Genomic DNA, 140,037 nt, shown 5'->3' with positions numbered 1-140,037 from the left:
GCAGTCAGCAAGTCCTATCTTAGATACCAGTGGAGAATATTTGAAAACTGGATGCAGGATATCATGTATCAGAAGAACTTTCTAGCAACATATATGATAATCATACTACTGTTTATCTCCAAAGTGAAGAAATAGCATTCCCCTGGTATTCAGAGCACTTAGTTTCACCAGCTTCCTCCCCTTGACCCTCCCCTCTAAAAGCCTGTTTTTACACAGTCATCTTAAAAACCAGAACTATCTTTCCAGCCTAGTCAATTTGCATACCATCAGAGGGGGGCTGGCAAGAGAGAAGAGAGACAGTACTTAGGACCAGATTTTCTCTGGCGTAAATCAGCATAGGTCCAGTGAGCCCAAGTCAGCAGAGCCAGCTTACTCTATGAAAGAGATGCCTTAGGAACTTTGGCAACATTTTATACAACAAAAACCTTCAAAAGGAAAACTTAATATATTTCTTCTTCACAACCCACATCACACACAGCAGCTGGAGGGCATCTTCCTACTTCCCCCGTACAACTATATTCCCGTCCAATCCTGCCCTGATTCCTCCTTCCTCCCAATACTCCATGCTGGCCCCAAATCTGCCACAACTAGTCCTGCCAACAGGAGCAGTAGCTGAGTCATGGGAGATGACCACTTCAGCCAAATGCACTGAAACCAGACAAGAGAAGGAGAATATTCTCCTTCTCCCCACAATCCCAGACTGCAGCACACAAGGCTTAGAGTCTCTCCCCTCTACCATGTGCCCACTGTCACCTTGGATCAGCATGTGAAGTGCCTCATCCTGGAGGTAAAATGACAGGAGTCACTGGCTTAATGCATGTGCTTGGATAACACACTCATCCCATGCAGCACTCACTGTACAATCTATTTAAGCCACCAGGGCAAAAAGAGAGGACAGCTTCTATCCTGCCACTGAGGGGCACAGCTTCCATTATGGATCCTAGTAGTCCCATATCTCCATCAGGTTTACTCAGGAGTTTGAGTACCCTTCAGGGACAGCAAAAATTATTTTTTCATCCTTTTCTGCGAAGAGAAAATTCAAACTGAGATGCATTTAACTTGCTTTCAAGTCCAAATCTCTCCTAAGACCCTGCTACAGCAAGAAAACTGCAGGGTCCCACTCTTGCTGCAAGTTTCAGTGCAGGATTGACTTGAGCAACAGCTGAGGCAGGAATAAACAGCCAGTTTTCACACCCTTACTAAGACTCACTCCCTACCCCTCCTGCCTCAGCCCAGAAAGCCTCTCGTGCCCAGCCATATTTCTGTGGTGGTGCTCTGAACCCAGCTCATCCTGACATTGCTGATGACAGCCACTCCTGTCATCTGTCACAAGTCACAGGCAAATGCTTTGCCAAAACAGAAGCAACAGTCCTCCAACACCAGCAAGTGAGGAACAATGGATAGGAAGAATGTTATCCCAGGCAGAGCCACCATTAGTGTTGCAATCAGGTCAGAGACGTGAACAGGTAAAAGAACAAGTGCAAAACCTCTTTGACAAAATGATGGTCACTTTTCAAGACAAAGCCTTGAAACAAATCCATTTTGCAGTGGGAATTCAGTGAGCAGACAAATGAATAAAACGGGTTCTCAATGAACTTGAGGCCTGTATCAAAACAAATCTTCACTCTATGGACATAGAAACATTTCTGGATCTTCCCCCTGACCCCTTCTCCCACAGAACCCTTGTGGTCTTTCCCAAACCCGCTTACCAAGACCACCCTTCATCTAGGTTGACTGCACTAAGCCCACCATACCTAGTAGCTGTTGGCTCCCACACAGATACTTGCAAATTATGACCAGACCACCTCTTCATATTCTCTTTTCAACAGTAATTAGATGAGGTTTCTGGAATACTGCACAACCCAATATAGTTCCCACATTTCCTCCCTCAGCCTTCACTGGGAAATTAACTTTGGTCCGAGGGACAGAGGTGGTCAACCAAGGCAAAAGAAGCTTGATGCTGGGAAGCTACAAGGCATGGAGTTTTTGAGGGAAGTCAGGAGTTGGGGCAGTTACTGAGAATCATGAAGAAATCTATATATTTAAGAAGGAAAAGCAGAGGCAGGAAAAGGCCACAGCTGGGGGAAGGAGGGGTGTTTGTGACTCACTAGGATGCACAAACAGCAAAGAGATGGATCTAGACAGGCAGCAGGCAAGCCAGCAGATTTTTGGGAGTGACGTAGGTGCACCAAGTGCAGCGGAGCATCTTCTCACCTTCAGTCTCCTGGTGTGATTCCCCAGAGGGAAGGCAGCTCCATCATGCTCTGAAGGTTAAGCTGTGCCTTCTGCCTGGCACAAGAGCACACTGCAGCCAGTGGGTAAAACTGCCTACCTACTTAAAAGCAAACCCCAACACTGCCAGGAGGGACAGGCTTTATTTTTAGCTGGGACACCAGCAGGGTCACTGCTGGTGCTGCATTTCCCCATGGAAGCCAGGGTTTCATGAAGTGTGCTGTGTGCGCAGGGTCACTGCGGGGGAAACATCTGTCAGGTCAGCTTTGGGGAGATGGATTATTTAAGTTAAGAGAAGAGGAAACATTTACTAGAAGAAGTGAACCTGAAACTACTCTGGAAGGTTAAAATGAAATGAAAAAAATGAGGCTTAAAAAGTCAGCGTGGGTGATAATTTGTGTGAGGCCATTGTCTAGCCCACCCATCTCCAAAATTCTCATATGGGAGAATATCCAATCATGGCTAACTCCAGCAGCATTCCCCCTGCTTGCCTCCTATGACACAAGCTTTGAAAGGATCATTCTTGTCTAGGAGCTGCCAGAGCAAAAGCAGCAGCATTAAGCATGGTAAGTCATTATCCCTCATCAGAATCCTTCACAAAGGAAAAGTACACAGACACCCACCTTCCCTCACACCTTGAAGACAGCAACACTGAGAGCTCCACCTCACACGGGGCCCTGTTAGCACCGAGGCCAGCAGCCTCCCCAGGCTCTCTCACTGGCCAAGAGTCCACACTCAGCACCCCCAGTGTGCGCACAGCAGCAGCACAAACTGAGCCCGCTGCGGTCCCGTGAGGACAAAGAGTCAGGTCCTCCCTTGCTAGTGGGTTTCGTGGGTGCAAACCTAATAAAACAGTTGGCACTGCTCCCACTTGCATTGCCAGGGATTGCAGTCTGGAGGCTTCAGCATGGAGAGATGGCTGTTGATGAAGTGCTGAGTGCTAGTGTGAAGCTTTCAAGGGACTCGGAAGAATCAAGAGCAGAGGGGAAGTTCCCATTTTATTCTCTTCTTGAAAAACCTGAGTCCATTTGGCATGTTGCATCTGAGAAATAGCTTGGCCTAGACTCTGATTTTTTTTTAATCAGGATTAACCCCTGTGCACGTTCTTGGGATGATTTTATGTTAAAAATTATTTTGGTTTTTTTTCCTGCTTTTTGTGCCTCTTAATACCTTGAAAAGGACTTCGCAGACCCCATCACTCTTAGATTCTTTGCAACTAATTTGCATTCAGTACTATCTGTTTCATCAAGCACAGACTTCAAGGCTGAACCAACTCCAAGCCTTAACTGCTGCAGGCAATTCAGGCAGAAGCTTCACAGGTGGAAGCAGGGATTCTTAAGCCAACCTGAACATGTTCCACCTCTGGTCATTTGCTACCACTCTGCTGTAGCTCTCCCCTTTATATTGGCATAACTATTTGCACGGCTAGGGCGTGAATAAGGATCAGGAATCTGTCTGGCAGGAAAGCAAGCAGAACCCATCACCTGGGCACACGTGCCACTGTGCCAGCATCCTGCAGGGGTGGGACAGGAGAAGAAACAAGCAGCCAGGGTGGGAAAGCTGTAGAAAACAAGGCCCAGATGAGAAGCATGGCAAGTGCATCAGCTGTATGGGCAGAGGCAGGTTTGCCTCTTGCAGCAGTGAATCCTGTAACACCTCCCAGACCTTTGAACAGCCTTGTCCTGGAACGCAAGGGCAGAGACATATCTCTGTCTCCATTTTTCCCAACCAACATGTGTGTTCAAGTCACTGCCTAATCCCAACCAAAACCAGAGAAGAGGATAAAGGTGCTTATTAAGCTGAACTTGAAGCTCAACATCAAGATATTGCTCCCCAACAATGAAGGCCTCCCTCAGTTGGTATACCAAGACATCCACAACTTAATCACCCAAGACAAATTTTCCTGACAGTAAACAGTATGGAGAGCAAAAGGACAGGTTCTTCAGACCTGAAGCAGTATTCCAAGTACCCTCACCTGTGCATGGCAGAGGCAGTGCTGCCTTCGCTAATTTGTGTTCGGGGAGCTGTGGCTCTGGGGCAGTGGTGGATTTCACAGCCTGCCTGGACTCTGACAGACTCTCTCCTAGCACTACTCCCATCGAGGTGAGCTAGGACACACCCAGAGTGAGGTGCAGACATGCTCTAACCCTCCCTGCTTCTGCCCCTACTCTGGGGATGAAAACCAGCTTTCACCATCATGAAGCATATGAATGCACTGGCAGGGCACCTTCTGTTGACAGCACTGTAGTCCCACGTTCACTCCTGGACATGTCACCTTCAACACAACCTCAGCAGTCAGATCTAAGTGCCCTCTCACAGGTACATCCCTGCATCAGTACACTTCTTTTGATTAAAACTCTATTCTGCGATGCTGCTGTTTGCTTTGAGACAGCCTCCAAGTACCAGCCTAGGAGAGGGGAGATGAAAGCAATGGCAATGCAGTCTCATCTGTCTGTAGTTCCTAAAATTCTTTGGCACCTCGCTGGTTGCAAAACATGCCCAGCAGCATAGGATATTTAGTATTTCTGATTGCTCTTGACCTGGCTGTCTCTGCTGCTGTCCTGAGTTAGAAGGCTTAGGTAAAAAGACAGCAGAGTACAGGAAGGCAGCAACTAGAGCAAGCTCCGTTTTTTAGCCTTGAAATAATCTGCTAGTGAATAGAAACAGAAGCTTCTCCCTAAATCTGAGTGCTCTGGAAGAGCTCCCTGTTTTATTATGATGGAAAATCCTCATTGGAGTGTTTCATTAGAAAACAAGCTGTCATAAAAGAAATGTTAAGAGCCCTAAGCTCCCTTCTCTCCCATGATGTCAACTGTCAGAGACATCAATGACAGCTCGGCTGTGTGATCAAAGGCTCCAGCAAGCAGATTTAAAGACAGAATTACCAGAAAATTGAGAGTTGAAGGAGCATGGGGGCATGATAATCACCTATTTATAAAAGTGTCTTATGGGGCAAGCTAATTACTTTATGATGCTGTACTGCAGGAACAATGGCACCTGGGTTTCACTGTGACACTACCAAGATGGGGTGGTGGTGCTACCTTCAGAATAGCATGACACATCCCTGCAAAGCCCTGTGACAGAAGGGTCTCATGGGGAGGTTGGGAGGCCATCATAGTGAACTTCATGCACTCACATCCATGATGGCCCTCAACCACAGCTTGTAGCTTAAAGCATTAAGGCAGAGGAGAGGCAGAGAAGCCAGCTACACTGTATACTGTGTTAGTCCTCAAGCAGCCCAGAAGCCCACTGAAGCTGCAGGAGACTTGAGGGTTCCTGGATCTCATCCTGCCAGCAAGCAGGGACATGACCAGGAGCCTCCTCTTCAGCCCCAAACCCCACATCACTGAAATCAGCAGATTCAGGACCACAAGCTCAGCAATACAGGTGTTTTAAAGGTTCCCCGAGAACAGCTTATCATCTCGTGTATTTCTCAATATATGAAACTCTTCAGGACAAAGACTGTAATTTACTAAACATCTGTATGGCACTTGGAAACATGGGCCCCCAACCAGGCTAATGCCTTTAGGAGTTACCATTATCTAAACAGTAAATCAACAATAGCATTAATCTATGCCACAATACCTCAACACAGTGGGTGATGGTAGATGGAGCATCGCAACTATCAATTTCCTGGCTTCAGAGACTTTTTTCCCTATTAAGAAGATGTTTTTGTCATTGTAATTTAATTTCCTTCACTTTTTTTTTTTAATATAGAATTAGAAATTACTGCCTGGTTTATAAAAAAAAATTGGCCAGCAATCAAAGCTATCTTTTTAACTGTGAAGCACATGAAAGGCATCTGAAACATGACAGCAACAAAGAACAAGGAACTATTTGTCAACGCCACTTGGCCATTGGGGAAGCTTAGGGGAGGAGACTGATGCTGTTTGTTTAAAACAAGCAAACAAAACCCTGACAGACAGACCATTTATCTGTATAGTGCTTCACTTGAAAATATTGGCGAAGGGAATACATCTTCACTTGGTCTCTAATAAAAGTGCTGACACACGCTGTTGTGGCCTTGCCCTGCCTTGGGGATAGAGGAAGCCTCCCACAGGAAAGACCCTTTAAAAATAAGGGATCTGCCACAACACAGCAGCAGGTCAGCCTAAGCCCTTAGCAATCTCTCTACCTGTCCAACCTGCAACATCATAGCATCTGCCAAACTTGGACCAGCCTCCTCTGACTTCAAACCCACTAGTTTCAGAGGAAAGCAGAGAAAGCAGGAAGGGTGGATTCATCCGTGGGTACCTCTTTCCTTCCTCCAAGCCAGCCAAGCTGAGGAGCAGTGCCTTCAGCATCCTAGGATTGCCATGAAGAACAATTGCCCATGACTCCCAACAACACAGTGTGCTCCAGTCTGACCGGATCAGACAGGGCAGCCCCTGCTCTACACTGGCCCAGCAAGAACCTGTGGAGCACAGAACGATGCATGATCCAGGCTGTGCTTGGTACTGCTCCACATGTGATCTCCTGTTCTGGGTGCTGAAGACTGCTTCCCACACTGCCCAGGGCAACAGAAAGGACTATTCCCACCTGATGATGACATCTGCCATCCCAGGTGCCACGCTGTCAGGTGGCAGCTTTGCAAAGAACAGGATCTCTGCAAAAACAAGTGCAGCGCAGAGGGGTGTTAGGATGGCTACGTATCTGCCTTCCCTCTCACACCTTGTCACCCACTAGTTATTGTAACCAAATCCCCACCCAGGAACAAAAATACCATTAATTATACAAATGAAACCCAGGACCTGAGATGTGCCTAGCAGCACACTGGAGGCATGCAAAAAACATAGCAAGCTTACTTGCATTTCCTCTGCTCTCACTTTAGGACCTCAGCAGTGGGATTACTACAGTCTGTCCTACCTTGGGCATTTGAGCAATGCTTAAACTACCTCCTTATTAGAGCAGGACTAATATTTGGCTTTAAGGAAAAGAGACCAGAGTGCTGTACTGCACCTTTTGTGTAAGGCTCTCTATACCCATCAGTCATCTCCTTCCCCACGCTGGCTGATACTACATCCTTCTATTTACAACGCAGGGTAGCCAATTCGCCTCATGTTGCACACTCATGGCAGAACTGAGGGCTCCTGGGCTGCTCCCACTCCTCCCCAGCCAGCCCTCGGCAGCAGCTGGACATGCTCTTTTCCAACATCACTACTTCTATTCAGGAAGCAAGTCTCGTTCCAGTTGAACACAGAAGCACAAACATGAGCACCAAATGTGACTTTCTCAGCTAAATCATGATCAGGGTAAACAAAAGCTTCCAACAGCAGTGGATGGAGCAGGATTAGGGACTCCCTAGAAATGCTGGTGCCGCAGGGGTGCGATGCCTCTCCCTGCTGCACCAAACCTACAGAGCACCTTCAAGGCCTCTGTGTCCCCCCCGTGTCTTGTGTACCCTAAAGCCAGCTCTGCTGTCCTGGGCCTTCCATCAGTCTCCCAGGGGCCATGAGATGTGTGCTCCAAAATGGAAAGGTGCTACTGACTGTTACCTAAGTCTTCCAACCCTCTCATCTCCATAACCAAAAAATAAAAAATAAAAAAAAAACCAGCTCCAAAAAAATCACTCTTTTGCTTTAAAAAGAGATGTGTGAAATTAAAGGAACATACATATAAGCATGAAGAGGGGGAGAGATGTGTGTAAGGCACCTCTTCTCACTCTGACTGTCCCTCCAGCATTTCCCCCAAAATCTGAACTAGATTTTTAGGGTAAAATCCCCAGAACAAGCCAAGGAACAGCACCAAAAAGTCAGGAACCCAACCATTAAACTACAGCCCCGTCGGAGGGGGCAGAGGGGGAAATGACTATGCTTGTGAATGGCCACGCTTTAGAATAATAGTTAAGAAAACCCCAAAACCAACTGCAATGGTTTCATCTCTCACCCAGGATGATCAATACTTAGACACAGGTGAAAAAACAAAACTCTGAAGCAAGGCTGAGAGACAGGTAGAGTGTAAAACCAGCCCACATTTAGGTCAGCTCTCATGCGTGTGCATGTGTGTGTGCAGAGTTCCTGTCCCCCTGCCATGGGGGCTGCGGGCCTGCCGGCGGCCCGTGCCCTATTTAGGGCAGCGCCTGGCGCAGCAGCTATATTTGACACCCGGGGTAAACAAGCCGGCCCCGGCGGACGGAGCGCGACAGCTGCCCAGGACGGCGGCCCCGCCGCCCCCGCCCCACGGCCGGGGATGGCCCGGCCCGGCCTCTCCCGGCGGAAGAAAAAATAAATTAAAAATAAAAAGGAAATTTAAAAGGGGAGAGTGGTGGGGGGGAATTATAGAAAAGGAAATTTATAGCACTGCATGAGAGCCGCTTCCCCCGCCTGGCAGCCCCGGGCAGAACCACCCCCCCGGGCTCCCCGGCATCCCTGCGGGCCGCGCCGCGCCGCCGAACCGGGGCACCCCCGCCCGGCGGCGGGAGGGATCCCGGGGCGGCCGCGCGCGGTGCCGCGGGACCGGGCAGCTCCTGCCGCGCACGCCCCGCCGGAGCCCGCCCGCTCCGCCAGGCCCCGGCCCCGCAGCGCCCGGCCCGGCCCGGCGCCCCCTCCCCGGCGCGCATCCGCCCCGCAGCGCCCGCTCCGCGCCGAAGGCAAAGCCCTCCCTCCCTCCGCAGCGCACACACACGCATCCCCCATCACACACACATACACACACACACAAACGGGCACGGAGCCGCCACGGCGCCGGGAAGATAGCGGGAATGAAGCGAGCTCCCAGCGCCTGGGCAACGCTAATTCCGCCCGCTATCCCGGGAGATGAGCCTGCAAAGAGCTCTCGTCCCCCCACCCCTCAACACCCCCCGCTCACGGCCATTCGCGTGCAAGGCATGGAGCCCCGACCGGCAGCAGGACACCTGCCCGCCAGCCTCGCGTCTCCCGCGGAGCGGGGGTGGCACCCCCTTACTTACCCTTTCTGGCGGCTTTCCTGACTTCTTTTTGGAGGGTCGGGCTGGGGGATGGGGAGGGGGGGCTCCGCTGACTCCCCAACACAAATCCTTCCGGTTCCTAAAGGGAGCTCATCGCATCTCCCGGTGATTCACCGACGGTGTGTGCGGGTACGGGGGGGTTCGCCTTTGCATGTCAGTCCAAGTTGCCTCGCTCGCTACAAAACCTGTGCTCCCTTTTGCAGCTGTCAGGGAGAGCGGGGAGGTGCATCTGGAAAAGGGGGTGGGGGTGGAGGTAAAATGTTGATAAATCCACCAGCCTTGATCTTCAGCTCCGTGCGGTGGAGTTTGGGGAGGGAAGGGAGATTTGGCGAAGAGGGAGGAGGGCGAGGAGGACGGAGATGAATGGGAGGGGGAAAGAGAAAATGGATTGTACCCCAGATTGCCACTGAATCTGCTGGGTTTTCCCCGCTCCCGCGCTCACACCATCGGGGCTTGGTGCAGGTTTCCCAGCATTACGGTGCACGGCAAAGCGCTGAGCCTGATTTCTGGGAGCCAGCGAGGTTTGCACAACTGCAGCAAGAAGCCAAATCAAAAAGCCAATCTGCGAGCCTCCAAACTCCACGTCACCTATCAGCTGGGAGCGAGCGCTGCAACAGAATTACAAGCCATGCATATTTATTCCTCAGAATCCGGGGGGGATTTTCGGATCGTTTAAAGCAAGGCACGGTGAAACCAAGGCAAACCCTTTCCAAAATAAATAAAGGCAGAGCACGTCTTGCATGTAACACGCGCACACACACCTCTACGAGGTCTCCATCGGTATATATAGATAGAGATATACACTCACTGAGCAGGGATCACTCCTGTACCATCCAAGTATATTGACTTGACTTCGTGTATTTCAAGCAAGGTGGGGGAAGAACATGGTAGTTGAGCCTCAGAGAAGAAGATATTGATTGCATATCTGAAATTTAAAGCATCTGCCAAACACTTCTGAGAGATTAAATATAGGCAATATAATTACACAGCCAGATTGGTCCTGGTATCCATTTGAAGCTGCATGCTTTAGTTTGTGCTTGCAGAAACCACCCAGTTATTTTTTAACCAAAGTAAAATAACAAGTTGTGAGACAGCAAATAATTTTAAGGTAAAAAAATACACATTGCCTCCAAAGTTGCTATTTGACTTTGGCAGAAGACTGCTGGGGGCTGGTTTCCAGGACCATGGAGCAAAGCAGCACAGTTATGCCTCACACAAGACACATCACAGTGTTTGTACACGTTTGTCTCCCCTTAGGATCCCTCTATTTTTGCACCAGCAGCTATGGGCAGACGTGTTTCCAGGAGATTTACCTACTAGCATGGCTTCTCACTTCTTTAAAGACCAGGTATTACAAGGCAACAATCCCTAACACCAGGCTATCCTGCCAAAGAATGCTTCTCTCTGGAGGATGAAACAGACCATTCTTTCTGGCAGGAACAGCCAGGAAATGCTTCTTTCTGGCAGGATAGCCAATGACTCCCCATACCCCCTGAGGTGATGAAGGCCCTGAAGCTTTCTGGTGAGACCTGAGCACATGTACAAGTGCAAACCATCCCTGTCAAAAGCAGCTGAATAAACTGCCATGAGAAACCTGAGCCCAAGTCCTATGCTGGGCAAGAACTTTTACCTCAGCCAGGCACAGGCAGCGGACGTACAAAGACGGAAGAGGAAAGGGCAGAACAGTTACCGAGAGGGTGACCTGTCTGAGAGTTGCACAGGCTTCATGCTGCCAAAAGTGGATAAGAAAAGCTACAAATGGGCTGTGGTCCCCTGCAGGACAGAACACACCAATAAGGCCCTGGAAGTCAGCTGATACATTGCAGTTAATGCTCCATAATAGTTATGGCTCCATAATAAGAGCAGCCCCTGGCCCCACAACTCAGCACAGAAGAGATCCAGAGACCTGGAAGAGCAATTATCCATTCTGCTCTGGCTACTCACTGTTGTTCAGAACAGGGCATGAAAGTCCAGGACAAACACACAGCAGGAAGAGGCACAAGGGGACAGATTTGCTTCAAGTAAATACAAGATGGTGGTACAAAAGATGGTGGCAGAACACCTTGTGGGTCCCAGACTCGGCCTTTTATCTCCCCAAATACCACCTGCTATTCCTGGTGTCCTCAAATAACCCAGCAAGGCAGCTTAGCAGGTAGGAACATGGTAAGGGATGCACATGGGCCAGAGACATGGTAAGATCCAACATATACAGAAGTGTCTGACCTCAGGGTGCTGGCCAGCCCTGCACAGGGCTGCAACCCTGAATGATGCTCCTGTGTGATGTCAGGGAGGGGAAGGGCTTCCCAGTGCCTGGGGGAACACAGGCACATGTGCATGTGTGGCCCGTGGCATTTAAGTGCCCAGCAGTCTCACCTGAGCTGCAGAAGAACCCTTACTGACATCAACACATAAAATCAACAGCACAACATCAGTGGCTGAAACCTAAGACTGTGTGGATGCAGGGACTCTGGAACTGGCCAGTGTCACCTGATCTCCAGGTGGCCACCTCCAAGCCTCACACCCCTACCAGGGAGGACAGTCCCAAGGGTGGCAGCTCTCCAGTCACCTCCAACACCAAGCAAAGGAAACTGCCCCAGCTGGCACAGGGAAACTCTCCCAACCCATCTCATGCTCACCAACCCATGCCCAGCTCATCATCAGGCAGTTCCAAACAACTGCTTGTGTTTAAGGCTCAGCAAGAGTGGGTCTGGAGCTGAGGAACTGCAGTACAAAATGCTCATCAGCAGGAGAAAGCCCTGGGGGAAATACACAAATTTACAGTTGACAATAACTTAAGATAGAGCTCTTTATGGTACACAGATGTTTGATTTCACCTCATCCATTTAGTACATAAAATCATGCCTAATACATTTAAGAAATGCTCCCAGGCATTTCCCTCTTTCCTTCCCTTCCATATGGACCTAATCTTATGTTGCTCAGCTCAAGAAAAAAATTTTCATCACAAGAGGGAGTATATGAAATTTTTTATCTCCTTAGTCTTAAAGGCGTGCTTGCAAAGTACTAACCTAAGACGAAAGCAACCGAAGTGCTTATATAAAAATACTGTTTAAAATTTTTTTAAAACGCCAAAACGCCACAACAAACCAACCACCTCTTGTTTATATTAGCTCTAACAATTAAAATACAGGATGATCAAATTCTGGGCTGTTTAGCACAATCTCACTAAACAAGCACGGATATTAGTTTTTAATGACTACCAAGATCATTTGATGTTTCAAGTGTTACCTAAGGACCAGAGCTAATGGTTTTAAACTGACAGAGGGCTGATTTAGATTAGATATAAGAAAGAAGTTTTTTTACAAAGACGGCAGTGAAATACTGGCCTAGGTTGCCCAGAGAGATGGTAGGCATCCCATCCCTGAAAACATTAAAGGTCAGGTGGGGTGGAGCTCTGAGCAACATGATCTAATTGAAGATGTCCTTGCTCATTGCAGAGGGCTGGAACTGGGTGACCTTTAAAAGATGCCTTCCAATTTAAACTATTGTATTATTCTAACCCAAAACCACTGGAATTCTACCAAACAGTGGAATATCAAAAGAACACAGAATGAGTAGGGTTAGAATGGACCATTCTAACCAGAGGTCATCTGGTCCAACCTCCCCGCTCACACAGGTCCCCTAGAGCACTTTACACAGGATTGAGCTTTTGGATATCTCCATAAACTCTCTGGGCAACTGTTCCAGTGATCAGTCACCCACAGAGTAAAGAAGTTCTTCATAAAAGAGAGGGGAGTTATCCCATGAACAATCAGGACCTTAAATACTTCTCTCAAACCTGTCTCCAAGCTCTTGAGATTTGAAGCAGAAGAAGAAATGGAGGCTTGGCCCTTCCTTTCCTTTTCCTCCTAAAACTAGAGAAGACTTTTTTAACACAACCCATAGTTTCAACATCCCATGACTTCAGCCTTCTGCTGGCAACCATGCTGATAATAAAGATGCTGGCAGCAGAATGTACTTGACAGCAGTGCTGTTGTTAAAGATAATGTGCATAACAGGCATTGACTTGCTCTGCCAGGGCAACAGCATCTATTGACATAAAAACTTGCCAGTGTCCTACAAGTTCCAGAGGAAACTCTGTGAGTGTTTTAGCTGAGTCTGAAAGGACTTGTTCTTTCCCCTTCATTCACCAGCTATACACTTCACACATACAGATAAGAATTTCATAGTTACCATCCAAAATTTCAGATGGATAGGGCCATATTATTGTTTTATTATGGCAGACATGACAAGCTGTAGGTTTGGCTCTTCCTTGAAAAATTTCTAGCTGAGCAAGGCTTTAGGAAGTGCTCCTACTATTGCTCCTGAAATCTTTTGGCCCTTGGCCTAATGATCCAAGAATTTGATTTAGACTAGATATAAGAAAGAAACAAACACCATATCAGCCCTTTTTTTTCTTGAATACAAGCAGACTAACTGCTGCAGACTTCAATTTTGTACAAAAGGGCTTGGCACAGCCCCCTTCTCTCATTCAAGATCTGATCTTGGTGAACCTGTGTTGTTTTGGGCTATTTTTCCATAGCTTTGCTTTTCCTCCCTCACCAGCTTTCATCAGGTGCCTGCTCACATTTGTGTCAGAAGGGATGAGATAATGTGACATTTTATTAATGTGATGCATTTGCAAAGCCTTGAAATTAAGTTTTAAATCTGAGAAAAAATTATTTTCTGGGCAAAAGAGGAAAGGAGCCACAATGTAGAAGCCAGCTTCAAGCCTATCCATGATTACAGAGCAAATGAAGCCAGTTCAAATGCAAAGTTCTTTATTTTTTCCTCCTATGAAAGCCTGTTTTGCAAATATGGTTAGAGCCCTGAAAGCCAAGCTGAGCTTTACACACACAACAGTATGCAAATTCTTATCAAACAAGTCTGGGGACACCTGGGACAGTCCATGCACTCTTCATGGCATTTCCCCATAACCAGGGGACAATTCCTCCACAGATCCTAGCAGACAGAGGGCTGCCCCAGATGGGTAAAGATTCTTTGTGTATCCCTTGTACAATGCTCAGAAAGAGAAAATTATGGGTTTAAATTTTCTGACCCACCTATGTGTCTGTGCCAGCTACAGGTTGCAATAAGATCCTCTAGTCTCATTGTAGAGCTTCCCAAGAGGTTAAGCCTGGGGTCAAAGGCCACCTTCCTCAGGTCTGGCTTACAATGAAGGGCAATTCTTTGTGTAGTCATCTTCACAAATGATTGCAGGGTAATGAAGAGACAGCCCACACGCAGGTGACTGATACTACAAACATGTCCTGGCCTGAGCTTGCCAAAGGTTTTCTGTGCAAGGGAACACAGACCTAAAGAAATTTTAGACAGCATTCAGACACCATGCAGAAACCGTCAAAAAGTAAAAAAACCTAACTGAGGACAGCAACTAGCCACTGGAAGTTCAGGCAAGTCAAACCCTGGAAAACTTTTGACGAGAAGTGACATCTTCCAAAGACTCTATCTGACAATAGAAAATGAGGGTACATCTGACAAGCAGATTTTGATAATGGTGGAATCTAGGACTTACCTTGTGTTAATTAACACATGTTAATTCCAAAGTTTTCCATTTTAGCACTGGCTTCAAAAACTATGTTGATCCATGGTCCATGGATGGACCACTGCAGTTTGCAGAGAAGTGGACATCTGAGGTGGAGCATATCCTCTGTTCAGGACAAACACCCTGAGGCTTGGCCTGGCAAGGCAGTGTGTCCTGGGGCAGGAAACAAGACTCATTCAAAGGGGATTTTTTTCTGCATTTTAACTGCCAACCATGGGAGGTGGTCAGGGGAACCTTGTCAGGTTGAGGAACTCTGAGATTTCCCATATTTTTGGTGTCTTAGAGCAATGGCTTAATAGCAACTCTATTACAAATTAGGTGGTATGTTATGTTTTTGAGGGCTTTTTTCCAGGAAGGACCAATGGGACTCTGGGGCTTACAGCATCAGGCTACGTGCCAGGACAAGGGGCACATTCAAAAAGGCCATTTCAACTGCAGTGACTACTAATGAGCAACCAGCACCAACACTGCAGGAGATACATCCCTTTTCTCAGCTGCAGAACAAGAACACGAGGCTCAGATTACAGCAGTGGATTGGATCTGCTCCTACCCCACTCTCACTGAGGACCAAGGAACCTGGCCTCGGAGGAAGAGGTTTGGTATGACAGAAGACACCAACAAATAGTAAGATGGCAAGAGGCCTGTAGGCACTTCAGCACATTCTGATGGATTCTCACACGTGTCTTACAAAGCGTAGAAGAAGATTTAGCTCACAAAGATGTCAATTCATTTAACAGCTTCCCAAAATAATTTTGAATTCAAAAAAATCAATGGGAAAAGTTCATATTTCATTGATTTTGAAACCCAACAAAGACAAAAATCAATTGCACTACCACCACTCTGGTTTCCCTGTTAAACGCTGGCACCAAGGTGTTTTTTTCTGCTTCCTGCACCACATGCTGGCTAATAGCATGAAAAGAAAAAAAAAAAAAAAATCCGTGTTTCTTAAACTAAGCTAGTGCTTCATGGAGAGGATGATTCACAGTGATTCTAGAGCAGTAGCTGGTGCTTCAGCCATGCACTGCACACAGGCTGGTTTTCTTACACCTCTTTCAAACCCTTCCTTCTGCATCCTGTGCTTTCACATTCTGGGTAAATTACTCCCTGGCCAGCATGTTTGCTAACAGGTTAAAACTGTGCTGTAATGAAATACATTTGGGGTTATGTTGTATGTGGATAGCACATCAGTAGCAGGAGCCTGTAATCCCTGTATTGGCTTTCAGTTCCTAAGGGTCTTCCACAGCAATTCAGACTCTCCTACAGCTGTCCTGTAGCTGCCCACCTTCACATGCAGCGGGGTTGTGGGTGCTCAGCTCGTGGGCAGCAAGTGCTGGTGTGGCTGAGGGTGCCCCTCCCTTAACCTCACAAACAGCTTCCGGCAGGCTGGCAAACAAGGCTTCACGCTATCATTTGACTCCACTTTTGAGAATGTAACATGCCAAAGCTGAAGGTCCCCAACTTCAGCAGATGTTATCAGATAGCACAGCTACAGACCTTAATAGCACTGTCCAGTGGGAATAACAATAAATGCTGGGTAAAGATTGAATGAAATTTTACAATTCCCCTAGGGTCAGTGTAATAATTTTCTTAGCAAAACAGCTGAGACCTACTAAAAAAAAAAAAATCTTCTATGGAATGGTGTCTCTTCCTTTACAAATCTGGGACAAAGTGAAGAATCCCAGATTGTCTTTTCCCCTGAGCAGTTAGAAGAAAGCCGTGCTTCCCTCCAGGAGAATCTGATCCAGGTTTATAAAAATCAGAGAGTGAGGAGGGAGTCTGTATGTGAAAAAGAACTATAAAGTAAATTAAGGTCAGCTGTTAATGAAAGTTTGGAGTGTAATTAAAGGAGTAAGCAGCTTGTGCACGTCGAGACCCATCCATCTCTAGGATACATGTGGCTTCTCTCCAGATCTGGCAGGATCCAGGAGACACATATGGGATGAGTGCTTCTGGTGCGAAGTCTGACCCCAGACTGCTCTGATGATGGTAAGACAGACACAGTTTCCCTGGGAAGAAGACTGTCATCATGACACCACACAAGGCCTGAGACCTCCCTCAGCACTGAAGACTTGATTTTAAATATCTAGTTGCGTTGCAAATCATCCTTCTGATGACTTGCAAAAACCCATCCTTCATGTTTTGGGATTAAGTGGATGATAAAATGTTTGCTATCCCTTTAAATATTAATTTATTCAGGTTCTCCTGAAAGTTAAATTTACAAAATTATTTTCTCTTGTTTTAAAAAAGTGCACAGCCAGAAAAGGACTTTGACACATGCAATATTTCTACCCCAGAATGGGTTAGATTGGAAGGGACCACACTGGGTCATCTGGTCTGACCTCCCTGCTCAAGCAGGGTAATTCTAGAGCACCTATATACCTATACATGCTTATATCCTGCTGAACACAGTCCACGTGCCCTAGACATGCCATCACAACCTGAAGCAGTCCCACAGGATTGCTCCAACAACAGGATCCCACCCTCAGAGCAGTCAAAAGAATTCAGATAGAAGTTAACTTGTGGAGAACAACACACTTGTGTGCAAAAAAATAGGGTGGTCTTTCATATCCTGGGGTTTCTTCTACACACAATGTGTATTTTGTCCAGTACTTTGTACAGAGTCCTGCATTCAGCCTCTGCCCTCTCCTCTGCCCCATTCTGTGCACTGTCTCCCACCAACACGTATTTCTTGCCCTTGCTCCTTTCATCACACACCCTCTTTAAGACCCTCTTCATGTTGTTCCCGTGGGGACATGGGTTTAGCTGTTGCTCTTCTCAACACTTCACATAAACTCCAAACTTGAATTAACTCTCCCTGATAACTGATTTGTATCCCAGAATGTGCAGAACAAGTTTTGCTCTGGAGATAACGGGGGAATAATTTGGAATGGCTGAAGCACTTCAGCCTGGAGAGTCTTGGGCTGCCTACCTCTGGCTCTCTCCTGGCAGAGGGAAGCTATGGCCATTTTGCACAGGCTCTGGTCTGTGTGGTTCCTGACATTCATTTTTGCACTGCTGACCACCTTGCAGCTACAGAGCAGTAGCTTCCAGAAATCCTAGTCACACAAGTTGCTCACAGCATTGTTTACCAAATACACCAACCTCACCCCTAAGGCCAGGAGCAGAAACAATGCAGAAAAACCCACCTCGCCTCCACATGCCACTAAGAGATTTGTCAGGGCTCACCACTGTACCAGCCACCTGAGCCACACACAACAGGAGTGACCCAGCATCACTCAGCAAAGCTGACAGCAGACAAGACCCAGCTGGCAGCACTGACTGTCTTACAGCAGAGCCCTAACATTCCACGTACTTCCCACAGACTGGGAATTCCAAGCCTCTCCTTCCACCTGCCTAATTGCTCACAAGTGGGAAATTAGGATTTTGGAAACTGCTACCTGGCTACCAAATTTCCCTGCTGTAGGTTGTTGTCATTATATTACAAAGGTCCCATATTGTTGTCTCCTCAGTGCAAGTGTTTCATATCTCCTTGATGTTTCTCATAGGCATCTCCTCTAAGCACTGACTTTTCCTTCTCACAGAAACCAACCGACTCCAGTTCCCCCTCAACCAGCCAACCCACTCTTTTATAACTCTTCTGATTGGCTACAGCTGTGGCCAGTTAAAGCCAGGCCTGCTCCTAATCTTTAATAATTAACCCAGCTGCAACTCCTTAGGGGTAAGATTACTTTCTATATTACCTTTATTTTCTTATATTCTATTCCCCTGCAGTAGGTTAGCAAGTCCCAGAGCTATGGGAGGGACAGACCTGCTGGTCCCAGCCCTGCCCTGTGCTGGCTTACTCCAGGAGCTTCAGCAGCACCAGGCAACTCCAAAAGTGCAAGGGGGGCATTACTGTTCTCCCAAAGCCACTACAAGGGCTAATTGCTTGACTCTTGTTGTGATGCTGGCCAGAAGATGAAGGTGTGGTTCAGCACACTCATTATGCAGCTTATTCCAGAAGCAGTAATTACTGGGCAAGGGAAATGGCATCCCAGGAGTGGCAGCATTACCAGGGAGCCTCCTCCCCAAGCATCATGTGGTTTTGCTCACACTGAAAGAGCAGTAAACCCTGCAGTGATTCCCTTTCAATTGTTTCTGCTATGAACCACTGCACTCCCCTTTCAGCTGGTGACCCTACTGCCATCATCTCACTGGTTTCAGCTGCATCTAGAAATGGACTGAGCCCTCACTTACTCTATATGGTTTCATTCGTATGGTATTCTATTTAACAGCTTTCTAGGGCCCCCCCTCAAGTACTTTCTTGAGAAGAAGAGTGTAGGGATAGCTCCATGTCCTACAGGGCACAGACAGCACTGTGACTGCTGCTGGGGATCTAGGGGAAGAAAAGCCATCAGCTGCCACAGCAATCCCTGGGAAAAGACCACTGCTCCCCTCTTCTCCACTGGCTGGGAGAGCATCTCCCCCTTGGCATCTCCCCTGTGCCCAACACTAGCCCATGGGCATCCAGGCTGCCACCTACTACCCCCAGAAGCCTGGCAGGAGCTCCCTGGCTCAGGTCAGTGACAGACCCACTGTGCTCCCAAGGGAGGTGACAGGCATAGCCTCCACTTCACACGCTGTAAGGATTTTAATCCCCTCGCTGTAACAGCAAGCAGTGACAAAAGCATGCAACAGAGGCATGAGATGAGGCATGATGAAATAAGCCTCCAGAAAGGCAAAAACCAGGAAACACCTTTTTTCTAGCCCCTGCATAGACAACTTCCTCCTTATCTCTTTATTAGTGGTTTTACAGTTTTTTATACTGCCTTGATGAGACAGAGCTGTTGCCATGTGGTATGGACAGGCTGCAAGAGCAGCTCCCTTGTTGGATTTTTTGGTAGGTATATTGCAATTGGGTCAGTTTCCATGAACAATGAATGTGTGTTCAGAAAAGGGAAAAAAATAAAATATAAGAGAAGATATTATTAGAAGGAGCAAAGCCTCAATGAGTCTCATCACTTCCCCAGCTGCTGCTGTGTCTAATCATTTTCATAGTACATCAGGAAGTGTGAAATCACCGATTAATTTCATGACAGAGGTTTTCATCACAGAAGGTGGGGATGTGAAACCACCTTCTGAATGCAATTGCAGCTGTGGGTTCATTCTCAGCTACCGAGTCTTCCCCCTGACCCCGGGTACCATTGGGGAAGGATGAGACACAGCTGTCCAAACCAGGTCACCATTTTTCTTTGATGAAAACAGGCAGACAAGTGCCAGTCTTTGCCATAGAAATGTCTCAAGGTGCTTGAGATACTGAAATGGGGATGTTTCCTTCACAGATTTCTCAACAGCACAGAGTAAATAAGACACATTCACATTTCCTCTGGCTCTTGCACCTCTCAGCAGCAGGGAGGGCAGAGCTCTGAGCCCAGGTGCTCCAGCTGTGGAGCATTAAGCACCCTGACTCAGCCACCAGGCATTGTCTGAATTGTCTGAGCATTCACTGCTCTTGACTAGGTAAAGGGTCCCCACGTCTTGTAAGACCAATTCAGGAAATGCAAACTCATGAACTTTGGACAGCCAGAGGACCTGCAGATAATCCTTCCTCACCCACATCCACAGCTGCCAATGTGAGATCTCTGTCACCCTCTGCATTCACAAGGGACAAGTGCAACAAGGTCCCAACCAGCTTGGTGCTACTGCAGTGCATGGAGGGTGGTGCAGGGAGCTTCCAGTCCCTGGAGTGGAGTACATGGGATCAAGGCAAATCCTGAACCTATGGAAATCAGCTGGAACTTTTCACTGTGAGAAGTATAGTCCACACCAGTCTATGAAAGCTGCTGAAGAGTCAGGAGAAACAGTGCAGAATGGTGAAGGGCAGAAAGGAAAGTATGCTGCATCCAACTCCTTCCAAGGGGAATTTGCAGAAGCAGAATGAAATCTGTACTCTGATCAGAATGTCATAGCCACCAGTTCCCTCATGGAGCACAACACACCTTTATAATAATAACTGCTTAGTTGATACCTGCTTGTAAAAGGCAAGATGACAGACAAAGTGGTCATTGGTTTGCTCCTGGCCTTGAACTGGACCGGAAGTTATTACAGTCCCACTAGTACGGCCTGACCATCTCCTTAAGGAGCGGCCCACACGCACGGAGACTCACTGACACAGCCTACATCTCCCTGTATGCTGCAGGTCCTTCTCCTTCACACACCAGCCTGGCACAAGGTCACCATCCTCCCTGGCATTACCCTCTGACAGTTTGTTGTTTAATAAACCTGGAGGGGAAGGGGCACAACCCTGGGGCAGCACCAATGAGCCTGCGTCCCTGGCATGCAATGCTGTTAGCCAGCATGAGTCAAGTGACAGTCCCCCAGGGCACTTGCCTTGGGCCAGGTTAGCACACACTGGTGCAGGTACTGCTTGGTTTTCACCAGCATCCAAACCAGACTGATCAGAACACGGGGACAGAGAGAAACCCTTGAGCCAGGATACAAAACTAAATCAAAGTTTTATGGGCTAGGATGAAAGGGGAAGTATTTCAAAGTCTGCAAGACATTAATTTTCCTTTCTGCTGTGGTTTTTCCTTCCCCCTTGTTTTAATATGATGGATCACTTGATAATGACAGGAGGTCGCTCTGACTGACACGTTCACCCAGGATAAAGGGGAGCAGGAAATTGGATCTGAGGATCTGTGCTGTATTTCTGTGAGTTCCAGAGCCACCAGAAGGAGACCCTTGGTCGGGTTGCTAATGCCATCACATTCCCCAGAGCTGCAGACATGCAGTCCTGGGTTCAATTTCCTGCAATCACTCCTTGTGTCTAGTGCACAGCCAAAGAACAGGACTATAAAGTCTATCTGATTTTAAGATGTACACTCATCAGGCACAAGCTCTGGCTACAGTAGGAAATTGAACTCTTGATGAAAATGGCTTTCACCAGGGAGCCTCCTTGTCTCACACGGCCTTCCCCATTCTGTATTGTCTGGGGCTTAAGGTCACAACTATTGCCTCTTTCACCAAGAGAACTGCTCTAGCATTTGCTTTTCTAGCCTCACTTTTTCTGTCCTCTATGAGGAAAGCTCTTTCAGTGCACTGGGCCCTTTTCCCTCCTGTCCCAGCTGCTCTGGGCCACTGTGGAGGTAATACTGAGCACACTACCTTAGTCACTTTTCCTCTGCTGTCTCCTGCATCCTTCAGGAAAAGCTGGTTTACCTGCTGAAGGGAGTGGACCACAACAGTGGAGGGGAAGATCTTCTAATACAAGAAAAAAAAAAAAATCTCCTTTGGATTCAGATTTGGCCTCACAGGAGATATCAGAACACTGGGAATCTGTTCCTGCTATGGGCTTTGCTGGATCCTCAAAGTTCAATCCCCTCTTTAGCTTCCTCAGCTGTTGTGCAGTCAGGAGGACACTTTTCTACAAGGACCACGAGACCTGCAGGTGCAAAGACAGCCATAACATGGCACTGGGCACTAAGTTCTGGATCCTACCCTACTGATACTTTTAAGGAGACAAAGCCTGTGAATCCCAGACTGAGGGAAGGCATTGCTACTGATGCCTGTTTCTGAACTGGATCCAAACAGCTTCATATTCTAGAGGCTTTAAAGTGCAAAGCTGCGTTCACAGCCTTCACTCATCCCTTGCTATGGACAGCTTTTTGTACTTCTAGACTGCAACCTGAACAAAGACAGCTGTAGTAAAATACTCAGGCAAGGTTTTTACTCAAGTACAGCCAGGCAGTCCTAAGCAAAACAACCCAAATATTTCATTAAAACATTGCATTTTTATTTTATGTCTATGGGCTGGGCAAGCATCTGAACACGCATGAGTTTAAATTGCTTCCCAGCTTTGGGTGATCAGCCCTACGTCTCCCAGGAAAGCTACTTTAATTGCCGCACCACCTGGAAAACTACCCAGCAACAATATTCTTTGCCTTGCTGCCCCACCAGGCTGGTCTGCACAGACAAGACATTGATGCGGCAACCTGATGTAATCAAAAGCTATAAAAGGCAAAGCAGTAAATCATTTTGGATGCAACAGTCTGTCTGTGCACTTAGCCGTTTTTTATGTTTTCCAAAACATCCAATAAACAAAATTGCATTTAACCATTAACAGCCACACAGCAATATTCCTTGCAAAGCTTGTGCTCTCACAGCGGGTGGTGGTGGGGAAGGAATATGGCTTGGAAGTAGGTCAAGAAGTGTCCAGAATTAGGAATTACTTGACTTTAATTTTTTTCTTTCCAGCAGGTGAGTCATCTGAAACTTCTCACTGTTGAGCACAGCTTTTGGAAAAAGGTGGCCTAAAATGAGAGATACAGCTCTGAGAGAAGCTTGTGCAAAGCTAACTTTGCAGAAGGAAAGGGAATGAAGGGTTAGGTCTGTCTCCTACACCACAGAACCATCAACCCTAAAGGGCAAGAGCTGCCTGGCCAGATGCAGAAATGCTGCTGCAGCTTTCCACCTTTTCTCCTAGCAGAAGCTGCCATTCCCCAGAGATGCAGGTTCAGGGAAGCTGAGGAAAAGCACACAAGGGCAGCAGCAAAAGAGCCTCTCTCTAGAGGACCAGGAGGCCAGAATCCTCTCCACAGCACAGAAGTGGGTCACAGTCCCCTTCTTGGGACTCAGTATTTCAACAAAACCATAGAAATACAAAGCCACCTGACAGATTTCAGATACTCTAAAGTGCATTTTTGTTCCAGTCCATGAGATGAGCTTTGCTTTTTCTTTGTATCTCAATACTCCAGTTTCCAAATAATGAATCAGTCAAGCTATAAAGAGAGTAAATGAGATCAATAATTCCTATCAACTTTTAAACTGACTAAGATACAGCTGAGAACCTGGAAAGAACAATACATTAGGCAGGTCCTGAGAAGGAGGGGAAGACAAAGCCTCTTTCTTTACCTACCTGGCCTCAAAAATAAGACAAACTCTGTTGCCTCAGGAGAGGGACAATCATAGCAGCATCTCAGACTTTCCTTTTAAAATTGTGGCCCACCCGACCAGCGTCCTCCCAGCAGATTCATAGCAGAGGAGTGCTATTGAACCAGCCACACCTGCAGGTGGGTGGTTGGTGGCCAAGTGTCCCTCACAGCTGCAGAGCTAGTTTAACTTACCCCAGCTGAAATTTTCCCCATTGGCTGACATTTAACTGCCCTGTTTTTCCCAGGATTTATCAAGAAGTCAGGCACTCAAGGTGACTCATCGCCAGCTAAGCCAGAGCCAGCAAGAGCTGTCACACTGTGCAGTGCTCTGGCTGCCCAGGGGGGCTGTCACTAAAGCAGTGACCGGATCCTCTCCTCCCTTCATAACTTGGGCATCGGCGGCAGCGTGTGCCAGGGCATCACTCGGCTTGCATAAACTCCTCCTGTGCACTAGAAGTGTGGATGATGAGGAGCTTCTCCCTCTGTATTGCAATGGGGCAATGCACCAAAATTCCGTTTCGCCAGGGCACGTAGTGAGCGTTCCAATTGGCTTGCATACAGCTACACCCGGATAAATAGGAAGAAAATCCCTAACCATAATCACCCGTCAAATAGCTTGCTCCTTCCCCCACTTCCTGATTTTCGAAGGGTTTGCAGTCTGTTTAGCCTGAGGATGAAGCTGAGCGGGTGAGCTGGAGGCAGCAGTACTCACAAAGGCTGGGGCCGGAGGTGGCACGGACACCAAAGAGCTGGGCGGGAAGCGGCCCTTCCGCAGCCTGCGCCGGCAGCACAGCCCGGCCTGCCCGCACACCTGCGGCCCCACGGGCCCCTGCTGCTCCCGGGGCCGAGGGCCCGCGGGCAGCTCTCACTAGAGGGCAGCCGGATGCATTTATGGATGGATGCTGCAGAGCCAGCTGGGCCAAAAGGCACCCGGCCCTGCGAGCAACAAACGGGCAGCACACAGGCTGTGCGTGGGACGGTGCCACCGCCACAGCCCACGCGGGCCGGGGAGCAGCCGGGCCGCCGAAGCCCGGGCCCAGTGGGCAAAGGGAGGGCTTTGCATTTGGAATGATGCCGAGGGATCCAGGACAGCTCTGCCTGACATTAATATGTTTGGCACGGCATTAAAAAAGAGGAGCAAATGGAATAGGAGGCCAAAGTAGCAGCCTTGATGTAGGACATGAAAGGAGACATTTGCTATCAGATCAGAGACAAGGAGGCGCCTCTGGGAAAAAAAAAAAAAAAAAAAACAAACAACAATTTGAATGGCGGCTGAACAGCTGTGTGATGGGCAGGAATTTGAAAAGAACTGTTTCTCATTCAAAGACACACACAAACTTGCCTTTCCTGGCTTATTTCACAGAGGAGTTATGGAGGAAGGAGATGTTGGGTGAAGCATCTGTTCAAACAGTGCTGCTAAAGGCTGTGGAAGACTGAACTCCGTGCATAGGATGAACAATAACAATGAAGCAACACAAAATTTGTCATTGAGATCTCTGTATTAAAAAAAAAAAAAGGTGGAAATTACTCAGTATGGGCAGGTAATCCTCTATATGAATAGTGGAAACTGCATTTTTAGGTTTACTGTGAGAACCAGATTAGTCCAACAGCACTGAACATAGCACTCATTTTGTGGGACAGGAACTTTCCTTCCAATTTAGGCTGTAGCGAGTGCCTGCTCCAAAGACATTCTCAGATACATGGTTTGGTTCTCCTTAGATACTAGACATACTGTAAATGACACCATTTTTAAATTGTTGTTCAAGCTGGTTAGCACTTGAGTACAGAGAATATAAACTGTAAACAGCTTGTTGCTGCAGAAACAAGGATATGTACCAGCCATGATGCAGTCCAAGAATCAAAGAAAAATCTTCATAAAATTACTTCACAAACCACTCAGAATCAGTCCTTTCACTGTGGAAATGATAAGGTTTGAAAGAGCAAAGCAAAGATTTCATTAGCCATAGCCATGTCACCATGGAGAAGGCAGCATCCAAATGCCACTGGGGAATACATTTCTGCAGATAAAGGGAAGTCACCAGCACTGGAGTTGCCTAGGGGAAAGCTCCTAGGGGACATGGGATTTTAAATCTGGAAGCATCTGCATAGACAAGTGACATTTGACAACAAGAACTGGATAGTCAGGTCCCAAATGCTGAGTTATGGGAGCAACCAGTCTGTGGTACAATGCATTCTGAAACACAGCTAGCTTTCAATAACTTAAAGATGTTAAAATTAATATCTTATACTTTTAACTGATCTACACTATTTCAAGCAGAAGTTTTTGAGCCTGAGGCAGGGATTACTCAATGTGTTTAGACAGCGTGGCTTGTGTAAGAAGGCAGCCTGGAGGAGGTACAACACTTTTCCAAGGTTTTGCAACAATGCCAATATCAGAAGTGAGGACTTCTGACAACCCCTGCTATTTGTTTGCACAGCACATACACAGGAAGATATCTCTGTCAGCTCTGCTCAGGTGGTTGCACATCTTTCTGCCCCTGCAGTGTGGGCAGAAGAAGAGCTGCCCACAGGAACCATGCAATAGCCCTTGCCTAGTAACACATCCTACCTGCACTAATGCCTTGCGGAGCCCAGAGGGGAAGATGGTGGTGCAAGAGGCACCACAAAGCATCAGGTCCAGTCTGGGCAAGGAAGAAAAAAGCAGAGAACAAGCAAATAAAATTAATGGGTTTTAAAACCCAATACGAAACCAACAAACAAACAAAAACAAAGTGCAAGGCAGACCTTTTCTAAGCTGTGGCAAATTGTTCCTGGAAAAGCAGTGCAAATGCTTCGAAGATAAGGAAAAACTACCCCCCAAACTGCCTCTTGTATTTAAAAATCACATAAACACTAGATGGGTTTTCACTCCTTAATCTGCATTCTCCATCTTTACAAATACAGGTCATGCAGATAAAATGAGAAGGGTGAGAGGGGTGACAGTGAAGGACAGTGGTGGGCATCACCAAAGTACACTCCTTTCTTTAGAAGGCAATACAGCTTTCCTCTGACTGTTCTCATGCCATACCCAAAGCTTTCCAAAATCACAGAGGGACTAGGGAACCTCTTCCCTCTGAAAAGTACTGCTGGGACACACTAGCATGTAGGAACTGATGGATACAGGGCTTTGCATGTGACTGTTACTGGTTCAGACCCATTCCTACACAGGAGCTCCTTGCTTGCTGCTGGGTTCCCAAGCAAAATGGTCTTCCTGGGCTCATTCTGCAGATGAATGTCTCCAGGAGGAGGCTGTGGTCACACTGCCCAGTCAGTCCTCTTTGTTCTGAGCCTTCAGTGCTGGTTTAACCACAAGGGAGATGCAGCTTGCCCTGCCCCAGTGCTGTCCCCTGGGATGCTGACAGAACTGGGAGAAACCGCTGGCAGGGGAGGTGCACAGGGGCTTGGTCTGAAAAGCTGAGTTTGCTGAACACCACGGAGTCCTTGGCCAGGTGGCAGTTCTGGGACACAACCCTGCCAGCAGCTTGGCTGAGGGCAACCATTGCCGCCAGTTCCTTCCCAACCCACCCACAGATGGAAAGATGCCTCAAATAAAGACTTTGAGTTGGAGGACAGCCAGGATTTGGCCCTGTGCAACATTTAAATAAGCTTCTTCAGCTATATTTGGACCTCTGAAATACTCCCATGGTTTGAGGTGGTTTCCCAGAACAATGAAGTGTTCCTATGGGTCTGTATCCTCTGTCTCTCCTCCTGTCTCCCTAAGACACTGATCACAGCTGGAAACATCCCAGGCAGAAAAAGACAAGAACACAAGTAACTTGCCTGTGGTTTTAGGGAAATGGAAGCAGGACAGCAAGCCCCAACCCTAAAAATGGTTATCTTTGAGTGCCTAATTCTTAATTATATACTTGAGCAAAGCCTAGAGTAATTTAGTAAGTTAAGCATGTAATTCCACTTTAACTGATGGGTAAGTCCCTAAAGCAAATGCTTATGTGTGCACAGGGCTGCTCCCTAACTCGGCCAAGCCTCACTGGAGAGCCAGAGAGGCCTCACTTGGGTGGCACTGGGGATGCTTTAGCAAGGCACCATACTGATGTGCATACAAATGGATGACAAAGCCATGCCCCAAATTTGTACCATGAGCCCAAGTCACCAAGAGAGCAACTTTGGGTGAAAACAACCCGTTTTTACTGGAAGAAGGGAGGTGGGGGGACAGTTGCAGGCTGAGGAACGCTATCCAGTCCCATTCATACACTGCAGTGGGCAGCCTTAAAGCCTTCCCAACAACTCTGCATCTCTCCACCTGCTAGCATCACTCCAGCAGTAGCTCCAGGGGCAGCAGAGAGATTGGGGGACCATGGTGCTGCCCAGCCCAGCTCCCTCCACTGGTGCCAGCCTCTCTCATGGCCTGGCTGCTCTCAGGGAGTCTCACATTCTTAGTATGAAGGTTCCATTTCTACCTTCAGTCAAGTCATGAAGCCACATTTCAAGTGAAAATATACAAGAAAGAGGAGAAAGCCAGCACCGTGGCTTAGTTAATCTTATGGGTAGCTGCCATACAGCAGGAGGAAGTGTAAACATGAGACCAAAGTCCTGGCACACTGCAGAAACAACACACTTTGCTGCCAGTACAGTGGAGAAGAGATTTAATACAATACACAAGGGAAGAAGTGGAGGGAGGAAGGGAGAAGAGATAAGGATTGCCTGACAATTTTGGGCACCTGAAGGAAGCTCTGTGACAACAGGCCCTGTTTAAAGAATTACAGCATTAATTGCACATCCACATTGTTCAGTAAGGAAGGTCACCTGAGCCACAGATGACACCTTCACCAAAGCACAGAGAAGTGCAGTGAATGGATCCCATATGCCTGGGCATATGGCAGCCACGCTCCTCAAACACTTGGTGTCCCTCACACTTCTTTATCTTGCAGGGACAAATACCCAGCACTGAATAGTGTGCTCAAAGCAAGTGCCAACCACTCCTCTAATTCTCACAGCTGGTGCTCCCATTTCCCTGCCAAAGCTGAGCCAGGGGGCAGAGAGTGAACAGCTACAAGAGACCTCTAAGCAACAAGAGACCAGCTACAAGAGACCTCTTGAGCTGCCCGCTAACAGCGCCAAGGAATTTATCTACTCCTGAGGAATGTTGCTCTGGGTAGTGTGAATTGGGTTTCGTCTTCTTACCAATGTATGAGAGCTAGACAAAGATTGGGAATAAGAAGGAATTACTCCCTTTTCCTGGGTGTGTCTAATTACAAATGGAGACACTGACAGACTTTTTCTACCTCCTTAGAAAGTAAGGAACAATTTCATTCAAGAGCAACATCAGTAATTTCTCCAAGGCCAACAGTCAGTTCAAACTAGACAGCACAAATGCTCATTGGCATTTCAAAGGTGAACAGCAAGTAAACATTCATAGCTGAACAGATACCCTGCTCTCTTCTTTGTGTTAGATATGATTTTTTCATAAAAAATAGAATTTTTCATAAAAGAAAATAGAAAAAGTCATTGCTAAGTAGCTTCCATCAAGGCATGTAACATCATCTTGCCAGGGCTGCCAGCCCTCTTGGTAGGAAACTGGGTGAACATCCCAAAGCATGTTTCATGTACTGGGTTGTATTCCAGCTGGATACAGTTTGGAGGGTAGAATCACCTAGGAAGAGATGCGTGACGAGACAACCAGCAGAGATGCATGATAGAGGAACCCACATAAAACTGAGGAGCTGGAAGGGGGAGGAAGCATGCAACAGGGAGGAGATAGGTCTGTCCTGGGCAGCACAAATATCACTCACAGTCAATGTGTGACTCAGTCAATCCACCCTGAGCTTGACATTTCTCTTGGTAGAAGATGTCCTCTCCCCACTTTCTCCAGTCTAATGCACTGATGCTTTCATTTCAAAAGGTGACATGATTACAAGGAATGCTAAAAATACACATGGGCTTTCATTCCACTCCCCCATCCTAGTGGAACAAAATTTCCAGCTTTCCTGTTAGCCACAAACAGTGATTTACTCTGAAAGGCATGTGGGGGAACAAGACCTCTGAATTTTTTTTCATCCTCTCCTCCTTTTATGCAACACCATCAACCAAGGCTTAGACTTAGGAGTCCAGTCTAGTTGTTTGGATGACCATTAGTCAGCACTCTCTTAGTCCAGCCAAAGGGGAGAGAACCTTTCTCCTGCCCATCCTTCAGTCTTCCAGCCCTTCAGCATGACTAAAGGGTAGTCTAGCCCAGTAGCATCCAAACTGCCTTTGCTATTGTCCACCTCTGCTACTCTCTGAGGTCCTCACAGCCCCTTCCCTCACCATAAGGCTGAGGATACAGCAGACACACAGAGCCCAGCTCCATCACACATGCAGCAGCCAAACACTCCCCCAGAACACAAGCCTCCCAGTAGCTGGGCACCACAGAAGTCCTGCCAGCTCTCTGACATCCCTAGGAAGCCCAGTCCACAGGCTGGGTAAGTTGTCCTTCCTGAGGGAACAGGGCACACGGATGCATAGATCAGGTGCTCCAAGATTCATTCCAGACCAGAGATTAATGCCCAGTCAGTCTCTCCTGCACACAGCTGAGCAATTAAAACCAAGAGCATGTAAGAAAGCAAAGAGTTAACTACACAAACATTAAACTTCCCTTGCTGCAAATGCTCAATGCACTTACAATTCTTTGGGGGGGAAAACAATTTAAAAATCAGCTTATGGATGATATCAGACTGACTTTTTGCAGAGGAAATCTTCTAAGGGATGGGAAAGAATTTAATAAAATTACAGTTTATTCATATAACATGAGATCACTATAAACTTTATCTAGCTTTAAATGCTTTTATGTTACATCTGAAACATGTAATTTTTTTTGCTGTGGTTTGAAAGACATATCAAAATACGGTAATTCCTGCTTATGCATTAGGTATTCAAAATAGAAGCCTTAATTGCAAGCTGCAAATGCTGCGAATGGCAGGCAAAAAATCTCAACAACAGAGGATCAAAAGGAAAGAATACCCAGTAACACGGTTGTTTTTATCTAAAACCAGGACACATTAGTCTGGTACAGGACCTCAGTTGCTAGAGGGAAAATTTTCCCCTCAAGTGACAGATTCTATGAAATACTTCTGTATTAAGACAATTAAGAAAATACAAACATTTCTACTCAGGATCAGTGTCAGTATCCCACAACTCAGAGACTGATATTGGCTTTTCTTTGTCTTTTCAAAAGAAAATGTCTTTATGTCTCTGATTTGTACAGACAAAAGCACAGGACTATTGAAAGATACTTGTTTAAATACACACTCCAAATTTTTCAAAATGTCATAGAAGAAAAGGGCAACTGAAAGCATTTTTGTTGTCCCCAAATTTTTGATTCTCTTAAAATCAGGCATTTACATTCTCTTACACATGAGAAAAGCTTTTTGAGGTGGACATTTTGTAGCAGCACATAAGCCTTGTATAACAACTTCATGTTGATGACTTCTTTGTGTACAAACCCAGCACGTTACTTTATGTTGCAGTTATTGATCAAAAGATCATTTAAGTAGAGAATTTGTATTAAGGGCTAAGGAATTGCTCCTTTGGGAACACACAGAAGCAAATTCTTTACTGAAGTCAGAAACAAGAATTCTCTCTACAGAAAAATTAAGCAGAGAGAAGATTACCTGCTTCAACTACAGGATATAAGAATTCATTACTTTAAGAGATTATTTTATTTAAAGAATCTCATGTGCTTGAACCAGATGAAACATTTTTTCAGCTCCTATGAAACCAAGTCAAAAGTGAACTGACTACGTAATATATGTGTGTGTGTACATACGTAAATAAAAACGAAGAGAGTTTCAAAAAGCTCCAAAGATATTCTGCGGGGCTGCTGCCACAAGGATGGCACAGCTGCATCCCCGCCCCCTGACCAGCCTGCTTGTCTGAGTGCTGCCAGGAGCAGGCACCGAGCTGCAGCATCTGTGAGACTGGCAGCGGCGCTGCCAGGCCCTTCCTGCACGGCAAATGCATTCCATTTCTACAGAAATGCAGAAATGCAGGGCTCCCCGCCACCGAGCAGCGGGCAGTGCCCTCCCAGCGCACAGGGCACTGCTCTGCCTCCGCCAGAACATGACCCCGTCCTGCCCAAGGCTCTGCACCGAGCCAGCAGTGCAAGGCACCAGTTTTCCCAGCTCAGCTCTCTTTCCTGACACGGAGACATCCCCTGGCCCCGACATCAGGCGGGCAAGCGGCCGCAGGCTAGTGTGACACTTCTCTATTCAGCTTCTAATGGGATAATGAAGTGCGATTTCAGGTAGTAACAGCTCCTACTCCACATCGCAGGCCTGAGGCCATGTACTCACAGAAAAAAGAAGCTATCCTGGGTAAACAGATTTCACTTGGACTGAAAATTTTCAGTGTTTATTCACCGATTTGTTTTGGGAAAGCTGTTTCATTGGCTTCCCTGCCATTATGGATTCAAATACTTCTGCTAATTATTTGGAACACAGCTAAGATTTGCCCAGATGCTGCGGTTATTTGGGACTCACCGACTGGTAAGTGAGGTTCTTCCATCAGAGAACTCGTCGGATTACTTACACTGGAGCAAGGCTCACTGCCAAGTACAGAAATGAGGGCTTTCCTATCCCCTAAGGAGAGCCCAAATGCTCCTAGGTCTGCTCAAAGCTCTTCAAAGAGACAGAAAGAGAGACAGATACTGTCTTCAAATTAACTGTGGCTTATTGTTTCTACCTTTCCCTTTTTTAGTAACAAGCCAGTCATAATTATTAATCATGATTACTTTGAGTGAATCTAATTGCAGTGTTCCCTAAAGCATAGCAACACTCCCTCCACACCCAGCCAACCAAAATAGAAAAATCACATCCCAAAAATAGCAGCAAGAGACAGCGAACAAAACCTGGCCTCCAACAATTTGTGTCATTAGACCAGACAGATCTTTGAGACAAAAATTAGCTGAGAGACTAACACTCTGGAAGATACTGCAGCCTTCCTATAAAAGCCAGCCGGAGAGTTTTTGCAGCAGAAATCCCCTACATCCCTCTCTATGCAAAGGGCTGGCTGGCACTGACCCAGAAAGTGGCTTTGGAGGGCACATGACCAGCCCTCCCTAGGTGAAAGGCAAATTCACAGCATCCTACATGTACCTCCTCTACAAAGGACAGCTGCAGGTGAAGTTTTTAAGTGATCTCTGCTGACACAAAGACTGGAAGATATCCTATAGTTACTGTGTTTGATATAGGAATACTGGAGTGAAATGCCTTTAATTGAGTTACACACAAAGTTCCATTGTATCATTTTATGATCTCTTCTAGAGATAATATATATTATTTCTAGTTCCACAAGTGAGTTGAGGAAAAACACAAAACATAACAAACCACCCAGATCAAGTTAATAGAACTGTGTATAAAAGCCAGGATTAGATAAGGTTTTCAGACACTAAGTCTGGCTGGCAATTACTGTGTCCCTTGTGAATATTTAGCTCTGGATTTAGGAAGTTTACAAACCTAGACAGGTACAAACATATTATCACAGTATTTTAAGGTCTTCCTATATCAGAGATGTTTTTGCCTGGCCCCAGAACCCCATTCATGCAAGGGTGAAAAGCTCTCAAAGGACTTACCTGTGGTTATCTTCCAAAAATGTTGGGGTTATATATCTTCAAAGTATTAAAGCAGTCTTTAAAAAGTAAAGACTCTTCTGTTGCAGATAAATGTTTTTAGTGGCTTTCAACAGAAGGGAATCAAGCTACACTACAATTTCTCCCACTCTAGAGAGCCAAGACCCACCTGCCTTTTGTAACAGAAGTAATTCAGGGCAATGCATTTCAGCTGTACTTGCAAGGCACGTTAAATGAAACATGACTTCTAAAAGCTGCCAGGTCTCTTAAAGAGCAGGAATGATAGCAGCTACAGATGGGTAAAAGTTAGGAGGTCACTGAGCCCAGCCTGCTGCCTGGCCAGGCAGAGCCCCCAAAGGCAGCACAAGCCAAGACTTCAACTGATACCACAACTAATCTTAGCCAAAAGGTCATGAAGTGATGATGGGGAGGGGGCTGAGGACAAAAGGGACTTAGAGCTGCCTCTATGTCCTCTGCAGAGGAGATGCAGGCAAACCTCTCTGGAATAATACTTAGAATTTATCACGTAAGGCAGATGGCATTTGACTGGCTGCTCTTAATACATAATCCTGAAAGGTCTGTTGCAGTTATCCACTGTAATAATAATGCTGTTTTGCATGTTGCCAGACACCTGAAGCAGCATCAATAAAGTAGTCTCACAGGGCCAGTTTGCTGACACACTGTTTGTGCCCTTGCTGTACACAAGGTTATCTTTAATGGCAGAAAGTATTTTTTTATTGCTCCCTGATGACTTAGAGGAGCTGTGGATCCTCTGACCTTATTCCCCACACAACATGAGCTTTGGCTGAAGGATGGTCTAAGCAAAACTTTGCTTTTGAAGTGGAAAGATGTATTTCCTTATTTCATCCAGCAGACAGGACAACATTCAGTCTATAATATAACTTACCCTTGTCCATGCCATGATTTTCCAGATTTTGTCAGAAAAGTAGCTTACATATATTGCCTGTGTACTAGGCAAAGCTGGGATTGCAATTTCTATCTAAAAACCAGTGTGACACACTAAGATATTTATTGATTATTGTAATAAGAATTTAGTGAATCTTTTTTTTTAAGCTGTCAAGAAATGTATCCAATTTTCAAGAGAAAGAAGAAATATTAAATTTTTCAAAAATGGCAATATCAGAGCTGCCCCAATTTTCAAACTCATTCAGAGCTGGTAATCCTGTTACCAGAGAGTCAAGGGAGACAGGCCAAAAGCACTTGCAGAGGTACACAAGCCTTTGCTGTTTTTGCAAGCACTCATTCCAAAGTTTGGCCTTAACATCCATGAAAGCCAAACAAGGAGACTTCTTGGGATCCAGCTCACCCAAAACAAGACCTACAAAGGCAAAGTGATCAAAACTCATCACTCAAGTGCTTTCCAAGATCAGTGAAGTGGGGAAGCAGCAGAGCACAGATCAACACCTTGGCAGATATCTACCCTGAATGATAATGTAAATGTTTGCACAGACACTTCACTTCTATGAAGCTACTACACATCAGTGGGAAAATGAAGCCTCTTCTGTGCAACCTGGGCAGAGCCAGCTCCTGCTAAGGCAACCATCCATATTTCTCAGAGGTGATCCCTCTAAGTCCCCCACCTTAGCAGGGCATTGATGGTGAAGGGACACTATTCTCCAGAGCACCACTGTATGTGTACAGAGAGGAAAATACATTCTTTAGAGCTGCCTAAATATGTGTGTTTCTATCAACACATATATTTGATATATAATGCAGGCCCTCTAAAAAACAGCTTTATAGTCATATGAAAACCCATAAGAGATGATGGTTTTAAGGTATTATGTATTTTCCAAATCTCAGATCTTCTGTTACACCCCTTATGCAAAGAAAGCAGAGTTGTGAATCCTCCATGGGCAGAAGAAACTCCTCTAAGGACAAAAGAACAAGGCACAGAGACACCTTCATTGACTGCTGCAGCAGTTCCTAGATTACAGCATCTCAAGGCAGAGTGTACAGAACTGACACCAGTTCTCCTCATTTCTTGGCACAACCTGAACACACTGAAAGGGAGATACACAAAGACTGTATGGAGTATGTGGCTGTTAAAGTGGATAGCGCACACCCATGACAGAACTTTTAAGATCATGAGCAGTGTGTGGGAGAAAAATGGACCTGTCAGGTAACACTGCACAACCCCGTGTAGCTTCAAGGGACAAAGACTGCTCAATTTTTAATTTCTGTTGTGAATTATTCATTACAGGGCTAAGAAATCTTCTTGAATAGATGAAAGATAGGAGATAAAGGTCTCCTTCTCCTATTCACATTCCAAATCTCTGCCCAGCCAACTGGGTCTGTCCATACAAAGTACAAGCCTCCATATCCAGCTTTTTCTTGCAAAGTCAGAAACCTCAGCCCACTTAAAAATGGATATGTTCTATGCTGGTCCTAGAAGATACACCAAAATTCAAACATTCAAAGAAATACTTCAGACACTTCAATTTCTGATTATTTAAAATATAGGGGGTTTTACATTAACAAAAACATACTGTGAATATTCCCAGCAGTTTCTCTGCAATGACTTCTCTAAGCCAAGTTGCAAAACACTGTCATAACTCTCCTTTAAATCTTCCCCAAAAACCCGTATCAGGGCTAGGGTGAACTTTTAAAAATTTAATCAAACTGTATTCAAGTTCATCTTGATTTAAGGGATGATGAAAACAAGACCTACAATTTTTGCTATTATTCCAGCATAGCCAATTAAGATGTTTATACTTCTCAGGGAGCCCTCAGCCCAAAAGGCCCGTTATAGGGAATGCATAATCTCAGATTTTTGTGCTGAAAATATGTGTTTATCTTTAATCACATCCTTAATTGCATCTGAGTCAGGATGTTTGCAAGGCAAAGGAGCATCCGTGGTGGTGGGGTGGATAGCCAAATAATGGTAAGACATGAGTCCTGAACTGTATGCACTGTAGACACTTCAAATACACATGAACATGAGTAGGACTGCAGTACTTCCATCTTTGATTGCCAGTTTGTTGCTAGACAGGTAACTTAAAATTACGGAAACCCTGAAGCACGTAAGCAGCAGTGATGTCTTTTTTTACACTGGGAAAAATCCTGGGTTTCTTCTTAATGTATCATGACATATGAGCATCCTGTTTGAATATCTAAAAGTGACATAATTTACCAGAAACTGGAAAAACAAATTTAGGCTGTGGAATTAGCAAAAGCAGGGAGGAGAAAGAACTAGTTTTCAAGGAAACTTCGTCAGTTGGTGTAAAATTTACATTGACATTACCTGGCACAGCAGAATATTGAATGCAATATGGGGTAGGTATTTTCTTACGGTTCACTGAGCAGTGAAGTGCTCTGTTGAATTGCAAGAGTGCCACTTTCTGAATATAGGTGTGCATATCTGGTGAGGAGAAGGTTGGCAGGCACAGCCACGAGGGTGTGCAGTCATATCCTCATCAGTAAAGAGCACCAGCACTCACCAACTAAGAGAGAAAGTGACTGGTGAACCCTGAAAAAAGATATTTTGCAATTTTTTTTAACTCTGGTTGATTGACATTTTGCAATCTGTTCATTGAGAAAGACCTATTTTTGATAGATTTACTCTCACTGAGAACACTTTCTGTGAAAAGTTTTGAAAACTGCTGAAGCATTTTGTGCAGTCAATCTTTTAAGTCAAAACGACATTTTTAAGATCAGTGGTGGTTTTTCATTTCCAGAGTTAAGGTTCTTTTTGAAGAAGAATCAAGAATGGAAAAACATGAAAAAGAAAATAAAACATTGTACTTCATCCAAATAAAAGTATTTCTAAAACCACTGACTTGCAAAATATTATACCTGAGTTTTCATTTGGGCCTGAGTATTTTTTGAGCTCAGACATTTTTCCTGAGACAAAAATAATTTTCCTTTCTATTCTATCCAGAGGGACCAGTCAGAACAAAAATACTGTTTTCTATTACTATTTTTGTCCCTAAGCGTTTTTGCTTTCCATATTTCTTTTTTCTACTTCCCTTCCTTTCCTTTCTTAAAATGCCCTATCTACTAAAAAGCAGAAGAAAATTGAGTGTGGAACTCAAGAATCTTTGCTCTTGCTCTACTCTTTTCCTCTGTTTATTCAGAAAGAGTAAGAAAAGAGCTATATTAAGCTGAAATTTTATTCTGCTGTTTTCTGTTGAACAAAAGATAGTCCACTAAAGCCACTAAATCACAGATAACACTTCTCTGGGCAACATTATTAGGAACTGACAGCTGGAGATAGATGAAGATCTCATCTTTTAAAGAAAAAAAGTACATTTAATTTCCTTTGTACATAAAATAGAGAGCACAGCATTGTGTATCTGAAGATAAAAAGAGATCCCAGTGTATGCTGGGTGCCATCCTTACAGAGATGTAATACTGGTCTCTGTTCTGAGCTTACATTGAGCTTTAAATTCAAATTAATTTAGAAACAACTATTCTTCAATTCATGGTAGACCACGAACTTTAGAAAAAGAAGGTGACATTTTACAGCCAGTTCCACTAGAAAAGAACAGCTCACAGAATGAATTGTTACCTTTTGGGAGGAACACTGGAAGACAGGACAGAATGAGGAGGGAGAACGCATCTGTAAGGCAGAGAGATGGGCTTGCCCCTGGTCCTCAAGGGATCACCCTGGGAGCCACTAGGCCTCCTTAAGGGTGATACCATAATGGATTTGACACTGAGCACACACAATGGAGTTGGTATTGAACATCAAGGATCTCATCAACTACCTTGAAATAGACATGCTAAGAAGCTATGGTCATTTTTTTCCACCAGCTGAGGCACATCATGCCAGGCTCCAAACATGGTGAGTGAAAGGGAATGAATTTCTTCTACAGAGGCATGGCAGTGTATAGCACGCCCTTACTTCTGGGGGACTTTTTTGATGCGGTTTTTTTTTCCTTTCTCAAGGAACCTGTGACTATGACACATATACCATTCACATTTGCAACGTATAAACATATTTCATATGTCCTTTCTGCAGCACTACCCTCTGTTGCTTTGGTTGCATTTGATTTTAACATGTCCCAGGCAGCATGAAATCAGTGAGGGTGAAACTTTGTTTGCCTGTGTTAAGCAAGACAGTTACATGTGTAGTTAAACACATGCTTAACAAGAAACTGTGGTCAGTCCAATTCCAGTGGTATGAAAGACTGCTTTTGGCTCCTGGGGAAGAGTACAAATTTTAAGAAAAACATCTGTATGGAGGTTTTGTTTCTAAGTCTAGAGACTATTTGTGTGTTGGCTGAGTCTGGTTGCAAGCCTTTGTAAGAAATGAAGGCCTAACACTAAGCAATTACCTCCCTTTGATTAAAGGCTTCTACTCAGCTAGTCTAAAATAAGAGTGGAAATTTTTTTGTGAACCTTACGCCACTGAAGGATGAAAGGTGGTTTTCCACTGAAACACTGGCAATAAGCAGCTCTTCTAACCACAAAAGCTTTAAGGAAAATTCTTTGACCATCTTAACATAAAAATAGTTATTCTGCTTTCCTAAGACTTTAAATCATGCCCTTTTCTTCTTCTTTTTTTTTTTTCAAGTGGACATAGTTTGTAGCAAAGGATAATATTAGACTTTCCCATTTCTTGCAGAAATAAGTGCCTCTGGAAAATACAGAATATAAAATGAAACTTGCCCTGGATTCAAGCTGGAAATGCAAACATAGCAAGTCAGAGCAAATGCAAGATCATCAAGGAGTACAAGGGTCTGTGTAGTTATTTCACAGGCTGAAAACTGTTTTGAGTTTCACCCATACATAGGCAAGCACAGTGAAACACAAAGTGTCCATGTAAAAAAAACATCCAATGAACACTGACCTTCAAATTTCTCTAAATTGCTGTTCTCAGTGAAGAAATTGATTTCTTCCTCTGGTTTTTGGGACTGGTCCCCAGCTGATGACGGGATAGACTTAAATTGCTTTTCAGAAGTTTCTGCATTCTATATTCTGATCCAAAACTCCCATCATTCATGTCTTACTACACCATGACCTATCTTTTTTGGGTACTGGACCCTTTTTCAAGATCTTGGAAGATCACTATGAGCAAGATTTCTCTCTGCATTCTGATTCTGTAAGTTTTTAACATCCAACTGCTCCTCCAGATGTATCTAGGGACTTCACAATTCAACTGCTGTGCTATTCTGTAGTTTTGAAAGCTTTTTTGCACCACAGCAGCTACAGCTTTTACTAAGGCTCTCCTTCATCTGTTACAGCTAAACTGAGATATTGAGCATTTTGGGTCACCCACACATCTGCACATTCCAAGTACAGTAGGAAAACAACTCTCAATAAGCAGGATCCACAGGGCAGATCTCACACAGAGCTGCAGACAGCTGCCACCAGGAACCATCCAGGCAGATACCCACATATCTGTGGCACTATGCTGATCTCTCCCTGACCCTGGAGAAAGGTGCCCCAGCCTTCTTCCAATTCTAGGTCCTGCTGCTTTTCTTGTTATGGAAGATCCCAAACACCAACCTTGCTACAATTTTTATGAGAGAGATAAACACCTTCTCCTTTACTGTCAGAACAGGGATTTTGAAACTGATTTTTCAGCCCACATACACACAGACACCTAGCCAGGCTTGCTTCTTTTATTTCTAATTTCAGCAACAGTAGATCTGGCTTCTTCAGTCCTCTTTTTAACCTTGGTAATACTGAACACCCCTGACTAAAGCCTTGTTTTCATTCTCCTCAGACCTGTGGATGCCAGTTATCAAAAATGCAAAAATGTCAATCAGTGTCTCAGACTGACAATTGTACTTAGTTAACTCTGACTCCCCTCCACTCACAGACATTTAGAACTATGATTCAGGAGCTGAACAAAGTTGTCTTCAGGAGCCTTAAAGAGAACTAGAAGTGCTCTAGCCGGCTTTCAAAAGGACAGTTCAAATAAGCAGCCAAACTGAGCATGAATTCTGAACTAATTGAAGTTTGCCTCTCCTGCTGCTGTTATGAACTATAATTCTCCACATTTCTGGAGTGCCTTCTACCCTAGGTTGCATGACAACTTAAGAGACTTAATTGGCTCTCAACATGCCTTTCAAAAGTATTATTCCAATTGAATGGCTAAGAAAAGCACAGCATAAAACATCAAGCCATTGTTCAAGTGCATGGCAATAACGATGAATTGCTGGAATAGCCCTTCCCATTTTATGAAAAGTACAGCTTCTGTACCAGCTATTGTTGGTTTGGCATTTTTTATAATTCATAAATGAGTCAACATTAAAAAATTATATTAATATAAGTCATCATTAAAAAACATGGTGGGTTTTTATCTTAGTGGACAACCAATAGATATAGGCTGTCTTCTAAAATGTAAGTTGGAGACAAGGGCAAGTTGCAAAGTCTTCCAACTGCATATCATTTTTTCTCAGAGATGCTAAGATAAATCCATTGCTTTCCAGAGAAGCCACTTCAAAAGTAGTTACACATATGCCCTCAGAAGCAGTTAGTGCCTAAGAAAGGCAGGGGAGACCACACAACCAGCAAACAATCAACTAAGACTCGATCCTAAGTTAGGACATAATAAATTGCTCCAAATAAGTAATTATCTACAACTACATTCCAAACCTGCTGAAAAAAGATGACCATTCCCAAAACAGTCTTTGCAGAATATCACATTACTAAAAATACACAGGATATTTCAGTGAGTGTTCTTGTTCATCAAGAAAATGGATAAGGGCTTCATGTAAGAGAAATATCTTTGCTTCTTCCCGTGGAGAAAGGGGCTGCTTCTCTTCCACATGCTGTTCTTAGAAAGCTGTGTGTTTATTTCAGGAGCAGTGCTGGTCCATATTGTGAGGCACCATGCAAGCCTGGGAGCTGAGCACGCCTCTCCATATGCAAAGCAATGGCAGCTTCCCATCTCCCTCAATCAAAACAGTGAAAAGGAAGATGTGCATCCTCTCAAAAAGGCAGTGAATATGCAGAGTCCACACCAGTGGGGAATGTAAAGATACATTTCCAATGGTCTAGCTCTCACTGTAACAGTAGTGTGATGCAGCCAGAGTCCTAACTGAGAGAACATTGACAGTGTAACCAAAGCTCTGATGTCCTTTGAATGATCAATCTTACAGTCAGTGGAACTGCACCTGAACTTCAATTTAAGCCTTGAAGTTATGCAGTATTAATTACTCCTTATTTGTCATATTTATATTTTATTTGCCTAATGACAAAACAATTCAATTTCCTCCTTGTCTAGGTCTAACACAGCTTAATACCTCTATATTCTGTTGCCATCTTATTGCAAAAGTTCCATACCTTCTTATTGATTTCTCATGGACATCTCCTCGCAGCACTGACTACTTCTTTGCAGCACAGCCAACAAACTCCAACTCTTTTAACAGCACAACCAAAAGACTCCAGCTCTCTCCTCACCCAGCTAAGCCACTCTTTTGTAGCGCTCGTCTTCTTATTGGACACAGCTGTGGCCTATTAAGGGCAGGCCTGCTCCTAATCTTGATTAGTACAGCTGCAACTCCTTAGGTGTGAGACTACCTTCTGCACTATTTTCTTACATTCTATCCCTTCACAGTATTCTAGCTTTTCACTGGTTTCCCTATAGCATTTGTTATTTCCTACTCTTGCATTGATCCTCTTATTCCTCTCCGGGTGGTTTAATTTGTTCATACTTCGATTTAGAAGCAGAGGTATCTATGGCATTGAACAGTGAAACACACAAACGCACAGCTCCAACTTTGTTCCAGATTTCATCCACCACTTTCTGATGGTTTTCACAATGCTTATCAGAAGAAAACTTGCACAAAACATGCCTAAGATATTTCATGTGATGCTTTATGAATTCCTTTATAACTCCCTAAAAATCAGTGTTAATTCTTCTTCCTGAGTGAAAGACTGGGCCTCACCACTGACAGTCTAAAGAAAATGAAGTGCTGAGAGAAGATCTACATGAGGAGGCTACCCTAAAAGTGTCCAAAAGGACATTCAGATTACATTTGACACATCCTGCAGAGGGGAGTAAGGCCACACCTTTATCAAAAGCAGTTCCAAACGGTTTACATATAGGTGTCACTGAGAGTTTTGAAACGAGATTCTGCTGTTAATGTGTGCTCTACTGCTCCATTCCTCTGATGAGGAGTTTCACAAGTCTGTTGCAACTTCTTATCAAAAGCTTCATTTCATTTGAAAACTTGACTAGATGCTTCTTCATTGAGCTTTCTTGGCAGAAGGGTCCTGAATGTTAGCACAATGTCCTCTAACAGCAAAGATTTAGCACACAAAGACAAATATAAAAAGACAAGCATTTCAGAAGAATTGATTGGAACATAAAAAATTTCTATGCACATGCACATGTAAGATGAGCTCTGCCACTATGTAGTGGTTGAAGAAGATTCTGCTGTCATATGTACTCACAGAGAAGCAGCACAGCTCTTTGCAAGGAAGAGTTCTTCCAATTTAAACTGAGAGGTTCCAGAGCAGAGGTCCAGCCTGCATGAAGGTATAGATAAACTAATCACAGAAATTTAACCACAGCTAAACAAATGTTATTTGACCAATTATCAGTTGACACTCAGTACATGCCTTTATGCAGTCCTTGGAAAAGAAACACAAGAGTATTATTTAGCCAAAATTGGACTCATTGTTCTGAACAGCTTATATGCCTGTAGAGTCCCTTCCAAGCTAAAGGGCCTGAAGTCATACAGGGACTCCGTGAAGCAGCACTTATCTGGTCACACACATCTAGATGACAGCACTGTTGTTCTCATTAGGATGACAACTTCTGGTACTGACAAGTGATTCTTGAAATGTTATTCCATGCTGAAGCAGTTTTGAATGTTAGAGACTGAAAAACAGTGGGATATTCTCAGTAGAATAATCAGCTTTTTTTAATTGAAAATTCACATATACAGCCCATGGTACTCTGCACAAATGGATGCAAACAAAGAGCTTCATATAGTACAATGCTTTTTGGACTGATCTCACAGTTACTTATATATACACCAGCTGAATTGTTCAGTGCAAATGTTCCCATGTCTGTTCCTGACACTGGATTAAAAATTAAGACAGTCCAGCCTGAGACTTTTTTTTCCCAGAGGCACCAAAGGCAGCTTTCTCAGTCACTCTGTCTTGAGACGGAGAGCCTCCCGCCGTTGTTTCTGAACCGTCCTGGAATCTTCCCACAGACTGGGTCCTCTGATGTTCTCCCAGTTATCAAAGTTGGATTTTTCCAGCTTCTGCAGACAAACAGAAAAAAAAAAAAAAAAAAAAAAAAACAGGGTCACCTTGACAGATCCATGATTTAAAGTACATATGATTCCAAATTGATTTTTTTTTTTCACAAGAAACTCAATATCACCATTGGGTTGATGAACTTTAATCTAGTCTGCATGAGAAGCTCAGCAAGAAAGAAAAACCTAGTAGTTATCCATACTTCTATATAAATGACTAAGATAGGCATTACTGAATCTGCTTGTCAGCAGGTAAGTAACATTTAAGGACAGGAAGCACTGCAGCATCTGAGCAAGACTGAAGACACCTTGTATTCACTTTTTCTCCTCTCACCTTGTTTTCCAGATCTGTTCTTCAACTGCAAGTCTGCCAAACACTGAAGTAGTAGGAGTGACAAGTATTGGTATAGCTCAAACAGAAGGATTAGTAATTAGTGAGCTGAAGTATCTTGTCAGCAAATATACAAAGCATGCTGGAAAAGATTAGTTATCTAGCACAAAGAGAGACAGCAACGGTGCAAACCCCTTCAATCCGTGTGGTTTTAACTTGAGAGAGGTATGCAATGCTTTCTGATGACTAGTTTCCCATGGCACCCAGCCACCACAGACAGGCCTCTTACTAAGTCATATATGAGATATGCTACCTGACTGAACTGTCTGGTATTGAAAAACTAGATTTAATTACCTTTCTTTTTTTTGCCTACTCCTATCATCCCCCCGTAGAACTACCAATGACTTACAGGCAACGTAAATGAAGAACAGGTGCCCTTCTGACCTCACCTACCATGAGCTGCAGTCAAAGAACACAAACATCTATTGAATCTCCACAGTCCCATTGGCAGAGGCTTAGCTGTCCCTTCCCAGGACACAGACCTCAAGTCCCACAGGCCAGCAGTGGAACAGCACATTGGACATGGTGGGGAGACTGAGGAGAGGGTCTGCACCACTGCCAGAATCAGCGCTGTCCTAGGTGCTACTGAACAGGGCAACACTGCATTCCAGTAATGAATGATACTTAACTGCAGTAGGACTCAAACCTGACCTGTGATCAAGGCCTCATCTCAGCAAATGCTGTAAAAATACACCAGAAAATACTTCACCCTGCCCTGAGCCTGTGGCCTAATTTGTCTACTATCAATCATTCAAATAAATGGCAAACACCCAGGGACTTGAATAATAGTTGCAGAAAAATTCAACAGCTATAACAGAATAGACCTACTGCTTAGTTCATGTTATGTGAAAGTTTCCTGACACTTCTACAATTGAGGAAATTGAAATTAGGTTAGTCAGATATCAAAAGAAATTAGGCAACACTCTACAGAAGATATATGAGAACACAGGCACAAACATAGCAGACTTTCACAAGGTAAGAGCAACTGAACTTTTTGTTGAGTTGGCATAGGTCTTTCTGAAGAATTGTCTTTACTACTTTATACATCTTATGCTTAGCTGGTACTTCATTTCCCCATGAGGGATCTGAACTGACATGAAAGGAGAGAGAAGGAGGAAAGGTACACATCATCCATCAGTGACTATCTCCTCTGATTGCAAATTCGGAATTTAACATCTGATTCTAATGGAAGCTTCAAGGAAACTACACTTAAAATAACCTTGTACTTTAACTGAAGGGATGCATGCTGATTTAATTCAACACAAAGGTATCACACACCTGTGAGGATCTCAACTATTCCGAAGTTGTTTGTCTCCCAAAGCCTGAGCATTAATCAACTTTTACAATAAGTACAACAAAACTTGTGGTTTTGTGGATAGGCTACATAAAGAAGTCTATCAAAAGACACATGCGTACTGAGGATCTTTACCAAAAAGTTGATACTAATTTGTCCCTGAAACTTCACAGAGACTTTATAGAGAGCAGGTTTGTCAAAAACAGGACACATTTCAAAACTATCATATCCAAACAAATCAGTACCAGAAAATATCTAGGCAGCTTCTAATAGAAACCATAAAGGTACCTAGAAAACACACTGGGATACACTGACAGAATGAAACAACCAAGGGTTACAATGTGCAGTGCAATGAATGGCACTGCCTGAGATGACAAATAAGATCTATTAATCAATCAAGAAATAAAGATTCTAATGCATACATAGGAAGACTATAATTTTTTATTATCATTGTATTCATAGAGATCATTAACATTTTGTGTCATGTATAAAGACTTTGTAGTCTTACTGCAATTCAAGAAGAAAGCACCTTCCTTACTAGCAAGAGTATCTGCAAAAATTTAGTTTATGGGATAGTTATCAGTCATCAGAAGGCAGAATGATTTGACATTCCAACTTTCTGAACTGAAGCTATCCAATTTTGGAATAACAGAGCACAACTGTTGCATGTGGATAAGCAAAAGAAGGAGTGTCACTACTGAAAGGGGATGTGAGAATCTGTTCTGCAATGCTTTCCTACTGAATAGCTATTTTCATATGTATCTGTGCTGGTTCTGGATGGGGTAGAATTTTTTTATAGTAGCAAGTATAGGGATATGTTTTGGATTTGTGCTGAAAATAACGGTGGTAACACAGGGACGTTTTCATTACAGCTGAGCAGCTCACACAGTGCCAAGGCTGTCTCTGCTTCTCACTCCACCCCACCTCAGTGAGCTGAAGGTGCGCAGGAGGGGACACAGCTGGGGCAGGTGACCCCAACTGACCACAGGGATATCCCACACCGATATGGCACCATGCTCAGCATGTAAAGCTGAGGGAAGAAGGAGGAACAGGGGGACATTCAGAAAGATGGAGTCTGTCTTTCAAAGCAACCTTTAGACGTGATGGAGCCCTGCTCTCCTGGGAATGGCTGAACACTTGCTGCCCATGGGAATTGGTAAATTAATTCCTTGTTTCACTTTGCTTACACCAGCACCTTATGCTTTAGCTATTAAATTTATCTCAATCTATGAGTTTCCTCCCTTTTACCTTACTGAATCTCTCCCCCTTCCCATCATGAGGAGTGCATGAGCAGCTGCGTGGGGCTTGGCTGCTGGGGTTAAACCAAGAGAGTACCTCGCGTACAGCTGAGTAAAACCCTACCCTTTTTGCTTGGTCACTGATATGAAAATTCTTACAACAGAATCATCCCAGAATAAACAGCTACATTAGATGTAGGCTAAAGACATGCACATAGCTACATTGTAAATTCATCTTAGTGATGAGAATACAACCAGATTGACAGTCCTCTTAATTAGGTGGAGCACAAGCTGCAAAGTTACACAGCTCCTTCAGATTGCCTGAGCTGTACAGTGAGAATGCAGGCAAACAGCTAGTTCTGGTCTCACATGAAGCTGAAGTCAATATCTTCCATTTTATCTGGCTAGGTCTTCTTAATTTCTTATTTATTTTTTTAATTTGAGCCACTTGGACATTGCCTACCTAACTTTATGAAGACATCACATCACATGTTAAACTACTTCCAGCTTTTACTAAACTGAAATTCATATGAACTGGAAGGCTAAAACTTGAAATACTTCTTCTCCCAATTCAAATGTACTAAACACTCAATCATTGGAGACTACACTGAAATGTAATCAGATCAGATCAGCAGCATTTTTCCTGCTTGTTTAAATAGCCCAAAGGATATTGAAAATTAGCTGTTTAAAGTAAGATCAGTGTAGTCCATTAAATCTACTGATTCACTCCCTAAATCAGCTAAACTGCCTCTTAAGAGTACAGGACTGACAGAAGCTGTAAATTCAAGGGAAAAATGCAGTTATTCAGACAGGCACAGTGAAAAAGAAAAATATGCTCAACTGTTTGCCTCACTTGACTTTTAAGACTTATCAAATGGCTTGACTAGTGAAAAGGTACCAAAAAGGACATAAAAAGACCTTCACTTCTTAATTGCTGGTTCAAATGCCTGGCTTAAGTACAAGTTATAAGCCTCTGACAGCCTTAAAAAGATAAAATTTAAAAAGAGAGCTTGAATTCTACTCTTGCAGGATAGTCTTCATGCCCCAATACACAAACTGAAGTCTGCTGAAATTCATTTAGACCTATTAGTGTTCAGGCTGAGTAAATTCAAGGTGGCCACTTGCAAAAATGCTTGGCTTTAGTCTCAGTTTCTCACATGTGAAAGGAGGGATAAGAGAATCCTGTTTACTTTACAGCTTGATGAAATAAATTCTGTGATGAACAACACAGAAAGAAATAGCTCTGATATAGAGAGCAAATTATTTCCCATCATTATAGTAAGCAAACCCATTTGCAGACAAAAGATGAGCCAGGGAAAAATATCCTCACGGCTGTAAAGAGGCAGTGAAAGAATTAAACCAATTGAACAGTCTGTTTTTTAAAGGTGTCAAAAAAGCTTGAAGAGACAAAAGGTATATTGAGGAGCTCTATAATGATATATAGATGAAGAGGTACAGAATTACAGCTAACACTGAATCTGCTGTCTTGTGTATAACTGAAAATCTTCATCATCGCACTGATACGGCTTTAGTGGGTTTTTTTATATAACTCTTTCACAGAGCCATCTTTCTGACATCTCATTTTCTTAATATAAACTGGGTGTTACTTTGCCTAGGAAGTGACATAATTTAATATCTGCAATTAGTGATTTAATAATCTGGGATTTAATAGCCCATGATTAGTGATTGAATCCTCAGTTTAAAAGGAAGAGGTTTTTTTCCAATTAGAGAATGTTTAGTTTTTATGATATTAGAAAACAAGCAAGTTAGTAAGCAGCAAAATATGGCCAGAATAAGATTGGTTTTTGTTCATTAAGGGAAGAATTGCAGGGGGTAAGGGGGGACTGGCATGTAAGTATCCAGAGAGCTGCTTCTCCTTTTGGCTTTACTGAAGACTGGCAAAACCCAATAGAAGCTTTTTGCTTAATTCAGTGGGATCCAATAGCATTCATCTATAGCACAATTAATTAACCTATGGTGAACTGGTTTTAAGAGACTCTTTCCCCATGCATTATTTTCCCTTTAATTATGCCAATTCAATGATGTGGGGCTGTGCTCCAACCAGAAATAACAAAATAGTTTAGGAAAATAAATCCATACTGCTTATGAACAAATCCTATAGAGGCACGCTTGAAACACTTGAACTGGCTGAAGGAAACATTGGTTGAAGAGAAAAGTGAAACATCTTTGAGTGACTATTTCACAGAAGATGTGTACTGAGGAACTGCACCACCAGTTTGTCTGTGCAACCTTTTCCATATGTAAAGCATGCAAACAGGACTTGCCTCCACTTCAGAGGTGTCACAGAGTTTAATTAATGTTCACAGAATACTGTCATAGCTTTATGCAAAGGTATTATAGTGATACAAAGTGCTCAGTAAACTAAACTTTATTTCTATCACTCAGTTAAAACTACATGATTACACAACCTTGAATTTTTTAACATAAGAGAAAATAACATGAGACAAACTTCCATCTGGAATTAGGCCTTGCCAAGATTTCATCCTAATTTACAAGAAGTTTTCCTTCTTAAAATTCAGAGTCTCTTAAAAACGACAATAAATCTCAGAGGCTAATCCAGTGCTATTTATGCATTACAGCTGCAGATCACCCAAGCTGGACTTCTCAGTCCAAAGGATGCACAAGCTTTATGACAAAGTCAAAACAATGCATGCATGGGTCATTTACTTTCAGTGTATCTTCTTTTTCTAAGCAAAAACAAAACTCAGAAAGGTCCAACATAAATAATAGCAGGATTAAAGTAGTACAACTTCAAGATCAAACATCCCAAATTCAGCAAATTCCACTTTTAATTAAGCAATTAGGTACATTTAGGATAGTTTTAATTTCTCTCATATAGAAAAGTTTTATGAAGCTATGGTTATTCTGTCCCAGAAAGGGAGGTGCTGCTTACTAAGATTTATCCCTAAATTCACTACTTAGGAGACCTAGCAAAGTCAACAGCATGAAGTAATTTCCCAAATCTGACTCCTTGTTCTTGCTAAGTTTATATCATACTAAACTTTAAAAAGGGACGTCCTAGTTACTGCAGCACAAGTCTCTAAAATATAAGCAGCCAGGGACAGACTTTTGGGATGTTTGCAGCATCTTTTTCAACTAAATAAAGGTGAACTTGACTGAAGGGGATGTGTGATCTTTAACAATGCGGGAGACCAGCAAGTGTAAAAAATGACATTTCTTTTGCTGCTAAGAAGACCATACAGATTTCTACAGCACGTCTCTACCTGCAGCCCAGAAAGCCCTCCTGACACCAATGAAATGGTTGATTTCAAACAACTTCCTAAGACTATGAATACTTGGAAGTGTCGACATTTTTTTACCTTCTGTATATAAAATCTGGCACAGTCTGTCCTTCTAATAAAGATAAAAAGAAACTCTAATAAAAAAAGGATGAGGTGTACCATGATAAAAAATATGAGACCCATGAGTCACACATGGTGTTTTTCCTTCCGAAGAGATATGAAAAACAAGGTTTCTTATGTGAGAGGGAAAAGCTGCAATGAACACCACAGCAAAGGACTAAGAGATTACCACAACAAGAAATGATCGGTTACCACCACGAAACTACTAACAGAAGTGTGTGGGCATAAGAAAAGAAACAACTAGAGAAGGTTCACAACAACAGTGTCAAATTAAACTTAAATCCAGGCCATTAAGAAACTACTTTAAAGTAACCACACTCCTTCAAATCAGCAGTCAACCTCACCAAGCAGTTGACCCTTCTGAATTGGTGGGCTCAGTCTCCTGCCTCTCACATGCTCCCCCCCACCCTGGTGTCAGTTGGTTCAGGTAACATTCACACAGTTAGTGTAGTTTAGGACTTCTGCTTCTCATCTACACCTCCCTGCTGATTTTCCACTCACCTCTCTTCCAGAATTTGCTTATCAATTTATATGCTGAAACAGAATGCTTTTCCCTGTTGAGAAGCTATGATTTGGGCTAAACATTAACAGGGCAATTTCAAATCTTTCAGCCATAAATAGTTTTTCAGTAATATCACCGGCTACTGTTTGATTTGTGCTGTTGTGCAATTTCTCATAGGGGAAAAAATCCTCCTGTTTCTTCTCTACAGCTAACATCCCTTTTCTAATTGATGAGGACAATAATAGGAGCATTATTCCCATACTATACTGCCAGTAACAGTAAAGCTACTTCTCAGCAAAACTGCTGAATGTACAGGTCATAAATAATATGTGAATAACTACCTTTCATTCTATTAGAACCAACAGGTCTTCAAATCAAATCAGGAAGACTTCTGTCTTAAAAAGATCAAGGCATCTTTTTAAATTTTTACAGCATGAAGTTTTAGAAGGTAAGGTCTGGGGTCTTTCTAGAGCTGGAAGGTATGTTGGTTTTGAAGTGCATTGTGCTTAAAGACAATTTGTGTTAGAGCTGTAAGATGGCACAGGGGGACACTGGCTCTCCAATGACTTGAGGGGAAGATGCTATAAACAAGATGGATTATTACATATTGACTTACCAACACCATTTTCCTCAGCCTGTGAACTTCTCAGTGATGCCTCCCAGCTATCCCTGGGCAAATACCAAGTTTTACCAGACACACAATGAAGTCAGGTGTTAAACTTGGGGACTGCTTCATTCAATTTTTAGAAATTTGATTCTTTAGCTAAGAAGTGTGCAAACTCCATACTCAGCCTCCACCAGAATCTTGCATATAATTTTTCTGTTTGATCAGTAAGCCTGTTAGAACAAGCAGTAGCTAGCAGCACTCATTAACACAATAAATGAAAGAATTCAGCCATGATGTGTGCATACAACTTGCCCTACTCAAACTTTTGGGCTTTTCTGCGACTGAGACAACATACAGTGTTGGCCCTAACATGGTAAGAGGTGGTCAATTCATGTGGCATTAAAAACCAAGAAAACACACATGGAATGCAAGTTGATACTAAGGATCCTATTTTGGAGAGAAGAGACAGGGTGATGAGAAGAGATCATTTGTAACAGTCCCAACCATGTTGGCTGTCTGACTGATAATCACTCACCTTATTTTCCATCTATTAGACATCAGTGTCTTCTTACTGGATAAGGAAAGTGCAAATGAAACACATGAAAGAAACAGCATTCAGTTAAGGAAAAATCCTGTGCTAAGAGATGACCATGAAAGAATTTACTGGACTATTAAACAGAGATGCATTCCAGAAATAACACCAGTAAAAAGTGACACCCTATGACCTTTACTCTGGAGGCTTTTTTCCTGCAAGAGACTTTTCGACCAGAATTCTTCCTGTGCCATACCCATCACCAAATTCCACCTTCATGTGTTTCTCTAGGAAAAACTATGAAGATAGTTTATAGTTTGAACACATTGAACTATGGTACAGAAAACTATTGAGATGTCAAAAAGAAAAGGTCAAAAACTATAGGTTGGCTATGGACTGTACATCTACTTAGAATAAAATTCCTAACACAAACTATCTGAATTAAAATCCTTTCCCAAGGCAGTTTCTATTGATGATAAAATAACAGAACTTTGTACTTCTCTACAAAACACTGTGTTGAAGACTCACAATGAAATAAAAACAGAAAAGAACATGTCACAGGTGAATAAACTGAAATACAAGAAACTCAGCTTGTCCCAGACACACCATGGAGGGCAGTTGGAATCTAATGGCTAGGCTGGACAATGCACCAAGAAAGAAGAGTGCATGGAAGGAACAGAGTGATTAAAGGAAGAAGAAAAGTATCTCAACCTCTTCATTTATCTAAACCTATTTATTGTCATGACAGTCACTAAGGAGGGATATTTTCCCAAGATCTCCATCAGCTCTCAAACAGCTCAAGGCATTTAGCCACCACTATCTTCACAGACATTGAAGTAAATCAATTCAGTACACTAATCTGTTAATTCTTGAACAGCAACAAAATCAGTAATCCTCTAGTACTGATAATGCCAGCAACAAGACACTTGCAGATATCAATGACTGGCATCCAGGAATTTCTTTCTAGAGCACTCCTGCTGTCCACACACTTGGATGCAATTACTGTGTTCCTACACTGTCATTCCCTGAAAAAAAGGTTTCATCCATTCTGCTGGCACCATGATCCCTGAAGTTATGTCAAATAAGCAGTAAGTGGCCTGAGTCTTTTTCAGAAGAGCTTATTCAAATTCTTCTTTTAAGACGAATTATATATATTTAAGTAAATATATATATATTATATATATATATATTTAAGTAAATATATAGGTTATATTCCCAAAACACCTATCCAAATACCTACTTTTAATTTTTCAACTGTCCTCAATATACATTTTAATATTGCAATTACAAGTCTTTTGCTGTAGTTCTCAGGACAAACAATTAAAAAACTTCTGTCCAGAACCATTGTTGACTTTTTGTGATTTATCAAATTATTAGGAGTGAAACCTTCTCAACATTCATACTCTTTAAGTCAAGAAAGCAGCATTCTCTAGTCTGACCATTTGCAGACCATTTGACTATTATGTCAATTGCAACGAGTTGAAGGAAAACCTTGTAAAGTTTTAGTTTTGATATTTTGAAACACAGAAGACTCATTTTTCTTGCTGTTGTGTTCAAATGATCTTCCCAGCTATTAAGAACAGACCTTACTTCTAATTTTACTATAATTTCTGCAGTAAAAAATATTCAATTCCTATGACCTTCTTCCCATGGAAGTATTTATATGAAAACACCATTCTTCTCAGTCTCTTTCATATTATTTAAATCTTTAACTTTCTTTTAAGGAATTTTTAGAGCCCTAAGTCAGTACAGTCAGCCTGTTCTGCAATCTGTTCTTAAAGCCTTGTTCAAACCCCAGATATCAAAAGGAGAACCAGAATTTCAGTCCCAGCCTCACCAGTGCCACACTCAGAAGTAAAATCACCTGTTCCTACATCTACCATTCCTGTTCATATTCATACACTGAATTAGCTTTCGTGCCACAACATCACACTAGAAGATCAAGTTGAATTATTTATTCACCGACTCCTAAATCTTTTTCAGAGTTGCTGCTTTTCAGAATGCAGTCTACTCTGCATTTTCAGTTTTTGAAATAAATAACTTCAGCTACTCTAAAAGGTACTTGGCACTTTTAATGGGTCCATGTTAGCAAGTTATATGAACAGCTCTCTCTCCCTGCCTTGCCATAGTTTTACTATTGCAATATTTTCGTATCACTTGCACATTAGTAATGATTTCACAATTTCTTTCACATCACTGATAAAAGTACCCAATAGTACCTGAATGTCCCAAATTTCCCAGAACTCTTTTTTTAATAGTATCACCTTCCCGCCTAGTGATGATTCCCAGAGAACCATCATTCCCAGACTGAAATTTTCAGCAGCCACTGAAGTCTTCCAAGACCATTCCTAGAACATAGCTATAAACCATCAGAGTCTAGTAGGTATCTAACATCTTGTTTGATTATTAAGGAATTTGGAAGCCCATCTGATTCAAATACAAAGGACTTTTTTCTCTAAAAAAATACAGATACGTTTTCGAATGTTGCTACTTTGTCAACATGGTTACTCATTATTTTACATCCTCATTATTTTATTCTTGGTTTGCTACAACACCATCCTCTTACCCCTGTCCTTGTCAGATTACTTATCAGACAGCTCTGATGCCCTTAGCATCTTTTATCAGTCTTCCCTGCTTTATGACTAACTCATTTACTGTTTCCATAGCAATCCTTCACGTTTTTATTTATTGGAATATTTTTCCTCTACTTTCAATTGCTATTGATTCCCACTGAATATCACATATTCGATTCAAACTTAAATGATTTTTTTCCACAGCAAAATGTTAGTAAATTCTTAAGGAAGCTTTTATTTGCTAGAAAAACCCCTAACAAGAATTCTATATTTTGGGGTCTGATGTAACTGAGGCCAGATTTTTTAGTGCTCATTAGACCATTAATTTCACAGAAGTACAGAAACCAAGTGCTAGAATAAGGAATGCTATTTTGAGACTGCATTAAACACATGAAGAGGAATGTACTATGACTGTTAAAGAACCACGAGAACGGTTTTCACTCATCATCATAATCAGATTTTTTATCTCCCCTTTTCAAATAAATTTTTGTCCTTTCAAATAAAATACTCAGGCTTTTGTCACAGGTCAAACACTTGACATTTTTTACAGTGTGTTCTACAAGGCCCAGCTCAGCAGCAGAACTACATTCACATTAGTACCAGCATCACTAGTGGACAAAGCTGTGATTTATTAGGCAAAGGGGAGCAGCAGGGTCTAATTGGTCATATGAGGACACAAAAGTGTGTGAGAGGAATGCATAAACAATGGAGAGTATATGCAAAGGTAGCTTGCTCCTCTGGCATGTCCCAAGACACAAGATAAATGCCATTATTAACAGATCTGAGATACAAGAAATGCAGTATGAATTACACATGTAAATTCTTCCTTCCTTAAAATAGTATCCTGACCAGAAACATTCCTTTTATAGTTTGAGAAGATATAATTTAGTAAATGAGAAGGTAAGAAAATGTCTTCATGTTAATTTCCTCACGATAATTTAGGTCTGTGATTATATCTTTTTACATCACCATGACCACCACATCAGAGACAAAATGCAGACTTCAACATGTTTGAAATATTGGAAATGTCCTACTTCTTTAAATATGCCCATAAGGGCATATATGTACGCTTATAGAAGAAATTATGACATTCTAGAAGAATTCAGTATGAATTCAATATGTACACTTCTGTAAGGACAGTAAGATCTTGGGGAGGGCCAAAGGACATTTATCAGGCAACCATGCTTCAAAAGAGCTGGCATGGTATCCTCAGTAACAACTGCAGATATAATGCTAATAATATTGTAAAATAAGGCTTTACATATCAAAACAGCAACTTTTTTTCAACTGCCCTTGATCTCTTATCACACCATATTTAGTAACAGCCACCAGTGTAATCCTTCAATGTGACCTATATATTGAATTAGAAGGTGTTCCTAAGAGCTGTATTTTGGACAAGTCAAAAATAAAGGAGAAAAACGGCCAGCCAAACCCCTCTAGTGTGGAAAAAATGGGGTCCACAGAAAACTACTCCTAAATGTTAGCTGCAACTGGGTGATTGGTTAGATTTTATCCACCAGAATACAGAGCTAACAGTGACTTAAAATTGTCACACACTCAGCAGCGTGGAGCCTGCAAACTATGTGCAGGACTGCTGGTAGTTTCACAAGTTTCACTGAAGCAAGAAATTAAAGTGTGCTTGCAAGTTGGTGCCCATAATAAAGTATATATTGATATTAGATTTCAAAACAATAATCCAAATCTATTTTCATTATGCAAATCTATTTGTTTTGTTGAACTGATCTGCCTTCTCTAACACCCAAGCACTACTCTGGAAGAATTTCAGTCTGGGAACTCTCTACAGTTTAGATTAAGAAAAAGTAAGATTGCTTCTGTCATTTCTGTCCATCAGAAAAGAGTCTCATTACCTAAGAAGGCTTGTAATATATTGTTATGCCAGATGTATTTTATTAGCATTGATTTATCCATAAAGATAATGGAATTATGGCTATTTAAATATTTTCCTTAACCTATTTACTCATCTTTTGAAGAAAGACTATGGTATATCTGAATACAGATCTGTTGATTTTGAGGTTAGATATTGAGTTTAAGATGTGGTTCTTTTTACTGCTTGTGGTTCTTTTCATTTTTTCTTCCACATAAACAAATCAGAGCAGCCTTACAATATATTGAATGGAAACTGAGAGACAGTAATCCCAGAAGCAATCAGAACGTAATGAATTTGTAAGTTTTGAGTCTCCACTGGAACTTTCCATCTTGTTATTCCCTGCACCAGAAAGCACAATTCTTTATAGCAAGGGGAAGCCCAAAACTATTTGCAATAATGGTAAAAACCAGTAAATATTTTGTGAAATTAGGCCTGTGACAGTATAAAAAGTAAGTTTTATTTTTATTTCAGACAAATCACAAAAGAGTAATAAAATAGTAAAATTTTATTATCAAGATCAGGTACTGCCATTTGGATATCTAAGTATGAGAGCAATGGGTGCAATCAAGATCTTCAAAGGCTTGTGACAGAAATGTGGTATGGGAAGAAAACAAAAATCTGTGTTCAGCATAAAGGCCACAGAGATAGATGAAGTGTTAGTTTGACATTTGATTCAATTAATTTCAAAACATTAAAATAATCTTAAATAGCTTTATCCTTTGTTTCTGGTCACAGGGAGGCTTTTTCCAGTTTTTCTAACATGGCTTTTTGTAGGCCTGAAAATTTATGACTCTGGATACAGAACTGGTTAAAACAGACACTTTAGAACTCAGTAATATTTGAAGAAAATGCAGTGTTGAAGGAAGAGTGAACTATTTTTCTATAAAATTTTCTGAAACCATGTAAAAGGAATGACAGTTGTTTCAAAGACACAGAAGAAATAAGATAAAGTACATAATGCACATTGTTCTGTAATTTGGTCTAAAGATCATCCAAACTCGTGCAGTAGAAGTGCTGACTTACATTCACACACACTCCCTCTAAGGCCAACATCAGCTCTACATTTATAAACTAGGTTAACCACAGAAATAGTGAATTTATTTGTACCACTGTACTTGATGCCTGGAAATCAAAGTAAAGCTGTGTTCAGAAAGAAGCACTACGTGTTCAAAAACCTTTCTTCACATAAATCCTTGTTTTTATTGGACATCAGTGAGTCAAAGGCAGATGGTTGATCTAATTTTAGTTAGGGACAGATACAACCCACCAGCGGCCAGAGTAATCAAGGGTAGCCAAGGTTATGGGCCCCAGGCAACAAATTTATTTTACCTCATATTCAGATTCCAGTGTCACAGGGTTCTGTTTTAATTTTTCTTTCAAAGCTGGATCAACCTGAAAGACAAATAAAAACACAGCAAAAATGTTTGCTTTTAAGAGTATATTTTTAAAGAAATCTTTACCTCAAATAAACTGAATACTGGTACATGCAAACCCTTCTCTCCTCTAAAAGAGTTTATGTGCCATTTGTTCCAATATCAGAACAATGAACACAACACAAGAATTGGGCTGAAAAGAAACCGGTTAACTGCCAAATTATTAAATATTAAAACCACATTTTTCACTATAGCCCAACACTTGCATTACCTTAGATAGTTAAATCTGTACCTGTTTAGTTTAAAACTGTTAAACTAAACAAAGCCTAAATAAATGAAACAAGCACAAGAAAGATAAAATTGGGATTGTGGAATATATTATACTCCTGAATGTTCAATTCAGGGAATAGGCATACAATGTTTTCAGGTTTTCAAAGTCTAAGCATGAGTTGCATTTCCAATTTTCTAGTGAACACACAGCTCTTTCCCAGTTTTGATTCTGTACTGACAGTGCTGGTATTTCCTGCCACCTTTCAGAGATGCTTATTGAAAGAACAAATCTAAGAACAGACATGTCAATGAACCACAGCAGACACATTTCATGTTTTAACTTCTTCTGAGCCTGGAAGAAGCGATTTTCATCCCTCCCTTTGCTAAATAATGCCTGTCTCCCACAGGTCTAAGAGCAGAAGCTAAGGGGAAGAAGATAATTAGCATTCTTTACATTTAGAGAAAGCGTTTTACCTTCTTCTTAGACAGCCACATACACAGTGTTCAGACATAGTCTTTAGGCAATATGATTAAAATACCAAATAAATTCACCGTGAGAGAACAATCTAATTTTTAGAGCTTAAAAACCAAAATAAATGTGTAAGGAGACTGGTAATGTGTGTAATTCTATATCCCTTGTACACTACTCCAACTATAACTAATCCAGTGAAGAAAAGTTGTTACTCTTAATTTGCTGCTTCTTGATCTGAACAAAAAGGTCCCAATAACCCTCATCACAACCAAGGTCCAACATCTACAAATAGTTTAGAAAACAAAAAGGAGGGCATACATGTAACAGAATTTGCCCAGCCAATGAGAAGATCCACCTTCAGATTCTCTTCTAACACAAGTTCCTACTTATAAGAGGTACTTCAAATACACATCCACTATGTGAATTGATGGGAATTGCTCTGAAGAATCTCCCTAGGCCATAATATTCCCCTTGATTACAGGCACTGTATGCTAGTTAGCATGCAGCCTGTGAGACCTCAGTTCCTAAGGATGGATGCTCAGACAGGCAAGTCTAACACCATCTGTGCATGGCCAGAGGTTTGATTTCCCTACCTCATCAGCAATCTAGCCATAGAAATACACACATTTGCAACCTCCAGATTCATTACACTTGGGACCTAAGCCAAAATATCTAAAATGGTTAATGTTTGTACCGGATACAGCTCCCACCTTCTTAGCAATTTAAAAAAAAAAATTGTAAAAGATAGTGTCTCTGCACTGGCCCTCTACATCAAATAAAAAATTAAATGCTCCCTCTCTGTCTTGGCATCCAAGGCCTCTGTAGAAGTGCCCCTCATTAAAGATGGATTGTGTTTCTCCTGTGACCATGACCTCCAACAACAGCCATGCTTTATTAGAACAACGAACTCATCCATCACATGTGCAGAAATGCAAAGTCTCTGGGCAGCCAGACAGGCTTTGAAGCTTGCTTTCAGAGAGAGAAGAGTGATCATGGACCTCACTGTATTCAGAACTAAATACAAACACTATTTGTTATGCTTTGTGTTCTCACAATACACATATGGACAAGGGGAAATTAAAGCTCCAGTAAGTAAGGCAGCAACATTATTTTATCCTACATTTTCTGTCCATTTAACAATAAGGTAAAGTACCATGGTTGAAACATTGTTTTTACTTAATTAAATACAACCAGAATTTAACTTACAAAGACAGTTCAATATCCTATTATCAAGGTTTATTTTATCAATTTTTAGTGTGTTTGTTTAAAAAGGAAAAGTGAATGATGCTATATGCTATTTTCATTCTGAAAAGGCAGATAAACATCAATATGAGCCACAATCACAGATCATAACCAGAGAACACTTCAAAGGGGGGGTAGAGCCAGGAAAGTGGCCTTGCCAGAGCAGTAGCTCTGTTGTATTACACATCTGCCACAAGACCCAAATACAAACATACATTTTGCTTCCATGATGACTGCTATGCCAACACATACTGCCAAATGAGCTAGAAGTATTCAGCTATGCACTGGCAAATAGATTTTCAGCTAAATTACAGATACAAATCTGCATTAGTAAATATGATGATGACAGCAGACAAAGCGCAAATGCTGTAACAGTCTGACAGTGTCCTCTCCGCCAGTATTTAGGAGGCAGGAAGGAACAGAAAAGATTTTCCTTTACACTAGAGGACTCCTCTTGTTCCACAAAATCTCAGCTACTCCTCTAAGATCCATTTAAATTCAGAGTTTATCTCTAAATGTAGAATCCAAAGATGTGTGCATGTGCAGTTACAGCAGAACTTCACATTAAATTCTTACTGAAAGACTACTGAAATACTTGATGCAAGTATTTAGACAACCTTCATGAGATGCTGTCCGCAAGGCTTTGAAATCAATACTATAACTACAATTTTTAAAGGCTTTACTTATTTTCTTTTTCTAGGGTGTTTTTTTCCTTTTTAGCACTTGCAGTAAAAATGAATAAAACATTCTACATATTTTGCATTATACAGGCTTATCTCATATTACATCAACTGAAAGGGCGAGGGCAAGTGCAATATAGAAAAATCTCAGGAAAGGTTTAAGAATCCAGGTTTCAAATTAGAATTTTGTCCCATTTCACACTCCCACCATTCCTTCAGATTTACCCTTACTTAACTTCAAAAGGTTCCCAAAGAAACAGACTTTAAAAAGATTTTTAACAGCTAAAAGTAATAGAGGTTAAGCACAGAAACATTCTTAGAACTCTTAGTAGGCAGCTACTTGAGGTTGTAATAGAAACTTTTGAAATGAGGCTGATGCTTCTCATTTTAAGGCTGACATTTCAGTTTTTCAATTAGACCAGGACAGCATTTCTAGGTGTTAAAAACAGTGCACCTTGGGGTGCAGACATCATCACACAGCAAAGCAGGAGTAACTGGTGCTTTCAGCCCCTGCCAAACCAGGGACTCCTGCAATGCTCTGTGAAAAACACACACTCATCTCAGTAAAGAGGATTTCTTGTTTGTGACATAAGTATTTTTGGTACATTTATAAACCTAAAAGTGCTGCTACTAAAAAAATTCTCTGCTAACAATTTTGTATTGATACTCATCAACCACAGTTCATTTGGCTCAGAAACAAATAATACTGGTAGAGAGGAACTGAGAAATTTGTGAATGCCACTAACTTTAGCTCCAGGATAAGGATAGCTCTTCCACAAGGGAACCCAAAGAATACCATCACGATCCATTTTGAAGCTGAAAGGCATGGAACACCTCTCCATATGGGGATAGGCTAAGAACACTTGGTTTGCTCATTCTGGAGAAGAGAAGGCTTTGGGGAAACCTGAGTGTGGTCTTCCACTAAGGGGAGCTAACAAGAAAGACAGACAAACTTTTTAATAAAGTTTGTAGCAACAGGACAAGGGCTGACAGTTTTAAAATAAAAGACGGCAGATTTAGATGAGGTATAAGAAATAAGCTTTTCATAATGAGCATGGTGAGACACTGACCCAGGTTGCCCAGAGAGGTGGTGAATGCCCCATGCCTGGGAACATTCAAGGTCAGGCTGGATGGGGCTCTGAGCAATCTGATCTACTTGAAAATCTCCCTGTTCCTTGCAGGACTGCTGTACTAAAAGAGTTTTGAAAGTTTCTTCCAACCCAAATTATTATATAGTTCTGCTAAACACAGGAATACAAAGCAGAATAGCAGTGTCACTCCTGTTGAGCATTCAGAGAGGACTACCAAGTCGACTCACATGCTTATTTTTGGGGTAGCATCCCAACTGTCCACAGAACACATATGCCTGGATCCATAACTCAAACAGCCCATCCTCACAAGCAGCCTTTCTCTGCTATAAACATTACTGGTTATTTGTCCATGTACTATTTGTGGCCATGGGCTTTAGAGCAAACCAAGACTTGAATATATTACATCTTCTAAAATGATGGGTTCAGTTACTACACAAGGAAACTGTCAGGTGACAGCCACATCATGAGAAGAGGATTGTGATTTTAACAGGCTCCTCTCACACCAGTCACTGCAGCACACTGTATACTTGTGTCCTGGCAGATACTGACCAAATATTTGCATGCCAAAGTTTTACAGAACTTTCCCTTCAGCAAGTATTTCCAGAAAAACAGTAGAAGATATTTCTACCCTAAAACTAGTTTGTTATTTTTACTAAAACACAAGTTTCTGTTCCAACCCTGTCCTCCACAAAATACTATCCCACTGAAAAAGATTTCAGCTTTGGAAATGGGAGAAGACAGTGGCCTGAATTTAATGAACATGAATTAGGATTGAGATTTTCACTTTTTCATCTGCCCTTCGCAGCATGAATAGATGGGACACAGTTTTCCTGCAGTATCCACAGTACAGAGAGTCCTCAAAATTACTATTTCTATGAAATTTTTCAATTTGTTCTCCCCACCCATTTTTTAAACTTAAGAGTAAACCATAATCACCAATTCTAGTTCTCCCACAGTGTATCTTCTTTGAAAACATTTATCATATGCCTAACTCCTTTAAATGGAAAATCAGCAATCTTGAGTGGATCAGTCAACTTTAATCTTCCTTGAGAAGACTCCCATAAATTGCTACAGAAATCTGTGTCATAAATATTCTAAGTTGTGGTTTATGAGCAGAGTGAGAAGCAGTAGATGGGAGAGGATAAATCCCAGGACTCAGGAAATGCAGTGTAAACTACAGCCAAGCTGAGTGCTGTTCTACTTAAGAAATTAAAGGAACAAAGCTTGTAGAGGTTGTAAGGTACAACAAGGGTTGTACTTATGCCAAGCTCTTTGGCATACAGTCTTAGGTAACAGAGAAGGGCAAGGCAAAACAAAACATACCATTTTTGTGCAACTTCATTCACAACAATCCTTCAGCTACATTACTTAAATATTTAATACACAAAAAACACTTACATAAGGCTACCTTTTTCCCTGTGAGGGTGGTGAGGCACTGGAACAGGTTGCCAGAGAAGCTGTGGATGCCCCATCCCTGTAACTGCAGCCAGGCTGGATGGAGCTTTGAGCAATCTGGTCTAGAGTAAGTTGCCCTCGCCCATGGCAGGGGGCTCAAACCAGGTGATCTGTAAGGTCCCTTCCAACCCAAACTACTCCATGACTCTCTGATTCTGTAGTGCATACGATATGATCCAAGAATACTGACTGGATCAGAACACTCACAAACAGTTGGGGAGACAGCTGAGACTAGATGTAAACCCTAGCTTTGTGTCCTTTGACTTTTTCCTATGATCTGCATAGAATACAGACAGCTAAACAAAAAACCCCATTTCATCCAGCCTCTGACAGAAATCGATGCAGACATTTCCAAAGGAGCAATATAAATTGTTGTTACAGCAGAAGTTCCCAGACTTACAGAACATGGGGCACCAGTGATCTCTCAAAATCCAAACCTTGTACTTGCTTCCAGATTGATCAAAAAAAGACCTACAATCCCAAACTCTGTACCAGACTTTTTATGTGATAATGTCATGGGAAATGCAATTAAAAGCTAATATGAGGGCCAAACTATCCCATACTTCAACAAACATTTAAGCATATCTAGATTTCTCCCATATAAGGTCAATGAAACTAACAAGGACTCTAGAATTTTCAGTTCTGAACAGGAAGTACTCATCATTTAATCAATTTTGGTATGCTTTCACATCCAGTTTGATTTTCAGTTGCACATTTATTTATATGACTTATACCAAATTAGTGCTGTAAATCTTGGCTCTGAGTATGCTAGCATAAATTTAATTTCACAGCAAAATTCAGTACAAAAAAACGTTCCTTTCGGTATAAAAAAAAAAAGGTGTAAATTTGTGATGCCAGTATTTAGGAAAAAAACCCCACCCTTTTGCCTCTAAATAGAATATACTTGACAGCTAGAAACAATCCAAAATGCAACTTTGGATGCAACTCCAGCAAAGTCAATTTTTTTTGGTCATTTTTTTGAAGATTCCTTCTTAATGGTTATGTACCTACTATGTAAGTCCAGGCTGGAAAACTAGTGTAAATATAGTTTATAGAGGGTTTTTTTCCCTTATGGCTTCCTTAGTTATATCCTATCTTTGCACAGAATCAATTCCTTTGTGGTAGCTCTGAAAAACATGAAGGTCACTTAAGTTTCTGTTCAAAGCAAGCGACTTCAAGAGAGAAATTGTGAATTGGCAGCTGAAGGCAGCATGGAAGCAGTCTGTGCTCATCTCCTCTGAATCTTTTCAGTGCTGTACTATCAGACAGAGGAGTATTGGAGAGGGTGTCCTCGTTAGTTCTCTACACCAGCAGGAACACCTGTGTCCAGGTGCTCACTGCTGTTCAATCAGGCTCACCTGTAAAGCCCTCCTGGCTGCAGCTCACTTCAGCCCCAGTGAAACCACAGGCACCGTACAATGCCAAACCGCTACTTTTCACTTGGCGTGTCAGTTCAGAAACACAAAGGAATTCATTTAAAGGGAAAAGTCTATCTCATAGGAGACTAAACCTTCAATAAAAGCACTGAAGCTTCAAGAAAATAACACCAAAAAATGCTCAAAAACCCCAGCTCTCAAGGAACTCCAAAGAATCAACCTTCTCACATAGGAACAGAGATAGTCTGATCCCTCAAACATCATATAAAAACATAACCCAGTTAAAACAAGCACACCAACAGATTAGGAATGCTTTCCCTAATCAGAGTGAAACATCTATAAATATATATGCATTTTTTTTCTTCTCTGTGTAAGTTAGTGCCTAAGCCCTATCTTGAACTATGTGAAAATATACATTAACTTTTTTTTCTCACTGAAAATAAACAAGCATATAAAACAACATCAAAAAGTCTGCCATTTTTAACCCTAAAACTGGTTTGAATTATGTTTTAAAACATCATTTTCATTTACAGTACGTATCTGTTTTTTACAGAAACTTTTTGAGTAATGAAACAAATTTTGACTTTTTAATGTCTTTTTGAACAGAAACAATTTTTAGTGTCAACTCATCAAAATTGTTTTCAGTGCTCTGAAAATGCATTTCTACAAAAAATTACTACCAAATTCTAATAGCTCTCATCTTAAAATCTGCATGTGTTGAAGAAATTAACACTTCTTATTCTACAGTTCCCATTGCATTTAAGGGAAAATACTTTCTACACTGACATCTAGTGTGTAAGGTTTTCTGGCTGTTGCTGTTTAGGTGGCCTGGAAAGGCCCAGGGATGGCCTTGGAGAGCCGACGCTTCAAAGAACAAGGAGAGACTTCTGATCTTGTCTCGGTCTCGGTGTTTATTAATTGTTTATCTAAAAGATTTTCTTTCAGCCCGACAGAGGTCTGCACAGCAAGTCAGCCATGGGCACACTGCGAGCCCCCTGGGCGGTCACTTATCTTTATACTCGAAGTTACGTATACAATATTTACTATTTCTCCCCAATACCTTCTACCCTTATTAACCGGTGCACTTTTAGTAATGACCAATCCCAAAGTGCCACCACCACCACAGAAGATGGAGGCCAAGAAGAAGAAGAAGAAGGACAGGACACGCCCCAATTCCTCCATCTTACTTCTTTAGACCCCCCTGTACCAAAATCCTAAACCCTGTGTTTTACACTTTAACTAACTTATCCCTTCACCATTCACCCAGTGGAATCCTCCCAGTCCTCATACAGGTCTCATCTCCTGTGTAGGATCAAAATCCTGCCACCAGACACTTCTGGCAACATTCCAGGATTCCCGAGCCCCCCAAGGGTGGTCTCGGCCTCTCTGCACCTCCATCCTGAGGTGCTGAGATCCCACACTAGTGAAGTTTTATAGTAAGAAAAAAATCATATTCTAATACTTTGTGCTTATAAAAAGCTGTTAATTTACCAAATCATTGTACTTTAAATTACTAGTCTTTCCAACACACTTGTACATCACACACTATTTTGTTTTGAAATATATTTTGCCACTGTTTTTAATAAATAACATGTTTACCTATCAAATGATCAGACATTCTGATGGGTATTTTAGAGAAAGTTACAAGGGTAAAATCTGGTGTAATTAAGTTTAAAACATGAAAAGCAAAGGGTTTTTCTTTTAAGGCCTCAACATACAACATTAACAAAGCAATTCTACTAAAATCAGCGGGAATTATGAATGCAAAATATTTTAAATCCTACATTTTAGATACTAATAAGACAAGTCATCTCTATTCTCTAAGCAGTATCTGAAAAGTCTGTATTCCTACATCCTCTCTGTAATCAAGTTTGGGCTCTACTTGTTTAGATTGCCATACAGCTGAAGGCTGCAACAGCACTATTTGGCTTCAAGCCTCAAAACACAAAGGAAAAGAAAGGGAAGGTCCATTTAGACAGAAATTGCACTTAAAATGGACACATGCCGGGGAAAAGGTTTTGAACATTTCCTTTGTAAAAATGGTAGTGGATCTAGAGCTCCAGAAAATCCTAGGGACTGGGATCTGCTGACATCATGGCTACTGGCTTCTCAAGATGAGTCTGGAAAGCTAGATGTTTTCTGGTGCTTGAAGGAGGCATTGGGAAAAACAGCTGGATATTTAATTATGTTTTGGCTAAAAACTGCCTGAAGCTAAGTTACACACTTGTAATCACTTCAATTGCAAGGCAAAAATACCAGTAATTAATTTTGGCAATGTGACGGGATTTAAATAAACCAAGCAGAATTCTTGGTAGTATATAAAATATAAATATCTAAAAGCTATCAACAAGCTTTATGTATTGAAATTAGTTCCACTTGCAATGGCATCAGAATGAGCTTCTCCAGTTCCAGTTAATAACCTTCTCTTCATCTGAATCTAAATTTGAGAACAGAACGACCATCAAGTAAAAAATTTAAAAAATGCTTCTGTTTAAAACAAAGAACTCCTAGTACTTGCAATGTGTATTGTATTTCATCACAGAGACACTCAATAATGTGAGGTAATATCTTAACTCAAAGTCATCCTACAGCGCTGTAAGCTGTCTTTGGTGACAATAACCACCTGGTCTAGCCAGATCCAATCACTGGAAACCATTCAAAAGTATACATACAGAGTCAGCCTCAGAATGTGGCAACAAAAACCTTACTGAATCCCAGAGTTGACCCTGGTGTTGCCTTTTACAGAGAAATGGTGGTTTATATGCTGAACTGAAAGGATGTCTGAAAAACTGAAACATACATCCCTGTCTGGTATCATAGCAAATTCAGCAGACAGCTCTTCACAGACAACGTAGAGAAATCATCTCAGCTCAAGTAAAATGGATTAGCTTTTGCTGAAATCAATGCAAAAACACGAACCAAACACTCGCAGCTGAACCTCAAAATCTTCAAGAATAACATAGATAAAGAGCTCATTTCCATACAATCCTTCTAGACTGAATTGAGAGAGAAAACATCTGAACATCTGGTACCACCACAATACTGGGTATGAAAAGCTCTTGCTACCCCTTTCATTTTGTGCCACATGGCAGGACTGAAATTACTACCTTGGACAGTTCTGAACCGTGACCAAAAAACGTAACAAGTTCCAAATTCTGCCTGCAAATAGAAACAAAGTCACTGTAAGGGTACCTGTTTAGCCATCAACAATGAGCCAATCTGCCTGACAAAATACACAATTCCAAACCCCTCCCACTAAGCAGGCCATGCCTGAAAGCAAGGTCTGCTTTAATTTAGTAAAATATGCCTGATGATATAAAGGTAACTGACTGACAAAGACTTTTTGTCTCACCTATAAGCAATCCTAAATGTATGCCTTACATTCTCTACAGCACCAAACATTTCAGTGTGTTATTTTCTTAATTTTTGGATGACCTAGGGGCAAGCTCAGTAATGCATTTAGTCTTTGAAAATAAACTAAATCTACTTATACAAGGAAATTAGCCAGTTTATCATTAGACTTAAGACCCAGGCCAACCTGACCTGCTTAAGGAAAAGAAAAAGTAGAAAACAATAATCACCAACATCAATTCCTTGCCATGCTGCGCTTGTGTAATTAGCTTACTGAAACCAATTAAACACAGGAAGATGTAGTTATAAATAAATAAATGCTAAAATGCTAGATGAGAAGACTTGATTATTCTGCCAAGTTCAGTGCCAGATGCTAAAAAGATTCCACATTCCTTGGCTGACAGGTTTAGAAAGAATACTTTTCTCACCCAAAATATTTCACCAAACACCAACTGAAGATATTCTGATTTTGTTCACACTTAAATCAAGCAAGATGTTTTAAAGACAAACTCCTATGGAATCAGATTCTTCAGAATACAGGAATGCCTCAGGCACAAACAACAGATTAAATAAGAGTTCCTCTACCTTCAAGATATCTGTTAGTTTGCCAGAGAAGCTCCAGCAAAAGAGTATCTAGGGCGGGCTTCATCTCTCCTAATGTTATTCATCTATACTTTTGACTTGAAGCATAAAGTCTCTACTTAGGCTCTTCCTCCAGTCATCTGTAGAAGGGCATTCCTTGAGAAACTAAGTCCCACTTAAAGATATATACAAAATCATAAATTGTCTGCACCTTGAAGTTAGGTAGAAGTTTATCTCACCTGTTATTCACTATTCACTGTTGTTCACAAATAAATTTTAACCATATTCATGCACTAAGGAAAGTAATTGTCTCACTGCAATGAGTAATAATAAAATATCAAACTCTCTATTTTTCAATCCATCAAAAGAGGACAACATATTTCTCAAGTATCTACTTTAAAACTGAATGGAACCTATGTTGGGGCATTTCCTCTCAAACCTCCTTTCTGGACTACCTGGATAGCTATCTCAAACTAGGCATTTCACTTAAGACAATGGAAAAATGAGCAAGATGAAACCCTGACATAGTGCACAGTACCACAAACATACATTTAGATTTAGCTGAGTAGGTACTGAAATTTCACTTCCCTATCTTTAATAATACAAAGAACCCATTTAGAGTCTTTTGAGTATTAACAGCAGTAATTTAAATTGACCTTAACATTGGTAGGAGGTGCTTGCACATCAGGAAGCCCAGAGGATGAGTCTTAATCCATCTAAATCCATTTGGAAGAAAATAAAGCAGAAAGCCTGCAGAACACACAAGGTAATTGAGTGCATGTGACAATCTGGGCCGGTAGCAGTAAAGTCCATTAATTGTTACTAGAACACTGTGGGCTTTGCCAGTCTGCTCCAATCACAGTGACTTGCCCTATCCACATTACTCCTTGAAATGAAGTTCATCAAGTTTTGGTCAGATTGAGGATCTTGGAGAACACCAAGGTGTAACAGGATTTCAAACACAGATGCTTATCTACTTAGAATTGCAATACATCTCTCTTGCAGTTTGCAGTCAATAGAAAAGTTTGTGGAAGAAAATTAAAAACACACCTTTTCATCTTGCTACCTATGTCAGTTAAATTCTTTGTATCTTTGGTAGTCTTTCATACAGAGCAAATACTGGTTTTAAACACAGAAGCAGGTCCTCAAATAAGATAAACAAGTTAGCTTCAGTAAACCAGATTCATGCAGTAGCTTGCAGTATGTGCAGTGATGGAGACAATACACTGACATTCCACAAATCTAAGTTAAAAAACCCATATGATTTGCGCAATTTTAAACACTATAGACATATTCAGAGGTTTAAGTGATTTTGTGAATTTAAGTGAATTTTCACCTCACATGAAACATATTATTTAAAGAAAAAAAATGATGTGACATACAGAAACACAACATTATTTGTAAACCTTACTAACATTACACTAAACACTGAAATTACATTTTATTCTGTAATGCTTCTTTTTTCTGAAACAAACAAACTGAAGAAGCAAACCAAACTTCTCCTGGGGCACAGAAATCCTGTCCAGATGGACTTTATAGGCAAGTTAAATGGAAGCAATAACCAACCAAAATTTCTACTGCACTACTCCAGGACATGCCCATATGTGTAACTCCCACAGACATACCTGAGGCAGTTTACATAAGGACAGCAAGAGGAATGTGCCAGCCAGCAACAAGGCACAGCTTTGTCCAGTCACTTGCAGATGTACTCCCTTTTGGGTGGATGCTGAACCTCATTTAAACACTGTGCTGCTGCAGTTCACCCATCTGGACTCAACAGTGTGAAACTTATTGCAGTACATGTGTGAACAGAGCAATGTTTTGACAGCAACATGAAAGCATTCTATGGGCAGATACCACCTCTTAACTATACACTTATAACAAGGAGAGAATGCTGGACTGACTTCCTACACTTTTCTCAGGCAAATGTCTGATGTGCTCTTGCTTGACATAAAGTCTAATGGAAACCCATCAGCTCTCTGCTCCTATTTCTTCCTAGCTATTTCACCCTGACCCAGAACACCTGAAGTAATGATCTCACCTGAGGAAATTTTTTAATACTCATATGAATTTAAATAATTCCTTTTATTTGATTTAATTAACTGTCCTATTTCCTGTGTAAAGTGGAGCAGCATTAATTACCTATATTCCACAGACTAAGCAAGTGAAATAGGCAGAGAGGAGGCCTGCGGTGCAGGAGGTAGCTAAAGAAAGAACCTGAACAAGATGGATATAAAATTTCCAGTGAGATCAGTATGTGTTATTTAAATATCACATGCTGCTGACATGGGTCTCCTGACATCCACTCATAAGATTAAAGACACAATGTTAAAGAACAGCACCAGGGACCAAACTAACAACATTCTAAACCTGTAATACTGAGTATAACCAAGCAGACAGACAACGTGCTTCCACCACTATCGAGCCCCACTAGGAGAACTGCTGTAAACCAGAGAAGTCAGAGTGCCTTAAGTGATCATGTTTATGTTCTTTTCTCTTTCATTTTTCAAAGGACAGCAAGGCTTCCAGAATAATCTTCTACGCACCACATGCACTCTTTTTCTCACTTCAAGTCCGGGATTGTAAAATGAAAGCTGAGATCCTCATAGTTAAATAATTTTTTGAACTAGTACCTTAAGGCAAAGCAAGTATACAATAAATGAAGACTCACAATGGCAACACTAACACTCCACAGGTGTCAATAAGCAACACTTCATGGATAGCTACATGCCAGTCAATTGGTCAAAAACACTAGCTAAGAAATGTTAAATGCAATCTTCAGTCTACAAAAAACAGGTTTTACACTCCTAGTGTGCTTACTGAGTATGCTTCCAAACACCACCACTATTCTTTTAATGCCCCTTCTGGGTTTACAGGCTTATTGCTCATAGAGAATAGTGAAAGAATAGGTCAGGAACCTTAATTTTCATCTGAATTTGAACTCCTGGAACACAATGTGTCATACATATTTAAATGTAAACAACAACCAATTTGAGGGTAAAACTCATGGAGGAGAAACTGAAATTCTATCATTTTGACTCTTTACTGCCTCTACATTGTACCTCACTAAGGCAGAAAACATTAGTATTATTTCTTAGCATTCTACTTTCGGGGTGTGCTCACTTTGCACAGGACAAAGAAAAATGAACAAGACCTTCATAGTTTGTAAAGAGATAAGTATACAATACTATTGTACATAACCCACAGCAGGAAACATTTGCAGACTTCAAAGGCTAATTGATGTTTTGTTTCCTAACAAAATGGCATAGATTCCAGCTTTGTTAGAAGTGCTGCACATTACCCTGGAGGAACTCATTCAGTCCTATCCTATCCCAAAAGTCTGAGAACCTGCCCTGCAATGATACTTCTTCAAATGAGTCAATTTGGAGCTTAAAATCTCTCTTACTCTAAAAGGTTTTCTGATGGGAAGAAAGCATAAACTTTTCCAGAGAGTTAATATATCACTTCCTTTCAATTCTCTGCAGTACAGTATGATTAGCCAGCAGTACAGACCACACCCCATGTTCCAAGATTCTTATATCCAAAACTAAATCCGAATCAGCAAGTCTATACAACACCTGGAATGACAACAACAGGTGAATAGTATATAAAAATAATTGATTATTATATAATTGTAAAAAACATTTTCTGTATATTTAACAGAAATTACATTTTCAGTAAAAAAATATAAATTAAATAAACATCTCAATTACATACACAAGAAGAAATACAAAGAAAGAGCCTAGTCTTCCATTTATGAATAAAGGCATCTGGAACAATGCCCATACAAACCTACTAATTTCTTCTCTGTTAATTCCACATGGTTTTCCCATAAGCATACCTGGTTTTCTGTAAGCAATTTTGATTTGCATAAATTCTTCCCAGAAAGTGAACAATTACCTAACCTAATGATTTCTCCATTAATGGACATTTTGGCAACAACAGATAATGGAGAAATCCTCAATTAGTTTCAGGGGAATTCTGAGCAGCATAAACAAGCATTACATCAGTAAGAGCCTCAGCAAGCTTCCTTTAAACACAGGACATTCATTGTGCTGAGGGTATATGACTGATCTAGGTATCCTGAGAAGATAGAAGTGGCTTTTTTTGCTTTTGCAAGAGATGGCCATATCTGAGGTCCTGACATTCCAAGATGAACTAAATGGATGATGAACTATCTACTCTTTACATTCTAATAGCCCCTCTTCAGCTGCAGCTCTAGGCTCTCTCTATCCTCTGCACTGGCTGAGCTGGAGTCCAAGATCCCAAAACACAGCCTAAATGAACAAGAGGACACAATTCCTTTTGCAGCCCCTTCCCAGCCCCACTCCACCTACAGCTGTAGGCTCTGTCTCCCCCCCAGCCCTAATGCTACCCCAGCCCAATGCACCTCAACCACATCATACTCCCTCCCTCAAAGGTCCAAACCACAATTTTCTCTTGGACGTTAATACCTTTATCAGGGAATGTTCTTCAAAAGTCAGTTTGACATCAATAACATAGTCTTTATCACTACTGCAGCTTTTTTCATTAAGGCACAGGAATCCAAAGTGGAAGCTAGCCCCTCAGTCACTGAAACACAGACTACATAGCAGCAGTTCCACTGCAGTGCTGCCTTTGAATATCACTGTTGACTGAGAAGTTGCTTACTAATGTGGTTTCCCTCTAAGCACAGTGTGAAGTTAAGAGTGAAAAAGGAAAAGAACAGGTACTTTTGAAGGCAAAGGATCATAGTTTGGCATCTGAAATATATTAGAGTTTTACCACAAAAGGATTGTTTAATTTTTGTCTTTTTAGCAGTTGAATTAGCAAAAATACATTCAGGAATCATGCTTACAAAAGGTGACATACTGGAGTTTGCACATCCTTAAAATATAATCAAAAAAGACAGGCACTTGGCTGTTATGAATACTAGTCTGCTTTAAGATTTGTGCAACCTCCATTTTTTTAGCAGTAAAATGTAAATAATAATCCTACCTTTTCCGACAGTAGGACTACCAAGCTTAATTAATTTAAGTTCTGTGAAAGTTTTCAGAGCTCCTTGTATTAAAACTGTTATTTAATTAAATAATTTTATTTTTCTAAAGGAGAAGCTGTAACAAAAAAATCTTATTTCTTTTATTGCTTATTGCATGTAACTGTCCCCAATGTAATGTAAACCCCCAATAAGAGCACTAGTCGATCTGTTCCTGTTCTGATAAGGATTTACAATACTCCAACTGTGCTGTAAGAGAAAAGCATCAGGATTTTAATTGCACTTTTAAATTACTCATATTAATATTCTTTTCCTGAGTTCCATGTACATTTTAAACTAGATATTTTTATCCATTAAAATACATTCAAGTCTCATTGGCTGTCTTATTTAGCGAATTAGAATGGCTTTCAACTCTGTTTTTATGGACACAGAAACAGAAATTAATGAAAGACATCGCTTTGATTTGTCCGTCTACAAACAAGATGTAGATTACTCTCCCTACAAACAAGCCCAAAGTTGGTGTTGCTAGTTCAGAGCCAATACTGCAGTATTCTTTACACCAATGTAACCTACTTCTGAATAAAACTGCAAGGAAAAGAAAAAGAAAACACAAAAGAGATGCTGCAGACTTGAGTAATACTGGTTAGAGCATAAACCAGAAGGCCTCTTTTGGCTTTTCAGAGTTGAAGAACTACAGGTTGAAGTAGCTTCCACTCAGAGCTTTCATGTACTCCTGACTAATTCAGCAATGCTTCTCCTGATTATAAATGCTGGGAGAAGGAGTCACAGACCTGAATTAGCACAACTATTAACAGTGTTTTTTCCCTGAGCTCCTATCACAGCGCAGATCATGGGGGTCAAATGCAATACACTGAGTATGAATCTGACCCAAACACTACCAGAAACACAACAGGCAAATTCTTGCTGCATTGTGATCCCCATCTGGCTGGAGAAAAACTTAAAAGGTTCCAACTACTCCTAGAAGGCTAGAAATGATAGAAAAAAAAAAGCCACCCAGAAGACAGCACTAGAGAAAACATTTGTAAGATTACTCTCCCAGATCTACAGGTTCTGTCATATACAGTTCTGAGCAGGAGTGGGCCACATGGTGCATGGAAGGCACAGCCAGGTATGCAACAGAGAGAGAACAATGAGGAATGATTAAAGTAATTTACATGGTCCACAAGTGTGTAAGGCAAAACAAAGGGTTTTTTCCTCCTGACTCTCAACAGCTCAGGATCTCATAGATTTCACCACAGTAGAAAGCCACAGTATCCAGAGTCCTGAACAACTTTTTTTTCTATAAAGTTGCATAGTCTTTAAAACAGCTTTGTGCAATCTGCAAGTCAGCACCTCTGAGAAACCAGAGAGACCAGAAAGTCTCTTTGCATTGCAATAGCAGACCTGCATATTACCAGACCAAGGAAAGAAGCCAATACTACTTTCTGCTAAACTGACACACTCCTTTCAGATCATTTCATATGCAATTTGGAACTAGTGTTATACTTGGAGGGGTAAGTAGCACTAGTAAACATGCTATTTCCCTCAGAAAGAAGGGTTCAGGTTCTTTTCAAAAAAGGCTTCTTATATACAGCATATTCTGACACAATGGGTAGAGACTAGCTCCTGTTTCCTTCCCAAGGCTTAAAGAACAGGATGTAGCACCATGTCAAAGGTACCTGCTTGTGTCAGTCAATGCCCAGCCAAGGTCCAGAAACCATCTAACTATAAGCTCACTGCCTAGAATTGTTCAAAAACTGAACCTTTTAAAATATCAGTTTTCTTAGTCTAAATTGGATACAGTACCCTTGTAATAACCTCCTTCTAGACATGCTGCAGTTCCTTCTCAGGATTCAGAATTGCCACTTGCAATCAACCAAATGAATAAAATGTTTCTATTATTTATGTTGATTTTTTCATGGATGGCAAAGAATTCATCATCACGTCAGTCCCTTTATTGTCACCTACTCTGCCTACTGCCTGTGAGACTCAGCTGTAGCTCAGGGCCAAGCAGTGAAAGGCAAATCCCCTACACCAAGTTTGCTTTGTCCTATCAATTCTTTAGAAAGCAGCATGTAGGCATAAGGAAATTAAAAGCAAAGAAAATAATTTAAACTACCTTGCCATGTAGTTTGTGAACATCGTATCTTATCTGAGCAAATTCACGGAGTCCAAAAGATCCTCCAATGAGATACAGCTGAAAACAGAATGAAAACAGACATGTTAGGACTGCTAAAAGAACACTTTGCACACCTACAAAAAATACTGTGCATACTGACCCAATTCATTTATCAAGGGACTCTGCTATTTTTCCAACAGAAACACCAGGAGCTGAAAAAAACAATACTTTAGAAAATAAGTGCAGGTGCCTTCTTCCACTCTCTGAGCCTGGATTTCACACATTTCCTCCTTCACACAAAGACAGTTGCTACATGACTCAGACTTTCCAGGGACTTCCTCTCCTCTTACCCCTTCTTTTCCTTTCCCATGTGGTTTCCTGACATAATGGCAGCAAAGGAACCTTTACCTCACTGCCACAGGTTTTATTCTCATAAATTTTCAAACACTGTGGGGAAGTAACAATGTCACGCTGACTTACTCTGATGTCTGTGGGTAACAGATCTAATTAAGCTTCTGAACAGACCATGAGTGTAGCTATAGTTCAATAACATATTATCACCCAGGGTAAGAAATCACATCCAGAACACCCATCCTTTTATTACTCCTTAGTTATCCTGCAATTTCCTCCACGCCTGTAAAGCTTAAGAATAATAAAGGGAGAAAGGGGAGGATTTCGTACTCACATAAGAAATCATCATATTATTCTTTCTTATGAGAGAGTGCTATCACAAAACTGTGTACGTATTTTTACCATCAGAAATGGATAGACCATCCAAAGATCAAGTATTGTTTAAAAAGAGAAGAGACTTGAAAATTAGCTTAGAAATATAGCTACTTTGTCTAAGAGTCAGGTCCCTTGCTACTGCTCTGACCTCACAGTGTCTGCTGTTCTCTGTTAATACAGATGCATAGGAGGCCAAAAGGCTTCACCTCTAGGGACACGTATCTAAGGAAAGTGGAAGCATGAGGAAGTTCTAAGGACCTGAGTGAAGGTAGGTAAGAAAATAATCCAAACAGAACGCACCCCCATCACCCTCTTTCATCATGCAACTTTGCTGTTACAGTCCTTCATTACAGGCTGTAGCTGAACTGCTGTTTTCTACACACTGCTGGCTGATTTCTTACTACATATTAGGTTTGCAGCAATGGCCTGTGTCCAAGAATTGTTATAATTATGCCGTGCAGGTAGTCACAGTGCGTGTTCGTTCCGGGAAGTGGAAGTTCATGTCACTGTGGCCACAAAGAATTAGAAATCAGAAACAAAAACCCGCCTTCTACTCTGATTCATTCTCAGAGCTGCAGGACTGCATTCCTTCTCACCAAGCAGGTAAAATTACTCACAACCACATGAACACTCTCTCCAGGCACACACTTCGATGCTGGTAAGGTACAGACTGGTACCCCAGAACTGATGTACTCTAACCAAAGAAGAAAAAACCCTTCATCAACAGCCAGGAGTTAAAGGCTCCAGAGCCTCTTTCTAGCCCTTTCAAAAAGCCTTAAAATCTAGCTGATAATAAAAAGAGACACACATTTTGCAATAAGAACACCCAGTTGCTAGGCCACAGACCACTAGTGTCAGAAAGCCAATCAGAAAATCATCATATGGTATCAAGTCCAGCAACTAGAAATATGAATGATCAAAAACTGGATAGCATCATACTTGTGCCATAAATGTTTCAAGGGATTAATGATGATCTTGCAGATATTAAATCATCAAAATACTCAGTAGGGAAAAAAAGAGAAGTCTTCCTTGGGTCAGTATTTCGGTAAGAAAAAAATAACAGAAAGCAGAAAATAAAGTGTTCAAAATGGTAAAAAAGAACTTGGACATCATTCAAGATTTATTCAATCAAATCAGAAGATTTGTCAGATGAAGATATGGTAGCACATAATGCTAAAAATCTCAAGGATCAGATTGTAATTGAATTTTAACATGGTTGATGCCTCAACATAAATTTTCATTAGCTGATCTTCTTTAATTCCTAACAAGTATTATGTTAATTTTAATTTTAACTTTAAGTCCTAATAAACACAAATCTGAAATGCTATAGACAAGTTTATGGCGGTTACAAACCAGAGATTATTGCCTTTTTTTCATATTAGCATGTTGTCAAAGAATGTCTATGGCAAGGCAAAAGCAACTGCACTAGAAATGATTCAGTTATTAAACCAGGCAGAAAGCAGCAATCACATGTGATATCAATTAAAAATTAATCTGCCCAACAATAAACTTGCATGGAGCATATCCTGTTATGAGATGAGATATGGACAACTGGAAGACTTTGGCTTACAAAGCCATGCTGCAGGCTAAAGAGGAAATATTACATTCTTTAGCTTGAAAACTAATGTACACTGCAACTACAAAAATCAAGTTTTTGCAAGGTTGTTGTATGAAGCAAGTCATGTGCTACTCACTTTGTCTCATCACATCCTATTGCTTGTTTGACAGCAACCAGCCACAACACAGTGCATTTTATATTTGCAGCTACACACAGTAGAGAAGTTGATACACACACCTCTCACACTTCCTGTTTTGGAATTCAGGTTTTGGCCTGACGCTGCAGTTTTACTCACGACACCTTGGTACTACGAGAAAACCCACCTGGTTTCTGATGTACCTTTGCTCTTCATACAGCAGAAGCAGCATAACAAGTTGGCACATTTAGCTTATCAGGCATTACCAGTACAGTTGCCTTTACCTTTCCAGTACTGCAATGCCTGATTTATCTTGCCACGAAACATCAGTTAAGCACCATCAGAGACAAAGCACATTGATGCTGTAAGAAAATACAAATCCTGCTGAAATATTACACAGCGTAATGCTGGAAGGTTAGCACTAAAATGAAATAGTTTTGCAAAATACAGGATACACACTAAGAATATAAATAATATGTTTACAAGCCCACTTGACCAATGTTATAAAGAACCAAAGATGATGTCTGATAACTGCAAAACCAGACCAGAATCAGTCATATTCAGCACTTATTTAATCAACCAACATCATGTCAAGATAGTCAGCTGACAGCCCTGAGCATGAATTGCATTCATCTACGCAAGCCAGAGCAGCAATTATCTTTTAGAAAACTGTGTTCAAAAGCCAATAAAAGAAGGTATAAATGAATTTATGCAACTGTAATACTATTAAAGGTAGCAAAGGACTCGGTGACTGACAATGCATGGAGTAGAACTACTAGCCTTGGCTTTACCTCTTTCCTTTCTCTTCTGTTTCACCATGAGGGAAGATGCCCTCACTACCTACATTTCAGTTGGCTGTATTTACAGACAACAGTGAACAAGCAAGAATCACCAGTCAAAATAATTAGAAGCAGGATAAGACTCATAATTTCCAGCATCATTATTGGCTTGTTGGCTTTGCATATTCTGTATGTCTCACATACTTTTCTAATTCCCCAAACTGTAAAACAGAGATAATCTCTGCATTCTTTGCAAAACACTCCTCAGTTAAAAAAGCACTACAATGTACAAATTTGCCCAATCTAACCCAAAAGCAACAGTGAAGTCCAGTATGTTTCATCCACTAGTCCAGGCATAAAAAGAGAGTAGAAGCTATTCAGGATGCAATATAAATATAAGTTAGGTTGGCACCATTCTGATGAAGTCAGGATCAAGTTCACTCTCCTGTTAACTGAAGAGAGAAAAGTAATGTCATGTATAATAAAAATTAATTTTTTTCCTCATTACAATTTTAGAATCATACAGATACTTAATGTACATGATAAAATATTAAGGGACTGGCATCTGAAGGATACTCAAGCTACAAAGTTCATATATACCTGCATTCTTTTATTTTAAGGGAACTATTCATTTTATTTGCTTCACAATGCAGAGAAAAAACATTAGGTAGTGAACATCCTCTATCTCGTTACTTGAATGGTCTCAGCAGGTTGATGAAATGATAGTAATTTCTCATTTTTTCCTTTACACCTGAAGTTTAACTTAGGGAGGCAAAGATCATTAACCATACTAGTTAGCCAGCACTTAACACCAAAGCAAACAGCTTAATAGCACTGCTAGCACAACCCCCATTAAAGATCCCACATTGGATTATTCCTTTATGTTTCAGTGAGTACACAAAAAAAACCCTACAATGTTGTAATGCAATTATGCATGCATGGAAGACTTGCATGTTCCAAAACAAAATGAAAGATAGGATGTGACATAAGAGCACCATCTGTCACATACACTCAGCAACCTCAATAAACATTTTATGTAAAAAAATGACATAAAATTCTCTTTAATAACGTTCTTTTAAAAATTCTATTTGTTCATGTCTCCACTGGGAAGTATGTTATGCAATCAGTTATAGATGGCATCAGACTGATCCCCTGAACCACATCTTAGGATGGGAAATACTTGTATTTGTCACCAGCTACAGTGAGTGGTCATTGAGGGCTCATACCAGCAGAATGTTAAGACTTACAACAGATCCCTTTTTTAGTTTCTTGCATATTCTAAAGCAATCAGCTTCACTTCATTGGGTTAAACAAAATAATAAGAAACTGCTTCTCTGGCAGTACCAGCAAAATGCCATGTTACAGGCATCCCTGTTGTTAGAGAAAGCCATTCCTACTACAGTACCAGTCGTGAAAGACAATTACAGAGTCATATCCCTAAATTAACCAAATCACAATGTTTAGTGCTGCCAACACCAATCATGCTGTGCTAGAAGATGTTATGATATGTATACACAGAAGGAACATGGTAATTTTCTAACCTCTTCTTCAAGACTACTGCTACAGAACTCTCCAGCTATTCATTAAAAGCCTCAAAACTAGAGCAGTAGTGAATTATTTTAGTTTGCAGTGATCACACCAAAGAGAGTTTTGGGGGTTCCTTTTTAAAGAACTTTGAGATGTGCAGTGCAAGACCCGTGAAAGATGGCAATTTGGCAGTCCAGAAGACTGAAGTTTCTTTTCTTTTCCCTAAATAAATTAGCAGGTTGCCAGTCCCAGAAAAGACCAGACAAGTCATCTTAGCCTGAAGCGCCCCCCTCTGCCAGCTCTAACTCTCAAAAGTTTATTTCCCACAGCCATTCCTGCACTTTGCTCTAACGCTGAAACTGCACAGAAGAGAGAAAAACAGTGCAACATCTTCTCAGAAACTTACTAAATCCTCTCCTCACCCTCAATGGTAGAAAAAGAGGGTCTACCTTTACCTCTGGTCTACAAAAAATGAAAGCAACTTTAGCTTTATGCCAGAGGTCTCCTTTGGGGGAAAACAGAAACCAAACCCATGCATCCAGCAGGAGTTATTTCATTCAAAGGTACACCAAGTAAGCAAATGCTCTGACTTAATGCAGATGCTAGAATCACACACTGCAGAAGGGCTGAACTGCATCCAAAAAGGGATGAAATCCAGCAGTAGATGACCACATGGATACCATGCTGGCCTTCAGCTGGTATAAACTGGAGCCAATTGTTACTGACTGATAAAGCAGAGTGTAGTTTGCACAGCATGTGGAACATGCGCAGAATATTAAACTTGGCCCAAGGTATCAGGTTAATTGGCTCAGTAAGAGAATGTTCAAAGCCACGATTTTAAAGACTGCAAATATGAATTGCTACAGGCCAGAGAACAAAAAAAAAAACCTGTCCATAACCTTTCGATCTTACTATTCAATGTCTTAAGAGAAAATAAAACGTTTGTTATTCTGTTATTCTTATTTTATTATTCACAATTTTGTGTGAAATGTCCAATTCATAATAGGTTTTAAACCAAAGAAAATTCATGTAATAGAAACCAATCTAAGAATAATGCAGAAGACATAGAAACCCATATGTTCCTCAATGTGAACATGAGCAAAAAAGGGCATTTCAGCCACAGCACTGTCATTTTGCATTACACACATTGCTTGGGCTGGTCAGACAGCAAAGGAATTTTCCTCTGCAGCTGCAGCTGTTTGAAATCTAAGTCTGCCCTGGTGGTTGAGCTGCAGTTTCTGAACACCACCTTCATTTTCTCGATAAGCTTCTAAAAAACAAAATTTAATTTCCCTATTAAAATGATCATTTCCACAACTCACAGGTTCAAATCTAGCCAAGGTAACTACAACAAGAAAGTCTTTACATCTTGTGGCAAGCTGGTATCCTTGTGAAGTGTTAGGCCCTGATCAAAACTGCAGTAAACCGAAACCTGCATGAAAGAACATAAAAAGAAACCAGAATAAGTTTTATTTCCCTATTGCTAATCCTGGACAAGGAATGAAGATTAAACATTCTGTAGAATAAACATGAATCTTCACTTTTACCATCACAACCCCTTGAAGAAGTGGGAGACCTAGGGCAGGGCTAAGCACACACGTGCCTGTGAAAACAGGCAAGTCTGGACTTCTTCTGTTCTGAGGCTCAACAGAAAACCTCGGATCCCCCCAAGTGCCAGATGAGTCCGCTCTAACAGCATTAAATGATGCAAATGCACTCTTTATGTTTTGAAATTAAACAGAGGGAAACTCTGAAGTACTAAAGAGTGCCTATTTGTTTGTCACATATATCTGGAAAACTTTAAGGCCTTGATTCAAAAGAACTCAGAAGTTTTAAGACCTAACAGTCAACTGAAAGATGGAAGTCAGCTAATTGAGACTGCACAAACTGGACTCCACAAAAGCCCATTCAGCGTGAACACTCTGGCTTCCACACAAGCACTAACAGTTCCAGGGCTGGTTTTGTCTGGAACAGCTCCACACTGTGGATTCAAACACACACAGATGAACAGGAGATGCAAAGCAGAAGCACAGCCTAGCAAAGCCTCTCATCATAGGCCTAGAGACCCTACATGTATAATACCAGTTACTGAAGCATAAAAGCAACCTTTTGTTAGTCACTGATTGAGAGCAACAACTTTTTAATTCTAAAAACAGTTTTGTATTTATTGCTCCTCTAGGCTGCAAATGTAATACTTTTACAGGCAGTCACAATTTATCGACAAATACTAGAAGTCAGAATTATCTTCTCATGGATGAGTGTTCATTTCTATTCATCTCTCAAAAATGTATTAACATTTAAATCAACTGTTCTGCATATGTCAAAAATTATTATGAAGTCACATGAAGTAATAGATATTAATAAAAGTCCTGCAATTCAGCACTATGAATTGTTCAAGGCAATAATGTGAAAGAGGTTAGCAATAACACTGACATATCTAAAAGTGAAAAATACTGATTGCAGTAATCCTCCTTCAAACAATATCAGAAGATAATGTAATAACATTTTCTACTCATAGACACTGATAAGCAACAGAAAAATCTCAGAATTGTGATTACTCCCAAGAAAAACTGTCTGTATTTCCAGTGTTCCTACCATCTTTTTACAGGCAGATCCTCCAGAATCTGTGGGGGAAAGTGTGCCTTGTATTTAGCATACTCCAGGACCCCAAATTGAACAAGTTTTTTTGAAATTAACTCGAAATGTTGAAGTTAAAGAAATCTATGAAAATTTAACCCATTAACCCTGCAAATTTTCACTTTAAGTAATTCACAGGAGAACAAAATATCATTTCATATATCTGCAAAACATTTCTGGGCATCAGTCCTTGCTCCCAGATGACCCTGACTTCACAGCAGTGAAACTAATTAGTGAAACTAATCCATGGACATGTAATTTCATGTCCTGATGTCTTGAAAATTGTTTTGCTTTTGTTTGTCAAAACAACTGGCTCATTAATGAGATTCTGAGATTCCACTGACCTTCTCTAATGGTGCCTAGAAGCACTGACCACATTGCTGCAGCATTGTTAGGGACTTGTTCTAACCTGACCTTTTTTCCTAGTCCTGTACATGACATGCATTCTTGGCATCCCCTAAAAAAGTGTTTATCAAAGTAAACTTGCACTGTCCAAGGCAGCAGAGTAGATGGCATTGTAGTACAGTCTGTGCTAATAATCACTCGTGGGAATAGATTTTAGAATCATATTTATTCATATTAAATCTTTCACTGCTCCAAGCTACCTGTACCTTCTCCTTTGGCAATACTAGGCACTACATGAAAACACCAAAGATCCAGAAGGAGAAGCAAAGTACTTGTAAGAGCAGTCATTACAGGATGAGGGGAAAAACCCTACAAAACCCCAGGAAAATGAAAGGAAGTCAAAATCTACAGCTGTAGGTATGGAGAATGTTGTAACATAGTGCAAATCTGAAAACCCTCATTGCAATACACACAGTGTGATATACTTATTTTAGGTGTGCAATAAAAATCATCAAATGAACCTCAGACCATATTTTCTTTCTGCTAGAATGTCACTTCAGATATTCAAAACATAATTTTTTCCTTGTAACATACTGACAGAACTGGAACTGCATCTATACGTTCATTTTGCAGCTTGGAGAGTTTGAAAAATTCTTGCCTAGAATCAGGTGGACATACAACCAAAAAGGCAAGTCATGGGAAGTGCTGTGAGCACATGAAACAATGTGGGGGTTTTTACCATGTGTTTTACATTTGTTACTACTTAGCAATTTTGAAATCCAAACTTGTTTCCTTAATGATACAGAGTCCTCATTTAAACCTGTTGGAAAAAAAAAAAAACTTCCAGCAGACTTCAAATATTCCAAGTGTATCAGAGAGGTGACCTAACATTTTTGGTGTCCCATAAGGAAGGTCTGGTGCTAGGTGCACCAGCAGCAAGCCAAGGAGCCCTGCTCTCTCAGGATCTTAAGAAGCATCACTGCAGCAATATGACATTGACAGACACATCCCTTTTGCTCAGGTAGAGTAGGTTGTGGAATATAAAGCAGCAGAAACTGAAGCTCCTCTTATAACAGAGTCACAAATGCTGAAGACTTGTAAATTAGGCTTTATGTGATTAGGAAAGAGTTCCCGAATCAAAACAGCAAACAGAGATGTCAATATAGGTGACAAAGATGTTTAAGTTACTACAGAGGTGGCACTGCCCTCTACTGCAACAGCAAATTTCAGATACACCTGTAAGGCTGCTGGAGTTCATCCCAACATCTACACAGATGTTACCATTGTCAGAAATGCTTTGGGACTACTCCCTTGATTGCAGTCAAGCCATTGAGATGAATGAGATATTCCACACCAGGGTACATCACGATCTCCTGCATGCTTACTGTTTGTGCCACACAGAGATACTGTATCTGCAAACTTTACAAACTTATAGAAAAATTCACAAATCAAGGTCTCCCACAAGTTTAAGTCCTAGCCCCTACAGCTTCGTTGCTGCTCACAAAGAAACACTTTTTTTCAGCTGCTGAGAAAGTACAACTAAAAACTGTGCTTTAACACATCTTACTCTGAAAGCTGTTGCCAGTATGAGGTTTAAAGATCAACCACAAAAATTCCTTCTCCACTGAAATATTCTAGCAGCCCCAAGACCAAATGAACAAATAAAAAACTATCAGAATAATTTACACTAAAAAGTAAGAAACATTTCACAGATATATTTTGGGGAGTGGGGGGTGTAATGAGACACCCATTTTCTTTGAATTAGGATGTTTCATTCTTTGACCTTGGAGCCTTAGCAATTTTTGCACAGGGATTTTTCATTCAAATATGCAGTATAAAAAGGGAAGATATGAAAGCCATTTGATTTTTTTCCTGCCAAAAAAGCAAACGTGGTACTGATTAAAAGTTCAGCAGTACTGAAGAACAGTCCTGCATCAGTCTAGAGAGAAGAAAATTATGTACAGAATGTAATAATCTAACAGAAACCTTTGGTTTCAGTATTATTAACAAATTCAGCAGAACCAAAAGGATTGCAAAGGCATGCTCCTTCTGATTCTTTGCCTAGATTCACTGTCATTTTTGCTGTAATTGATCTTTTAGCACAATTCTGTTCCGCTTCAGAGGTGCCTTCAGAGCTCCATAGACAGCTGGGGAACTGACAATTGCATGAATTTTCCTTTTTCTTACTCCATGGGAAGCCTTTGGGCAGCAAATCAGAAACATTCTGAAGTATCCACAAGGGAGAATAATTTTAAGGCAGGGAGACATGAAACCCTAGAAAGAAACAGAATAGAATATTTCTCTATATAATATTGTGTCTGGAGGAAAGAGCTCTGTCGCAACAGGAACAGAATGAAATGAGGCAGTACAAAGTCAAAGAAAACAGTCTTAAAAATTCCTGCTACAACCTATGGAAAATCTTGCAAAAACACTGGGGATGGCTAAAAGTACAACAGACCTGGCCTGGGGTGCTGAAGTCCTGGCTCCAGCACTGAAGCAGAACTGAGACAAACTATGCCATTGCTGCTAGCTGGATGTTCAAGCTCAGTTAAAAAACCCTCATTATGTATCAGAGTGCTCTTTGCTAAAAACCAGCAGCATTTTCCTAACACAGGATCATCTGTTTTGGGGGTACTTTCCCAAGTGATGAAACACAGTCACCACTCTCAATGTACAGAACTTGGCACTCTTCTAAAATAAACTCCGTCAAATTCCTTCAAGCATTCCTGAAAGGTGGAATGTCAGCTTTACCTTTTCTGTTGCTTTCCTCTAGACTTTACATTTAATCTTCATCACCTCCACATGGCACCGTGGCAGAATGGCACCACAGAGCTAAGAAGTTACTCCAGCTGAGGACTGAGTACACAGGAAGAATCCTGTTTCATGTTTTACTCTACTTTTGACAAGTTCCTCCATCTTGTAATGACATTTCTGTTTTTTCACAATAATACAGCCCACATTATTTCTACAGGACCTACCCTACTTCCAAAGATAATCTCTTACTTTGGCAAGTATGTGATAACTACATTTTATAGTTATCTTTTAATCCTTTTGAGAACTAAAAAGAAAAGAAACATATCTTTGCCCTACTTCTTTGAAATGCAATCCTCACAGGGAAAATAATGTAGAAAGTTTTATCAAAATCAGAATCTTGTATATCAGTTGAATCTCCTCACCTACCACACCAGTTAATCTGATATATTTGTTATTAAAAAGCAGGGGTGATTTTTTTTTTCTCCACTAGGTCACCACCTCTAAGTATCTATTATTTAATCACATACTATTTTCCCCAGGCCTTCCACAGAGTTAAAATTGTGTGGGAGAATACTAAACTGCCTGATCTTCCCTGATTCTGGAAGAAAAGCAGCAAGCTTCAAATAATTACACAAACAAAAGCAGCGTGAGCTAAAACTAATCCAACCTTTAACATCCAAGCAAGGTGTTATTAAACTGAAGAATATTGTCAGAGCACTCATACATGAAAAATCCAAAACCAAAATAAATTTGGTCTAAGTATGAAAGCAGCACAGCTCTGGACAGCCTCTCAGGTACACCTGCATGCAAGCAGGATACCTGACGAGCTGTAACTCTATGCATGATCACTTCAAGAAAGGTGCTGTAGGCAGAGTTTGTGTGCAACAGCAGGGAGTGGAGCTGCTGATGCAAATGATTTCATGTAGTTATGGTATTATCACACTGTTTTGTTGGTCTGTTTGGTTTAACTGTTTCCATTTCTTACAAATGCCTTCATCAATACTTTGAGAAAAGATACTTCATTATTAACTTTAATGAATGTCCTTACTATAGAACATCAGTAATATCCCTTTAAAAAAATGGCCTTAAACTTTTAACACTGTTAAGTGTCCATGTCCTTCCTTGGTCCACTCCATTTTTTTCAAGGCATGCTGTTGAATATTTGAGGAAGATGGCACTGATTTCTCTCGTAGCTTTATAAAAGTGTTGGAATCATCCTTTGCCTTATTCTTTATCCACCTTAAAATTTGTTTACTTTTTGCAAACCAACTGTATAGATGGATAAGGAGATCTGAATTGCACAAACAGAAACCACACTGGCCTTGGTGCTGCTTTTGTGTTCCTTCCTGAGTTTTTATCCAAAAATGCCTCTGCGTTTTTTCATCTTCCCCCTTATGAACACACGTACTTAGGACAGAGAAGTGCAACCTAATGTGCACTATCTACAGAGGTAGTGTGTGTAAGACAGTCTTATAATTTTGTTTTAATCCCTGACATTACTGATCTCTCCTAAGCTCAACTATAAAAAGTTATGTCTCACTCACCAGTTTGAGCACAGCTGCTACCTATAACCTCAACTCACTTCACTCAAAATCTTTCCACTTATTTAGATATACAAATTATCACACCAACAGCACCACTGCAGTTTAAAATCCAATAAAAAGCTAAAGAAAGTAAGACAAGAAACACAAGTGGTATTTCACAGGAAAAAAAAAAAAAAAAACCAAAACAAACCACCTGCAAAATGCATTTTCCTTAGCTCCGGGTCAGGAATATCTTCAGGAGTATGTTTTATAACCGTGTCCCTGAGCTCCCGCCGCCCCTCTCCGCCCCGCACAGCCGCTGCCGACGAGGGGACGGCAGAGCGCCACCCGCGGCCCCGCCGCGCTCAGCTGCGTCCGGAGCTCCGCCCGCTGCGCCCGGCCCCGCCAGCGGCCTGCCCGCGCTGTGCCGCCCCCGCCGCGCCGCTCACCAGCAGGGGCACCCCGAAGGTCATCGTGCGGCCCCTCCACAGCCGCCGCAGCTTCTCCATGCCCTGCTCCCGCCCCACGGGCCCGGCGCCGCCCTCCCGCCTCCGGCCCGGCCCCGGCGCTTCCGGCGGGACGCGGCTCCGCCGCCAGAGCGGCCCTTCCGCCACAGCAGCCCCGCGCCCGGCGCGCCGGTTCCGCTGCGGCCCGGGCCCGGCGCGGCAGCGCCCGCGGCATCGCTGCGCATCGGCCACGGCTCAGGCCAGCCCCCTTCCCTCCACACATCGCCCCGGCCTCATATCCCCACGCACCGCCTCACGCCTTCCTTCACAGCTCGTTGATGAACACAGTTGAGCAGGCCTAGTCACTAGCTGCATCTTTTCATTCTGTAGCCTGCTTTCTTAAGCGAAGAAGATTGACGACCATAATCATCTGTTTTTCTGCATTGTTATCCCATGTCCCAACCAAAATGAACCAAAAAAAAACCTTTTAAAAACAGACGTGTTTACAACGGTGCTAGTGAACAGCCTTACTCTGATATTTAGAGCCAATATCCTTGATACGTGCTAGGAATTAAATGTGCTGTGCCATCCACCCCAGCAGGTGTCAGCTACAGCCGCACGCACGGTGCTGGAGCACTGACCTGGTACAGACAAGAGCACCCATTCCCCAGGCATAGGCTGCAATGTTTTTACATGTTATTGTAGCTAGAGGTTCTGCTCTGTTCTGGTAGCGTGTGGCAATCTCCTGGAGACAGGAGACTGTCAGGTCCTCCTTTACATACTTCTGAATCACCACACAGCCTTTTCATACACAGCAATGACATTCCAAGTCATTGCTGATGGGATGCAGGGCAGGGACAAAGTGGAACAAGGCACCTGCTGCCTCAACTCAGAGAGTAATTTAAAAACACTTGAAGATGGAACATTGATGATCCCTTCCTTTGGTTTTCTCCATTAATCAAGGAAGTGGTGGAGGTACTTAATAAAGTTTTCTGACCATGTTAATTAGATAGCGCATATATACAAACTAAAATAAGAATAAAATCAAACACATATAGTAAGATAAGCTAATATTATTGCAGTCCAATATCCACTAACTTGTTCTGAGAGCCCTACCAACCTACAGAAAAAGAAACAGAACTGAAGAATAAAAAACAACATAGCAGGAAATTACTATATCCTGAGTACCTCAGTAACACAAAGGCAACATGGGTCTGAATTCAAGATGAGAGATGCAAACTCTCAGCTGGGAGCAGTGAGAGCAAGAGAACAGGTCTGTCAGTGTCCATCCCCATGCTGTGCTGAGCCTGGGATGAGCTCATCACAGAGCACAGGCTCAGTGCTGGAAAACCAGCACACCCAGGGCCTCTGAAAGGACAAGTGTCCCTTCGAAAGGGTTTGAGAAAAATAAGCCTCAAATCACAGACTTATGAAGAGGAAGGCAACTGACTGGAAAGAAATCAGAAAGAATAATGACATGAAATTAAAGAAATTGCTACTATAGATAAAGATATGCTGAGAAAATAGATTATTACTTGCTTGCCTCCTTTTATGCCTTCCCTAGCAACAGTTTGTTTTGTACCTTTAATATTCCAGTGTTAGGCTAACCTCACCTCCAGTCTTAGTGTCCCACCTGAATACTATTAGGTCACTGCTGGAGACACAGCCCACAGCTGCTGATGCCCATGTGCAGGATTGGTGCCATCTCATCCCAGCTTTTAAAAGGACACAAAAGTCCTGGCTGTAAGAAGAAGGGTTAAGAGTTTGTTCCACTGCTACGGGGTGCTCTTGTTAAGATTCATACATTGTTCTTCTGTTTTCATTGATAACTGCTGTTGGTATTTAAAATTTTCCACATGGTGTTATGCAGAGAAAGCAGCAAGAGAAAGTAAATGTGTAACTAAATACAAATATGATATAATTATGTAATAACAACAATTTTGTAATAATTGGAAGGATAATAAAAATGCCTAAGACAAACATTCTGTGCCAGAGATGAACAGTAAATTAGGATTTTAAAATGTCTTAATGTTTCATAATCTAAAATGCTGCTAAATTACAGAGGTAAAGCCATCATCAATATACAATTTATTTCCACAGTGTCACTTTGTTCTTTTCATTGTTGGTTGATCAGTCACCTTGAACAAAAAGGGGTAAGGAGAAACAGTTTTGAAGACTGGAATATATTCTGGGTTTGATTTACAGCAGAGGTTTGATGCCTCCTTGATGTGACCCATACTGTCATAAACAGATAGACAAACATAAAAGTGGGTAAACAAACATTTGGGGTTTTTATGACATTCACAGCTTGCCCCAAATGTTGTTCCCAATATTTCAAGCACATATTTATGTTCTCAAGTAGGCTAAATGTGGTTTTCTTGTCCAGGTTTTCATCTACTTAATCATTTTTTACTTTGTGAAGTACTGTGAGAGGGCTTTCTGTGTGAAATATGCCTCTGGAGCCCATCTCCTAGATGTATACATGATGCTTCATCTGAAGGTGCAGAGCAGAAACACAGGTGTGATAACTGGATGGCTTTTTTCACAGCAAAGGGAACGAGGTGTTTCTGACTGCAGTTGCCCTGGCCTAGACAAATAGTCTGGGAAAGCCTCTTCTCACTTTCCCCCTGAGAAGGACCTTTAAAATTCATTGCACATAACGTGCTGCTGGCTGTTGGCAGAATCCCTGGGAACTTCAGACAAATGAAGCTTGCAATGCTGCAATGGTTTAGGCTGCAATGACCACGACTGCAGGGGAATACAGAGTGAAACAGTACATTGTGCAATACGGTTTCTGGGCAGTGGCACAGAGATCATGATGGAAATACTACTAAACATCCCTGGACAAGCCATACGAATCAAGATTGGTATTGGACTGGTTACCAGGAGCTGCAGAATTGCTCACAATGCAGCATTGGCTGTGGGTAGCCAAGGTTAACAAGGAACATGACTTTAGTTCAGTAGACATCTTGCAGCAGTTTGTACAGAGGATGAAAATGAGATACATGTTGTAAAGGTTTTGTTGCCTAAACACGCATCACTTCGAGAGGCAATGGAGTGAGGCCATCCTGTGAGTTACATTTCCATCCAATAGATCTCTCCAGAGCCTCCTGCTTCACTAAGGGCATGCACATATAACAAATCATTAAATGTTGTCTGTGCAGACATGATGTACATCATAGCTGAGACCTTCAGCCCTGAAAGGACACACTCCTGTATACCTGAGCTAAAGAAATAGCTGGTTGGATTTAGCATGCATTTGTCACCAAAAAAAGGAAACAACCAACATCTTAAAGGCTTGTAGTTCCCTCTGGGTCTGGGATGGAAGTCCTGACTTTGTAGTAGCTGTTGAGAATCTATTTCTAAAATGGCAACTCCCTCTCAACAGACTGCCTGTTCCTTTTTCATCCTCCTTTGTGTAGCCAAGAGAAGTTGCAAGGGAGGGAGGGGACCTGGATTTCCCCTTTCATTCTTTCCTACACCTTCTGACTAGAATTCCTACTGAGGTAATTGAGTGGAAGAGTTAGTGTACTTGTCCTTTCCTCATTCTGTGCTTTCTCATCAGCTGTCAGAATTAGCATAAATACATCCAAGGACCAGGTTCTTGTGGAGCCAGCTTGGAGAGGCCAGTGAGCCAGCTCTGCCCATTTTTCATTCCACTGAAGTAGTGCACACAGCGGAAGGCATTGTGGTGGCCCATGCATTGGAAGGGTCATTTGTGCTTTCCAGATGTGGCCCCAAGTTTCCCCCTCCACCTCCAAAAAGGGAAGTGAAAGGAACAGGTTGACATGCTTTGGGTTCACCATTTGTTTTTTACCTTCTTGGGTTGGCTTGTAAATAGGCCAGGGAAGAATGGCTCTGAAGCCACGTTTTATGGGAGAAAAATCTGAAGGAAATACTGACCTTCCAAACAGATTCATTCTCCTCTTCCTTGAGCTCAGGAAGGCCATTTCCCCAAATACAGCCAGCAAATGTCAGCTAGGAGAGAGGTTTCCTAGGGAATCTGGGGGAAAAAAGGAAACTGGGAACACTGCCTAGGATTAGGAAAACTGAGAGAGGTCTGTGCCAAAAAGCACCAATATGGTCAAGTAACCTCTGCATCTACTTAGTAGCTGCCTCTAATCACCACAGCCCTGTGCTTTTTTTGACCCCAAAGAAAAGCCACAGTAACACATTCATTTTCTAGGTTCTTATTATTTTCAAGAGCAAGACAATCATTTAAGCTCTTAAATCTGAGTACTGAAAACAGGTGGTTGTAGAACAGGAGCACCTTTCATTTGTCCTTCACATGAGTTAGAAACCTGATAATTACAAAAGGGATGGATCTGAGTGGAGTTTGTTGCTGGTCTGAGAGATGAGAAGGTTGAGTTCTGGCTCTGGTTCCTTCACTGGGTGTGGGCAGGTGATTTGTCATTGGGGAAGGGAAAATCCAGCCAAAATAGAGAAGAGACTGCTGGTCTTAAATGGGTAGAGGGAGAGATAAAAAGATAAAACAGTTCCAGAGAAGGAACATCACAGTATGTGCACTCTGCCCATACACATGCTCTCATGCCTGAGAGAGTCAGCAGTTCTCTGTAGATCAAGGATCATGGAGGCCCCTGGAGGAGAATACAGTTTAGTCATCACAATCCTCAGTTCTGTGTTGGGGTTCACAGTCATTTTGCCAAGCAGCTGTAGTGGCAGTCCTTGGAAAAGGGACTGAAGCGGAAGGGGTCTTCCCTCCCCTGTGTTGTCTGTTGAAGAGAGAAACCAATGTGTGCGAAAGGGTGTGAGAAATAAATAGAGCAAGAGAGCAGGGATGTTATTTGGGGGCAAACTGGGCGGTTTAGACCCGTGTATGTCTACAGGTTCGTGATGTGCCTGAGGCTGAGGGGGCTGCAGAGGTGGAGGGGGACTCCTCATCTGTTGTGTCCCCTTGATCCTCCTTGTGGAGACCAAGGCTGATGTGGCTCTGCAGGGCTGCTGGGGTCAGCCATTCCTTGGGGAGGCAGCTCTGGAGGAAGGGGATGCAGGAGCTGAAGTAGGCCAGGCGGTTCACCCAGCGAGGGATCTCTTTCCCACATAATATCTGTGGAGTAAACCAAAAGGGAGCATGGTTAATAGTACCAAAGCAAGTGTAGAGGCAATGTCATCCCCATCCACACCACCACCTCAACAGGGTGAATTCCCTGTTGCTCAAAACAGAAAGAAGCATCTCCTGCAGTCAGAAACAGCAGTAACTGCCAACTTCCACGCTGACATGCACAGGGATCCCTGCCAGCTGTAGGTCTTGTTAGCATCATAACAGAAACCAGGAAAAACAGTTTGTGGCTTTGGTGACTCTGTTCTCCAGGCAGTCCTCACTGGCTTTGGTGACTCTGTTCTCCAGGCAGTCCGTGGGTAAAAGAACAGGCCTGCTGGGGCTTCTCAACCAAGACTGACATTCCTTTAGCAAATAGCTCAAAAAGTCTGGGAAAAATATTAAGCTGTTGCTGGCAAGACCTTGAGGAGCCCAGAAGCTGAGTATGACTAGGTAGATGGAGATGCCTGAGAAGCTGTTCTTGTTCCTCTCTTTTCTTCCTTGGGCTGACACAGTGGTCCAGTCCAATTACATTATCTGAGGGTCCTTATCCTATTCTACCATACCACTCTCTAATTTCTCCTCATATGGTATGCGGAGAATGAGGTATTTCCCCCCCTAATATGGGGGGAAAGTAATTTAAAAAACCCAGCCTAGGTTGTAAGTATCTCTGTTCCATCCTAGATGCTCCTGGCACTGACTTGGATTACACTCTGCCAGCACAGATACTGTTTTACAAGGTCATATCAAATTCAGCACAATGAAACAAATTGCTTCACATTGCAGACCCTTTCTTTTGTAGCATTTAGCCATGCAGACACACAGGTGCCAGATTTTAATAGCTGTATCTGGCTTAGACCACATAAAATATGCTTCCCTTTACATTTTACTATATCCCTTAGCAGGCACAGAAGACACACAGGGAACTGATCAGTAGGCATGCCTCAAGACCCTGTCTTTAGTAAATTTACTGCCTGTCTGTAAGGCCCTACACTGGAATGCTAGAGCCTAAAGTCCGTAGCAGGTTCGGGAGTCATAATACCCAAATTCTCCTTCCCTCCCTGTGTTGCTTCCCATGGAGCAAGAGAGACAGAGAGGAAACTCCACCCCACAGACCTTGTCCCACAATTTATATGAATTAATGTTTCCAGGGTTGTCCATACTGTACCTTTTGCCAGTACTAAATTCCTCTGCTCTTCCTCCCACCCACTTTCTGACTAAAACCACACTTAATTTAATACCAAGTACTGCAAAAACTCCAAGGGTGTTTGTCTGGAGTCCACTAAGAAGATGATTTGGTGATAAATCTCTTATTGGCAAGTTAACGTAGAGCTTAGAGGTTTCAAGAAGTTTTCAGGGAGAATGGAACATTTTCTAGAGGGTGGGCTGTACTGTGTTGCAGCTGGTCCTTCCTGTAAATGGCCAGGGCAGAACACTCCAAGCTCCATTCCAACAGTCACCTTGAGCATAAGGGAATTAGCTTGCTCCAACAGTGTGACATTTCCAATGAGGTGTGGAGAAGGCAGCAAACCTGTGACTGTGCTAATTTGACTACAGAACTCACTTTATTTTTATACGCATTGTTTAAAAATCAATGTGTGAAATTGGAGACATTATCATTAGGTATCAGAGAATGAGCAGAGCCATTTAGCTGCTAAAATTACTTGCAAGCATAGACTGTTCTTTACCTAATGCACTCCAAGGACTTCTATTTCAGTTCTCACCAATGCTGCATTCCACTTAACCTTAGACACACCTATATGAATCTGTATTTTTGAAATGTTTAAACTGAGGACACTTATTCAATTAACAATTTTTTATCTCCATCTAGATTCCCTGATTTCCATTGCTAGGGCTATTGCCTGAACCCATAGGTGGATACCCTCTCCACATATGCTTGAGACTCATTAATAGAAAATTTGCTGACCCATTTGATTTTCTTACCAGACATATCAGACAATTTTCACAAGAATACTGTTGAAGTTTAAGACTCTATTTGATGTGTTCTACTCGAACATTTTTACCTACACTACACTAATTTGACCTGAGCCAATCACAAGTTGCACTACAATTTCCCTCAGATTTTGTAGCATTCCTCTTTCTTCCTCTTCAGGAACTTAGGCAACATATTGCCATAGAAAGTGACTCAGTTTAGGCTCCTTGTGATATATGCATGCATGTGAGTTTAGTTCTCAAGCAGTTTAAAGTTTTAATTAAGACTTCCTCCTAGATATTAATAGATAGAACAACTAAACCAAAGTATGATTCTTTGGAAAATTAGCTGAAACAACAGAACAGCATAAGGTAATATGGCCTGAAATGGAAATACTGCTTTTAAGAGTTGGGTTTATTTTCTAAGTACATCCCCTAGCAACTGAAATAGCACTTCCCAATGTAGAAGCAATGATGAGGTGGCTGCCTTATTTTTATAGGAGCTTCTTCACCCAGAATGAATCAATAAGGCAAGGAAGAGCCAGAGCAAGAATGAAGATGTGTGGGCGTTGGGCCACCAAGCAACAAAGGGCAGTTTGTAGACATCAGGGATAATGATGCAGTCAAAGTGGTTTCCCCTTACCTCAGTGTTTGCTTGCCATATCACCTCTTGTCTATGTAGCCTCATGGCAGAACACAATGTTCAATAGGAACAAAAGGGCAGTGGCAGGGAATGCTACCAACACTACAATCTGCTTCTCTGTTTTTCACTCCTTGACATAAAGCACATTGTGCTGGAGCATCCAGCAGTGCTTAGCTAATGGAGAAATATCAAATGAATCCCTGGCTGCCATGGGATTAAACCAATTGAGTTCAAATAAAACAGCACAAGCAAGATGAAGTGGGTGTTTTCCAACTGCATATGAAGTCACATAAAAATTACCTACTGCAGCTCTTCTGAGAAATTCTGCACTGAAAACCACTCACTGGAACAATAAATTCACTGAATGCTGTTACCACCCATTGTTTCCATCAGCAGAACCTTTTTCCAGATGTTTTTAGAGTTGAAAATTTCACATGGGGTTTTTTATGTCGAAGAAGTGGGATTTTCTCTGTTGAAGGGGATGAACTTCTCTGTGGTATGTAATGTACTAGCTCTGATAGGAGATGCAAATAAATAAAAAACTGTTACAGGTCAGAAATTGCAGCAAGCACAACTTCTGACTGCAGACCAGTTCTTGCTTCAGGCACTTGGGTGAAGGCTGCATGTACCTGCAGCTTCCACTGAGCAGCACCAGCTGCCAGAAAGCCAAGTCTCCCATAGCTGCAGCTGCTTCTGGGGACTCGGTGTGAGAGCTGTGAGTGACCCAGCTGGCCCCTGCAGAGTCAAGTGGAAACAGCCATTCAGCCATCCTTGGCTGAAGCCAAATGGGCAGGAGAAATAGGACCTGACAGTCTGGGTGCTTTTTCTAGGCAACTGTCAAATCCACACCAGGATTTCAGCTCATCAGGAAACAACTAATTTGGAATATGGAAATATCCTCCAAATATCTTAAGCTGTATCATCTTGCACTAAACAGTCAAATGTACAAACTGGTTAAAATGTACAAACTGCCCTGCACCGTCTCCCCTCCCCTAAGTGTCCTAGGAGCTACCTGTCCCTGCTGGGCAAGGCTTTAACATTTCCCTGTAAATCTTTGCAGTGGGCAGGGGAACAGCCTAGCAGCTGGGCCATATGGGCTGAAATGCCATCCAGCAATGGAAGATTTCCTGAGTCTCCTGCCTTTTACAAGACAATGTTATCAATATGCTGTATTTTGAGAGGGCTTTGGTTCTATGGGCATATGCTAGACATTATCTGAGATAGTCTAACAGGATGAGCCCCTTTCAAAATATAGAGAAAAGCTGATCGGTTGTAGATCCTAAGAGAAAGCTCTCAAATGTAATAGGTTCTGTGCTGTGCTGGATGATGCAACTGGGGCAATTCAAACCATGCATGGAAGTATAACTCAAGGCACTGAGAATAGTTTTTGTAAGGGAGCCTTCTCAGGGGCTCCAATCCATGTAGTCCTCCAATCCATGAGAATCAAGATGAACAGAGGCAACGTAACATTCCTCAAACAATACAACCTATCTACTTCAATTCTTATCTTCAAACTGAGGCTTGGAGAGTTCAGTGCTGAACATCTGTTGAAGCACCCACCACCTCTTCCACTTAGCAGCCTTGCTAAAAGATGAGGTGGAGTCCACATGGGGCATGGATCCATTTGAGCCACTCTACAGAATTCCCCTTGGGGTCTCTTGAAGAATGCAGAGGGGTTTTATTGGCACCTGAGGAGTCTAACACACACCTCAGAGCAATTTAAGAGCAAAGGCTTTAGAACTACGGGGAAATCATTATAGCATTTGCATAAATGGTTCCTACAAGGACTACACAATACAGCATAGGTTATACTGGTCAGAATTTCAGAATAAGGCCATTAGATGCAAATCAGCATATCTGCTCAGGCAAGGCCTGCAGGCCGTGCTAGAGCAGCCAAAACACATATGTGGAAAGAGAAAATGGCAATTCAATCCATGTACTTCTTTGACAGATCCAGAATAAACCAGTAACCCAACACACAGGGACATCTTTTTTGCCACCTCACAAAAACTAACCTGGCAGCATAACTGCCCAGTGCTGGCAGAGCTGAGGGAGTTTGAGTGCATCAACAAGGAATATACCTATTAGCTCTGCACCTCAGTCAGCTGCTGCACATAGTGTGTACACTGAAAATAAAATTTGTGAGAGAGAACGGACATAACCACCTTCACAACACACCTGAAGGTACAGTCTCACCTTGGTGGACTTGGCATGCTAGATCAATTGCTTGAAAAAGATTTATAGTATACTTACTGTGTGAAAATTACAGTTTCTACTCTAGGGAATTCAAGCAGCCTTTGGGAATCACCAGAATAGATAAAGTGCCACTGGGCTGTTAAGCTGCCTGCAGCACACGTTCAGCAGAGCCAGGAATGGCCTGTGACTTACAGAGGAAAGGCTATAGCTAAGAAACTGTAGATGAGGATAAATGAGCTCAGTAATGAAGCTATGTTCTGGGAGGTAGCAGCCTGAGTCAAAGTCAGGAAGGTAGCAGCCAAGTCAAAGGAATTTTAAATTATTTTAAGCAACTGCCTGAAATGCCCCCATTCTCCTATGCAATCCTTTTTTGTTCTGCAACTCCTACAGGTCTTCTCTAGGACTGTGGGTGTTGTAAAGTAGAGGTAGCATCTGCACCATCTATCTGAGACTAGCCAGGAGTGAAGAAAAAAGGAAAGCATTGAAAGGAGGAAGTAATACCTACAGTCTTGTGAAATATGAGTCTCCTTGAGCCAGGTCTCATAAGCTCTTGGAGATACATTTCACACCCAAGATAGCTCAGCTGTCCTAGAAGGCATAAAATCAGCAGGATGGCTTCTGTGGTAGTGTTGGAAACAAAAAGGTTTTAATAAAAGGCAAAATAACAAAACTCTTTACAGAGGAAAACAAAGCCAGGTGCAAGAGTCTTTGGCCCTGGTAAAACACTCAGAAAAGCGATTTGTTTCTTTGTTCTCTTCTTTTTCTAGTAAATTGCTCAGGTGGGACTTTTTGGCTCCTGTCCAATTAGTTATCCTTAAGTTTGAGGTGAAGTCCCCCAGGTTCTATGAGATGTCTTTTCACCTAATTGAGGAGAGAAACTTCTGGGCTTACTTCCTTATTAAGGGGACAAAGGATAGTTTTATCACCCTGTCAACAGGAGGCACATTCCTATAGTCTTGTTCCCCTTGTGAAGCTAGTTAGAAGCATGTCAGTCACCTCTGTGGACATGTGGTAGAAGGACAGAGTTGCCTTTCTGCAGCAGTGTGCATGCACAGATGATGGGGTAGGTAGCTCTGGGTCAAATGAGGCAGCTGGCTCATAGCACCTCAGCACTCACAGCGCTGTTTCAGCTTCACTGGCCAGGCCACCAGTGGAGAGGCAGTGGCTGCAATTGTGACATCTTGTTGAACCACACTGAGAGCTGGATTCTGAGTGGCATCACTGATTAGTCATGTACCAACACTGGAGCATGGCAGTGCCCTCTTGAGCGTGAAGGTCTTTGTAACAAGCACTTGTAAGTATAGCCAACAGCTGCAGGGTGATAGGGGAGGTAGCAAGTGGCCTCATAACAGATGACCATTTGGGGAAAACTGGGTATAATTGAGTCTAGGCTACTTAATGGCATTTGAAACAAATAATCTCCCACCAAATGAATGAACAACTGCAATTTGGCATGAAGGGGAATTGCCTTCTCCTAGCAGATGCTGTTTCAAGAGCACTGGCTGAGAACAGCTGTTGCTTAACAAGGTCATCCTTTCAAGTGTTGTGGACATGCTGAGCATGACCAGGCTGGCCCATATTCATAGAGGGACAGACATTAAGAGTGTCTATTTTTCCTGCATAGCTAACCAGAAAACTCTCGTGTTTCGGTCTCAAGCCTTGTTTCCTAACATCAGTGAGAAGCAGATTGCTGCAGATGAAGGTACAATGAGGAGGGAGAATACAAGAACTCGGAGAAATTGAGAACATTCTTTTGCATGACTGTTGGCAGGACTCCTAAGCAAAGGGTTCCAGTCTCAAAAGCCTTTCAACATATTCAAACAGTTCATTACACTCCTCACACTTTTCATTTATCATCAGGCTGTGGTCAAAAGGACAGGGGTATTTTTTGCCATTTTCATTTGTGGAAAGGAGGCGCTGTTCTCAGGCATTTGCACTCAGACAGACTCAAAGGCTCCATGAGGGTGTGACTAGGAATGAACTCCCCAGACCATGTGAACTAACTTAGCCCCAGGGTATTATGCTCATTTATAATATAAGAAAGCAGGGGTTTCAATTTGGTAAGACAGATGCAAAAAGCAGATAAAATAAAATAGGTGATAAACCCGCCACATTTACACCAGCCCCAGAGAGATATTTTTCTTTTGTTAAATTTCCTCTTAAAATACTTTCACTTTTATGGATTACATTATAGGAAAAACCTAAAATAGCTGCAGAGGTATATATCGCAACAAAATCAGACCTTTTTCAAAAAATTGAAATTATGTGCTAAAATCTTGCCATTTAGGTGTGTTGATTTCAGTTTCAAATTACCTGCCAATTCATATTATTCTCCTGCACAAATAGATAAATGGGGAAAGAAGATGGACTGAGAGCTGAAAAGTGCATATAAAAAGTTATCCCAGTAGTAATTTTTGTTGGGCTATTCAGGATAGCAAGGCTAAAGAGCTTAACAGTGGGGGAATAATATTTTTATAGAAACCTTCATTCTAAGGAATTCCCAAAGACTTCATAAATTTCAACTTATACACAACCTACACCTAGAAATGTTTTACTGCTGCAGAGACACCACATCAGGAATGCAATACAGCAGTTTATAAACTGTATGCAGTCAAAACTGTGGATGCATACAGGCAGAAGCAAGATGAAAAACCACATCCATCTGAAACCATGAGTATAAATTTATGGGTGCAGGGCATCTTTATAAATAAGCTTCTTTTAAACATATGTGGCAGCCAAAAACGAGAAAACAAACACAGCCTGTTCTCCATGGAGCTAACAACATTCAAAGGCTGCTGCAATGAAGCAAGCCTTTCCATCAGCTTCACTGAGGACTGGCTCAGGCACCAGGAAATAAGGCTTTCCTAATGTTCTTTCATGTCCTGTGGCTGTTTGTTTGTTTCTTCATTTTCTTCTCTCTTTTATGTCTGTTTGGAGCATTGTCTCCCCTGCCATTAACAGAATTGCACGTAGATTTTCACTCAACAAAACACCTACCTCCTCTGCAACAGAGATAACTGAAAAGTAGTTGTTGACTAAGGAAGACATCAGCATTATTTGTCTACTTAGGATTTGCTAAAGATTGGTTTATAAAAGCTTTTGCTGCTTTTGACTGTGACTCAAATGCCACCTGAACCTCCTTTCCTCTGGTGTTTAATCCTTTCTCTGTGATAGCTTTCAGGCTAAAGAGAGCTTCCTAGAGTTGAATAACTTTATGATAAGAAGTCACATGTGCCTGGGGATGGACCTGAAAAGCTTTAGTCTTGAATTATTCACAGATGATTGAAAAACTGCTCTCACTTGATCCTTGATTCAGCAAACCTGCCTTATTTCAGAGAATTTGCTGAAAATCAAGCTTCTCTGAAGAAAGCAGGATTCTGATGTAGGTTTGTTACGTGCTGTGGCGAAAAAGGATGGGAGAATATTCAAAGAGAACATAATAAGTACTGACTACCATCTCCTGTCACTTCAGCACAACTCCACACTCTCCACAAGTAAAATACAATCCCTCTGTTCTACCAAAACTCCAGCCACATTGCCAAAGGACAGCTGGGACAGCCACACCATCAGGGAAACACACACCAGGCACAGAGACTGCTGCACTGCAGTTACAAGAGATGCATATTTCCTGCTATCATACTGACATGCAATGACAATGCCTTCCTCTGCTATTACCAATAGAACAGATCTCTACCAATAATACAAAGGAAGGGGTAAAGAAGCCCTAGCACCCATCCTAGGCCCAGTGATGTGCCTGCAAGCAAATTTGATTGCACCAGGACATCCCCTGCCTATCAGGGAGGTTGAGGTGTGTGGCTTTACCAAGCATTTCCGTCTGGCATGCAGGTTTAATAATATCCCTGTGGTGCTGACATTAATTACGGGTATGCTAGATGCCTGCTGCACTCCTCAGTAACCACCAGAATCCACTGTGCAAACTCTATCTGTTAATCTTCAGAGTATTTCCCGTTGGAGACTATCCTTTTAGGCTGATTTGAGAGAGTCCTGGTGACTTAGGAGACTGGAACCTATTTACTTCCCAGGCTGAGCATTGTAGTGCTGCAGCTCTAGCTGCAAACTATTTGATTTGGGACAGGGTTCAAAATCCCTGCCTTCTAGGATCCAGCCTCATCTAGGATCCTAAAGAATTTTCCAAGGCTGATTTCAGCAACCTCAAATACTTAGAAGACTCTCTTTGTCTCCTTTGTTAACAAAGAATAGGCCCAGCTCACTTTGTTAACCCCTAGATGTATTTTCCAAGGCCACTTCAGCCCAAGGACAAGATCACCAATTCTCAAAAATAATCTCTTTGTAGAAACTTCTGAAAATTCTACAACTTCAAAATGAGCTTCTAAAACAACAAAGACAAAATTTCCAATTTAGACCTCTCACTTCCTCTGCTGAAATGTGTTATCTCCCTGTTTATGTAAATAATTAAGGTAGGAGAGTTCCCACAGGAGAGGCTGAGGGATTCCCTACTTCAGAATATGTTGTGGCTGATATTCAGGAGAACTTTTCCTGAAATGTAGGACAAAAGGTAAATAAATCCTTAGTCCAACTTGCTTTCCTGCACCTCAGCAATCTTCTCCCTTTCAGTTACTTGTGAATGAGTATGTCTCATTAGCTAGAAGTTCTGTTTGAACAAAACATCTTAGCAATAGTTTTATTAAAATTATCAAATCCTTCTAGAAGGCTCTGCTTTTGAATACCTTGTTTACTCCAAAAATCCTAGTTCAACTCTAATAATGAGTTCAAATTTTAACCATTTGTCCAGATGGCATTTTTGAGCCCTTTAGATCCAATCATTTGGATCAAGAAATGCTGAGCAATAAGGAAACTTTTACTATTTAAAGCAGTAAAGGGATGAAAAGGATCAGTAGGTACAAAAGGAAGCTGGATAATGAGATACCAATATGTTTTCCCAAAATGTTTTTGATTCCTGAAATCCAAATGACCTTAAAACACCTTCTGAAGAGTGATGAAATGTGGGCATTAATTTCACAGTTGGGTCTGATCTTTTTAAATAGGTTTCTCTGGGTTTAAGAGAAAGACTAAGCAATTTGGGAAGCAAATAGGGATTTTTGACAGTGCTTCATCACCCCTCAGTGATGTAGTGAGATCCTGCTTTCATAAACTCTGAGGGAATTCATACCAGAGCATTCAAGTGTTTCTCAGGGTATACAGAGGGTTTTGATGTTTTCCAGTACTTAAGATAAATTACTCATACAAATCAAAAAGAGATCATTCCTCTTTCAAGAAGATGAGGGAAAGATGTCATACAAGAATAAAACCTTTTGCCACTGCCATCCTCAGGTAAAGCTCCAGCATCAGCAATTTCTAGGGCAAATCAAACCACTGGCTCTCAGTTAATTTTCTAATTATAATGAGCATCAACTTCATATGTTATCAAAAGGCCCCATAAGACCCAGTGACTTCATTGCTTTCCCACCACTAGTAAGGCTTTTGGGGACTAAAAGGGGCTGCCTTCCCTGATGCTCAGAAGCCACATTTCTTTGATAATGATGTGCTGTGTGTCCAATAGCAAGGTACTGGAGGGTTTCCTTAAATAGGGATAGTTGCTTGGCAGTAATCACATTAATGAAAGGAGAGGAGTGGTTTCCTTGAGTCATTTCACTTATCATCCAGTTATGGTACTGATTCAGAGGTGTTTTTCTCTCTTCCCATGGTGGTTTGTCCTTTTCTGAGATGTGTTGTAGCAACTGTCGTCACTCTGGTAAGAACACAGCTCCACAGCTTATTTAGAATACTGCAGAAGCATAGAAAATTGCTGGTGAGAAGTCAAATGAGTTGTCTTCTGTTTGTGAATGGGCTAAGAAGCAAAAGCTTTTTCAGAGTCTTTAAGATCCTGTGACATGTGTGATCCTTACACTCAGCAGTGAGGAATATCACCAGACTGGAGAAGAACCTCAAAGCACTAAATCTTCATCCTCCCTCAGAACCTCCAGTTGCTGCTATCTCCTGGGCAGAAGCTGTCCTCAGGCACTGTACACTCAGCATATGCCCACCCATCCAAAGGGCTCAGATTTTCACCTTCCCAAACTCAAACCCTGTCTGTCAACCTTCCACCTTTATGTGTGTTTGGAAGCACAAGCCGTGCCAGGTGTGCTTTTGCCTCACCCAGGATCTGCCTTCCACAAATCCAAATTCTGTTTGCAAGGAAACTATGAGCTGCGGTCTTGCCCTGAAAAGAGCCTTCTGACAGCAATTTCACCATTCCCTGCGTCTGTATGCTCCTCCCTAACTCATATCCAAAGAAAAGCTTGGTGACAAAGTGTATAATTGAAAGTCCTTGGCTCATCACATCACAGCTTCTTGTGGCCTGCTGCTGCAGTGACCAGTGCTTCTGCAAAGCAGTGGCAAGGATAGGACCTAAGACCTCCAGACCTTGCAAGGGAACTTACAGTACAGGAATTTGAGTTTGGCTTTTCCCTTTCTGCTTGTCTTCTTTAGAGCAATTTGTAACTTCTGTCATTTTTCTATCTCACATCTCCATGTTCTAAAAGAATCAGGAAATTCAACAGTTCACATTATGGAAAGAACTAATTATTTTAGCCTTTTCTCTTTGTTTTAAAATGTTTTTCTAATGTTCAAAGGCCAGTATTTTTTACCATCTGGCAGAATTTAAACAGTCTTTTTCATCAGCCAGGACAAGAAGTCATAAAGAACATAAATATTTTGCAATTACTTGAAGGGCCCTTTGAACGTAATGCTGTAGGTATACATTGGGGAGGATTGCAGGGGATTTTTAGGAACAAAGTAACTTAAAACAGATGATCAAACAGAAGGGCTTTTTCCAATCTTGACATAGTCCTAACTGAATTCCCCACACATGCATAACTTAATCAGAATGAAACCCCACAGGAGTACTAAAGCACAGAATAGTACATAAACTCAGAACAGGACGTGAAGTTTGAGATCTGATGATGATGGCTTCACTGATTTTTCTTTGCATAAATTGTAAGCATAAGTCCTCCAAAGGGATTGCCCATCCTCTTGGACATTTTCTTCAGAGAGTATGATACTGCTTGATTTTGGGGACTGTCAATATAAGCAATGTGAAAGTAGTAAGCTTCTTGCAGGCAAGTTGCTAATTCCAGTTGATGGACCTCTTCATTTTAACCCACAAACAATTTGCTTAAGAGGTTTATAAATGCAGGTATCATGACATCATGTCACAGGAATCAAGTGGCTGAGGCCACCTTGACTAGATTTTGACTGCTTGACTCAAGGGCCTCTCACATTTTCACACTGAAATAGATGGTGAGGGTAAAGCAAGGCTGCAAAAGGGTATGAAGTGGTGTGTATAGAGTGACCTTAAATTGGAGCTGGGCAAATGCTCAGGGAGTGCATCAGATTTCTTTCTTATGATTATCTATCAGGAAATTATGCCCTGCTTTACATCAGAACTTCCTTCAAAACTAATTAATATGCTGTGCAGACACTTATGCTTTCTGGTAGTTCTTCACTTCTTGAATAACCCAAAGTTCTGGTGAAGAAGATTCCACAGGAAGAGACTCCTGATCATGCAGCATATTCACTTACTGAGAAGGCCACCATGAAATGGCATTAGAGACAATGAAGTCTGAACTGCTGCAGCTAAAACTGCAGCATTCTTTGTTTCCAGAGAAGCTGCTTTGTGAGTAGACCAAGCCATGTCTCTTTGTTCCAATAGCTGCTCATTAAAAGTCCATAGGGACCTGGCAAAGCAGGGAGAGAACTAAGTCTTGAACAAGTTAAATATGCTCAACAGTGTGCAGTAGGGAGTAAGGGAACTTCAGAGCTAAGTGGCAATGAGAGAGTAACAAAGAAAGCCTCTTGCAGCTTACAAGTGATGTGGGCAGGAAGTTCAGAAGACTCAGAAGAGATGTGTGGATTCAGGGAGAGGCTCAATGCCACAGCAGCACACAATGAGGCTGCAATTGCACTGCAAAGTGAGTTTTTGTGCTGCATTTCTGTAGTCCAGGGATTTTTCAAGATGCATGGCCAAATGGCAGAGTGGCAGTCACGGGTCCAGACATGTCCCTAACCATCAGCAGTCAGCCTGCATGTAGCTCTTAAAGACTATTACTAGTTGTCATTGGGAGACCCAAGACATCATCATATAAATACAAATTTGACAGAAAAAAAGTTTCCTAAGCAGATGTAGATGGAAGATTTCTGAATGGATGTTCTCTTTGCTGAGAAAACACAGGTAAAGGAAAAGAAAATTAAAAAAATCTGAAAATGAAGTGTGGTTTCAGCAGTCCTTCTCAGCATGTGGAACCTGTCCTACAAGTCCTGGCAGTTGGATATGTGATTGTTTTTTCACAATATGATTCTGAGGAAGCTGATCCAGGAAGGAGGGCCAATCTTACACCTCCTCTCCTTTCTCTCTGCAGAATTGTGACTCCAGTCAGCAGCACACATGACTACACTTACCCTCAGTCTATAAGACCAGATGGCTGGCATTATCCTCCCAGCCCATGGCCCTGCCACAGGGACCTCTGCATGGATACTAATCAGTATTAGCAAACCCACAGCCAGCTGAGGAAACGAGGGTGCCTGAACACAGCTCCCCAGCACAGGGCCTACAACCCTCAAGGCCTGCCAGCCAGGTCTGTGTAAACACTCATTAACTCAGACATCACCACTCAGCTATAAAGCTCTGTCTCTGGTTTTGCATGCTGAAACAGAACAATGCAAACCAAAAACCCAGCAACTAACACTGCCAGGTGAGAGAGATGTCATCAAAAGATTTCAGAGCCCCTTTTTCAGGAAGCAAAGAACCCAGTATGTGAGGAGGGGGATACTTTGGCACAGCACAGGGATGTGACCTGCCTGGCATTACCCAGGAGGCTCAGAACAACCATCTCCTTAACTGTCCACAAGGGTTTATGCCTGTAAGCAGAAGAGCCTAAAGGGCTGTTGGGAGCAGAGCTGGGCATTCCCTCTTTCATGTTAAAAAGCATCCTTCACCCCAAGCCCTCTCTGTGGTGAAAGGACATTGTGGTACCTATAGCATCACCTTTCAGATGGGCTACAGCCAACAGAGAGATCGAGAATTTGCACACAAAATCCTTGGCATCTTTATTTTTGTGGCTGGAATGAAACCCCAGTTCCAGTGCTTCATTATGTTGAGCAAAATTTCTACATCTTTTATTTTCATTCTTTTGAATAATTTTTCCAGTTTACTGTCTTTAACTGTCACAGGAGTATGCTATAATAGGTGCTAAATAGTTTTGCTGTTGTTATATAATTACTCATTTGTAGCTGATGAGTCTGAAGAAAAGAGCAATACAAATTCTAAAGAGATGCATCTCATAATTGATTTTTGAGAGCAAATATAATTTTTGTTTTCGGGCCTATATGATGACACTTATCTACACAGGCTTGTGAGCCAGTCATCATGTAGTCATCATGTTCTGTGCACTGTAAGGATGCATCCTGTGGTTCTGTGTGGAAGGGACTGGGGCTTCCCAATGGGGTAATTTTTTGTTTGTTTAGTTTTAATGGGAACTACAGGAAGAAGAAGAGAAAAAAAATCACTTAGGCTGGGAAGTAAAGAAAGCATTCAGATGTTGAGAATAGAAACTTCCAGTTCTGTCTCTACAGATTTCAAGCAGACTTCTTCCAAAAGGTCAGAAGTATCCCAGGATAAGCTTTGCTACTTCTCACCCAGCTCCAAATTTTCAAAATGACTGTACTTACAAGAATAGATGGGGCTACCTATTGCAAGGCAGCCACACATATGCCTCATGTTGCTGATGGAGGCTTATTGAATGGCTGGGACTTTTGCTTAGTGTCATACCACCAGCTATTTTTGTAAGAATTTCACCTCCCATTTTCTGTATTCCTGTGCTAGAAACCATCCAGGACGTTCTGCTCCTGGGCTTGCTGTCCAGCTCCTCTGGGTGCGCATTTGTAATGCTTTAGAGAGGGTTGATAAACATAGGCATATGTGAAGAGCAACAGCAACAAAAAATCCTGCTTGCCTATGAAGGGCTTATTTAAACTGACATAAATCTCGAGAAAATGCTGCTCCCGGGAGCAGAAGTGTCAGAACCAGCCATTCAGGCTTTTGCTTTACAATCTAGACAGGTTATGGGGCAATGAATGAGTGCTCTAAATCCACCAAGAAAGCTCTTGCAGGAAAACTTAACCCTAAACTCCACTCCTATAGAGATACCCACTAAAAGCATATTGAAAACAAAATTAAAAATACATAACTAGTTTTTCTGTAAGATCTCTTACTTTACTTGTGTTAGGAAGGCTGGACAAGGAAGGGGCAGTGAGGGATTCACTGATGTGTAGCAGTAGAATCAAGGAAGAATGGCTTTGATCTTATAGCTTAGAGACACGACAGACATTTTACCTTTCAAAGTACATAGTAAGCAGTGACTTTATTTCACTGCTGCAGGTAAAGGATTTTGTTTATCTTTTCCTAGTAATCCCACAGCTTTCTCCTGAGTTTCCTTCATAATTGTTAAAGTTCCCATTTTTTGTTTTAGTAATTTGATATTTGATTCCAATTTAGTAGTGTGACTAACATTGATTTGCTCAGTGTACTGCTTGGAACTTCATTCTCTGTTTCTACCAATTAAATTCCTTCCTGTTTGTTTTAATTTGCTAACATTTGCAGAAAGGACTCTACATATAATTAATAAGGATGGAACCAATAGAGAATTGGTGTTCCTAAGTCCCTTGTAAATCAGTTGCTGGTTCTCAGATTCACTTGTTTTTTTCTTACGAAGTCATACAGTACTTTTTCCACACATCTCACTTGGGATCCGTGATGGGCTTGTTTGGGGATGAATGAACACTTGTGGCAAAAGAGGAATAGGACCCTTGCCCCATATGATGAAGAAGGCCAAGAGATGTGTAATTAATTAGCATGAGGATTCCAGAGGGAGAAATTAAAGTTTCACTGATACCCTACCATATCATGACAAATTATATTCTCTCCTTGAGTTTTCCATAAAGCAAATATGGAAAGCACCGAAAGAGTTTTTATGGAAAGTGACTTCCATTTTTGCTTTTCCCATCTTTTTCTGACACTGGGTTAATCTGGAAATCAGATTTACACAAATGTTGAATATTCACACCTTAATTGAAACACACTTTAACCAGCTCATCTGGGAGTTGAGGAGGAAGGCAACTTCCCCCCAAAATAATCACATCTTTGGGAATCAAAAATAAGATACCCCAAAATCAGCAGATAGATGGAATAAAATTTGTGTTTCTCTGTGCTTCAGTTGTCTCTGAATAGAAATAACAGCTCTGTTATAATAATTTCTCAAATTTCACAGTGGTTTTGAGAACATGGAAAAGTACTGAAGATGTCCATAAGAAAATTAATTATTTTTAATAGGTTTGGATGGTGCAAATTAAATAAAGAAAAAGAATGCTCACTCTCTGAATACTGCAAAGTTTTGTTTCCAGAACACTGATAAACCATTTTTATGCCTTTGCAGATCATACACTGTTATTTATGTTTGCAATAAAAATGATGCACATTTGCATGCTAACCAGGTTTGTCCTTTCAATTCCTGCTCAGCGCCTGTTCAGTGAACCAAACTACAAGTACTCCTATTTTCCCACACAGTTTGGACCAAACATGTGATAAACCTTCCGCATCTCTATCTCTGATCCCATCCCTTTCAACAGCAAAGGGCTTCCAAAAATATGAAGGGCAAAGAGAGAATATTTGGCTATGGGCTCTGACCTGGAAGGCTGTGCTGACCCCTTGCTGTGAACATTACTCCAGATCTGAAGCAGTAAAAAACAAATAAAGAAACCCCATTTGTGCCTACCTCAGCCAGAGCAGAAGAAAAGTGATTACAGTTCTTGTGCATCAAGTGGTACGCATTTCCTTTGTATTCCTTGCCCAGCTCTTCCATAATCTTATCCACGTCCTCTTCTGTGAAGTCCGTAGTGCCCAAGGCAATGGATTCTCTAGTTAAAATCAAAACATAAAACAGGAAGAACAGAAAGATACGGTGAAAAGTGCAATACATACCAAGGGAGAAGGAAATTATCAGCTATTGGCAAGAAGGACAGGCTTAAAATGTTATGGACATGCATATCTAAGGCTATCAGAGACTCTGACTAACAGAATGGCACAGTAATATCCACAGCTTTTCCACAAAGCAAGTTATCACACAGACAACAGTCCTGAGACCTTCTTGCTCACCACCAAGGAAGTCTCAGCTCTGGGGGTCTGCTCCTACTCTGCCCGTCATCCCAGAAGAGAAATTTCTATTACAAGAGAGATTATGTTTTTTCCACAATTGAGAGGGTCCCCTGGGCCAGGAAGGAGCAGACTGACAACTTTATGCAGAAACCTATTGCTTCTCCCAATATTCACTCAGTAGCACTTGCTCTAAAATGGCCCTCAACATAAACTGGTGGTCTGGCAACGTCAAGCCCCCCTGCCACCGACATTGCCTTGACCCACAGTCCCACAGTCTGAGCATTTAGAACAACACAAGAATGCAGCATCCTCTCAGACTCCTCTAACAGCCAGTCTGTCCCTTGTAACAGAGCAGCAAAAAACACACACAATAACTTCAGATACTCTGTGCAGTATCCACAGATAGGGGGTACTCATAAAAGGAGAAGTCTTATTTTTCCCCCTGTGCATTTGCTCTGTGTAGCAGGCAAAACTGGGAGAATAGAAGATAAATAAAATAGGAAAAGATAACTGCACTCATTCGTAAGTGTGCTTTTAACCCCTGACAAACACAGTGCATCACTGTTCCCTCTTTGCTGTAGGCACTCTTTTATCCACCTCCAAAATCCCTGCAGGGTTGCCCTTGAATCAGGATCATGGAAAGGATGGCAGTGAGGGCACTTATGAAGAGAGCGAAAGGAGCACCCAGAGGAAGGGATTTCCCTGCTCCCCCTACACCAATGGCTACCAGGGGCAGAAGGGAAGATGTAGAAAAGGGCCCTTACTTGAATTTAAAGGTCTCGCCAAGTTCTACCGCACTGCCAGGTGTGATCTCGAAAATCCCACTGAAAGGGTAGGGATGCCCTCCATAGGCAAACTCTGACAAGAAAAGAAACAGACTGTGAGTAATTGAATGAACGCCATGTCGGGAAAAAGTCTATGGCAGCTGTCTGCATGGCTCAACATCAGCACCAGGGGCTGGGCTCTTGCCAAAATCTGTTTCAGCCAGACTCTGAAAGACGTTTTTGCTGCCTGGTTACCTTTTGGACTGAGGATGCCCTCACAGCCTCCCTCCATGCTAGCACTACTCCTTTCCCACAGCACCAGGAAAACTCTTGAGTCTGTCTCTGTCCTCATCCGGGTGGCTTTCTCTCAGTGGAAAGTCCTGCATTGAAGGCATCTGGCTAAACTGTGAGAGGCTTCCAGTGGTGCTACAGAGCTGGAAGAAGCCGTTTCTAGAGCAGGGAGAAAACAAATCTTCCAGAGGGATTTACAGGCAGTGAGTGGGAAGTCTTTGCAGAAAGGCTGATTGTACTCTGCTGCCTCAGCACACAGGTCGGGCCAGGTAGTCTATCCATGTCATACAGGCCACCTTGCAGGGCCTGTGAAACACAGCCTGTGATCCTCGTGGTGTCACACAGGCCATCTCACAGGGCCTGTGAAAGCCTCTGTGCTCAAGATGGAAATAGCACCAACAAGGGTTCTGGCTACTGCATGGCACTGCATGAAAATACCATGAGTGAGTAGCTAAGTCATTCCTATTTAATGCTGAAAAAGGAAACAAGGTCTGTGATGCTAGTTCATCCTTCCCCACACTACAGATGTTTTCCAGATCCCTTGATTTTTAAATGGGTGGCTCTAATCAGCTTCTACCCCATCCAGACAATTTCAAAACATTTTCCTTTCTTTGTAACTCTACTGTTTAAAATCAACAGTTTCTAGTATCTGGAAATCCAGATTCCAAGATTTCTAGACCATATTCTAGACCACATTCATAAAGAATTAATGGAGAAAATATTTTTCCTGATGGAGAATTAGCACAAACACATCTGCAGGCCTTAAGACAACCCCTGATCCACCTCTCTTCCCCCTCCCTGATTTCTCCCATTCTCTGTCTCCCTCCTTCACCACAGAATGGCTCCTCCCATCTGCCATCCTGCTACACACCTGCACAAGCTATACACGCTGCAGTTACAGGCTGAGTAAGAAGGACTACATGGGTCATAATAGAACAGCACGAGTTGCTCCTAGACTTCACAATGGACTCAGAAAAGAGAATCAGCTGGGTTTTTCAGTTTTTATCCCTCAAAACATTCCTTGCCAAAAGCTGTAAGTTTTGGGGTGCTTTTCCATATCAGACTGGCCATACAGTTGTCCCCGTGTTCTGCAGGCAGTAAAAGGGAAATACTTCATACCTCTGCCGTAGATCTCGATGCCAGAGTGGAAGACACCAATCCCCAAGGTGGAGGTGTATTCATTTATCCAGTACTACAGTAAGAGAAAAGCCACATTGGGAAGCATTAGTGGAAAAGAAACACATGATTTTAGTCTAGGGTATATCCCACCCACATCTCCCCAGCTCCTCTTAAGGAGAAGAGAGATTTTGAAATTATCTTGAGACAAACAAATTGAGGCTCTTACAGACAACAGAAGTGGGCACTGTGTTTATTCGGCTGGACTGGATTAGCTCTCGAAAAAATGCTCATCTAACCTTTTCCACCTAAGATACTAACCTGTATTAAGATACAACTGGACCTGAACCTGCATAAACCCAGGTGCTACAGGATGTGTGATTATTTATCTATCTTCTCACCTAATACCTGACACTGAGTCACTTTTATCAATTCAGTTGCCTTATTTAATCTTCAAAATCTTCAGTAAGTGAATCCCCAGTTATTTTCCACACACCCTATAACATCACCTCCCAGCACCCTTTATTATTGTTTTTGTTTTAGGCAAAGAGATCATAGAGTTGGAGGTTTGTTGCCCCAGTAGGTCAGAGAAATTTTCAAGAGGAGCTGCTAAGTGACTCCTTTGTCTGGAGCCCAGAGTTCCCCGTTACATTTAGAGCAGAGAAGCACTGCAGTCCAGTGCATGTGTGTGATGCTCCTCTGCCAAGCGCTGCGCACGGCCTGTTTCCACCACACCGTGAAGGACAGTGCAGACACCCAAACAAGTTACAGCTAAGCTAATTCCAGAGCAAGAAGCTGTACAGCCATGCCAGGGCAATGCTGCATTGGAGATAATTAGCCCTGTTCAGCATCAGTGTTTATTAGGTCAGCTGCAGAGCTGCACTGCTACAGAAATGATGTTTTCAGGCACTGAGGAAACTGCCCATGCCTGGTATATTTGCAGTTCACTTACAGTTGCTGTGCAATGAAGATACATATTCTAGTAATTAAATTCTGGTTTTAATCTACCACTGTGAGGAAAATGAGTGCTGCTCACTTGTTCCTGTACAAGGACATGACAGGTTCATTAAACTAAAATTCTCTTCTGGATCTGGTTGCAGCTTCTTGTGGAACCAGAATAAGCTGCACCTTCCCTGTGTCTGGTGTCACTGAGCTGCCCCTTCCATTCCCTTTAGCAGACCTTAATCTAGGCTTACTCTTCCTATCAGCCATATCAAGCTTAGCAGTATACTCCATCCTGTGGTCAGGCTGAGCTTCTAATTCAGAATACACCCTGACTGGGGCACTGAAGTGGAGTCTGATTTGCATCTAGGTTCAATTGATACAATACTGATATGACCTACTAGCAAGACCAAAGTGCAAGGCAGCTCTGAGTCATGGCTGTACTGTCCTCATCTCACCCCTGTCTCCAGGGTGCTGTAGAATCTGCCTTCAGTGTGTGCCTGAACTCACAGTGAATGCCTCACAGCACTTTGGCACAGCCCCCGGCTTGTCTTGGGAGGAAGCTATGCTAAAGTGAACATGTCAGTCACTTGCTGAGCTGGAAAAGAGAATCCAAGCCAGATTTGAAACCAGGTTTGTACACACATGCACAAACTGGCCTTGTTTTCCAAGGGGTTTACAATTCTGAGCATAAGAACAGCAGCAACAGTCAGCAAATGCTCATCTCTGGAGTAAATTGGTTATTGCTTAGATTAAAAAGAAGAATCGGCAGCCTGTTCAGTCAGATGAAGAGCCAGGGAACTGAATACAGCAGTATCTTAAAGGGAGTTGTGATTCATGCTTGCATTGCACAGTGCCTGGAAAACTGTGCCCTAAACCATTCACAGGAGGGACTTGGAGCATTCTGTCTCATTTCCATCTTCAACAGAGAGCAGCTCAGATGATAAGAGAGGCAAGGAGGAAGGCTAACCAGGCTATAATCACTTCATAATAGCAGCAGATAGCCCAAAACTCAAAATTCAAACCCAGGGAGGAACTACTGTGTTTAGTTTGTAGTGTATCAATTAATAGCTTTTAATGAAGGTCTCTGATGAAGTAGAATTTCAAAATTTTCAGGTTTTATTCAGGTTTCCCCTGATCTTCTGTTGGTTTGGTTCAGAGGTCAGTAATAACCAGTGAGATAGTTTAGATTCTGAGGGATATTCTGAGTCAGTTCTTGCATTATTCCTTTAATTTATCCATCTCACAGAGGTAGAAGTAAAAGTCTTACCAGAACAGTGAACCAGGCCCTAACTTTCCAGAAAACAAAGAAACTAAAAAGCTTCATTATATTGACATGCATCTTTAAGGTCCAGAATGGAGAATCGTGATACTGGCAGACTATATCATCCTGGGGGTTTTCTCAGCAGGAGCTCCTAGGAACTCATACCAGACACATGAGTGTCCAGATAGAAGTGGCCCGTCCATGTAACACCAACCTTCCACCATCAACTAATACTGTACTATAACATTGAAGTTTCTGTCACTAACTCTGTCTTCCCTACTTCAGACCTACTTCATTGCTGTCCATGGTGTGTCACCAAAATCTTTCCTGCATCAGTGTGCTCAGCAGTTTAACTAAACAGCTCCCCAGATGCTGGAGACAAGACCTCTTCCATGAGTATCACAGATATTCTGAGCACTTGATGGTTTCTCTGAGCAGCCAACCCACTAAGCAGTATTCCATTTATCACCACAATACTGACCAGATATTGTACTCCACCAGATCCATCCACTACTGAACAGCTGCTAAGCCTTCCTTTGTTATGAACATACAGGAAAGAAATCCACCAGTTGTTAATTAGATCAGATTTCAATAAATAGCTGTAAACTCAGAGGACCCAGTGTCATTGGTCCTTGCAGAGACCTCTGCTCTTCACCAGGTGTCACACACAAGCAATGTCTGAGCCAGCATACCAGGCTAGAGAGAGCTTGGCTCTGACCTCATTTGATGCTCTGATGTCCAGGTATGATCACACACTACTGTGACTGAGACACCTTTACCAAGAATGGGTGCAGATGACGAAACAGTAACTAACTTGTTTCCTATCTCTTCTCAAAGCACCATCTGCATGTAATTCAGAAGGATTATTTCCTTTTCCCTGTGAGTTCACTGGCAGAGCTTTGCTTCTAGGAGAAAGGAAAAAAAAATGGTAAATAATTATATTTAGACATTGCTAGGCAGCAAGGAGCATGTTAAGGGACTTGTCTCAGCACAGGCCCCAAAAGAAACTGTCAGCCCTACCACCTGAGCTTGATTTTAATCCTTTCCTTCTTGAGGGCCAAGTCACACACTGTACTTGGCCCTTTACAGGGATGTCTCCTCTTTATAGCATGGGGAATCTGGCTTGCTGAAGAGACCCTTGGATCAACAAATCCAAGTGGAGAACACCCAGGGCAGTGCTTGCCCCTGCAGTCAAGTTACCTAAGCAGCCTCATGAAGACATGCAAAGGACTGTGTGCACTAACAAATACACTACTCAGCTCTATCTCAAACACCAAGAGAATACTCTGCAATGTTAAATCTCAGCACAAAAGGCAGTCTTTTAAAGGCAACGTCAGATTAATGCAGGAGACCAGCTAGGGAGCATCAAAGTAATACCTCAGCATTATGTCCTGAGATGCATTGATCCAGAAATTTGAGAGCACAAAAGATAAAACTGGAGGGGAAAGCTAGAGAACAGCATTTCAGGAAACGAGCCAGTAAAATCCCAGCTGTTTATAGCATACAGCCAGCAGCTTCAGAAGAGTTGTTTCCTCAATACATTGCTCTAAATCAAGATCCAGAATCTTGGTCCCACAGGGGTGGAAGGAAAGGGTCCATAAAAGATCACAGATTATTCCCCAAGTAATGCTTGCAGGGATGAAGGAGGCTTTACTTAAACTACAGACATGCAGAACAGGGGGTTTCCTGCAGATCCAGGCTCTTCAGTCATAGCAGTGCTTACTTCTGTTCCACAGCCCCAGGCAGGCACACAGTCCTGCAACATGTCCCAGTCCTTCTGTTCACCCCTTCTGCCCTGGAGCTCTAGTGGTAAAAACTCACTATCACGTGGGATGACGTCAATTTTTACAGCATAGCTACTATTAGCAAATTTTCTTTTGCAATTGGGTGAGACTCAAGCTCATTTCAGTGTGACCTGTGTCTCTTACACTCCATTCTCCAGGAGTCCAAGGCTTGTGTATTCATCAAGTCTAAAATGCTATTTTCCTAATACTACAGTGACTACAGATTAAGTGGGAAAGGGTTTAAATACATATGGGCAGAACAGCAACTAAATAAACGTAACAGAGTATTGAGGAGTGATGACACAGACCTGTTTTTGCTACTTCACACCTGGGAAAAGCTACCTGTGTAACTTTTCCAGCACACACAGAACGTGGCTCTTCCAGCTGGAGGATCATCTCTTATGTCATGTCCTCTTCACTGTTGGCAAAAGCTATCAATCTGAAAGTCAAGGACATGGGTGTGAAAGCCCGTCAGGTCACTCCAAATCCAATCAGCCAAAAGCACCTGCTTTAGTCAGGTATGTCAACTTTCAGCTACAATTCCAGACAGTGTTAAAGAAACAAAATGCTGCAGTGAGGAGGTCTGTGTTTACAAACAGGTGCAGCCACCAGTTGCAGTAGGCAATAACTTTCAAATATCAAGAAAAACAATTCTCAGGGTGTATTCACTGGCCTGCTTGCAAATAACCCAACTGCCAGAACTGATTAAAGCTCAGGAACTACTGTTTTTCTCCCAGGAGAGCATTCTCAAATACTGAGAACTCTGCAGGTTCAGTGCAGCAAGTGAGCTTGATGTAGCTCTGACGAGGCAGGGATACACAAGGACCCCACTCAAGAACCCCACTTCATACTTGGATTGGCTGAAGAGCAGACATCTGAGGAGCAGAGTCAGAGAGAAGAAAAAGACAAGGCATCCTTAGGCATGCAACTGCCTCTGCTCTGCTGCATTTTGAATGAAAGAAGCTTCTGCTAAAGACACTTCTCTACTCTTCAGGTTAATACACTCTAATAGAACAGGAATTTCCTGGGAAACAACAGCTTGATGCTTAAAACTGATACTGCTAAATGTATTCCCTGATGCAAACCCACAGATACTAGGAGAGGAGACCCAAGGCAGGATGCTCAGTTGCAGCCTTGAGAAGAATGAGAGGCCAAGCCTCTGAGGGACGGCGGCAGCCAGCTGTGTCTCTGCAGGTCTTCTATTTCAGCCAAGTTCTACTCTGCAAAGGAACTTTTCTTCTCAGGTTGGGCTGAATACATTCTTTGGCTATCTCCTCAGGAAGAATTTCTTCAGAGTTTACTGTGGCTTTTCAGACATTATTATAATATGCATCTGAATTGCCTGATGCATGAGCCAACAATAAAACCTTTTCAATCAAGAAGCATAAAGAGCTTATTTCAGAGGGTTCTAAAATGCTGTGTGTGGATTAAAAACTGATGCTGCTGCTGAGAGAAATTGGAAATCTACTTATGCTTCAATGTTGTGACGCAATGCGATTTTAGTGGAAGAATACGAGGACAGAAGAAAATATTAATCATGCTGTGGAAAGGAAACAGTAAGCATTTCACAAGTTAACTTTTGTGTGTATTCAGAATATTTTAATTAAAAGTCACAAGCAAGATTTAGCTGTGACAATGGGATACCTCCAGCACTTCCACTTACAGCCTCATCCTATAAATGGTAGGCACAGTTCTAGCTCAGCATACTCGTTTTACTCGAAGTCTCTTGCAATTTTCTTATTTCTCCATTACTGTTTATCCTTTCTAGCCTGTTATGCTGCTGGCAGGTGTTGTCCTGAGCAGAGCTTCCCTCCTGCAGCTACATCTGTGAGGTGTTTACAAGCTGACTGCTGTGCATCCTTGGCCTCAAGGCATGCTCATCTGAAGCTGCTGTTTGAAGGCAGCTGACCCGTTGTGCTCTGCATCAAACACAGTTCTCTTGTTGAGGAGAGCCAGCACTCCTCCAACTCATGTTTCAGCGCTCGAGGGAGAACCTGCCTCACCAACAGAGTCATGGGGCAACTTGCGGGCTAAAATAAACAACTATTTCCTGTCCCTGCAGAATGACCATCCCTTTCTCTTCTGTTTGTAGGTTCACACAAAGCCAGCCCACCAGGCCAAGGGCTTGTCACACCAGGCACACTAATGGCCCATCTCAGCTGTGTACCAAACATGGCATTTATAGCAGACTGTTTACAGCATACAAGAAGCAACATGCCATTTTTCCAACCCCCACCTGTTTCCCTAAACTTCATTACTGACTGTGCCTGAAGGAGTCAGTTCAGTGAGCCAGGGTGGGACTGGGGATATCAAGCAGAAGTCACTGAGGAGGGGTTGCTGGAGCATGTGCCAGTGCCAAGAGCATGTCCCACACAGTAATCTTATAAGCAGCCCTGAAGAAGGATTATCCATGCTATTGCACACCCTTTTACATGCTGTATCCCCTAAGTTTGGACAACTTTTATGAAACTCTTCATCTCAAGCATATGAAAAAAAGCACATCCATTTGCAGGATTACACTGAAATATATTCACTCATGGAATGTTCCTGAGAAACTCACATGTGTTAGAAACTTAGGGAAGTAACAATACCTTTGCCTTAGATGCATTCACAATGACAAATTGAGAGGTATTGAAAAAGAACAGCAGCAAAATGATCAGGGAAGTAGCAAGACTGACATATAAGAATTAATTTAGAAGCACTAATAGCTTGGCAAAGCAATGACTGCAAATGACAAATCTGCAAACATTTGAAGGGCTGACATGAATTATGGGAGAATATTTCTTCAGAATGACACAAAAGATTCAAGTAGGAGCAACATACTTTAAAAAAAAGAGAGACTTTGACTAAGTGCTTAGAAGATTCCTGGCAGCAAAAAAAGAACAAGAAAACATTTGTATGACTCAAAACCAGATATTGAGAAAGCCTTAATGTGCCTGTACAAGACAGAGTATTGAATGGTCTGAACTGTTTTGCTCTGCTAATGTCAAGGAGTCTGCTAACATTCTTAGCTGAGTGTATTTCAGACACTACACACCTATCTGTATTGTGAACCCTCAGCCCAGACTATCAATAAGTAGGCTTCCCATCAAAGAGGATTCAGATGAGCTGAAAAAAAATGCAAGGGAGATAAATACCCAACAGCTTGGACAGGAGCTCATCAGAGCTGTCTGAAGCACAGTGCAGATGCTTTGGCTCTGACATATCTGGTAGAGTCAGCAATACAGCCTTAGGGCTCTCTGTCCTTCCTCTTGCAGAAATGATGTAACTGAGAACTGTAATAACAAATAGGGCTGTTAAATGATTTTTCAGATGTGGAATAGTGCTGTGGCCTTGCTCAGACCAAGAAACATTAACATCTCCTTTTCCTTGTTGGTAAGGATCCTTTGCTGTCTTCTGTGGACCTGTAGCAGTGTTTCTTCCCAGAGAAGAAGCTAACCCATCCTGATATCCAGCATTACAGAGAGAAAACAGACATTCAGTGCATCCTTTGCAAACACACTCCAGCTGACTCATCAGTCCTGCCCAGGCCAAAGCATCTGCTTTGCTCAGAGTATTGAGCTGCAGGTACCATGCACCCCAGGTCCCCCACAGAACAGCTGATTGACAAGCAGCTGTAGCATATCCCTCAAAAATTGTGCTGAAAAGCACAGTTCATCTCTGCTCTGACAGATTATTAACAGAAATTTGAACTTCAATCTTTCAAAGCCAAGATGAACACCCTAATCACCAGCCATAACTTCTCCATCAAAGTGATGCATGCACGTGTAAGCTGCCCAGCAGAAGAGAGTGAGAGATTCATGCCACCAAATAAACCAGCAGCTAAGACTTTCCTTCCAAAGGCTTGTCTAGATCCCTGCTCAGGTTCCTGAATTTCTCTTCCATGATAGCCAAATGCTAATATGACACTGATTCTTCCTTATTGACTTGCCCTCCTTTGCCCAGGATGTTCCTGCCTGGGCAAACACAAATACCTGCTTTTTGGTTACCCCAGGCACACCAACATTTCTAATGAGAACATGCAAAACACTAATCTCTTTCAAGTTACAGTATAGTTTCAAACACCCTTCACCGTGCTGTTTCCACAGCTGGGATGCCAAACAAGAATTTGAGAGGGATTCCCTGCTCTGCTATGGACATACCACAGATTTACTCCAGACCAGGTCAAAACTGAAATTTCATCAACATGATACTACATTCACATTCAAAACTGTGATCCTCAAAATTCTTCTTCCAATTCCCATCTACCCTGAAGTGTTTAACACCGTCATTATCAGCAATCTGAATGGAAGACCTTCCCATTCCACTACAGTGTGACCTCCACACTCAGGTAAAGAGAACCCCCAATAAGGATGAAGATCCACAAAGTAGGACTCACCCTGGGGATTCCTAATGGCAGCATTAGCACCTCATAGCCAGGAGTTAAACCTACCCACAGGTGAATTGGATCCTTACAAGAAAGGGAAAAAAGAATGCGAGATTCCCCAGATTTTCTCTTTGTGCAAGGATTGTGTAGAATCAAAATTATACATTGTATAGGCATGTAAATTCTCACTCAGTCTCATTCCCATTCACTTGCCAAAGCCAGTTGTGCCTGTCCTTTGAGCCAAGAGCAGATCAGAGAAGAGCATGGCAGGGCCTGCTTGCACTAAGCAATCTATACTCCATGCTGGCTTTGGTGGCACACATTCAAAATACCTCATAGTGTCCATGAGAGAAATTGACTGCATGCCACTAACAATAGTTTGCTACTGCAAAAGAAAAAAAAAATCAATATTTGTCTCCAAGCTTCTGAGAAGAGAATCTATTCTGCAGCATAGATAGGGGAAACCCTTTCACAATGTGAGCTGAGGTTTTTCCTGGAGAGGTTCCAGGGCCCTTGCCTGGCTGGCAGGGTGCCTAAGCAGCTTAGCTTAGAAAAACACCGGGAAATACAGATTCCTGCAGCCAGCAACCTGTCCTTTTACCCTACAGCGTTTGTCCTGTCTTGGATAAAACTCTTCAAATACAGTGCCAATGTCATACAGTATCTCATCTCTTTGCACCTCTTACAGGTAAATGGATACATGTGCATTTCTGCCATAATTGTATACTCTCTCTCTGCTCTTCCTCAGCACAGCTACTGAGGAATTGCATTGCAGTGATATCTCCAGATTAGAATTTAGGAGATAAAAGAGAAAATATTCAGAAACCTGAATATAGAAATGATAAAATGCTGCTGTGCATGGAGATTCAAACACATCTTCCCTCAAAACCCACTTCTGCTGGTCTGAAGAAGGAAAAAAAATAAAACAGTAAAGCGAGGAACATTTCCTTGAGAAGGGAACTGTCTCAAGAAGGGGTAACTGTATGACCTAACTCAATGCCAAAATGGGTTGTTGGAATAATTATTGTCTACAAGGCACAAAACTGATACAGAAACAGCAGTCAGGAAGTTCAGACAGAAAATTGTTTATAACCCATGACCCAAGGGCTTCTCTGCTGAGTGATTGTGACACTATTTAAAATTACCAAAGATAGTAAACATGAATAGCTTAGGAAATGAGGAAATTTCTTATTGTTGGCATTTACCTACTGGATGTTGACAAAGTGTTTTAGGGATACTTTTGCTCCCCCCATATGAAGATGCAACAGAATGACTAATATGTGCAGCATGCCACTGTGGCTGGGAATTAAATTAAATTAAACAAATTAAAAAGCTGTGGGAGTGTCTTAACAACTCTGATGTAATGTACTCTGCTTTGGTTTGGGTGGGGGCTACAGGAAGTTTGGTTTTTTGTTGTTTTTTTCTTTCCCCCAAGAATTCCCTGTGTCTTTATTTAATGGGCAGCACTGGATGTGCAGCTCGAAAAGCATTTAACAGCCATCTCTTGCTGAAAGACAGAAGTGGCTGTTGGCAGCACTGTGTGGCATTGAGGCAACATTTGGCACTATGAAGATACTGTTTTGTGTGCAAACCACTTCAGGTTAAAATGCAGGTGTTTGTCCCTTCAAAGGGACAGCCTCTGTGCTTGCTTCTCCCAAGGGGCACACACACCATTGCACAGACAGAGGCATAAACCTGACAGTGAAGCTTCTTTGGAAAACATTAAGTTGTCCTTTCTTTCTTCTCCTTACCCCCACCTCGTAAACAGCACAGCATGTGTTGGACTAGTATTCAGGCTGCCCTAAATATTTCCTTTCTTCTGGGCACAATAGCAAATTTACAGTTGTATTAAAGCAAATCTTCTGTGCTAGTCTGCTGTATGTTGCATAAATCTAGAAACAGATCTGAAATGACCCAAGAGATTCAGACAACTGCTTCCTTCACAGACTTGCATCTTACAGTATCTCCACATCTGAAATACACCCAGTAAAATCAGGAATTGAAGGAGAAAAGGTAAGATAAGGAAATACTTTAATAAGACCAAAGAGGAGAATTTGCCTTATGTAACTAGTTTCTCTGGGAATATTCCTCCCTCTGTCTCCTCCTCACCACCCCCATTAGTATTTATTTCTATAAAAATCCATTAGATACTGCAACTACATCTTGGCTCCTGTTTGCTTCAGTGAAAAGAGAAAGGGTTGCATATTTGTACCATGGAGTGCAAATGGTGTTGTCTGCCAGATCCCTCAGAGAGCTGCCAAATGTTTCTCCTGCATGCAGAGCGGACATCTAATCTGAACTGTGGCCAGGCTGATGTAGGAGAAAGAGGTAAGCACTGTGATGCCTCACCTAGCTCACAACATCCTCTAATATCTAAGACCTCTGCCCTCAGATTCAGCTGCCTCCATAGATTGGCCCTTCTAAGAAGAAGGTATTCTAAGATATCTGGACCCTTCTAGATGCCTAGATATCTATTGTAGAAAAACAAAGCCTAATTTGGCCTGAGGAAGTCAGTCATTGTCAACTTCCTCAAAAGCAGATTGCAGCTTATATCTGGAAGTGAAGAAGCACACTCCAAGCACACCCCCATTTTGATTACTATCTGAAATAAGAGCACATGCTCATAATAGGACACTATACACAACTCATATTCCATACTGACCCAGAAATTCTTCTCAGAGAACCAGAGACCTAAAAATGTCATCACCCTCTTTCCAGAGTGGTGAGCAAGGTGATCCATAGTGCAGAACAAGGGCAAAACCCCATTCAGTTGGTCTCACCTTTGACACAGACATGACTTGCAGAAGTGATTAAGGGTACTGTACAGCACATGTGGATTTCAGTTCCCTTGAGCTGCTTTTCTGTAAGTTCACTCATGCAAGCTAAGGAATACAAATGATCATAAAACCATAAATTAAGCTAATTACCCAGTAAACCAAGAGAAAAAAAAGATTTCTATTCCTATCTAGCAGGGAAGTGATCTGGACACTCTAGCAATGAAAGTCATGCAGGTGATGAATAGATAGGTCTGAGACCATTCAGTTCCCACTCCATATATCTGCCTTCTCCCAAGTTAGATGGATGCATGCAAGAGGTAAACAGATTCATCAAACAAATAAGATCAGCAGCCCAGCCTGATATATTTCATCTTATGTGAAAGTTCCATTTGCTCTATGAAGTATGAGTAGCATTTTTATAATTCATTTTACTGTGATTCCCTTTAACACCACAATAATCTTGTTTAGCTTCTCTTACTGTAAGAGACCACAAAGGGATAAAATCCCCAAGATAATATAAAACTGGGCATCATGACCAAAAGACTGCTTGCATGACTGGGAGATCTCTGGAGGGGCTAGTGTCACCAGATGGAGTTCATAAACCAATCTCTCTTCTCATGCTTCCTATCAGATCTAGAGAAGTAGCTCATCATCTCTTTGGAGCCAGAACTCTCTCTGGCTCCTATTTACAAAGTGTCTTTGTGAAACAGGATAGAATCCCAGTTCATGGCTAAGGCTCATTGTTGGTATCACAAATGAATCATCAACAGCAGGACAAGGCAAACACCGGCATATTGTAAGGAGAGTGTTACCTCCTTCCACAGGAGAACTTGGAGAAAACTTCACAAGCAAACAGGAGATATTTGCTCATGCACCATATCTGCAAACATAAATGCAGTCTGTATGTGTACAACAAAGCCTTAGAGAACAGCAGTATTTTAACCCTCTGCTTTCCATCAGGTGGCTGGCTAGCAATATGCAAACACGTCCAAGACTGCACAAATCCAACAATCTCCTTTCACATATGCTATTTTAGTAATCAAGCCTAGAAACAAGCCCAGTATTGCACCAAAGGTACAGCACTGCAGATTGGTCCTTGGCAAAATTCCTTATAGGAACAATTTTCTCCTAATCTCCTCTTTCAGAACATGATGACTTACACAAGTGTGCTGCTGAATCCCTAGGAATGCCTTTGCTTTCTGTGGCAATAATTAGCCTGCTCAGAAGACAGCCCTCTTCAGCAAGTAAGCTAGAGAAGATGAAATTTTTTTAACTCTCAACTTACTTTATCCTCCAAAGTGCATTTGTAAGTGGTAAACAACAAGGGTAAACACACAGCTTGGTTTGCTACCCTGCAGCAGCAATGTCCAGGTAATCAAGTATGAAAACAGTGCTGGATAGAGGAAAATAGCCAGAAATGCATGCTTTTTCCTCTCTCTTTGTAACAAAAAGACCACCTACTCTGACATGAGCTTCATTTCTATTTTGTGTAATTGTGTAGCTGTGGTTTCTACCTCACTTGAACACTTACACCATGGGTTTTGTGCACCCGTGTTTGCAAATATTTTCTTTGCTTTCCCTTCCAGCTCAGTCCTAGCAAGGCACGTGCTCCTCATCTGTGTGATCAGATGGCGCTGCAGAACAGACATGAGCAAGACCAGCCTGGTGCTGAATTGCTGCGCTGGTGCCAGTCCTAAAGAAAAACACTCATGAGAGAAAGAATGCCAGCTAGGTTCAGCAGAGAGATGGGATGGAGAATAATGACATGATTCATGTCACAAGTGAGCCTTTAGAAGATGCTTCAAGTAAACAGGAATCAGTCTTGAGTTTTAAAGCCTTAAGAATAACCAAGATCTTGGAAGCATTCCGATGCTCTGTTTCTTCAGTATGTGGAACTGCTTCGCATTGTGGCACTCAAATCTTAGTTCAAGTGCAGTCACAATAAAGATTTAGACATCATGAACACACAAATTAGGGATGGGAGAACCTGAGTGTCCAGCAGAGAGCACAGCAGGCAGCACTCTCACTGATCATTCCTCAGTCAAATTGTCTCAAGACCCTGTGCTTTCAAGAGCAGATGAAAACATTTTCACTTCTAGAAAGACAGACCTAAAAATTAAAAGAATAGCCTCTCCAGTAACATTTATTTCTTCAATCCTTCCTTCAACAGGTCAGAAGAGAAGTCTTTAGGGCCAAGTGACGGCAAAGCTGCACAAGGAGAACTCAAACAGGACACCCACTGTTAAAAAATTAAATTAATCTTTCCATCAGAATTTTCTTGTTTCCTCCAAAATAAAACTGGTGAAATTCCCATGCTGTAACCTCCCAGTTTTATTTTTATATTATAGAAGTAGGAGGAGTGAGGATATCAGAAGAGGACTTAGCTTTTCACCACTAAGTAATACACCTGCAAGCTACCAGCAAGGGCTGTTGATACAGAAGGTTACATTTGCTCAGGAAAACTGAATGGAAGAAAGAGCTTTGGAGGCCTAGTAAAGAAGAAGAGGTCAAGCTCAGAGAAGCCCCAGAGCTAAAAATGTGTCAATGTGTTAGAAGGAAGTGTCATATATGCTTGTGCTGCTCCATCTCCCAGTTGTGATCACAAGCAGGCATTGAGGGAAGAATAATGAAATTGGATTAGATGGATCCTTGGTCTGAAAGAGTTTGGCAGTTCTTATGTTTGTGTTCTTTTCTGTGAATAAGAACAAAAACATGGAAAGGAAACTTTGGAAATACAAGGAGGGGAAGTGTTTCAAAGATGAGCTTTCATCTGTCTGAAAGACCGGGCAAGCCTTGTGAACCTGTGGGAGAGAATCTGCCTCACACTTTGGTAGTCAGAATACAATTTAAGCAAAGGTTTTGAGATTACGCTGTAATTGCCCAATTAGCTCTTGCGTGCAAAAGGGATTCTCTTCTATTTATTCACATCCAGCAGGGCAGAAATCCAAAGCTTTCTGCCCACTGTGGATTTGCTCTTCCAATTCATTAGGATTAATTTCTTCACCACCCACACAATTCTCTGAATCTCTGCCTCCCCTCCTGCCCCACTGCCACCTGTCAAAGCTAAAAAGATGATTGGTGCTCCTTAAAAGCAGCACAAAACATCTTTATCCATCTATTTACTGGCAGATGCTTTCTCCCCCCTGCTCCTTTGCTACACTAGTTCTTTCCAAAAGCCTGCAGTCTGTCAAGCTGTCCCCAGAGCACATATGTGCATGCAGTGCTTAACCACATCACCTCCTGTAACCCCCATGTTCTTATCCCCCCAAAATCCTAGGTAGCATTTTATTTTGTCCAGTACCAAGTTAAACAAGAATACCTTCAAATCTATTTGCCATCAAATTAAATTATACTCTGTGTAAACACATCAGCATGAAGACTTCAGGCTTGTCTAGAGCAATTGTTTTTATTTGTAAAGCAGAGGATAAATTTTGATGGATTAACATGAATGTAATCCTGTTGTCAAGTCATTGGGCAGAACTGGGAGTGACTCTTTCTCCTTTACCTACTCCTATCTCAGTCCAAAGCTTATACAGGGGGGAAAAGGGGAGCACTAATTGTTCGTGCTCTGACTCATTTACCCTGTTTACTAAGTGACACCTTTTCAGAGAGCTTCTTGAATTGTATCATCAGAGATGCTCTGTAAATTAATCAGTTTGGAAAGAACCATCTCTGATCCTGTTGGCATCACAGTACGACATTAAATCCTGGGAGTTTTCTTTCAAACGGGAAATCATGATAATAACAGAGGACCTGCACTTTCATTTTGAAAAGACTGAGTGCTGGAAGAGTGCTTCTGACCCACAGTTCCCTTCAGTGCTGGAAGGTGTCTGAACTCCGCCAAAGGAGAGCACAGGTAAACTCAGAAGCTGCAGTAAAAAACTTTGCTTTCAAATATCTAACACAGTCCTTAAAAAGAAATCAGACCATTTTCAGCAGCTACATCTGGAGAAGAATAAGAAGAGTCTCACAATCCTAACTCCACATCAAAACCCAAGGGACTGCACAACAAGTTATCTAATCATAGAATCATAGAATACCTCAAATTGGAGGGGACCCATAAGGATCATTAAGGCCAACTCCTTCTCTCAGGACTACCTAAAACTAAAGTGTAATGACTAAAAATGTTGTCCAGACGCTTCTTGTACATGCAAGGCTGTGCTGTGACCACTTCCCTGAGGAGCCTCTTCCAGTGGCCAGTCACCCTCTCAGTGAAAACCTTTTTCCTAATGTCCAGTCTGAACTTCCCCTGACACAGCTTCATTCCCTTCCTCATGTCCTATCATCAGACAAGCCGGCCTCTCTGCAAGCTAGTGCCTCAGCTGCACATTGGGAATAACAGCCTTTTCCTTCTCCAGGGAAATAATGGCAAGTACGCTGGAGAAGACTGAGAAAGGATCATGCCCTGGAGTGGAAAAGGCTAAGCAGATCCCTTGGGTATCCTGTTCCACCCCCTGCAACAGCAACACAGCATGGAGATACATTTGCTTTAAATTGTCAAGTACCATCAGCAAGGGCCAGAGCACAGAGCTGCTCAGGGGGAGCTAATGTATCCTGTCACACAGCACAGCACACAGCCCCCTCATGCTGCATTGTTTTCTTACCCACCTCTTCTGCACCTTCCATCCCTTGAACAACATCCACCATGCTGCAACCTGCGTGTTTGCAATTCGCACACCATCATCTTGATTTGCCTGGGCTTTCCTGACAGAACTAAATGAATAGCAAATTGAGCTCTGTTTTACCCTCCCCCACTTTCCCCTTGCTTTTGTACATGCTGAAGTAAAAAGCTTCCTCTGACTCAGATTTCAGCTGTCACAGATTTCAGCAGTTTTCTCCCAGGAAGTCTGGATGCTAATGACAGAAATAGCAGCTGTCTCTAAATACTTCATCTGCTGTCTGTGGCCAGAGGGCAGCAGGTGTGGCAGGTGACTGCTTCAGAAAATCCCCTATCCTCTCCAGGCAGGCTCTGGTGAACAGGGATTGGGACCACCACCCCCCGATTGACAGAAAGGCCAGGAACAGTTGCCAGGGCAGGCAGGAGGGATGGAGCAGGAGGGCACGTGCTCACCCAGACACGGGTCAGGCAGCCAGCAGGATGCAGGGCTGCTGCCCCTCAGCTCACACCCAGAAATCCTGCTGCTGCCTCCCATCCCTATGGGAATCATTCCCACCCAGGCAGCTACATCTCAGGTGCCAAAAAAGCAGTCAGAGTGTTAAACACCTAAGCATCCCATAAATAGGTTATCTTACAGGTGAGATGACTCAAGGCAAAGATTGAAGTGGCTTGCTAGAAATGCAATTGAGATGGGAACTAGAACTAAGAGAAATACCCAAACCTTTCTCAACATCCAGTGCTTTACTCAAAATGAAGGTTTGGTTGTTCTCGGCCAGAGTCCAAGGACATGCTTTGTTGGCAGCATCAAACAATCTGTTTAGAACTTTTTGATTCCCACATGTTCAAAGCACTTGTACTTTCCACAAAACATTGTGGTGTCATTGAGCACAATGTTATGTTTGAATTGAAAGGAGGAAAAAAAATATCACCATCTATTATTACATGTAAATAAGAGTTGGTCTTCTACATAGTATCTTAGAGAAGAATGAAGGAAGAGTGAGCTTGACCCTTGCTGTGCTAATTATTGATGCTCAATCATCAATTTACTTAGACAAAAAAGCATGCTATCCAACGCACTATAATTTCTTTCAATCTGCATGACGGCATCCTGGGATAGAAAGAAGGGCAGAGGAGAGCACAGAGGTACCTGAGGAGCTAATGGTATCCTAGGGATCCTAAAGAGCACAATTTAAGCCATGTGTATCATCCTGTCTTAATGGGTCCACTTAGCTGCAACACCCAAGGCTTCCCACAGCAGGATTTTAAATGGTAGCAGGAAAGTGGAATATTGCCTCAACCAGAAATGAAGTGCTGGTGCCATTCCATCTCCACTACAATTGTCCCAGCTAGAAGGAGTTGGGTGTCAGGTTCTCATGTCTGAATATTCCCAGTAGGAAGAAGAGCCTTGAGATGAGTTCGGCAATTTTCTTCTTTCATGCCTATTCTTTGGTCTGTCTCTTCTCCGGCTCTCTTTTATAATAGCACAGAAGCTGAATCAGAGCACAGGGAAGTCCTAGAGCTCATACAACCTCAAGTGTCTCTCTGATTCTAAGCAATGGCAAGCAGCATCATACCACAGAGAGGCACAACAGCCAGCCAACAGTCACAGAAAATTAGTTGTGGCACCCAGGATTTAGCAGCCCAGCAGGTATCTTTTAGAGAGCTAAATATTGAGGTATGTTTCTAGTAGGTAGGTGTTCATAATGGGCAATATACCAGCAGCTGCAGTAGCATTACAGTTCTCATCCCATACAATGGTACAGCTCCAGTTCTGTTGCCAGACTCAGGAACGAAGCTTAACTTTCTCTTGCATTTTCTCAGTTTGCACATTTGTTGCCCCTGCTAGTACCAGGTCATCTGGTGTGGGCTCAGATGAGAGGGTGCTTAAGTTCACTTCTGGGTGCTTAAGTTCCTTGACAGAACAACAGCTTTACAATAATGAGTAGCAGAACACTAAAACTTTCTGACTTGACTGATAAAATAGTTCTCCATGCTTCATGGGCAGTTCAGATGCTTGGCACTAGGGATATTGTGATGATTAATAATTAACTGGCTGGAGAGACTGAGAGCTCAAGGACAGATGCTTCCCATCTACAGAAGGGAGGGAGGGGATTGGTAGGGTAAGAAGGTGACAAGGTTGGTGTGCCCCTGGAAGTCAGCCGCCTTTTCAAGATACTTTGCTGGTATCTTCCAACACAGAAGAAGGTATTATCCTGCACTTCTCCAGGTGGCTTTCACTATCCCATGCACTGGTGGACCAGGGCAGCAATGATCCCTCCCAGCTCCTGGTGTCAAGCTCACCTAAATGAGATGCATCATTAGAAGCTGCATTCATGTATTTAATAGTCTTGAACACCAGCTTTAATGAGACACCTCTGAGATCTCAGGAGAAGTAACAGACAGATAGAAATATGCTTCAAAGTCCTCTGGGTATGAGAGGTAAAATCCAAGTTCAGAGGTACCAAGTACAGGATTTTTAAGTACCTGGTGTGTTGTTCTTTACACTAGCTTTAAAATTTCATCTGCATAAATTTCTTTGATCCACGAATGGCTTTAACCACATTAAAATTAGTCAGAACAGCAGCTGCAATAGGCACTGAACTGCATATCTCAGAGTAATTACACATTACAAAGGGAACCCTTGAAGCACTTCAGTAACATGCCATATTACAAACAGCACTTGAAAAGCCACAGATGGACTTGTGAGCTGTAGAATATCACCTTTACTCCAGCTTGCTTCCTGCTTCCTTGCCTTTCTCTCAAGAGCAGAGGGTGCTTCAAAGAGCATTGAAAAACTTTTAGTTGATCCTGTGCAGTTAAAAACTGAAAAACAGATGTGTAAGGAGTCTCTTCCTCCCCACACCCATTCATTCTTTACCTCCCAATTCAGCTCTCTGATTACATGTTCCTTCCTATTAGCTCTGCCTGAATACAAGGGACAGAAGAGTACATGCTCAGCCATCAGGGGGATGTATGACCAATCTAATTAACACAGGGCTGGGATGAGCTCCGGGCTGTCCTCCCTTGCCCCCCCAGGGGTGTCCTGCCTGTTTGCCAAGGCCTCTGGCTACTGTGATATAGAACACCTCCTGCCAGCAGCACTCTGCCCAGGGGAGGAGACAGAATTTGACCCAGACAATAAAAACAACTGAAATTTTTAGGGATCCATGTGGTTTGCATTTTTTTCATCCTTCCAGATGCTTTTGCTCTGTGGAAGTCACAGCTCTTGTTTATGAGACATAAGGGGAAAAAAAAGGATTTACAGTATTTCCTTTCTTCTGGTCCCAAGAACACCTGAGCTTGAACTGGACCCATTTAATTTGCCTCTGTTTCTCCTTGGCTTTCACTGGAATTCATCTGTTCTGTTTCAATTCAGTACAACCTATTCCTCAATGCCCTGTCCCCCAGTATTCTTGCAGTAGCCAGCACACAAGGCACAGTGCTCCAGCAATAGAAAATAGGTCTATTCCACATCCAAAGAACTGCCAGAGAGAAGATAGCTAGCTGTCTTGGATAACAAGCAGCCATAAAAATTAGAGTGAATAAAAGTACAGCAAATGGCACTGCAATCAAGAACAATGAATGTTAGAGCTAGAGACAGAGGGTAGGTGGATTTCAGCCTGGAACACACCTTTTTAGCTCTGACCTCCACAGATTTGGAAACCTTCAGCACTGCCTTTCCCCTCTTTCCACAATGTCTCCATCTCAGTATTGCTCTAAAGGCATAATAGCCCTTGAATTCTTAGTGCTGGGACAGACTCAGAAAAAAGCTCCTCATGTAACTGAATCTGCAGGCTTAGTAGATAGGTAAGGAAGGAAGGGCAGAAAAGATCCTCTCAGCACAACAAAGCCTGACATCTGTCTAAAAATGCCCTGACTGAAAACAAACAAGTAGGATGAGGGAAGAGCAAGCTTGACCTCTTAATTCCCAGGAGGAGCAAATGCTTTCTGCTTGTACCTAATAATCAGGAGGCCAAACAATTGTCCAGGAGGGTACAAACCAACTTTCTAACAACCTCAGCCTAGCAGAAGGAATTTGGCTCTCCACCTGTTTCAGAGAGAAGCGGCCTGGCTGATCTATCATAGTGTATCTGGAGTCCAGCTTTCTCATTCCTTTGTGGTGAAGCAGTTTTAGAATTGTATAAAGTAGGGAATAGACTCCTTTCATACAAAATACATGTTCAGTGGACCACAGAACAAGTGTGAGTAGCACTATAGCTTGGCTCCAGCTTGGACAACCTCCTGGAACAGCTAGGATTCACTGGAAATACACACTCTTCTGCTAAGTGAGCATTTCAAACAATACAGAAATATTTTCACACAAGAGACCCAGAACAAGCAAATCCAGAGGTTCCTGCTGTCTGCTTCTCTGGCAGACCTGTGTGAAGAGGCAGCTGTATTTGAAACCCCCAGGGATTTTAACCTGGTCTGTCACCCCAGATGCATCAGCACACTAAATGGTAGCAGCCAAACGCAGAACTAGTACTGTTACTGCCCCAGCACATAAGCAGCACTCACGATGAAACCTCTGAGTGTTTCATGCCATCTCAAATGCCCTGAAATAGTCAAGGCATCTCTTCAAAGTTGATAGCTATGATAGAAGATCAATGAGAGAAAATACCTCAACCTTTCCTGAGAGAAATCCAGAGGTCAGCCAAATATCCTAAAACATCCTTTTATATCGATGCTTCGCTAGGTAGAGCCTTTTGTTTTCTAGAAAAGTGATTTGCTAAGAAAGCAACAAAGCCCTGCCTGAAAATACCCACAACCTAGGCCTCTTCTTATGGAACTAGAGCAGAAAGCTGAGACTCTTGCCCCAGGTGCTACCCAAAAGCAGAGGTTAATGACAGAGGTTATGACTTATCAGATTAATCCCATGGTTAACATCTCGCTCCTCTCTGTCACTTCTCACATTCACCAGGCTAGTCCAGAGCTGGAGGAGATGACAAATACAGGGCAATTATAAATTCATCAGCTCCAAGTAATACCAAACAAAGCAAGACACACAGAGGAGCCAAGAACAGACATCTAGGAGAACATTGTGTAAGTAGGGAAAGCTAACCTATGGCAAAGCCTGTAATTCACTCTGGAAGGTTACATTGGGCTCCTTGTACACTCTAAACCCCAAGGCAGCAATCAGCATCTAGGAAGCTTATTTTCTTGCATCAGGATCCAGTATAAGTCACTCACTAGCAGATATCGAAGAGAACAGCAAAGGGGTTGATAGTTCCTTGTGGGTTTAAGTATGACCATATGGAAAGCAAAGTAACAGATCCAAGGCTGAAGGTTCAGCAAACCATATAATCAACAGAGCTCACACTGTGCCAGGTCCTCTCTTTCCCAGAGATGTGGATCTATCAGGAATCACATGGCATTCAACTCATATGTTGACACACACACAATGAATGTACTAAACAGGCTGAAATGCTTTCAGTATTTCTAGCATCAGACACTTGCTTCGGTAGATCAGCACTCCCACCTATCAGAGATCATTTATTTCTCCCAGATTTTCTATTTCCCTTATCATTGCTTTCCCAGACACCTTAAGATGAATTGTTTAAAATTTAAGTTACCAATTAAAACAATTTTCCAATCTTAGGATGTAGCCTCATATCTTCCTCTGAGATGAGAAGTTTCACAGATTCACGGGCTGATAGATAAAGCTCTGAAATGCTTTCAGCTGCTTTCTCTGCCCTGGATCTTTCATGCTCAAAAACATCCAGTGGTTGTTAGAACAGTGGCAAATATTTTTTTTTCCTAACAGTTTGAGTCCACTTGTTAGAGAAAGAATCATTAGACTTGAAAATTTTGCATTTTTTCTTCCCCAGCAAAAATATAGATTTTTTTGTATTGATTGGTCTCTGACTCCCTCCCCAGCTCCAGCTACGTCATCTTGGCATAATGACAGGAACAAGAGGGACTGAAACAAACAGAGAATTAGAATGAGGGCAGTTCAGGTCACTAACATAGCTTTCAGCCCTAAGACACCCATTTAAATTCAGTTCATTGCACTAATGCACAACCATATACCTGCTGATCACCACACTTGGAAATGGATCTGACAGCTGTTTCAACTTGGTAGCTCACTAATGCTCAGCTCTCCCCTACAGAGGCTCCCACTGCATGCATGACTTAGTCCCTGTGGGCTGCCTGAGTAGGAAGCTGGATGACCAGCTGAGCCATGACACCAGAGCAGCTCAACTAGGGATGTAGTAGGGATGTAGAGCCAGAAGGGTCTGCTTTCCTATTGCTAGCATAAATTTATTTGTTAGGAGAATGACAGGCTCCAGTACTGTCAACACATCAGCTTTCATCAATAGTAAGAAGGGTTTGTTTGGTTTGGGGGCTTATTTGTTTGTTTTAAAGAATAGCCAAGTAAAATTAGGAACCTTGACAGCCTAGTGAGCCAGAAGCTAAATCCTGCTGACAGAAGCGTCATATTCTAAAAGGAATCTGCCTTTCTGTAAGGGGAAAGCCCAAAAAGCACCAGAGAAAAATCACTGGAAACCAACTTCCATATGGTTTCAAGAGGAAGCAATCATTTCTCTCAGAGCTGCTCAGAGCCAGGCCAGGGGATTGGGGCTTTGCCTGTGGATGGGTTAAAGAACAGCTTCCAGTAACAGCAAAAGTAACTCTGGATCTTCCATATCTCTGGGTTAGAGCTGACCTTACTTTAAGCCCCTGGCCTTACACCTGAAATCCTGCACAGGAGTCTCCTGACCCCACAAGGGTTCAGACTGCTTGAAGTAAGTGCTTTAGAGACACCAAGTCAGACTGTCACCTGCAGGAACCAACTCAAGAGCACTGATGTGGGAACTGTGGGCTAATGACAGGATCCATGAGGCTTTTGCTTCAGAAGCAGAGTTCACACATTTTTTAACACTGTCTTTAGCTTTCCTAGTTTCTCCTCAGGTTTCTTACATTTGCTGGTGTAAAGGAGAGCATGTTGGGGAGCAGTTTTCCTAAGGCAAGCAGGACTAGCAGAAGTGTCAACTCCTGTGTTGCCCTGGATAAGTCAGTTCAAGTCAGTCCACTGGGCAACAGAGCACTGGCTCAGTGAGTTTGCTGATGGGATAAATGCTGGGGCTGGAGAGAGCAAGGCCCTGTGTGCAGTCAAGAGACAGCTCTTTAGACATCTCATGCATAAGCATACAGTAGTCAGTGACAGGGCTGCAGTGCTGGAGAAGATCTGCAGTAGCACAGACAGGTAGCCAGCTTGTCACCCTGACAACATCCAAACAGACTGCTCCCCCAATGGATAACACATCGTTAGGCTGTTGCTAAGACAACAAAAATTCACTTACTGTACATAAATGGGCACATTTCATTGCTGGACTTATTAACTTGGGCCATGCCACTTCCTCTTTTTCTCCTTAATTGATTTAAATCGGATAACATATTTGGATTCCTTCTTCTTGAAGGAAAGAACTCAGCTGCAGCTCATTGTAATAGTTTTTTAATCTTTTCTTCTTCTTCCAATTGATTTCCTCTCTCCAAAGACACAAGAGGGGAAGGATGTCTAGTTACACTTTGTCATTTCACAGACTTGAAGCAGGCACTGACTACAACACAGTGCTCAGCATCACCAAACTGCTTTTCTTGTCCCTCTGCTCCTGCATTCAAGCAGAGCAAGGGAACAGTCCCGCTCTACTATCCTGCCTGAGGTCACCCTGTTGTCACACAAATGAAATTGATGCAGTCTAGGAGGAAAAGAGATGCAGAAACAAAGCCTAGTTTTCCTCACCTGCACAGACTGCCAGGCTGCTCAGACTGATTTATTTGAAACATCTACTGTACTGCCACCAAATTTGCCATAACACCTTTCTTTAAAAAAAAAAAAAAAAAAATTAAGTTTTTTTTCCAAAGTCAAGAGCATTTGCACTGGGAATTGTTGTATCCAAGAAAACTGAAGCAGTCTGGACACACCTCTCATACCTTGGGCTCAGGACTCTGCTGTTATCCAGCTTTTTCTGCTCTTTTCCCTTATTCTCAGCAGTGGTCTATTTAGGCTCTCTGACCTTTAACCAAGAGTCTTCCCAGAAAGTTTTTGGGCCCATAACAGAAAGTATCATAGTATGACACAAGAGTGATTACAAACCCTGAACCCATTATGCAGCATATGCATAGTTGAATAATCTAAACACAGTCCTACCAAACAAGCAAAAAATCAGCACAGGCCAACTCAAACCTCCAGGAAGATGCATAAAGCAAGCACCTGAGGGCTGTCTGATCCTTCACACCTCTGTGCAGCACTATGTCTGACCACTCCTAGGAAAAAAGAGCATTTAGCACTCCTGTTAGATACACTATAGCACTGTGGGGAACCCATTTCCAAGCCCCTGTTAGCTCACCATTCTGCTTTGTTACCCAGTACCCTGAGCTTGATATGATTTGAAGACAGAAGAATGAATAAGAATCTAGATAAATGAAGAGTCAGTGATAGAGTCAAATGCTAAACACAAAATCTTTACACTTACTTCCACAACAAGCCTGTGAAGAAGATTAAAACACTCCAGATTTTTCCTAGCCTGTTCTTATTCATGGAAGAGGGAATTCTTATGAGTTTTGTGACTGGTCAGAGAGCAAATAAGAATAGGGTACACCTGCCATGCCTTTCCAAGAACATGGCAAACCTTTGAGTGAATGGTGTGTTTTGGAGAACTGAAATTATTCAGATTTGACTAATAATTTTCAACAGAGATGACTTGCAAATATCTGAAGGAAAATTAAAGCATTTAATTTTATATATCTATATTAGGAGTTGCCAGATTAAAATCTCCCAAATGTAATATTTTGCCTTTTGTTCTCTATTTGTTAAATACAAAAAATAAATGTATGGTCAACATGTGGAGGAGGAGAAAAAAAATCCTAGTGACCGTTCATTACTTAATCTTTCAAGACCACAAGTTCTACTATTGACTTAGAACATCACTGCTCCCTGACTCCCTGCTGACCAGGGCTTTCATTCTCCTCTGCAGCACATCCCAGGGGCTCATTTTCCCCAGCAGAAGGAGTAAGCAAAAATGCCAATAGATCAAAACAGTTCTGCATGTTATCAACTGCAAAGACGGGAAATTCAGGACAACCTCAGCTGTAATAAAAGAGGAACAATAGTGATATGAATATCTTTGCCTCTCATATGATAGCATGAATCTGCTATGCAATGAGCTGAAAATATGAGAGCCCCCAAACTTGAATCTCTTCCAAGAAAACTATTTTTAGTGGAATATGTTTAGCTTGTTAAAGATTTAAACCCAGGAAATAATTGCAGTTACTCTCCTGCCTGATTCAAGCAGGCAACATTTATTAATGTACAGTCACTAAATAAATTATTCCAATGTAAGCCACAAAAACTTAAAGTGATGAAGGAACAGGATGATATCCTGCCTAAAAAAAGTCAACCCTGTGCCTGTGGTCTAAGTAAGATCTGCTCCATGATAAACAGTATATGGAGACAGACTGGAGGGAAGAGAGCTGCAAGAAGTTAAGAAAGGAAATTTGATTTGTCCCTCTGAAGGGCAAGTGGTAAGTGACTAATCTGAGCAAACTCTGTCACAGATTTTATAGACCTAGTTCTTTCTTGCAGGTCTCCAACCAGCAGATGGCTTAGATTAAGTCCATGCAAGAGCTGAATTCAGACTGGCAAAGAGATTCATCGGTCACCAAACCCATGATCCATGTTGTTATTCTGTGTTCACACTTACACATTAAATCAGAGTTCAGTATCCTGCATATCTACTCTTTAAATTGTCCTAATTGAGCAGCAAAGTCCACTTGCTCTGTTTTGCAAGTGTACAAGCTCTTTGGCGTGAGACAGGGTATAACCACCTTGTGTGCTGATGGTGAAGCTAGGTCACTTTTGATGGCAATATTCAGAACACTGGGAATACCCAGACATTTTTTGCTCCATTATTTTATACTGAAGAAAACAAGCCTACAAATAGATCTACCTCCTTCAGCAATTTGTGGAAAACACCTCATTAAACAGCAGTACTTTTTTTCCTAAAGAAGTCTGCTTCATATCCAATGGATAAAAGGATAAATGGCTATAATCTTTGAATACATAAGACTACACAGAGTGGCTATTTCATAGCTGCACAAAACCCATAATTGAACTTCTGCCCTAGGGATAAGTTTTCCTGCAGTGTAAGTGCTTCCAGTTGCCATATGGGGGTCACATTCTTTGTCAGGAAAGCAGAACTTCACATTAACTTCACAGTTAATTGTTGTTCCAAGTTGTGTTGTTGTTGTTGTTGTTGTTGGGTTTTTTCCACTGAGGCTAGTTTTCCAACAGTCACTCAAGCAAATGTGCTCATTTCCCAGTTCCCCCGCAATTCCCCACCACAGTGTAACAAAGTGCAGATTTTGCATGGCTACATTCCAGGCTTCGTGGTGTTAAAATCATAGCAGCAATGGAAAAGCATGTAGCTGCAGTAGTCATAAGGTAGGACTTGAGCTACAGGTGACTCAGTGGTAGTCAAACAGATGCTGTATGAAAATAGATTGGTTTCTGTGTACAGACTGGTTAACCCATGGAGTTAGTACTTACACATGATGATTTCCATGGTGTGCTAAGCAGCAAAAACTACTCAGTCTGAAATAAATTGGTGACCTCAATTCTGTTCACTGTGTCTGGGTGTCCATCTCAGAACACAGTGACTATGAACAGCAAGCTCCTTCTGCCTTAATTACTTAAGGCTTCATCTTTGGTGTCAATCAATCAAACATAAAAAGGTAAAGACCATGTCCATCCAGTATTTGGATCTCTTCAGCTTAGTGGTGAAACATCCACTGCTTTGGGATGGATCAACAGGGGCTGAGAGAGGAAAGCTTAGGCCATAGTCTGCTGCAGAACAAACTGAAAAAATTGCAAGGAAGTCAGTGGATATTATAAAAGCACAACAAAACTACTTTATTTTCCTCAAAGGATTAACGATAAACCCTTTCATGTGCATTTGCAACGTAAGTCCCCTGTTATCAGGGACTAGCTACCACCTATTTGGGTTCAGTTGGCTGAAGAACTTCTTGGAGGAATTCACAGTTCAGACTGCTAAGCAACTGACCAATAAACACTCAAGACCAAAGTCTTGGGAAGGATTTTACACTGACTTGCTCAATTTGACCAATAATAGCTCTGGAAGAGGCAGTTTCAGTCCACTGTACTTGTGCTTTCTGGACTGCTCACCAATGCAGATACAGTCCTACCTAAATAATCTTTACCACTCTCTCTTCCCTCAGAAAACAACCCACCTGCTTTAGTTCACAAAGATCCCTTGATTCTTGTGATAAAAAGACATTTGACTTTTACAGCAACCCACTCCTAATCTCTTTGGTGTCTGTTCTCTGGATTTCCCCAGCAGGGAAGCCCACACTCTTCTGTGGGCTTCCTGGTAAAAGTTGTCACTGCCTGGCAAATCTATGCTGTAATCTTAAAGGTCTGAAGCTGGATATTTAGAGCTCAGTCAGCACCTGGGCCTTGTAAGGCCATATTTTCCCCAGGAAGTTGTATTAAATTTGTGGATGATCTGAAAACTACTTTTTAAAAATCATTCATTGGTAATCAAAAAACAAAGGTGAAATACATAATCATCAAAACACTTCTCATGTGAACATGATTCTCCTCAGCTTCTGTCAGACCAGAAAGCAAATAAATTGTGCCAAGCCGCCTTCTCTTTGGGGGTTTGAGCCAAGATTTGGACCTCCTGATTTGCTAGCATAAAAAACACCCACTCACATTCCCCCTTGCAAGAAGAGGTCAAGGAAAACTTGCTACCCTGTGAACTTTCAGGAAATATTGCTGAGCAGCATGTGCCCATGCCCCTTTCTATGCTGAAACTTCACCAGACAATTTCTTACTCTTGTTGCTGCAATTAACCTTCAGAGAACATTATTAACTACAATCTCATGCATATGAGGAATTAATCCAGATTATTAGAAATTATGTTCTTACTGCAACTCTACAGCTGTTTCTCCTCCTTAGATGAAATCCTGACCCCAACCCCACAGCCTGGTAATGCTTGTTCACTTAAAGGAAAATGATCTCTAACACATACAGAGGTGACCACATTTTCTTCCTTAAGTGGGGCACTGGAAATTAAAAAGTCCTCTCCTCACCCAGTGCCGCTCCTGAAAAATCCTGCAGAAAATCTGGCACAATACCTGTAAACTGGACAAATAGGCTAAACGCTAAAAAAAAAAGAGAAAAAAGAAGCGGGTCAGCATCATCTCTGACACACTGACATGAGAGGATGATAGGCTTGGATAAGGAGTTTGGGCCAAGGAAAAGAGGAGGGGGGAGGGAATCAGCCTCTCTGGGGATCTGTGCTTGGCTCCTCTTTGTACAGTGCCTGCCCTCCAAGCATGAACCCCCACCCAGCCCCACTGCCCCCCAGTCAGTAGTATTTCATACTCACCATGTCATAAACATTCAGAATCACTGGTTCATTTGCCATTGTTGACTGCAGTGGAGGCTGGATTAAAACCTTTCAGTCCCTGCCAGATGTGTGTTGCTGCCCCCAGGGTATGCTTTTACCCTGAGCCAGATAGAAGAAAATGCCTCATCCTACAGTAGCAGAAGGAAGGAGGAAAGGAGGGAATTGTCACGGTTGGGTGTGTGGAAAGTTGGATGCAGGGAGGCAGGAAGGCCTGGATTGGGTTTGCTGGTTGTATAGGGTTAATTTTAGCCCTCCACGCCGTGACAGATCCAAGGTTTCTTTTTAACTCTGTAGTGCACCGCGGGGTCTGTAGACTCATACACCACTGTAACCAGGCACCGTCCGAGCTCTTAAATCCCAATCCACAGAAGACAGATTCTGAGCCCAAATACAAGCCCTCTTCTGGAGCCGTGAGCAAGGTGGGTGGCAGTGCGTGCGGGGAGATTTCTCGGCAGAGCTGAGTGCCGCTACCGCAGGGGGCTGCCAGCAGTACGCAGGAACCC

General features: G+C 42.1%; 2 protein-coding genes across 4 annotated transcripts; both read right to left on the bottom strand.

The window, feature by feature from the left end:
• Positions 1–42,776: 42,776 nt before the first annotated feature.
• LOC131558604 (cytochrome c oxidase assembly protein COX16 homolog, mitochondrial) lies at positions 42,777–87,611 on the bottom strand. Of its 3 annotated transcripts, none has more exons than XM_058806466.1 (4): positions 87,468–87,611; positions 74,728–74,805; positions 57,071–57,133; positions 42,777–43,339 (listed from the first exon to the last, which is right to left on the bottom strand). In XM_058806466.1, the coding sequence occupies exons 1-4, from the start codon at positions 87,531–87,533 to the stop codon at positions 43,223–43,225; spliced, it is 324 nt and encodes a 107-aa protein (XP_058662449.1). In that variant the 5' UTR covers positions 87,534–87,611; the 3' UTR covers positions 42,777–43,222. The 3 variants fall into 3 exon arrangements, with proteins under 3 accessions (XP_058662449.1, XP_058662450.1, XP_058662448.1); XM_058806467.1 differs by lacking the exon at positions 87,468–87,611 and adding an exon at positions 87,162–87,263; XM_058806465.1 differs by lacking the exon at positions 87,468–87,611 and adding an exon at positions 84,623–84,704.
• Positions 87,612–91,472: 3,861 nt separating this feature from the next.
• Positions 91,473–139,552, bottom strand: LOC131559341 (deubiquitinase DESI2-like). Its single transcript, XM_058807671.1, has 5 exons — positions 139,514–139,552; positions 111,353–111,425; positions 109,943–110,036; positions 108,799–108,940; positions 91,473–92,226 (listed from the first exon to the last, which is right to left on the bottom strand). Exons 1-5 carry the CDS (start codon positions 139,550–139,552, stop codon positions 91,984–91,986), a joined length of 591 nt encoding a protein of 196 aa, XP_058663654.1. The 3' UTR covers positions 91,473–91,983.
• Between the last annotated feature and the right edge of the window lie 485 nt (positions 139,553–140,037).

The sequence above is a fragment of the Ammospiza caudacuta genome, chromosome 6 (genome assembly GCF_027887145.1).
Source record: "Ammospiza caudacuta isolate bAmmCau1 chromosome 6, bAmmCau1.pri, whole genome shotgun sequence".
Classification (NCBI taxonomy): Eukaryota; Metazoa; Chordata; class Aves; order Passeriformes; family Passerellidae; genus Ammospiza; species Ammospiza caudacuta.
The sequence above is the reverse complement of the archived record's forward strand: the minus strand, read 5'-3'. Positions and strand labels throughout refer to the sequence as shown.

Excerpts from the sequence above, each read along its gene's own strand:
- LOC131558604 (XM_058806465.1), bottom strand. The coding sequence starts at position 84,703 with ATGTCTCCCTGCCTTAAAATTATTCTCCCTTGTGGATACTTCAGAATG. Across the intron at positions 74,806-84,622 it reads GCCCAAAGGCTTCCCATGGA|CTGTATCTCATTGGAGGATC; the intron begins GTAAGAAAAAGG and ends TTCTGTTTTCAG. Across the intron at positions 57,134-74,727 it reads TTCACAAACTACATGGCAAG|GTTGATCCAGCTTTGAAAGA; the intron begins GTAGTTTAAATT and ends TTTGTCTTTCAG.
- LOC131559341 (XM_058807671.1), bottom strand. The coding sequence starts at position 139,552 with ATGGCAAATGAACCAGTGATTCTGAATGTTTATGACATG. Across the intron at positions 110,037-111,352 it reads CATCGAGATCTACGGCAGAG|AGTTTGCCTATGGAGGGCAT; the intron begins GTATGAAGTATT and ends TTTTCTTGTCAG. Across the intron at positions 108,941-109,942 it reads GGCGAGACCTTTAAATTCAA|AGAATCCATTGCCTTGGGCA; the intron begins GTAAGGGCCCTT and ends GATTTTAACTAG.